The sequence below is a fragment of the Myodes glareolus genome, chromosome 8 (assembly GCF_982192425.1).
Source record: "Myodes glareolus chromosome 8, mMyoGla1.1, whole genome shotgun sequence".
NCBI classification, from domain to species: domain Eukaryota; kingdom Metazoa; phylum Chordata; class Mammalia; order Rodentia; family Cricetidae; genus Myodes; species Myodes glareolus.
The window spans coordinates 72,297,610-72,440,471 of record NC_142033.1 but is presented as its reverse complement, the minus strand read 5'-3'; the positions used below and the strand labels follow the sequence as shown (position 1 = coordinate 72,440,471).

Below are 142,862 nucleotides of genomic sequence, written 5' to 3'. Positions count from 1 at the left end.
CATGCGGATAGTCAAAGCTGACAACAGTTGTCCTCCTCAGTTACCCTCCACTTTATTTACCAAGGCGGGGTCTCTCACTGGTCCCAGAGCTTACCAATTCTACCTGCTCTAGCTACCTTGACCCAGGAATCCCTTCTTTGCCTCTCACTTGCAGGTGGCCAGCACACCCGCCTGGCTCTCACACGGGCTCTGCTGATGTGGACGCTGGGCTTCACAGTTGCTCAGCAAGCACTTTATCCACTGAGCCAGCTCTCCAGACCTTGATATCTTTTAAAAACATATATATATATATATATATCAAAAACTAGGGATGAAAGTGAATTGGATTATTATATGGAGAAAAATATATAGCTATATCCTTCCTCAGATTGAGTGCAAAGATCTATAATGAGAGCCTGTCAGAAAGTCTTGGGAATTGATGGGAAAAGTCAGGGCTGGGGATGTAACACAATGGTAGGATGTTTGCCTAAAAGTCTAAAGTCTCAGGCTCAACCTAAGCACTGCAGGAAACCAGGCTCAGTGGCACACATTAGTAATCTCAGCGCACCCAGGAGGTGAGGCAGGAGGATCAGAAGGTCATTCTCAGCTACATATTCAAACTCAGGGCCATTATTGGATACTGAGGTCCTGTCTCTCTCTTTTGACTCAGTGAGTAAGGGCACTTGTTTCACAAGCCTGACCACTGAGTTCAGACCCCATCACCCACAGTGAAAGGAGAGAATTCTGAATATTGCCCTCTGACTTCCACATGGGCACCTTGGCAGGCACATGGCAGCACTCAACCATGCAGTCATGCACATCAGCACACACGCACACACACACACACACACACACACACACACACACACACATACACACACACCCTACTACTACTATCAATAGTAAAAACAATACATAAGCAAATAATTTTTTTAAAAGACGGAAGGGAAAAAGTCAGAAAAATCCCCCAAAAGAACTACTAGGTCACTCCCTGATGAAGGGTTTCCCACAACAGATGTTCCCCACAGATGTAAACCTGACACACTGCGCCCTCAAGAGAACAGACAGCAATGCTTAGATCCTATCTAAGACTGGCAGACACAGGAGGTTCAGGCCATCCAGATATCAGCAGTAAGCCTTGAAGCAGGCGGTGGCTTAGGACACTGGGTGTCCTCAGATTCCTACTGTGGAACCCAGGCTCAGGAGACCCAAGTGTTCACTATTGTGAAAGGCACACAGTACCTAGACCACTCAATGGGGCACAGCCACACAAGGGACTTCATCACAAGAGTTGTGTGAGCAAGGGTTCAGAGCCAACCAAAAGTCCCACAGAAGCTTAAAACCCACAGCAAATGGGCACTGATGGAGGTATTTCTGTTGTAGGCCTCTGTAGATGGCACCCAGCAAATCTGTGCCACTCCTTGGCTTGTACTGTCAGGTGCTCATGGACCTCTGGGTCCCATCTCATCCCCTGATAACTGATGTGGGAGGTCCTTCTGTATATGTGTTGTAAAATTGGCTAATGAATAAAGAAGCTGCTTTTGGCCTGTGATAGGGCAGAGTAGAGCTAGGTGAGAAAACTAAACTGAATGCTGGGAGAAAGTAGGTGAAGTCAGTGAGATGCCATGTAGCTGCTGCCAGAGGAGACAGACACTGGAACTTTGCCCAGTAAGCCACAGCCACGTGGCGAGGCACAGATGAATAGAAATGGGTTAATTTAAGATATAAGAGTTAGCTAACAATACACTTAAGTGACTGGCCAAGCAGTGATTTAATTAATATAGTTACTGAGTGATTATTTCAGGTCTGGACAGCTGGGAAACGAACAAGCAGCCTCCGTCTACAGATAGCTCTTTGTTGTGTTTGATTCTTTTATGCATAGGTGGAAGGTACACTTCTGGTTAGTTAACACTGTGTCCAAAGCCAACAGTTCAACACATCTCAACAACACTTCTGTACGCCCAAGGTTTCCAGTAAGTGACACGTAGCTGCCTAACATAGAGGAGCACTAGATGGCAAAGAGCCAAAATAGCAGAGTGGAAATGTGGCACAAACAAACCCCAATAAGATCCTTGTCACTCACAGAGTGTGGCCGTCTCACCTTTCCTGAGAACACACCTCTAGTGAATGTACTTGTCTGTAAATGACCACCAAGTACAGCAGGCATCAACTTGGGGGTCCCCAACATCCTTTAACAGGAAGGCAAATTTGCAAATAGAGAATCTTACAGAGAGCACATTCCTCCAATGCCGTGCACAGGATATCTATGCCAACACAGTTCAGAGAGGGTGGGCACACGTAGCTGGGGTTTAGGGACATTAGTCTGGACACAAGCACAAAAGCCTGGGTTACACAGTGAATTCCAGGACAGCAGGACTGTTTCACAGAGAAACACTGTCTTGGGAAAAAAAATAGTAAGTTCTGGCCAAGTGGTGGTGTGCACACCTTTAATCCCAGCACTTGGGAGGCAGAGGCAAATGGCTCTCTGTGAGTTCGAAGCCAGCCTGGTCTATGAAGGGAGTTCCAGGACAACCAGAGCTACACAAAGAGACCCTGTCAATAACAACAATAATGATAATAATAATAATAATAATAATAATAAGAAGAAGAAGAAGAAGAAGAAGAAGAAGAAGAAGAAGAAGAAGAAGAAGAAGAAGAAGAAGAAGAAGAAGAAGAAGTAGTTCTGGGGAGAGGGGTGAAGGAATCTACAAAACCAGATAAACTCGGACAAAAAAAAAGTTGACAAAAAATCAACTCCTTTATATAAGCTAGAAGACAACCAGAAATATTTTAAAAAGTTAATTTAACACCAGAAAGAAAGATACATGGAACTAAATTGAACAACTGTGTGCAAGAGTGCTGTGTGATAATTGAGGGAAACTAAAGAAGACAGAGAAGTAGGACAAAGGTCATGGAAAACTCAATAGTGTCAAGATGTAAATTCTCCCCTAAGTTGGTATATAGATCTAACATGATACCAATCAAAATGCCATTGGCCTCTTTTTAAAACTTGCTGAGCTATGAGGAAAGACTAGAATAACCTAAATTTTTTTTGTAAGAAAGGATAAGAGGCCTAACATTTCCTACTCTAAGAGCCTCTTTTCTGCTAGAAATGTGAAGTAGCCCCCACAGGGCAAGGTGCTAGAAAGCCCAGGTCGCCAGCTGGGGATGCGGTTTAGGACAGTTCTTGAAACTTTCGGAACTGCCACTAGTTAGAAGGTCACTAGAAGCTGGTCCTTGGGGACCTTGACCCTGGCTCCTTCCCATCCCTCTCTGTTTTCTCCCTAAGTAATGTGGGCTGCCCTGTCTTGTCTTCACTACCATGATAGAAGGAATCCTTCAAAACCTTGAGCCCAAATAAACCTTTCCTCCCTTACATTGAGCAGGTTTGATATTCTGGTCATGGTGACCAAAGTCTGACAAATACAGAAATTGCTGCCTGGGAAGTGGGGCTGTCCTTGTAATAAACCCAATCACATGGTTCTTAGGCCCTTGGAACTGATTTGTGGGAGGAATGTGGAAGCATTTGGAACATTGTCTAGAAAATCCGTAAAATGCTGTCAGCAGAACTCAGCGGGCAGTCCTGGTGGGAGCACAGAGCAGAATGCCGACAGAAAGGCAGTCAGTGAAGACTGCCATCTTAAGGCTTTGGACAGGGACAAGGACCCTATCAGGAACAAGGCTGAAGGCCACTCCTGTTGTACTTTGGCAAAGCTGTGCACATCACCCACATCCTGAAATGCTGTGAGGTTGTAAGTCCTACAGAGGAAATATCTGGGCAGTGCGGTGCTCCAACTGTGCCACGTTTATTTCTGCACACCAGGTTTGCAGAAAGCAACAGAGGAAATATCAGACTTGGAAAACTTGCAGTTTGGCCAGAAAAGTCTATATAAAAGTGGAGCTAAAAAAGGCATGGTTGCCTTTTTTTGTTGTTGTTGTTTTTGTGTTTGTTTGTTTGTTTGTTTTGTTCCCTGAAAAAGAACCCAAGGGCTGGGAATGTAGCTCAGTGATCAAGTACTTGTCTGGCTCTAAATCCAATTCTCAGCATGGAGGATAGAGAGGAGCCAAAACCTTTGCTTCAGGACAACAGGTATCATATCTTGCTTTGAGGGCATCTCAGGAACCCAGCAGACCCCCTGCAGGCTCCACGGCGAACATTATGAACTCATTTAAGAGGCTTTGCTTTGAAAAGAAAGCTACCTCCAGATCGCCCTGTCACACAGGGTGTTTTCCCATTTCAGCCATCAGGCACTTAGATCACGAAAGCTATGGGTCTAAGGGGTCCAGCCAATGCTCAGGCTGTCAGCAGACGCTGACATCACCCCCGTGGTGCTGGTTCTGTGTCCATGCAGACTGTAGGGGCTACAGGGTCACAGAGGCAATCAAGACAGAAGAATCCAGACACGCCCCCAGATCAGAAGGGCGAGAACAGAGGACACAGAGAGCTGCAGGGGTCTTCACACACAGTCAATTATTTGTGACAAGACATTAATGCTCTTTAATAGAGTAAGGAAGGACTCTCCCAAGAACGGTGCTGCGACAGTCAGTTAGCGGTCTGCAGAGGCTGAATACCAGTGCCTGTCCACAGCAACCAGAAATGAACTCAGACCTCATTCCAAATTCTCAAAATGCCTTCATAGCTCTGGGCCATTCGCTGACTTGGAGTCTTGAGTCTATGGCACATTAGGGCTGCAGCTGTCTGGAGTTGTTTTCATGACACGTACCACAGCCCTCTGCTGCCAGCGTTGTGCCATTCGAGCGAAGCGTGGAAGCCACATCAGCGTCCCTTGGCCTGCACCACTCAATCCAGGATTTGTGTGAAACCACATCTGATTTTTGCCTCAAACCCCATGAAGGTTCCAGGCCAGAGGTTCTCAACCTTCCTAATGCTACAGCCTTTTAATACAACAGTTCCTCATGTTACGTTGTGGTGACCCCAAAATATAAAATTATTTTCATTGCTACTTTATAACTGTAATTTTGCTGCTGTTAGGAATAGCAATGAAAATATCTGTGTTTTTCGATGATCTTAAGTGTCATTCAACCTTTGTGGTAGTTTGAAAGAAAATGGTCCCCAAAAGGAGCAGTACTATTAGAAGGTGTGGCTTTGTTGGAGTGGGTGTGGCCTTGTTGGAGGAAGTGTGTCACTGTGGAGGTGGGCTTTGAGGTCTCAGATATGCTCAGGCCACACTCATTGTCTCAGATCACTTCCATGTTGCCTGCTGGGGTCACGATGTAGGACTCAGCTCCTTCTCTCGCACCATGTCTGCCTACACACCACACGTCACAGCATCTCGCACCATGTCTGCCTGTGCATCACACGTCACACCACCTAGCACCATGTCTGCCTGCACACCACACGTCACATCATGGTGATAATGGACTAAACCTCTGAAAATGCAAGCCACCCCAATTAGATGTTTTTGCTTTATAAGAGTTGCTGAGGTCATGGTGTCTCTTCACAGCAATAGAAACCCCAACTAAGATAACCCCTAAAGGGGCCAAGACCTACAGGTTGAGAACAGCTGCTCTAGAGAGTTCCCAAGCATGAAGAGGTCATAGCACTCACCAATGACTAACTCCTTTCTCCATAACTCAAGTTTCTTTCTCTTCCCACTCTCACCTCTTTCCAGGGACATCATTAGCCACTCTCCTAGAGTGGTCTACCAGGTACCCCCTCTTGGCTTCCTGTTACCTGGAATCATCTTATATACTGAAAGACAGCATCATGGGATGTCACATCCTGCAGACACACCCTCCCATCAGTATTGGAAATAGCAGATCCATGGGGTGAGGGAGCCTGTGTCAGGAAAGTTCTTTGCATGCAGCCATGTTACCTTGCCATGGGAAGGGCACACCCTCAGCAGAAACTAAATAAACTGCAATTAAAGGAAAAGAAAAATATCCTGTGAGCTCCTTGGAAAGAAGATCAGGGCAAACAAAGTCCTGGGTGTAGGGGACAGAAGTGGAGCAACCACCACCTTTGAGTGGCAGACAGGGTAGCCGGGACCCTATTAGGGAGTTACCTTGCCCTGAGCCAGGGCCTCTAAGTGTTGCCATTAAGTGGGTAGACATGGAAGATGTTCACCCTGACATGGACTGGTTGGCAAAGAACAGTCAAGCTCCAAGGGAAAGCAGCCTTGAGAAATTCTGTACCCAGAATGCCTGTGAGGGGAGAAGACTGATGTCCCAGATACTCTGGTCATAGTACTTGGGGTACCTTTGAAACCCTGCTTTGTTTGGATTCTGGGCTAGGACTAGACAGCAAAGGTGGTACTCTGAGTCACTCCCTCAGAAAAGAATACAGGAGAAAAGGAAGGCCCCTGTCAGAGTGGGCAGATGTTAGCCTTGAGCAATAGATGTAGGCTGGAGTATAATCATGCTGTGAACCTGGCCCGACCTTGGCTATAGAGCTATAGGATGAAAATACTGCCTTCTGGTCCCTGACCAGCAACCCCTGAGCAAGAGTGATAACCCTTAAGTCAGCAGTTCTCAACCTTCCTAATGTTGCATCCCTGTAACACAGTTCCTCACGTTATGGCGACCCCCAACCATCAAATTATTTTCATTGCTGCTTCATAACTGTAATTTTGCTACTGTTGAGAAATGTATTATTTGTGTTTTCTGATGGTCTTAGGTGACCCCCATGAAAGGTTTGGTCAATCCAGGGGTCATGACCTATAGGTTGAGAACCACTAGCTACAATAAAGTCATGGTGACATCTGTGAAACACCAGACATTCAGACTAGAGCTGAAAACAAGAAAGGGACTGAGCACTCACTATGGAGGCACCCACACAGAGCAGGGTCCCGCTGGGCAGCAGGGCCCTGGGGCTAGACACACTCACAAGCTCACTTCCCGCTCCAGCAGCTTCTACACCAAGTAGCTCATTGACATCAACCATTGCCTGCAACTGCCAATACAGACAAGAGTTCACCGTTCCACCCTGATGTGGTGCAGGATTGGGGGAAGAGACCTGTAAGGATGCTCAGGGAAGGTAGGCCAGGACACAGGGCTGCAAGGGATCAGCCCACACCAATGGCCTAACCCCTTCCCTTCCTTGTCCAGCCAGAAACCCTGGGAAGGAGGCTGGAGCATGGATCCGGGGTCCTAACCAGAACAAATTCAAACAGATAACAGGGCTGGGCAGACTGAGCAGCCAGGCGAAGAGGGACGAAATCTCCACGCAAATTCTGTCACTCTCTATCTGTGACCATCTCGGCTCTCATCTCTTGTCTACGTGGTTCCAAGCTACTGTTTTATTTAATGTTTCATCCTCTTGCTCCCATAAAAAAACCTTTCCTGGGTGTGTTCAATAGCTGGCATTGAATGAAATGACTCTCCTTCTATAAGATGTTCCCCAGAGTCTGCCTCAGGCCTCTCCCCTTGCCTTGTGGATGATCCTAGAGGTGGGAGGATCTCAGGGCTCTTGCCTCAGCGTGGAGTCTCCCTAGGTACCACCTTGAGCATTCTACAGGCTCACACACAACCCACAACAGCATCAACAGTAATACCACCACCACCAACGAAGCATCTCAGCACACCAATATCTTCACCAATATCATTAATAACAGCCCAACAACAAAATTGACACTATATCCTCATTGATACTAACACAACTAACACACCACCATCACCACCAGTAACACTAGCAATGCTAACCCCTAACACCCCACCTGCCCCACCAGTAAGGGAGGCCAGCCCCCTCGGAGTCAGTACAGGGCACATGCAGACAGCAATTCTCCTCCCAAAGGAGATTTATAACCCTGGACAGCAGCGGTAACTGCAACAGCAGCAATAACAAGCAGCAACCAAGCAACAAGCAAGAGAGCGAGCGAGTGTTTCTGCAGGAGTGAGTTTTTAAGGGGAAGTAGGGGTCTATGCCAGGGTGAGCTGGTAAATCCTGATTGGACATGTTAGCCAAATAATGAATTTTGATTATAGGACCTTGGTGTTTTGTCTCAGGAATGAGTCAGTGACCAAATAAGGGAATAGACCTTGGGGGATAGCTCTAGGAATGTAACGGTTTTTTAGCAAGGAGGAGGAAAAGGGGTAAAAGGCCAAAACCTGTCTGCAATGCTTGCCATGCTTAGGCCTGTGTTTGTTGTATTCGGGCCTGGTAGAGTCCTTCACCACCACCAATATTAGTATCACTAATAATCAAAACATATCGCCATTAGTGTCACTAATAAAACAGCAGCAGTCCATCAACAACAAAACAATACTAACAAAGCCACCACCAACACTGTCACCAGTGCCCAAAACACCAGCCCCTGGGTGCACCAACAGGCCCTGCAGATGCCCCTCCATTGTGATACCCCAACACCCCATCTCTGGAGGCAAACTGTTCCTCACTGTGTCCCCATATGAGGGATGGGCTCCAAACCCTGGCAGGTGCCTTGAACCATGAATACACAAGCCTCGTGCACACCACTGAGATACCGAGACAGCTAATCCTGATAACAGGTGGTAACTAGGAAACTAGAGGATGAGGGCACATGTAGTGTGGACACGGTAGGCAGAGGGAGGAGCTCATTCAGGATGAGAGGGCACAAGACAGTGCAAGACATCATCAGGCCACTAGGGACACAACAAGAAGTTGGTGTTTCCATTGTGATATGTTTGGATGGAAGGCAACCTCAGCTGCCACATCCTGCATGGACTGGTCCTGGAAACCCAACTGAAGTGATGGAGGAATGAAGCATAAGCAAACACACAGACATATGTACAGAAAAACTGGGATCGGGTGGGCTGTGTGATCTCATCAACAACAGTAACAACTCAGAAACTCAGTGAGTTTGTTTTCTACATCTGAACAGAGGAGGCGGGTTTACTGTGTCCAACTGAACAAGGAGGTTGGTTTAGCTAATGTAGGTAGGTGTTTTTGTAGTGGAGCAGTCTCAGACTGCAATCATCCCAGAGGGGGTAGCTGTGGTTGGTAGCTCCTGCACACACCGTCGACATTCCCACTCAGACAAGAGGAAGGCCTTAGCAACCCTCTGAAACTCACCTAGGAAGGCTTGCCCCTCTCATGGGTCTGAGGCATCGGGTCTTTGACATGACCCTGCAACCTCATCCTCTTACCACACTCTGAGACCAGGCAAAAAAAAAAACCAGAGAGTTGATGACAGACAGAGATCCCTGCTGGACACTCATACCTCCCTGCCCAGCCTCCCTCCCGGCTCGGTCTGCAGATCAGCCCATGTGACAGAGTTCATATGGGAAGGAGGCAGAGACAAGGACAAGGGAGTTCCATCCCTGGAGGCAACTACATCGAGAACTGGACTGGACAGATCTACCTCCATTGGCCAGTGTCTCCTTGTGACCAGAGGCTGAGTGCGCTTTGCTAAACTGTGTCTCACTGTTGTAGAGATGGGTAACACAGTATGGGGTGCCACAGTGATACCACAGTCATGCAGCTACACAGTGGATCACAGGACTCCATGCCTCCATTCTGCCACCAGTCCCCACGCTGGACAGTAAGAATGAAACTGGTCTAGCTGCCCACCTGGTGTGACAGGACTTGGAGCATCTTCCTTAGGACATGACACTGGCTACAGACAGTATTGTCATGTTCCAAGTACATCCCAGCTGCCATCGCTGGCAGGTACTCTGTGGGCAGCTTTCCTGGTGACAGCTTGGCTTTCCTGATGATGCGACCTGGTCTGGCCCTCCACAGAAGAGGCTGCACCATGTGAACAGTAGCCGTGAGACTTGAGAGCCTGGAGTTCAACTGTACATTAACAGGACAGGGGCAGAAGCTAGGCAGTTTTCAGGGTCTATGTGGCTGCCTACCCCGAGACTCTGCCTACCCCGAGACTGCCCATCTCCCCCAGAGGCCTGGCCCACTCCTCTAGAGCGGTAGCGGCTGCACGGTGACCTTGTAGTAACCCAAGTGCCATCCGTCAGCAGCCGGCCGCCAGCCTCCGGAACGCTGCTGCAGCTCATCTGAATTCAAATTACCCTGGGAGCCGCACGCTGGTGCCAGCCATAACTCAGCACGAGGAGGAGCATGGCCGCCCCTGGATTGGACATCACCATACATTCCTGGGGCGTCGGACAGGGCTACTAATGAAAATATCAATCAAAAACTCGGCTGACTTAATGGTCAATTTAAATTAATTAATTGGGGAGGAGAAAAAAAGTTGAGGAGAACAGCGCTGCCGGGCTCTGTCTCCAGTGGTAGTCAGAAGTGCTGTAACCAGCTAAGCACAGTCCCAAGGCAGGACAGACGCCCTATCCCAAGGGACCTGCAAGGCATGTCCAAGAGTCCAGGTCTAGCACTGCTGGAGAAGGGGTTCAGAACTCAAACTTCCTGTCTGTGGTTCCTGGCCAGCTGTGGGCAGTCTATGCCACTGATGGCCTTGCTGTTTGCAGGGATAGCGGTGGCCTCCTGCCAGGTCCCCTGCCATCACTGAAGAACAGAAACCCTGTGCCCAGCAAGACTGGACAAATTCCCCTGGCTCATGCCTCCTCCAGTTGCCCAGTCAGTTCTCTGGGCCCTGTTTCTTCATCTGGAATAAGGTGGCCACATCCACTGCGGACCTAGCTGAGGTCTCGCCAGGTACTCAGGGACAGTCAGTAAACATTCGTCTACATATAAGAAGATAAATATCCAAAAGAGTGGCCCAGGGTTGCAAGATTGCCAGAGCCCTAGGTGTACGGTATTTCTGAGGGCAGCTGTTGGCACCAGGCAAAGCAGAATCCCAGTGGGGAGATGCTTCCACACATCCAGAGCTTCAAGGACGATTAGTGACCAAGCACGACCAACTCGGGGATCTGAGGAAGTCATCCAGGAAACCCCTGCATGTAGAACATTCACCCCAAACACACCGGGATATTACACACCCACAAAAGCAATGGCAGAATCCTCCATGCAAATAGAGAGGTAAGGAGACCCATAGGTCCCTGACACCCTGCAGGGCACAGATGAGCAGATCCATCTGCCAGGAAAAATGTTGGAATCTGCCCTAGCCATTCACGTTTGCTGACAGCAGGGGTTTGACTCAGACACTTGGAACTGAGGGATTAGTGCCACTGGCTACCAAGCTCCATCACCACCCTGCTACAAAGCAAGGACAGGCTGTGGCAGAACAGGAAAGGCCTTACCTTGGTGGGCAATGCATGGACGGACTCAGGACTATGGGGACAGGATTTCCAAGACCCACAAGATGACTGAGCCTGGACTCACCAAGTCTTTCCACCAACCACTTCACTCTACATCCCACGTGGGGAAAAGCCAGCTGTCTGCAAGTTAGGAACAGTATGGGGGTGGGGGTACTGTGGACTGTCTTTATTTTTTATTTCATTTTGTTTATGGTTCTTGAGGCAGGGTTTTTCTGTGTTGCTCTGACTGATCTGGAACTTGTTCTGTAGATCAGGCTGATCTCAGATTCACAGAGATCCTCCTGCTTCTGCCTCCTGAGCACTAGGATTAAAGGTGTGCCACCCCCACCCAGGTACGGATCATGTTTAAAGGGAAGGCCAAAGCCTTCAGTGAACAGTGCCTGTGAGAGACCAGACTCTGGTCCAAGGGCTTTGTGCCTTCATACAACCTCCCTCACGCTCAAGTCCCACAGCAGCACCCAGGGCTCTGTCCGGTTCACTACATGGAGGGGATGCAGCCTTTACACTCTGATCCCAAGCACCCTGTCTGGTTTTGGTGGACCAAGGCCAGAGCAGCAGTCAGTAGCCACCTCTATCCGTTGACCAGTGCAGAGCCTCAGATAGCTGTCAGCTGTGAACTGCCCATGTCTAGGCGAGTCCCCAGACCTCGTATGCTGTGGTTGCTTATCTAATAACCTAAGAGTAGATGGATCAGGGGACTCAGGCCGAAGTACACTGAGGTGCCACCAGGCCCACCCAGTCATGACTTCCCATTGTATCCCTGTCCAGACAGCCCTCCATCGCACATGGCCCGCTGAGACCTGTGTGTCCCTGGCCTTCTGTCCAGGCTGAGCCTGGTCCTACTCTCAGTACTTAGGTCAAATCCTTGAAGCCAAAGGCAGAGTCCACATGGGTAGAATGGCCCAGAGCACATCCAAGGTCAGCCTGGTGGGGGAGTCATGGAGGAAGCCCAGGGTCAAAGAAGTAGCCTAGGCCATACACCAACCTTCTTCCCACACCCTCATCTTTCTCCCTTGTAGTCCCATCGGCGGCCACCAAGGTCTCCACTCTGAGAAGGGCTATCTCCTAGGATACGCAGCACATCTAGGAGCCTGGCCTTGAACTGAGGCTCCCCACCCACAGTGAAATGACTCCCACAAACACCCCCAGCTCTGCTTGTGTGCATCAGGCAAGCGTCTCCTCGTCTCTGTGATCAGAGCCCAGAGCACCCAGCAACGAGGAGTGAGGATTCCTCATCTCTGTGATCAGACCCCAAAGCACCCAGCAGCAAGGAACAAGGATTCCTCAGGTCATGGGTTTACACCCGGTGCCACACACAAAGGCCCTCCCCCAAACTCATGACCAGTGTCTGATGCCATGGTTTCCATGGGGCATCGGCGGTGGTCCCCTTCTCATCCACAGCTCTATAGATGCCTAGTGCTCTCTTCTGGGAGCAGCACTGATGTCCTCAGGGGATCCCAGGGCCTAGACCAAGCTAGGAATTAGGAGACCCAGATCGATGGGATAAACATAGTTTTCTCTCCACCACAAGAGTCCAGAAGGTCAGGGCACCCACTCAGGCTCCAGTTCTGAGATCCCTCAGTCTACAAGGCTAGCTACAGTATGCCAATGACACAGCCACAACCAGGGCTGATCTCTGCTGCCACCCAGTGGCTGCTGAGAGCAAAAGCCTGGCCAAAGGAGGTACAGCCACAAGGCTCAACCCCAATGGTGCTCCAAGGTCAGTCCTGGGCCTGGACAGGAAGGAGATGAGAGCCTCGGAGGTCAGGGTGATTTCTGGCCGTGGTCCATCCATCTGTCTGGAGATCTTCCTGACCTCAGCATCAGATGTTCTAAAGCTCATCCACTATAGTTTTCAGCTTTACAACGGCTGACATTTGAGTGTAACATGGGCCCCACACACACACAATGAGGACAGGCTGCATTGGCCAAGTTCTCAGTCCCTGAACAGACAGACTTCAAATGGTGTCAGGCTGGGCTGCCTCAGGAAGGGCCAGGCCTGTCCTCACTATGTCTTCAGGCGCACTGATGAGGGGTGGTTTCTTCGTGGCTCTGGACACGTATGCTTCCCCTCGTCCCATTGAGTGACTCACACAAGACTCAAATTGCCACCAAGGGCCAGCATCTCTACAGGATTCCTTTGGTTCAAGGACACATTGGCACTCAAGGCCCCAAATGTCCCAAATCCCCCTGGCCATACATTCCTTGCCCAATGAGCCTCTTCTACTTCTGGAACATTCTGATCCAGTGCCTGACTCAGCACAACACAGCCACCCCCACCTAACCTACAGCTCTCTAGTAAGGGCCCAGCACACACCTGACCCACAGCTCTCTGGTGAGGACCCAGAACATCTCAGGCCTGGAACCCACTTTAAATCACCAATGTGGGACTGATGAGATGGCTCAGCGGGTAAAGGCACTTGCTGCCAAGTCTCATGGCCTGAATTCCTACCGGGGATCCACATGGTAGAAGGAAAGAACCAACTCCCATGGGTTATCCTCCGACCTCTACACACCTGTGATACAAGCATGCGCATTGGCAAGCACATGCACACATACACACATAAATAAATAAAAATAGATAGAAAAATAAATGTAATTAAAAACAGCACCAATGTGCAGTCAGTGAGATGCTCAGAGGATACATAAAGGTCCTTACCATGAAGCCTGACAGTCTGAGTCCAATCCCTGGAGCCTATGTGAAGGTGGAAGGAGGGAACTGGCTCCACATCGTCCCCTGGTGCTCACACCCACACAATGACAGAGGTGCATACACACTCAGTGAAACTTAAAAAAACAAACAAACAAAAAAAAAACCTAGGGGCTGAAGAGATGGCTCAGTGGTTAAGAGTACTGGCTGCTCTTGCAGAGGACCCAGGTTCAGTTCTCTAGCACCCACATGGTGGCTCACAACTGTCTGTAACTCCAGTTCCAGAGCTTCTGACACCCCAGTCAGTGGGGGCACACACCTTTATTCCCGGTGCTTCAGAGGTAGAGGCAGGTGGATCTCTGTGAGTTTGAGGCCAGCCTGGTCTATAGAGTTAGTTCCAGGACAGCCAGGACTATACAGAGAAACCCTGTCTCCAAACAAACATAAAAATATCATTTAAAACCCTGCAAATGTGTGTATTTTCACAGGTGCAAGCTAAGCAATTCTGTTTTGAGGAAGTGTCCCAATGGAAAGGGGTCCCCAGGGCTGAAGTAGGGTACTCCTGGGGACTTTCTTCAGGGGTTTCATTCTAGGGCAAAACGTTTTGGAATCAACAAAAGTGGTGTCTTCATAGTCTTGTGAATTAAATGCTACTAAACTGAGCCCTTTAAAATGGTTAACTTTATATTATAGAAAATTTGCTTTAGAGTTTTAAGACAACCGGTAGTTCATATATATAGTGACATAAAATTAGCATCCCAAATCAGGGAGCTTCATACGTGCTAGCAAAAGGACGTTCCTGGTAAGACCTCCCAACCGTTCAAGATAACATTTATGGTAGGGGAGACAAACTTGACACTTGACCTCAGCCCCACCCCTCCCAGCTGCCAGGATGGACTCCACCTGGGGAGCAGTTGAGTTGGGTGGGATGGCACCTGAGCCTCTGGAACTTCAGGAAACACCTCTGCCTAGGACCCAACCTCTGATGTTCACGGCAGGGGCAAGGGAAGTTGAGAGGGGACTCAGACTGGCATGAAGCTCAAGTAACACTCATATTCACCTATGTATGCCAGGAACAGTGCCTGAGTCTCCTCTGTCATGAAGCCCTGTGACTTCCAGCTCTGTGAAGCATGTTCCTCGTGACCTCTTTGCTCCTGAATGGGAGGGTCACTTCTATGAACAGGATCAATAGATGTAATGGGTCCCTGCGGGAAGAAGGTGACAAAGACTGGCTTCTGCCTTTGGCACTTGCTTGTGAACCGTGCTGTCCTTCTGGAGAGGCTGAGCGGCAGGGAGCTGAGGGTGAGTGATCCTGGAGGAATCGTCTGCAATCCAAAGTGCAGAGAGAGAGGAGCTCGTCAAAGTGGGGAACCCACAAAAACAGTCATGGCTCAGAGAACTGAGAAAACACACAGGCCTGACAGGGCAGCCAAGAGGCAAATGGCTGGCCTAACAGAGAGACAAAGTCGTTGGCACTGTCAGGACTCCAGAGCCCCAGGCCCTGAAAAAGTGAAGCCCTTGCAGTTTCCAGGAAAAGGGCTAAACAAGGCTGGAGCTCACCTTGTCACCAACAGGTAGATGGAAAGTCCGTAACAAGGCCACGAAGTTACAGCAAAGCAAAATGTGAAACTGGTCAGGCGGGATCAGAAAGTTCTCTGTCTGAAGGCTTCTGTCCCTGAGCTGAGGAAGCTGGAGGCCCTAACTGAAGTGCTGCAACTTCCGCCCCAGGCTGGAGCACCGAGGACGGCAGAACTGGCACCTTGGGGGGCCAGTTCTAGCGGCAAGAGCTCCCAGCTGCAGCGCCTCCCTAGCAGGGCCCATGGCAGAGACCGCAGGTGCTGTGTCAGACCAAATCCACAGCCAAAGTCGCTCCAAAAGCAACCCATGGGAGCTCCCCACAGAGACGCAGTGAGGAGGACCCCAAGGACAGCAGAGCAGCGCGAGCATCCGGGGAACCAGCGCTGACCGCCTGTGAGAGAACCTCGCACACAAAGCTGCAGTGGTGAGGATTAGCTTGTAACTTACCAAAACAATGCAAGCCACGCAATGGGGACACTTCTTCCAGTCACAGAAAGGGGCCAGTGACAGCTAGATCCCATCCTCGGGACTCACAGGGCAGGACAGGACGGACTCCCCACAAGCTGTGCTCCTATGTCCTTGTGTGTGCTGTGGCATGCATGCCCCCGACAAGCCCACAATAAACAAGTAACAGTGTAATGTTTTTTTTTTTTTTAAAAAAAAAAAACATTTATTTATTTATTATGTATGCTGTGTTCTGTCTGTATATATGCCTGTAGGCTAGAAAAGGGAACCAGATCTCATTACAGATGGTTGTGAGCCACCATGTGGCTACTGGGAATTGAACTCAGGACCTCTGGAAAAGCAGTCAGTGCTCTCAACCGCTGAGCCATCTCTCTAGCCCACAAGTGTAATTTTTAAAAAGTTAATGAAGAGACAAGCTCTATGTAGCAAACACCTTTCCAAAATGAGGCAAATAAAGTCATTTTCAGAGCAGTGAGAGCTGAGCTGTCAGACCCAAACACAGTGAATTCTGAGAAAGTGACTGAGGCCGAAGAGAAACGGGGGCAGAGGGCGCTTGAGTCCAGCGGGAAGAATCAGAAGCAGGAAAACGGTAACCTTGGGTCAGGAAAGTCTATCTCTAGCAAAAGAGAATTTAGGTAAACATTACTAAAAAAACAAAAACAAAGTCAACTTAAAGTTCCAACCCATAGAATTGTACAATTCTAAAGTTCTGTGTACCAACAAAACTGTGGTGGGGAAATAGAGAAAATAGCCAGTGAAGAATCTAACTCAGCAACCAGTAACTAATGTATCAGGAAGAACACAGCGACATAAGCCTGTTAGCTCAGTAAAAAGAAGGGTTAGTGGTTAGCTTGAACTATATAGACAGATCCTGACAGAAAAAAAATATGAACCATGAAGCTTCAGGTGTGGTGGCTCACGCCTCTAGACCCAACACTCCAGAGGCAGAGGCAGGCGGATCTCTGTGAGTTTGAGGCCAGCTTGGTCTGTATAGTGAACTACAGGACAGTCAAGGCTGTATTATAGAGAGACTTTGTCTCAAAAACAATTACAAGAAAGCAGGGGTGTAGATTTGCACATTAATTATTATGGATGTACATAGAATGCTGGATGTGTCTTCAAAATAAAGGCTTTCTGAGTGTGCTGGTCATTTCCTCAACTTGACTCAAATCTGGAAAGAGGGAATCTCAAGTGAGGAGCTGCCTCTGCCTGACTGGCCTGTGAACACTTCTGTGGGACATTATTTTGGTTGCTGATTTATGGAGAGAGCCATACTGGTCAAGGGAAGTATGAGAAAGTGAGCTGAACCTGAGCCTGGGAGTATGGTAAGCAACGTTCCTCCGTGGTCCCTGCTTGAGTTCCTGCCTTGGCTTCCATCAGAGATGGACTGTAAGCCAGACAAACACTTAACTCCCCCAAGTTCCTGTTGGTCGTGACGTTTATCACAGTCACAGAAAGCAAACTAGGACACTGAGTACATGCAGAATGTCCACAGAAATTGCCACAAAGTTGAAAACAGTTTGCTGTTGTAATAAAAGTAAGTTAGATATCAGCAAATCTCCCCATGGCGTGAGTGAACATTAGGATGCCAAACAGAACAGAACAAAACCAGGGCACATTAGCGCAGCGAGGACACGGACCAGCAGGAGCTCTCGTGCACGATGGTGGCACACACTGTGGTACCGTCACCATGGAAGACAGTTGGTACCTCAAAAACTAAAACCTGCAATTGGCAATATAGTGTTAGTTACTTTTTTCCAGGCTGGGACAAAAGACTTGTCAAAAGTGACTTAAAGAAGGAAGGGCTTATTTGGTCTCCAGAGGAGCAAGTATATCATTGGGTGCATGTGGCTCGCAACATTGCAGGTCACACTTTGTCTACAGTCAGGAAGCGGAGCCATGAACATTGGCAGTCAGCTTGCTTTTCTCTTTTTATTCAGCCCCATCCCAATCTAATGATGATGTCACCCACATTCAGGCTAAGTCTTCTTGCCTCAGGTAAACCTTTCTGGAAACACCTTCATGGACACAGCAGATGTGTTTCCGTTGTTATTCCAAATCCAGTTGTGGTAACAGTTTTCTCCTGGGGTGGAGTGGCTAAGAAACACTGAAGCATGATTAATAAAAACTCAGAGACAGAAATTGGGGTTCAACCTGAAGAACCGAAAAGCAAAGTAGTCAGCCATTGGCTCTTACCTCTATCTTAGTCTGAAATGGCGATCCTGCCTCCAGGAATCTCAGAATGAGACTGTGTCTGTGAGCTGTCTCCTCCTGTTTTATATTCCTGCCTAGGGCTGGGATTAAAGGCTGGGATTAAAGGATGCACCACCAGGTTTCTATGGCAACTAGTATGGCTACTGGGATTAAAGGTGTGTGTTACCACTGCCTGCTCTGTAGACTGACCAGCGGAGCTGTTTTACTCTATGATCTTCAGGCAAGCTTTATTTATTAAAATACAAATGAATGCCACTACACAACACTTCCTCCCAGACCCTTCTGTGGTTTCAATGACAAACCAAGGTTCAATTCTAAATTGATGCTCCTCCTGGGGAAGCAGTGAATTTATTAGGCTACTTACAGAGCATAGATGAGGGGCTGGCTACATAGGGGCATGGTGACCTTAAAGCATCCACACCAAATGTTCCTCACCCAGCATGGATGATGACATTCCCATGGCTATGTAGATGGAGCCCCTTCCAGTCTTCTCCAGCCTGTATACATTATCGCTCCAACAAGACAGCTAGGTGCAATTTGGGCAGAACTGCATACAACTGGCAATGGCAATAGGAGGAATGGTTAAATAGTCAGATGAGAGTCCAATGACCCTTCATGCTCCTTTTGTTTGAGAAAATGTCAAGAGGTAATAAACCCAGCTATAATGACCCTGCACAGACAGACAGCTGGTCTTAGGATGGTGGTTCTGCTCAGAGGACAGAGCTATAAAGCACCAGCCAGGATGCTAATGATGTAACCATCACACATGACCCAGTGACTTTATTTCTAGGTATAGACCGAAAAGAATGGAACAAGGTCTCAAGAAGACACATGGACACCACTACTTTAGATTCACAAGAACCCAAAAGAAGATCTACCCAAGTGCCTGACAACAGTGGATAGAAAAGTTGCATTTGAGGGAATATTACTCCACTTCAAAAAGGAATGCCAGACACATCCACAATATGAATAAACATTGAAAAATTATGTGGAATAAAGTGAGCCAGTCATAAGAATGACAAATACATGAAGGACACAGAGTCAAGTGTTGTGGGATATTTGTACTCTGTTTGAAGATATATTGCTGTGATTGGTTTAATAAAGAGCTGAACAGCCAATAGCAAGGCAGGAGGTATAGGAAGGACTTCTGGGCAGAGAAAGAGGAAGTAGGAGATGAATCTAGGTCCACTAGATACTAACCTGTATTTCTTTATTATCCTAAATATAATCCTATAATAATCAAACTTGTCATATTAGGCATGTTTTGAAGGTCAAACAGAGATATATTTTAAATGGATAGATGGTCTTCAAACACTTCAAAGATGTACAGAATATGTCATTTAAAATGTTTTAATAATGCAAGTCTTTTCATGACAGTGAGACATGTCTGCTCCTGGGAGCACCAATTTACTTCAAAAGATAATGATGGACATCAAAGAACTTCCATATGGAGTTGCTTTCAATGTGGCAAAGCGAGCCATTTCTGCAGAAAACTGGCCTTTCATAGACTGCTGACAGTATGCTGTCAAAATTGGACATGCATGACACAAAAGAAAGCGACTGCCAAACTTCGCCAAGGCAAAGCAGGACAGTCCTTCAAAATTCCTACTTCACAAAAAAAGTCTGCCAGATAATCTAAGCCTGTAGGCTGGAGATGGATGCTCCAACATTGCAGAAGAAACATGGGTGACTGCCCAGGCAGTCAGATGTCTTTGTCATTTCTATAACTTTGGAAGTTGCTTATTCTATACTTCCTGTTTACTCAGGTAATAGTCTATCTTTCTCATATCTTTTATGGGTTTGGATATTAGATAGTTATGGTTACAGTTTTCCCTGTTACCACATTCAGAAAAGAAACTCACAAAAGAGGTGTAAAAATATATAGGGTTGGGAGACATAAAGGCTTAAATTGTTTATCTAAGAAAATGACTTGAGGTCTAAAAACAGTTTTGGGTTGGTAATACAAGTTAGAATAAAAAGTAAATTAGGTACAAAATTTTGGACTCACCAAGATAGGATATATAATGGAGTGTTTTGTTGAATTTTTCAATACTGAGGGACCAAACATTGTAAACAGAATTCTTACCTGATAATTGTTCTTACTATATATGGTTTTACTAAGTTAGAGTTAGAACTTTTCCTTTTCATTTACAAAAAAAAAAATGAGGGGGGAATGTTGTGGGATATTTGTACACTGTGAAGATCTAATGCTGTGATTGGTTTACTAAAGAAATGAACAGCCAATAGTTAGGCAGGAGGTACAGGCAGGACTTCTGGACAGAGAGAAAGGAAGTAGATGAATCTAGCCATGCAGAAGACACTACGGAGACGTGGAACAAGTGGAACACACAGAATGGGAAAGAGGTAAAAGTCACATAGTAGAATGTAGCTTAAATGATGGTCATGGTTGTACAAGTTGTGTGTACTCATTACCACTGAATTGTACACTTAAAAATGGTTAAAGTGGGGCTGGAGAAATGGCTCAGTGGTTTAGAGCATTGCCTGCTCTTCCAAAGGTCCTGAGTTCAATTCCCGGCAACCACATGGTGGCTCACAACCATCTGTAATGAGGTCTGGTGCCCTCTTCTGGCCTACAGACATACACAAAGACAAAATATTGTATACTAAATAAATAAATAAATAAATAAATAAATAAATAAATACTTAGACTTTTAAAAAAAATGGTTAAAGTGGCAAATTTTACCACTGCTTTCAATAAAGAGGTTATCAAAGTCCAGCCTGGTTTGTTGCATTTTGTGATGACAGACCAAGCTGCCACATGGCTTGAGGAGATAATAAAACATGAGTAAAATCCCAGTTCCACCTATGATTTTAATTAACAAACTCAGGAGACACCAAAATGCTCTATTTGAAAATCTCCCAGGGTGCCTTTCTGGGGCTCTGCGATTTAACCACAAGGCCCCTACAAGGCTGGAAAAAGAGCACTGGGCCCCAGGGCAAGCTCACCTCTACTACATTCTGTGCAGGAGACCCCATAGTCCTTGGGATGAGCCCAGTGACATCAAAGAAAGTCTGTCTTTCATTTAGAGTTAGAGGGTTTCTGGTAGTCCCACCCTCAGCCCTGATCACCATAGTGTCAGTGCGCCTAGGACATGTGTTATAAGCGTGGATGCAGACTCCAGCTTAACCTGGGAAGGTCAGTCTTCAGACCACTAGAGATCCTGAACCAAGAGAACTAAACTAGAATGAGTCCTCTCACAGATGTCTGTATATTCACAGATCCTAGTACCGCACAGATGAAATGTTTACCCCAAACCACAGTTCATTCTGCACATACGCATATACATGTGCTTGGATATGGATGCAGACTGCATATGAGTATATACACATCTACATAGTTACATAGATGCACATAGTACATACACAGAAACACACAGAGATGCACATACAAACACACAGGTACATGGACACATATATCTGAGTTCACACACACAAATAGGTACATATGAGTTTATAGACCCCTCACAGACAGAGGTAGGCACACATAGACATCAGTTAGGCACATATTCATGGCTATGTATGTAGAGCTGTGCAATGTATACACATGCACATGCACAGAGGCACAAGGATGGACATGATACTTGCATGTATGTACACATAATAATGTGTGAGTGCCCACTTTCATGCATACACACAGGTCTCTATAGACATCATTATTTAAACTAACACAAGAAACCTAACAGTTCAAAAGAGGATCTTAAACTAAGCCAGATAGTCTGGAAATCCAGAGATGCTCTCCTAAATTATTCCTAAGGCAGAGAGTTAATAAAACACAGTGACAGCGATTTTACAATTATAGCGAGAGAGAAATGCACGTTCATGGAGCAGCTCCAGGGAGTTGGCGGGGAATTCACAACCTTAAATGTTTTTATTACTGAGCAAGAGCGACTGAAAATAAATGAACTAAACATTCGACACAAGGAGGGAAAAACAGAACAATAAAGTAAATCCACAGGAGGCAGGAGGGGGTAAAGATAAAGGCGGATTAATGAATTGGAAACAAGAAAAATGGGAGTGCCTGTCAGTAAATCCAAGAGCTGGTTCCTCTAAATAAATAAATAAAATAAACAAACCTTGGGCCAGTCTAATCAGCAAAGAGAGACTCACACAGAGGCCCACAAGGATGCAGAGAGGGGAGTCAGAGAAGCAAAGAAGATTAAATGTGACAAGCTAATACAGCTGATATTCTTGACAAAATTGACAATTTTAGGACAATATAAATTACCAAAATTAACTTAAAGATGCTTTTTTTAAAAAAAAAGTTCAAGTCCATAACTGCAGAACAATAGAAGGAGGTGTGTTGTGAGCCTCCAGCTGGTGACAAGGGCAGGAACCCACTCCTCAGAACGACCTCTGTGGGACCTAGGACACCTCAGGGAGAGGGGCGCTCTGGCAGTGAGAAGTGAATGGCAGCTGAAACGGACTCAGCCCTCTCTTGGGGCACTGGTTGGTGGCTACTGTGAGGGATGGGGCTTCTTCTTGGCTATTTGGATGGCTAAGCTGGAGGTTGAGGACCTGAGGCCATGGTGGACACCACCTGCCTGTGGCCTTGATTTGGGGGATGATGGGAGGGGCCTGAGTTTTTTGTGCAACCAGAACCCCTTGTTCAGGTGTTGGGAAGAGAGCAAAGTGTGCAGGAGAAGAGGGTCACTCATCCCCAGGACCAACTGAGGCGATTCTAGATACCTCTGAGCTCTATTCACGACCCCCATGGATTTGAGTATGAGGCCATGATCCCCACATACTGCCCAGATACCAGGGAGCACAACAAAGAGAGAGGACCAGCCCTCTGAGTCAGCTCACAGATTCTGTCTGGTTTCACATGGATATCATGTGAATATCTTGTGCTATGCTTTGGGAGGAGTCTTCTTTTTCTCTGTTGCCAGACACTGCGAAGGTTAGCTGAGCTTGATGGTGAATTTCTGTAATCCCTGCACTCTGGGAGGGATTATAAATTCAAGGTCATCCTTGTAAATGATCATGATTTCCTTGCTTTGTAGACACAGCCATAAAACTCACCCACAGTCAGGTGGGTGAGATGACTGAGCAGGAAAGGTGTTAACCACCAGCCTGACAAACTAAGTCCAATTCTCAAAAACCGTAAGGTGCAAGGAGAGAACTGATACTGGAAGTTCTCTGACTTCCACATGTGCACTAGGACACATGTTCTTAGACACTCATGTACATGTGTGGGTATGCACACATGTGTGAGCACACACAACACATAAATGCAATATTTTAAAAAAATATGTATGTTTGGGACCTGCAGCGGCCAGAAGAGAATGTTGGATCCCCTTGCACTGGAGTTACAGATGGTTGTGAGCTGCCATGTAGGTGCTGGGAACCAAATCCAGGTCTGCTAAAAGAGCAGCAAGTGCTTTTAGCTGCTAAACCATTTCTACACCCCATAAATGCAATTTTTAAGTTTTTTTAAAATCATCCATCCAGGTGGTAGTAGTGCATGCCTTTAATGCCAGCACTCAGGAGGTAGAGGCAGGCAGATCTCTGTGAGTTCGAGGTCAACCTGCTCTACAAGGCAAGTTCTAGGACCCAGGATAGCCAGGGCAGTTACACAGAGAAACTCTGTCTCAAAAAAACCAAAACAAAACAAACAAACAAACAAACAAACAAAAAAACCACCTCCTCAAAAAAGAAAAAAGAAACATAACAAACAAAAAAATCTAGAGTCACACTTATCTTTTATTTTTGTGAATGTTTTACTTGAATGCATACATATGCACCAAGTGCATGCCTGTCAGCCCCTGGAACTAAGGTTGCAGATGGTTGTGAACCACCATGGGGTGCTAGGAATCAAACCTGTGTTCTCTGCAAGAGCAAGCACTCTTAACTGTGGAGCTGTCTCTCCAGCCCGCTGTATCTTTTTTTCCTGAAATAAACAAGCAAGGTCTTACACTGTAGCCCAAGCTAGTCTGAAACTCATGATTATCCTGCCTCAGGATAAATACTGATATTAACAGGTGTACACTACCATACCCAGCTCAGGTCAAGCGTTCTTTATAATAAGATTTCTAACTACCATTCATACGAGCTTATGGCCACAGGACTATCTGTGGGTTCTTTTTCCTCTGGAGTCAGTTTCTAACAGTATCTTCTCAAAGTGTAGACGGAAGTTTCTGCCCCGTCTGGTATCACAGCCGCTCAGTCCCAAAGAAACACACAGTGTTTAATTATAAACTGTTTGGCCTATTAGCTCAGGCTTATTAAGTAGCTCTTACAACTTAAATTAACCTATAATTCTTGTCTATATTTAGCCATGTCGTTTGGTACCTTTTCTCAGTGTAGAATTTTCATCTTGCTTCCTCTGCCTTTGGCTGGTGACTGTATCCCTGCCTTTCCTCTTCCCAGAATTCTCTTAGTCTGGTTGCCCGTCCATACTTTCTGACTGGCTAATGGTCAATCAGTTCTTTATTAAACCAATACAAGTGACAGATCTTTATAGTGTACAAAAGCATTATCCCACAGCACAAAGTCCATCTCCTCTGAGCGGACTCTGTTGTCCTCTCCTTTTCCTGTGACCTACCTTTTTGCCACTGTCCCTCCTTCCATTCCTAGAAGTGTTAATCATTTTTGAAACCTTGTGTGATGATTAAGTTTTGATGTCAACGTGACACAAGCTAGAATCATCTAGGAAGATAGTCTCATGGAGGATTTAGATCAGGTTGGCCTGTGGGGGACTGTCTTGATTTTCTTAGTTGATTTAGGAAGGCCCAGTCACTGTAGGTGGCATCACACCCTGGCTTTGGGTCCTGAGTTGTGTTAAAAGTGAGCTGAGCAGTAGATATGCACATATTAACATCCTTCTGCTCCTGACGTGGATGTAAGGTGACTGTTGTTTCTGTTTCCTTGACTTTCCTGCTATAATGGACCATGGCCATCACCTGAAATTGTTGACCAAAATAAACCCTTTTGTTGTTGTTGTTGTCGTGGTATTTTATCATAGCTAAAGCATGCAAGTAAAACATTCACACACATAAAGTAAATAAATAAATCAAAAGATAAGCATGGCTCTGGATGTCTTTGTTGTTTGTTATTTATGTTTGAGGGGCTTTTTATTATTTTTGTAGTCGTGTGTGTGTGTGTGTGTGTGTGAGTGTGTGTGTGTGTTTGGTTTGGTTTTAGTTTGGGTTTTTGAGACAGTTTCTCTGTGTAACAGCTCTGACTGTTCTGGATTCTGGAACTTGCTTTGTAGACCAGGCTGGCCTCAAATTCAGAGGTCTGCCTGCCTCTGTCTCCTGAGTGCTGGAATTAAAGGCGTGATAATGAAACCAAGACAGGCTTTGTTCAGCCATAGGCATAACGTGCTCGTCAGTTTCCCTGCCGCATGGTAGTCAGTCTCTTGTATTACTGCTGTCGTTTTATTTCTTCTCTCCCCTTAAAGGTTTATTTCAGCTTTGTGTGTATGGGTATCATGCATGTCTGTGCACCACTTGTGTGCCCACAGAGGCCCAAAAGAGGCACTGGGTCTTTTGGAACTGGAGTTAGACAGTTGCAAACCACCATGTGGGTGCTGGAAACCAAACTCAGGACTTCAGAGCAGCCAGGGCTCTTAACCACCTTGCCATCTCTCTAGGTCCTTCTCTTCATGATTTATTCTTTCTCCTTCATTAGGCAAAGGACTACTGCTTAGAGTCTCCTGGGTACAGATCAGGAGCTAAGCAGTTTGTAGCTTTTGTTATTTTTTTCTAAAATGGGTTTTTATTGTGTAGCTCAAGCTGACCTGAACTCCTTGTGCAGAGAACCTGTGGCAAGCCTGCCTCAGCCTCCCGAGAGCTTGGATTACAAGCATGAACAACTATGCTACAAGGTTTTCCCCACTTCTGAAGGGTTGAGGATGAGGAAGAATACTCAGGAGGGCATCTATGGCTGGTAAAGCCCAGAATAATGTCTAATGTTTGGAAAGAAAGAACTTGCTGTTTTCAGTTCTCGGACTGGAAACCTATGCCATTCATGTTCTACTTCTTTCTTTTTTTTTTTTTTCTAGTACAATCACCTAAGATTATACATTCCCTTTTAGATACAACTTCATATGAGTTCCCATGTGCAACCTCTCCTCCAACAGCAATCCTAAAGATCACCTGGTGGTTTTGGTGGGCGGTAGGGGGTTGCTGTTGAGTTTTTTTTGTTTTGTTTTTTAGTGCTGTGGATGAGCTTTATGCACAAGTGCTCTGCTGCCGAGCCAGGCCCAGCTCAGTCACCAAGTCACACCTTCAGTCCTTTCTCTGGCGGACTCTCAGCCAGGACCCTACTACCAAGCCATGCCCTCTGCCTCTTACTGGTAGAGTTCAGGTCAGACATTTACTGTCAATGCCCCAGTCCTTCACGGATTCTAGGATAAATATCAATTTTTTGACATGTATTGATACATCCTCCTGACCTATGCATGGTCACACTTTGACTAAGAATCCCCATGCCCGAAAGGCTGTGACTCCCACTGTTGGGAGCACCATCTGGGACACACGTGAGCTGTCTGTCCTACTGCTCACCAGAATCCCCACTGGGACTGGGAACTGGTGACTTTTTCCTTTAATCTGCACTATATTGTCAAGCAATTCGGTTTCTGAGAATAGCTACATTTGTGGTTTCTTCCTATTCAGACTTTAGTCTGTTTTCACTTATGTATCTGAACTCGTGTCTACCACACTATTGTGACCCCAGACCCCTGTTCTCTTCTCTGAAGTCCAGGTCCCCTTGCTGCATCCAGCACCCCAAGCTTGTCCCTGACCCTAAGCCCTTGCACCATCTGTTCTCCCTAAGCAGAACATGCCTCCTCAGATGCTTCTCCCAAGACAAGGACAGGGACCAGTTACAAGACGGATGCCTAAAACCAGTTTTCCTGGTGAGCCTGAAGGGGTGTCTGCCGGTGAGGTGTCAGGCCACAAGTGTTCAGGATCCACTGCCATGTCTACACCAGCAGGACCTGCTCCATCTGAGCCCCACAGGGACAGGCAGAAGTGTCTGGGCCAAGGAGAGGATATCTCCTATGAAGATGGCACTCAGGAAGCGGGAGCCGGTCGAGCAAGGGAAGTTGCTTGAGCACCTGAGCAGGGCATCAGGGTCCATAGCAGGCTGGACAGAGCAGTTGCCAGGGTATGTATCTGCCCCTCACATCTATAAGAGTCAACATCTATCTAAATGGATTCAAGAATAAGCAAGCCTCAGGCCACCCATCTAGTTTGTCCTTGAAAAACACTAAGTCTAACAGATTCTAACATAAGTGCCTCTGAGACACATAAATCAGACAAGACCCACATGATGCCATTGTTCAGGGACAGAGGTGGACTAGAAAGGTAGAGAGGGTGATAAACGGGGGAAAGGGTTTCAGCTTCAAGATATTGCAAGTTTTAGGGCTAGACAGAGGTTAAAAGCACTAGCTGCTCTTGCAGTAAGACCTGAGTTCAGTTCCTAGCACCCACATGGTGGCTCACAATCCTCTGTAACTCCAGTCCCAGATCATCTTCTGACCTTCAAGAACACCAGGCATACTTACACATGCAGGCAAAACACACATACACATTACATAAGTAAATGGTAAGCTTAAAAATAAAGAACACATGGAAAGTTCTGGAGATGGAAGTCACACAACTATCTTGATGTCACTGAACTGTGTACCTAAAGCAGCAGGACAGTTGCCAAATGACAGCTCTGAGGATGATGGGAAATCAGCCTCACTGAGAGATGTGGGGGGCAGAGGCATATGTACTCCCATCTGGATGCTGCTGGCACAGGTGACGATGCAGGAGGAAGTCTGGCAGGCCTGTAGCTAGCAGCAGCCTAGCTGGAGTCAAGGGGCAGGTAACAAGGCACCAAGGAAGGTCCAGAGGAGGGCCCCACCCAGGCTGAGGAGTTAGGGTGGGACTCAGAGGCCCACAGCAGGAAACAGGCAACTGAGGGGAGGCAGGCAGGGGCAGAGGAGGGCTTTGGGAACTGAAGAAATGGTAAGCAGGTCCAGTAGCCTCTGTGAGGCCTGAGTTCTCTGTCTAAGAACTAAAGACACATGGCATATCACAAGCAGGCAGGTGACAGGTAGCCTCAGCTGGGCTTTACTAAGCAGGTAGCCACTCAGGCATGCAGACAGTATATAAAACAAACCAACTGTCCCTATAGTCCTCTATGAGATTAACCCCCTTCAGTAGGCCAGGTGGCTAAGAGGCCCTTGTTGGGACAGGGAATACTGAGCAGCCTTAGAGTAATGTGCTCAGGGTGACAGGCCAAGGAATGGGTGAGCTCACACAGGATTCTAGTAGTCCACAGCAAGGGAGCAAGGACACTAGTTATAGAACTGAGATCAGAAACCAGAGAAGGGCAGTTCCCAGTGCTAGGCTACAAGACTTGCAGGGTCTGAGTACCCGGCAGTGCTGACCCTCATCAGCCCTGGAAATGCCACACTGCACAACTGGCTGCAGAATTATGAAGTCACATTTGGCAATCCTTGGCCTGAGTGAGTCCTCTGAGTAACACACGTTGTGATGAGGGCCACTAACCAGACCAGGCTGTCCTGGAACTAAACACTAAAGCTTTGGTGTGGCCATATGAACTAGCTGGGCCACTGCCTGCCTCACAGGGCTTTGCAGTTGCAGCCCAAGCTCCAACAGCAACAAAAGCTCTGGGACATCAATGGAAAGGAAACCTTTAAGGCCATGTCACAGCTGTGCAAGTGACTGTGTCAGACAAGCACCACTGAACACACACTCACTGACACAGGTGCCACTGTCTGCTCACTGTCTGCTGATCGGGGGAGGCCTGGGGACACACCACTGGTTTCCAGTCACAGGAAAGAAAGATAAGAGATCCTGAAAGCCAAACCCCACTAAAACTTGATGTATGCCCGGATCATCTGACAGGGAAGCAGGACTAATATCAACCACCTTTCATAAATTTTCTTGGAAAAAAAAAACCAAAAAACATTTTCTCCAGAGATGATCATTTCCTGTGTTGTCCTAAAGCCCTTCCTTGTAATAGTGTCCCTCAGTGGACATCTTAGGGAGGAAAATCCCTGAAGAGGTGCAAGCTATGCTGCCAGCAGCATCACTTTTGGGGGCTGGTATGGCCACTTCACATCCAAGAAGCTCAACATCATGGGATTACAGAAAAACAGACTCTGGACTCAGCAGTGGGATCTCGTAGACCAGACCAGCCAGCACTTCAACACTGCTAGAAGGCCAGCAGTTAGTCAACCACAGACACCAAGGGCCAAGGGTGCAGATCACGCCGAACACCCAAGGCTGTGATCCCTCCACAGGGATCATCATCAGCCTCAAAGTTGTCAAGCAAATCATACTCTTTTCACAGCAGGTTTCTGACAAAAAAGGCAGAACTAGTCAGAATCTAGGCAGAACCATGTTTAATACAATGCCCTCTGAAAAGCCATTTCAAAATAGAGAAGCTCTCCCAAACTGTAGAAGCCATAAAAATGCAAAATACTTCTTTAGGAAAAACTGAATCAAAATTACGCCTCAATTTTTAAAATAACACACAAGTTATTTCCACTGGTCAGGCACCAAGGTGACAGACAGTAACTAAGCTCATTCAAAATTCAGTTGTTCTCGATCTGCTCCAGGTCCAGGTCGTTGTGGTCCAGTGGGAAGACACCCTCCTCTCCTGCACTGTCCCAGTCACTGGGTTCCCCACTGCTCCCACCCTCTCCTGTGCTAGCCTCTGGCTCCCCTGAAGCCCAGGCACTGGGGCTGGTTGGGCCAGGTCTGGGGATCCTTGGGCTGGAGCCAGGTGTGATGATGCCCACAAGGCCCTGAGAGTTACACGGGGAGGACACAACCGTCTTCGCCTGGGTATCGTCCTCATCATCTTCATAGTCCAGGGAGCAAAGGCTCTTTGAGTTTTTTAAAGTCTGCAATAGAAAAGACATGGGCTGAAGGCGTTTCTGATAGATGTGCAAAACAACATTCTGCCTGCCATAGCACTGTGGCTTCAGTGTCTAGCCTACTCTAAACAGTCACCAAGCACCAGTTACCTTGGGCTATTTCCTGGACTCTGCTCATCCCATCCCTGGCCTTATCAGAAAGCAGGATCACAGAGTTCCCATAGTACCTACTAGGTTGGTACTGGGAAGACAATTTGGTACTGGATCCACCCAGAGAGGGCTGCATCAGAGCCCGTCTAGCTCTCAGGAGATAGACTATCCCAGGAAGATCCCGATGCAGTCTATTTCCAACAACACCCAGTTGTTCCCAAGAGACCTCAGGCAAGGTCAGCCAGTTGGAACTCATTAGACCCCCAAACACCCATGATTCATTCCTCAAATCCTAACAACCTCAACCCTGCTTCTCACCTTCCTCTCTCATCTTCTAAAGGCTGACCTTCCTCAAATACAACATGTGGAGAGCTTTATCATCCTAAATTATCTAAGACAAAAACACACATACACAGAAGGGGCCTCTGATTACCCTTTTCCAGGCATGTACTCTGAGCCCTGCCAGCATCTTAGGATGCCTCCAGCATATACCTATCCAAGACATACCCAGGGCACAGAGCCATAAGGGCCAGCTGAGAGGCTGCGCTGTCTATTTGTCCTCTGGGAATTCAACTGCCAGTCTCTGTCCCAAACCAGAGTTCCCTCCCAATTCCAATAGTCCTTGCCTACTCAGAGGGTTTCTTAGAGTGTTCACATGTCTCTTAGAAGTCACTTACATCCTCAGATGCACACATAGTAGGGCTACATCAGACCAACTGCCTTTGACATGGCTAGGCCTTGTTTCCCTGCCGCCTCCCTGGTATGACCTTGTGTTCCCCTTCCAGGAGTGCCCACTCCCTTTCACACGCCCTATGTTCTCCTCAAAATCTCCAGCAGGCTCTTCTAAACTGGCCTCTGACTGAGAAGCCTAAAAGGCATGTGAGTACAGGGACAGCAACACAGATGACAGGACAAGACCATGCAAGCCACATCAGAACACAAGGTAACAAGTGCTATAAGACAACAGAAAAAGCCTTTCTAAGTGCCTCCTAAATGAGACAGAGACACACAGAGTCACAAAAATAGAGACACACAGAGAGAAACAAAGTAACCCAGGGTAGCCTAAACTTTTTGTGTAGGGGCTGGAGAGGGCTCAGCAGTTAGGGCACTGGCTACTCTTCCAGAGAATCGGAGTTCAATTTCCGGCACCCACATGGCAGTTTATAGCTGTCTGTAGCTCCAGTTCCAGGGGATCTGACACAGCCACACATTCAGGCAAAACATCAATGTACATAAATAAAAATAAATTTAAAAAAAAACTTGCTATGTAGCTGAGCCTTGAATTTCTGATCCTTCTGCTTCTTCCATTCTTCTGAATGCTGGGTTTCAGGCATGTGCTACCACTCTGGGCAAAAATCTATTTTTGACAAGAAGATCCCTAGAAACAGTCCTACCACAAACAGACATAGAGACATAAGCCCTAGGGGAGAACAGAGCAGTGCTTTTATGGGAATTAGCTGTCTCCACAAGACAAGCTGCAGTATCTTTTGTTTTTATTGTTCAACTATAAAAAGTGGCTCCCTGCTGAGCATGCGCCATTTGACTGTGTGCACAGCTATTACCCTAGTACTCAGGAGCTGGAGGGCAAGAGGGTCTCAATTTCTAGGCTAACTGGGAGGACAAACAGACAGACCCTGTCTCAAAAACAGTAAACCAATTGAAAAGTAATATTCTAAAGAGCAAATCCTTAAAGATATAAGCAGCTAGATTCTGGTCACAAAAATAAAAAGGTGCAATTTACTTTTTTACTCAAATCAAGATGAATTTGACTATCCATGTCACTGTATCAGCTGGAGGACCCTGTCCCAGTTTGTTTCCTGTGGCCCTACTGGACAATGAAAACATCCAAGTACAGGACAGTAGACCATGGGCACACACCAGCAGCCTGATCTCATGTCCTGAGAAGACATATACTTGGGTCTGCAGTCAGAAACCTGCCCTCAGGACTTACACACTGGTCTAACAGATGTGTGAAAACTGCTGGGCCCCGTTGCCCTCTGCTTCCGCTCAACAGGGAGCAGTGGTCTCTAATGGGCTCCTCTATTCACAGAGAAATAACTACCAATCAACAAAGAACCTGACACAAAACCACCATCTCTGAGAAAACCAAACCAGAAAATAGGGGCCACAGGTCACACTTATGCTGACTTGAATTGGCAACATCCCCAAAGGATGTCCCCAAAGGAGGACCAAGCACCTACTGCCACTCCATGATGATCTGCACTTAAGTAAACAAACTGACAGGATTGTTCAAAAATACAGACCAAGGAGCTATACACGCCAGAAATCCCTACAGCGGAGTGACACTGACATGGTCTGCTGTGTCCAGTGACCGCCACTGCAAGCCTCCTCAGCCATGGTGAGCCAGGCGGGTTCTGGGAAAACAGTGTCCTCCTACAACTACACTGACACTGCTTCCACAGGCATCCCAGGGTTTGCCTCTCCACCAGCACTGACCACATGCTGAGGAAGACACCTGGCAGATAGAGACACCTAACCTGTGTCCACAAGTTCCACTTTCTGCCAGAAAAACTGTTCTACAAGCCAAGGCAGAGCCAGAGTCTGAGTCAGGCAGAATAAACCACACCTAGAGCCTAGATTTGTGTGTGGCTGTGCCAGGCCAAGATCCCAGTATGGCCAAGAAACATCAACTGACATTTGTACATAACCAGGAGGGCCTCCCTCAGGTGTCAGGGAGGGGAAACATCAGTCTGTTCCACATTACAGAGGCCTGAGGAACATAGAACATCCATGCCTTGGTAGATGACAAAATATGGCCAGAGCACCCACGCACCCGCATGTGCGTACGTGTTTGTGTCCCATATATGTCACAGGGAGTTCAATCCTTCTTGACACCCTGCAGTGCCTGCCCCAGCTCTGCTCAAGAAGAGAGGTCTCTGCTCAGAAAAGAGATAATTTCAAAAGTGGATAAGGGTTCTAGGAACATTGGGGATAGGAGGACTAAATAAAGCCCTGTGCCCCAAATGCAGAGTTCCAGGACCCTGGAGGGCTCTACTCTCCAGGCAGATTGACAAGTATTCCCAGAGATTCAGTCTCTAAAGAAATGGGCCAGAAACACAGGAGTCCCAACACCAGACTACTCAAAGCTGAGGTGTGCTCAGACCCATGTCTCAAACAGGAGCAAAAAGAAGGTGCCACCAAACACTAGAGAAAACATCTCACCTGAAGACAGATCAGAATAACCATGAGGGACACCCTGTAGGGACACCCTGTAAGGACAAGAGCCAAAAAAAAAAAAAAAATCTCCCTCTCTCAACAAAATGCAGAGAGTTCAAAGGGGTAAGACATCCCTAGCCTTTCAAAAGAAGATTCACTGGACTGGCAGAGAAACACCAAGGAGACAGGAAAAGACACAGTGAGGTGCACTGACAATGATGTCAGAATGGAAGGGTCTATAGACCACGAGAGGAAACTCAAAGGATCATCCCAGAAGTGGATGCCCAGTCAGCAGACTTCCCTGGGTGAGACTGGCTTCTTACACAGGTGCTGGAGCTCAAACTCAGGTCCTCAGGCTTGGATGGTGAACACTTTACTGACACAGAGATAAGAAGGTTCCTGGGCCTCTGGTCACTTGGCCTAGCCAAACTGGTGAATAAGCCCATGTCCCAGAAAGAAGCCTTGTTTCAATTAAAAAAAAAGGTGGGGGTCCTAAATTAGCATAATCCCTTACTGTATCATAAATATTTGCATATTTGCTCTTATACCCACAGATAAGTGTAGTCATCAGCCCTCATCCAAGAAACTTCTCTCCAACAGATAGAGACCCACAAACAATCAAAAATACAGAGACATGGAGCCTAGCCCCAATGGACTCATTTACAACAGAGAGATTATAAGAGTCAGAGGACCAAGGAGTTTGCTGTGAGACTGGGTTTCCTACTAATGTCAGAAAGCATCTGTATGCTTTTTTTTTTCTCATCAACATGACTGCCTAAACACAAGTTAAACAAGAACAACAGACATGCCAAAGAGAACCAGGAAAAAGACCACAAGACCTCAACCCCACACAAAAAAACTACAGATATATATATATGTGTGTGTGTGTGTGTGTGTGTGTGTGTGTATGCATATACATATATGCATGTAATAAAAATTAATGAAAAAAAGGCCATGAATTTGAAGGAGAGCAAGGAGGGGTATAAGCAAAGGTTTGGAGGGAGGAAAGGAAAGGGAAATGATGTAATTATAATCTCAAAAATAAAAGAATTAATAGGTTAAAAAATACAAAATAAAGTGGGTGACATTCCTGAGGATACCAACCAAGGTTGAACTCTGGATTATTGTGCCCACACATAAATACACACACAAATAAAAGTAAAAGCAAATACACAAAAAGCCACAATGTTTTTCTCACCTGGCCTCCTATACTACTCCCCCTGCCCCTACAACACCATCTGTCTGCACAATCCCAGGTCTTCGAGCCAGTGTCTGCTCAGTACACGGTCACTGCAAACGGTTTGCAAGCCAGTCCCATAAAGCAAATGCATCATGGTGCATGTTAACTACAACAGACCTCACAGAAATTAGCTGCCACGAAACACTGCAGTGCCTCCTTGCCAGCTCCTCACAACACACACTCTGGAAAGATTAAGAACATTAATGTGTCCCACAAAGGTCAATGATTAGGAACCACAGGAGGGAGCTGGGAAGCAGGTCCTACATGCAAATATGACCAGGACCTACTGAACATCCTGTCCCATGACCTGAAGTCACGGAATAGTGAGACAGCACAGCTTAGATGCTTCCAGCTGAACTGGGCTCACCTGCTACCCAGCAGCAGCTAACTATCCAGTGATGCTGACCTGTGAGGTGAGTCACAAGGGGTTATGGGAACTAAGTGGAGACTGACTAGAAAAAAGTTCCAGGAACAGAGGGCATCTGAATCCTGAAGCAGACAGCTGGGGTATGGAGGGAGAAGGGACAGCCACTGCTCAGAAGAACTGAACAATGGAGCAGAAATGAGGTGGGGCCCATGAGACACCTATCTCCACAATGAGCCCATGGACAGATTTACTTTTCTCACCTCCTATGGAGCCCAGAGTGTTCACGGCATCTCCAAAGCAGGACTATCCCTTGGTTATCACTCCGTCTTTGTTGCACACTATTCCCTTCCTCAAAAGGTACCAAGTCAAGGACTCCTCTGCTGGCATCCTCATCCTATGCTGCCACCCCCCTGGCATATGTGGTGATGCCATATGCCACACCCAAAGCACTGGCTAGCAGGGGAAGTTTGGGTATCTAAAACTTGTTAACTTCCCAACAGCCGACATCACACTAAAGGCACCACCACTTCCCTTCTATCAGACCTCTACAGTCACACCAGGGAGACTGGGCTTTCAACCCTCACAGTACCAGGAAGAAGCTTCTGGAAAACCTGACTGTCAGGCAGCATCAACAGTCACATCAGAGGAATGCAAAATAGACATCAGCAGGAACTACACTACTTCCCACAAGACTGGGACTGCCAGACAGGCTTCTCCCAACCCAAGGGCACTCTGTCCCATCTGTACTGTCCCAATATGGCCTCAGCAGACACACTAAAGCAGCTCCTTTCAGGACAGCCCTGGCACCACCCACAACACCCAGAGTTTGACATGACTCACAGCAGTGCCTACAGGAGGCAAATCAGGCTTGAAGCCTTGGGACAGGTATAGGTGATAGGAATCAGGGAACTGCCAATGCCAGTCACCAAGAGAAGAGAGGCACAACCCTGCAAGAAATACAGGGGGGGGGGGCACACAGTTAATTCCAGCATTCAGGAAGCAGAGACAGGCAAATCTCTGGGACTTCAAGGCCAGGCTAGTCTACATAACAGAACAGCCAAGGCTCCTTAGTGAGGCCCCAGCTGGGGGTGGGAGGGAAGCAGAAGGGCCTACTATTCTGCTCCTAGCTAAGGATCAACACAGAGGGAGCAGAGCTGCTGGGCTCCACTCCAGCTCCCACAGGGGGGGTAAGAAACCCTACTGAAGCCCCAAATGCATCCAAGTAGACATGCCCTCCTAGATACTGTTCTCTTCTCCTCCTTCTCATTGCCGGCAGTAGGGACCTCTCTGTGATCCACATGAGAGCACACAGTGGTCTACTACACCAGTTAAAACCAAATGCTCTGCCAGGTGGTGGTAGTACACACACACCTTTAATCCCAGAATTTGGGAGACAGAGGCAGGTGGATCTCTGAGTTCAAAACCAGCCTGGTCTACAGAGCAAGTTCCAGGACAGCCAAAGCTACACATAGAAACTCTGTCTCAAACAAAAACAAACAAACAAGAACAAAACAAAAAACCCACAAAACAACAACAAAACAACTCCCCAGAATGTGCCAGGGATGTCCAGAATGTGATAGCACAGCACATCTAGGTACCTGCTGGTCTCTGAATGAGGCACAGTCCAAGTCATAAGCCCTGGCTCCTGCAGTCAGCACAAGCCAAGGGTCTAGGCCTTCAGTGGTACCAAGCTCTGCCTCAGCTTCCAGGAAAGGCTTTTCACTTTATAAATAACTGCCACCCCCAAAATGTAGTGAGGGTTCCCAAGAGATGAGGCTGCATCATATGCAATGGCTTCATCGAACATCCACACTCAGCCCCTCCTTGCTTCCTCAGAGCCTAGGGTCCAGGTTCCCTATGTGGGTGCTCTGCCTGTGGGATATGACTGAGGTTTTGGGGTCAGCTGGCACAGGCCATGCTCCCTGACAAGATGGCCTTACACAGCATTTCAGCTCAGAAGTAGTCAAGTAAGAGTAGAGGCCTGCTGGCCATAACAAGCCTACGCCAAGACCAATACAAGGCAGAACATAGCTCCCTGCAACCAGAACAGAACACAGCCTCACCCGTGTCATTTTCAGAAAGTCCAAGGACGGCCGCGTCCACCTGGCATCCTCCTCCCGTCTCCGTTTGCGCCGGACCCTCCTCCCATCCAACACACAAGGCTGTGAGCGGCAACGGAGCAGGCCATGGTGTCGGCCTAGCTCAGGTGTGGATGTGGGGGTGCTGCTGGCTGAAGGCAGGCAAGTGTTCGCATCTACAAGGTGCTCTTGTGAGAGAGACAGTCGACGCCTGGAGGAAAATGGGCAGGGTCCGGCAGAAAGCCAAGGCGGACCTGAGCTTGCGCTGCCCTCACTGCCATCCACAAAGCCACTGCTGGCTGAAGCTGGCCGGGGCATCGGCGGTGACACAGAACTCCTGGGCAGGCCTGAACGCCCCCGCAGGGCAGGGCTCCCGAGAGCGCTGCAGCACTGCAGGGTGGCGCTCCCACCACTGTTGCACCTCCTCTTAGAGATGGGAGTCCACACCTTGGAGCTGCCAGGGCGCCATGGGGAGCGGCATCGAGCCAGCTCCTCTGGTTCCGACAGGGACCGGCAGTGTCGTTTGGTTGGTGGTGCTGCAGGTGGCCCTGTGCTCTCACGGAGGTCCAAGAAGCTGCCCACATCCATAGGCCCTGGAGATGCCAGCTGCCAGTTGAGACCTTCAGTGTGAGACACACCACATGGGCCCAATGGGAAAGGGCCTGAGGCCACCTGGCTTCCAATGGGCCATCCTCCATGTAAGGCCTTCCAGGGACTTTTGTCCGCTAAGGAAACACAAAGGTGTATGAAGAAACAGGTGAGCAATAGGAAGCCACACTGCTGCCTCCCTTCCCAGGCTCACAGACACATCTGAACACAAAACACCCCTACTCACATGGTTGGTACTACCCTGTCTTCAGTGGCCATTGGCACCTGAATCACCAGGCTTCACCTGGCTTTTTTTTCCTTTTTTGAGATAGGGTCTCTCTATATAACCCTGGTTGTCCTGAAGCTTATTACGAACACCAGGCTGGCCCTGAAGTCACAGATCCATCTGCCTCTGCCTCCTGAGTTCTGGGATTAAAGGTGCGTGCCACCATGCCTGGCTTCACCTGGTCTTAAAGAGTTGTCTCTCCACCTGTGTTTCCTGAAAATAACCCGATTCCGATCTTACCCCCATTTCACTAATATACTGTGTCATCAAAATGCTTTACTCCTGTCCTTGGCTAGCCTTTAAAGGTGGACCTTTGCCAGGCAGGAGTCAGACAAAGCTACTTTGTAGAAACTGCCACATTTCTTAATGACCAAAGCAGAGTTTCATATCTTACAGATAGAGGCTTTGCCTGAAGCTAGGTTTAGTGGCTCATTCCTGTTATCCCAGTATTTGTGAGGCAAAGGCAGAACTGGCAAGCATTTAAATTAGAGTTTTCCTTTGTGTCTGAGAAACACAGTGAAACCCTGTCTCAAACAAAACAAGACTTGGCCTGGACATCTGCCTGCTGGACACTGGACTGTGACCCTGCCCAACATCCTCAAGCTTCCACTTCTTCAGTTCTAAAGCAGGGTGCTGGCAATAGCCCCTTGGTGGCTGGTCATCCTGCAATACCATGTACCTAAGACATCACAGGTTAAGTGCAACAAAAGGGGTACTTCTTCTGACCCTTCCATCAAGCCCCCTAAGGAAGACTTAGGAGTCCTTAAGACATCTAAGCCCAGACTGTAGCTCACAAGACTCAGCACCCCAGGAGCTAACACAAATCTCTATCTCCCAGGGGATATACCCACATGACAGCTCTCCATATCGCTGTCCAGACTAGTCAAACTCTCCTTGGGTCAGTTCAAGCACTCAGTACAACCTGGCATTCAGACCCTGCATGAGCGTCTCAAAGCTACCATGGCCCTAACTAGCTTCTATTCCTCTTGATGGCTGCAAAGGGCAGGCACCTGCTCCAGCCCTCACTCACAGAAGTGCAAAGTCAGGTATGTGTGTGTCTTCATATAGTTAACCCAGCTGTGAAGTTCAAATATCCAGTGACCTGACCAAAGGATGCTCTGCACACTCTTGATGGAAAGGCATCCCATGGGTCACTCAGCCTTTCCCTGCTTCTTCCAATCACTGTCAAACTAAGGGACACCAGAGTATGGGCCAAGAGACCAATAGGAAACAGCCAGGATTACCTCCATCAAGGGCCCTGGGATGACCTGAGATAGCAAGAAGGCAAGAGTGGCGACTGAGGGAGAAAGGGAAGAACAGAGTATATAAGAGGCCCCCAGAAACTCTGAGGAGGGCCTGAGGCAGTTAACACGGTCCCATAAGCAGGAGGGACTGGAGGAGTCAAAATCAAGCAAAAGTGAGGACACAGGTCCGGTGAGATGGGGATAGAGACTTCACATTCTACTTCCAATTGTTCATGAAAAGGTTAGTCAATACCTCTACTTTAGTAATCTGGTGTTCAGCAAGGTGACTCTGACATGGTTCTACCATGTATGCTGCTCAGACTGTCAAGACCAACACAGGGTGATTCTAACCTCAGGGTCTTTGCTTGGATTAATCAGAAGTGTGCCCACACTTAGGGACTACTGTCCTCTGTAACTCCTAAAGAGCAATGTGTCAGGAAGTGAGGGCAAGTCTAAGTAGATTCAGTATTTGTTCAGTCAGTGTGTATCACAGCAGAATGGCAGCCAGAACACATACCAGCTGATTTTCCTTCCCCTGATAGCTAAAGGAAACCACAAAGTGGGCCGTGTGTCTTACATAAAGGGCAAAGCACTCTCTAGCTTCCTCCCACATCACCAGCAGCAGCAAAGAGAGGCCCTGCGCTGGCCTTGACCCTGGCCCATCCTGCTTAGAGACCAGTTCTGACTTCTAGATCTTGAGCAGGGAGGGTGGTGGCTCGTGATCTTCCTGTCCCACATGTAGGTCACACAAAGGCCTCTCTGAATCTTGCTCTAAATATCTGACTCAGTGCAGTTCCAAAATCCCCTCCTGGCCAAAGACCCAACACCACCTTGTTCCATCATCAGCCTCTTCAGCCCTAGAAAGACTCTACCTGTGCTTCTGAGACACTTACCGCCAATCTCCAAAGGGAACAAATGGCCACTTTTGTTCAGTTTCTCAGCAGAATACTAAAAGTGACAAGAGAGAAGTCTCAGTACTTATGTGAAAACTCAAGAGTTCACTACAGTAATGTCATTTCTCCCGAACACCTCCATTGGTGTTTAAAATTAAAGGCACTGACCTCTAGAAAGTATCGTTTTCTTAATAAAAAGGTTGAAGATTTTATTAAACATTTATTTCCTAAATGGGGTGGTTATGTATTGCTATAGTGCACATGTTAAGATGAGAAGCAACTTATGGGAGTCAGTTATGTCTTTAAAACCATGTGGGTTCCAGGATCAAACTCAGGTTGCCAGGCTTGGTAACAAATGCCTTTACCCACTGAGCCCAAATGGAAGCTTTTTTTTTAACCTAACAAAATCTACCTGAACAACGGACATCATCCAGACCCACTATGTGCTTTCTCATACTTGCTCTTGAAGTTTTGGCCTTTTCCTTTTGGATGGTCTATACTAATGGTCTTTTAAACCTCACCACCTAGTTACTTTTCAGAAAGATCCTGAGGGGCTGGAAAGACAGTTCAGCTGTTAAGAAACAGCTCAGCACTGGCTAGTCTTTCAGAATCCCAGTTCAATTCCCAGCATGCACACAGATGCTCACAGCCATCTGTAACTCCAGTTCCAAGGGATCTGATGCCTTCTTCAGGCCTCCTCCAGTACCAGGTAGACATGGTGTACATATATTCAGGCTAAACACTAATTCATGGAAAATAAAAATAAAGCTCAAAAAAAAAAAAAAAAAGACTGAGGGTCTGGAGTGATGACTCAGTGGTTAAAAGCACTGGCTGCTCTTCCAGAGGACCTAGGAACTGAGTTCAATTCCAATTCCCACACCCACATGGCAGCTTACAACTGTCTATAACTCCTGTTCCAAAGGATACAATGATCTCTTCTGGTCCCACAGGCGGCTGCACAAAAGTGGTGCACAGATATGCATGTAGGCAAAACACCCATACACACAAAAATGAAGAAAAAAAAAGACTGAGCCAAGACCCAAAAACCCTTTACTGGTCATGACAGTCCAAATATAGTATCCAAGCCCTAGCCTGATGGTCCCAGTCCTGAGAAGGGTCCAGACAGCAGGAAGAACCCCACTCCAGGAAAGCAGATAAGCCATTGGCAGTCTCAAAGATTAGTAGAAATGCCATAGCAACTGTACCAGCAGTCTTGGAGAACTACTGTTGTTTCACATAAAGAGAAATCAGGTGTTTAGCACATACTTATAATCCCAGCAGTCAGGGAGGTCAAGGCAAGAGGAATACTCCAAACTCCAGATTAGTTTGAGCTACTTAGCAAGACCCTTGTTTGGTCAATCAACCAGTCAATAAGCAAGACAAGTGAGTGACATATGCCTGTAATTCAGCAGTTGGGATTTCATAGAGATGGAAAAAGAAGGATCTTGGGTATACAGCATGCTCAAGGTCAGGTGGGCTAAGTAAAACTCTATTCTCAAAAAAAGAAAAAAAAAAGAAAGAGAAAGGAAAAAACAAATAAAAATAAAAGAAGTTAAAAGTTGGGTTTATGGCTCAGAAAGGTACCCTTTAACAACAGGTGCCTGTCTACAGATAGACAGGTCTTCCTCTGCAGTGGATTATGCTTCTCTGAGCATAGCTGAATGGGGGTAGTGAACACATGACAAAACTGGACTCTGAGGGCACTGGACAACCTCAAACTAAGATGGAAAGAGAGAAGGCTGCTTTATAAATACTGCAAATGGTGAAAGCTCTTATGCCACTGTGCATAATTAGTGGGCTGCCCACACCTTTCGAATAGCTGCCAAAGACCACAGTCTTGGGCCAGCACAACGGTTTCTTTCCAGGTGGCTGATAGCCACTCCACTAGTCAGCCAGACCAAGCACTTGCTGAGAGCAAGTACCTGATCTGTTTTCATAGCCCACCTTCCCTGGGCCTGCATCCCCAGGATGCACAGGAATGCACCCACCAGAATAACCTAACAGACTCCAAGAAGGGCAGGCCTTTCTCAGCCAATAGAAATGGTTCCTGGGATAGTTGAGGAGCTGTGGGCCTGTACCTAACCAGATGTTTTCAGTGCACAAGGACTGGTACAGCATGGCCAGACACTTCATAGCAGGCATCTACAGGGATCTGTGAGAGATGGGATGAGAAGGTGAAGAACCCAAGGACATGAGTGCACTCATGAAAGTGGGTCTAACACTGATCACACCCATTTGGAGGGACCAATCTCTGTATCATACAACATCCCAGGACCTTGAGACATGGCAGCTTCTGGGCCTCCTTGAGAGATACTCAAGAAAGTAGATTTGCTGAAATAGCAGGCTCCCACTGGGCCAATTCAAGCCTGGCCCTGCCCAGATGGGCATGGCTAGGGGCACCGACCGCCCATGTTATACCATCTAAACCAGTGACACGATGAACTTTCCATGCTTCTTCCTTCCGGCTCAGTCACATCCCACTTTCCTCTCTGCTCTTCCCGACAGCTAGCCCCTAGCCTTTTACTCTAGCTCTACTATATCTATCCTGGACCAAGCTAATGTTGTGGTCTTAGCTGACCTTCTCTGCTTCCATTGACCTCATTATCCTCTTCCCATAGCTAGAGGGGACTGCTACTCTGATCTGAATCACAGCCCTTCTGCTTCAAGCCCTTGGCACATAAGAGTCAAATCCCATATGTCTTAGTTATGTTTTCTACTGTTGTGATAAAATGCCATGACTAAAAGCAACTTGGGGAGGAAAGGGTTTATTTGGCTTACATATCCCTAGTCACAGTCCACTGAGAGAAGCCAAAGCAAGAATTCAATCAGGGTATGAACCAGAAGGCAGAATCTAAAGCAGAAGTTATGGAGGAATGCTGCTTACTGGCTTGCTCTGCACAGCTTGTTCAGCCTGCTTTCTTATACTACCCAGGGGTGGTACTATTCCTACTGAGCTGTGCCCTTACCATCAATCATTAGTCAAGAAAATGCCTAACCTAATTTTCTCAAGATGATCAGGCTTGTGCCAAGTTGACAAAAAACAACCAGCATAGTATCTCCACTGCCACCAAGCCCTCATCCCGGAAAGCACTTATTGCCCAGGTCATTGCCCACTTCCTCCAGCTATACTGGTTCCTTATCTCCCTGCCTCTCTAGAGGTAAGTAAACACTTTCCCAGCTCTGCATCAGAAGCTTCAATGCACAACTGAAATGCATATGTGAAATTCAGGTTCCAATGTCCCCTGCTGTCTAAGTCCAAATACATGTGATAGCTGGGCCCAATGACTTGTCAATTGCCCTGTCCTTGTCACCCCCAAACCTATTTTCACAGCCAACAAAAAACTCCCATCTTCAATGTATACCCCAAATCACATCCCAGATACTCATTGTTGCTCTGGCAACCCAGCAATACATGAGACCACTGCCTTCACCAATCCTCCACCTATGGTCACAAACCATCTATGCCTCTCCACCTTTGAGGTAGTAGTGATTCAGATACAACCACACATTTTTCCAGGTCTTTCTGCAACAGTCAGACTATTCACTATCCTTCAAGCATGAGAGGTGAAGTAAGAAAAATTGGGTGTGCCTCAGGCAGAGAGTACATAATATGACCAAATAAAATGAATACTGATAGCACAGATGGGAGGATTCAGTCCTGCTGAATCAGAGGAGTACAGATGGACTCTGGCTTTAGAGGAGGACCAGAGGTGCAGGATCAGGCACACATTGTAAGCCCATAATGACAGAGTCCATAGCGGCAAACATCAGCATCTGTCCCAACAACAGAGCCCTAAGACTAGGGGAGGTTCCTTGCACTCTCCTCTAGTTCTGCTGACCTTGAGCTTAAAAAACAGCATCAGTCTTGTGGCCCAAGAACCAGAACTGTGGCCACCACAGTTGTCCCCACCCAGCACATGGAGGCTCAAGCAGGCAGTACAGACAACCCAGATCAGTACCACAGTTATAGCAATGGAGGCACTGAATGCTTAATGACTATTAGTTTTATTAAAATTTCATTATTTAAAATTTTACTTTTAAAACTGATACTCAGTTTTGTTATTTGAAAATTGCCAATGGGTGGTGGTGTACACCTTTAATCCCAGTACTTAGGGGGCAGAGGCAGGTGTATCTCTCTGAGTTCAAGACCAGCCTGGTCTACACAGCTGTTTCTAAGAAAGTCAAGGCTATACAAAGTTACCCTGTTTTGAGGGGAAAAAAAAAAGAAAGAAAATTGTTAATTATGTTTAGAATGCCTTGACTAGGTGAATCTGCTTTTCCAAGTGTAAATTTTATGAAAAGTTCACTAGAAAGAAAAACATCCTTTGGGCATCCAAGTTTAGAAAGACTCATGCCTACAGTCTGGGCATGACCATGGCCCAACACAGATATCATCATCATATGAGACCTGAAGGAAAGAGAGCAAGAGTTGTTTGTATACTTTCTTTGTTTTGTGTTTCTGGAATCCCTAGCTGTATTCAGAGTGTATCTGTGTTAGTGTCAAGTTTCATGGCACTGAAAACCAAACATAAAACATTAAAGTGCATGTGGAGTCATATGATAAGTAGTTACAAACATAAAACATTAAAAATAAGTAACCACCAGCTGTGACAGTAATTATGAATTGATAAAATAAATGACTTCATGATTAAAAAAATAAAAAGAGACCCACCCACTAAGCTAAAGCAGATGAATGAATCTGAGTTGATAAATCTGAGACATCCTTGGAAAGGGGAAGCAGGACCACAGGATCACTTACCCTGGCAGATCTGGTAAGCAGGCCACAGAAATCTGTGTTGGTCAATTTTGCATTAGAAGTTGATTTGTTTGTGGTGATAATTAGACACTGGCTTCTGTCCAGCGCCCCCACTCAGCTCTGTCTCCACCCTAAGTATACTGTCTCCATGTCTATGTCTCCACACAGAGGGCTGTGCCCACTCTGACCCCCAAGCTGACTCACCGGGCCAGCCTCACGGGCCCTTCGGGTAAGGTCATCCAAACTCTGGTTCTGCAGCTTCTCTGTGATAAGAGTAACCATGGCCGGGGTTCTTTCTTGGTCCACATCTATGGGCACTGAATTTCCAGAACACTGGACATCAGCAGGCTCAAGTCATCAGGTCTGAGCTAAAACTCAGGGTTATAGCTCTGACTTAACTTTGCTGACCCATTTCCATGGACTCATCAGGGCTGTGTCTCTGTAAAGAGAAATTGCCACATGACCATATGTAGAATGCTTCCATCCACATTTCTGTTACATACAACATCATGTGTACACAAAATGTTCCTAATATCCCTCTGGCAAATACCTTCCCAATTCCAAAACAACCAAGCATGTTCCTTCCTGGAACCTCTAGTAACATCCTTAAATCTCCAGTAACTTTCTTGTAACATCTAGAACATCTAGCAGTTCTCAACCTATGGGTCACAACTGCTTGGGGGGGGTAGTGTGGAGCAACCATTTCACAGGGTTACTTAAGAATATCAGGAAACAAAGATATTTACATTATGATTTATAACAGTAGCAAAATTACAGTTATGAAGTAGCAATGAAAATAATTTTACAGTTAGGGTTCACCACAGCATGGGGAACTGTATTAAAAGGTCACAGCATTAGGAAAGTTGAAAACTATTGTTCTAGATGAAGACCAAGGATTCTCCTGAAGTGGCAAGAAAGCCTATGGCAGGCTCTGTCCCCAAAGTGCAATGAATGCCTGAGAAGAGACAACGGCAGCCACACCCAGTGAGAACACCAGCAGCAAGCTACTGGGGCCCATACCAGAGGCCTGCTAGCTCTTATAGTTGGCCACACACACCCCTACTCTAGCCTTTGAAGCTGGGGTTCTCAGCACTGTTGTGGACTATTAAGACGTGTTACATTTGTTTGTGCTGTGGAACATTTGTTTAATTATGCAAAGATGTGCTGCATTCTTTCATGTATAACACTGTGAACCTGCATTACTTTGCCTGTCTAAAACATCTGACTGGTGTAGTAAAAAGCTGAACAGCCAATAGCAAGGCAGGAGAAAGGATAGGCAGGACTGGCAGGCAGAGAATAAACAGGAGAAGAAATCTAGTAGGAGGATTGAGAAATGAGAAAAGAAGGAAGAGAGGAGGGCTTGAGGGGCCAGCCATAACCAGCAACAGAGTAAGAAAGAAAGAAATACAGAAATAGAGAAAGGTGAAAGCCCAGAGGTAAAAGGTAGAGGGAATAATTTAAGTTAAGAAAAGCTGGTTAGGGGTTGGAGAGATGGCTCAGTGGTTAAGAGAAGAGCACTGACTGCTCTTCCAAAGGTCCTGAGTTCAATTCCCAGCAACCACATGGTGGCTCACAACCATCTGTAATGAGGTCTGGTGCCCTCTTCTGGCCAGCAGGCATACACACAGACAGAATATTATACACATAATAAATAAATATAAAAAAAAAAGAAAAGAAAAGCTGGTTAGAAATAAGCCAAGCTAAGTAAGGCTAGGTATTCACAAGAAAGAATAAGCCTCTATATGCATTTATTTGAGAGTTGTGTGGTAGATCCCCCCAAAAAGAGTCAAAGAAAAACAAACAAAAAAAGAAAAGATGAAGGTGAAAGACCTAGATAGTCAGCCTTGCACTTAGTGCCCTTGACAGGACACTGTCCGGCAACAGAAGGGGTCAAGCATGGTACTCGAAAGAAGAATGAAGAAAAAACAGAGCAGAGCTGCTAGAAGCTGAATTAACCCAACAGAACCACCTCAGGGTCTCTGCAATATGTATTCACAACCAACACAGGCCACCTCCTTCCACCCAAAGGAGTGTTTGTCTCAAGAGCAGAGGGTATGAGCCACAAGAAAGCATCTATCACAGCCAGGTAGGGCTCATGCTAGCAAACAATATGTACCCAAGCATAGGACTCTGTCAACAGAATAAAGTAACAGAATGAAAGAGAAAATCATATGAACATTTCTACAGATACTAGAAAGACCTCAAACAAGATCAAACACCCACTTTTCATTCTTGAAAATATATACATAAGCTGTCAACAAAAGCAACAAGCACTTCCTCTGTGACTTTGAAATATGAGGCTCAAAAGCCAACATGTAACTGAACAGGGAAAGGTCAGCATGTAGCAAGCATGGGGAACATAGTAACGTCACCAACTCCACACTGAGCACACACTGGCTAGCCTAGAGCCTGCCATGAGTTTCCACTAGCAGATGTAGAAAGCAGGTTGCTCAGCCCATGCATATCTGTGAGGTCATTTCACTAAAAGGTGCCATCAACACATGGGTGCTGTTCTCAGCCACGGATATACACCACTCACATACCACTCCTGTTTAGTTTGTCTGACCTGAAATCCCATCCACACGCCTAGAGGCACAGCACTTGGTATACTCAGCCCCAGCAGGGTGACCACCATCTCCAACTTATACCAGGGAGGAGTAGCAGCTAAAGTAGGGCCAGCTTACTTGGCAGAGCCAGCAGGGACATAGAGCCATGGACAGCCTGGTCTCACTGCTCATCTAAACTGAAAGCCCTCCCCAACCTGAGCTTTGCAGGGTCTTCCATCAATGAGCATGATGACAAAGGGTCATTCCTGGTCCATGTGCCACCACAAGGGTCTCACCCTGTGACTTTTTATTTAATTTTTCAAGATTTAGCTATTTATTATGTATACAGTTTTGCCTGCATGAGTGCCTGCACACCAGAAGAAGGCAGCAGATCTCATTACACATGGCTGTGAGCCACCATGTGGTTGCTGGGAGTTGAACTCAGGACCTCTGGAAGTGCTCTTGCTGGGCCGTTCCTCCAGCTCACACACCTTGTGGTAACCTCATCACAAAGCACACACATCAACCTAGAAAGGCCACAGAGGTACAATGCAACTTTAAAAAATTTAACAAAACACTAGGATTTTATATTTTAAAATAAGCCACACAGTCATTAGAGAAACCACTAATTTTAAAGCTGGAGCACCTGGAATAAACTAAAGGAGGTAATGTATGATTCCAAAGAGGATGAAAGGTTCCTAATGGAATAGGCACAGGACCACAGGAACAATCCAATCCATACGAAGTAGGAGTCCCAAATCCACATGAATGAGTTAATATCTGAGAAAAATAGTCAACAAAAATGAAAGTCCTTCCTTATAGCATAGTGACAACTATCAACAGGGACAGAACAACAGAAAATTAAAAACCCTCCATTTTACCATATCCTATATAACAGTTTCCAGCAAGGATCATCTCTAAATGCCAACCACATTCAAAAGTAAATGGGATATTTGAGTCTCTAAGTATCTTCCCACAAGACACCTAATTACAAAGAAAAATAATGAAAACTAGCCTGATCAGGATCAAAGTGACCAGTTAGTGACAGGACAGACAGACACCACAAGACTCCTGAAGATCACAACCCGCTGTGGGACTCCGTACAAAAACACAGAACCTCAACTTTCTTTTCCCCCCGAGACAGTGTTTCTTTATGTACCCCTAGCTGTACTGGAACTTGCTCCACAGACCAGGCTGGCCTTGAACTCACAGAGATCCACCTACCTCTGCTTCCCGAGTGCTGGGATTAAAGGAGTACTCCACGACTGCCCAACCTGAACCTCAATTTAAACAGGAGAAAATGTCTGGGGAATCAGGTGAGGTCGTCAACAAAGTAACTGACAGATCCTTTTAGAAGTAGTAAGTTGGGCTGGAAAGATGTCTCAGCAGTTAAAAGCACTGGCTGCTCTTCCAAAGGACCTAGATTCAATTCCTAGCTGTTGTGAAATTTCAATCCCTTTAGTTAATGAATTTTGGGAATCACTAATCCTAGGGTATGGTCTTGTTCGCACACATGACAATTTATAAACTTAGGGAGAGGATCTTACCCTCTCTTGTTCCCACGCTCTCTTGGGTGGTCAGAGCAGAGTAAGCAGCTTGCCCTTTACCCCTGGACAAAACGACTGGATGAAGGCAGCTGGATAAGCAGCGGTATTCTATTCAGTGAGTGTTTACCCCTATTCTATACCTAAATAAATTCTTGAGAACCCTTAACGACTCTGGTGGCTTTTCACTACCACTAGCACTTAAATGGCAGCTCACAACCATCTGTAACCGAGGATCTGAAGCTTTCTTTTGGCCTCCACAAACAATGCGTGCACAGATATATGCAGGCAAAGCACCTTATAGACAAAACAAAAATAAAATCCCCCCCAAAAAATTAGATTTATTTACTTTTTAATGTACACAGTATTTATATATACATACATGTAGTATCTACCTGCATGTATGCCTGCACACCAGAAGAGGACACCATATCTCATTGTAGATGGTTGTGAGCCACCATGCAGTTGTTGGAAATTGAACTCAGGACCTCTGGAAGAGCAGCCATTGCTCCCAACCTCTGAGCCATCTCTCCAGCACCCCTTTTAAATTTTTTAAAAATAACTGCTAGGTCATGGAAAAGCAGAGCAAGTACCCATCCAAGCGAAAGGGGATCAAATGCAATACTGATCCTCAAAGAGACAACATCCAAAGTTTGATTAATTGCTGCTAGATAACAACACATTACTGGTATTATTTTCCAAATTATATCAGCATTCTGTGTGAAGAATAGTGTGGATGCTGGGAGGGTCTGCATTGCTGCTAAATAGGGTAATGGCTAAGTTAATATGGAACTGTCACCCTTGTCATAATCACAGATATTTAAAACATGGTATAAAGAGCCTGCTGGAAACTGAGCTGAAGGAGGCATGAATGTACAATTCACAAGGATAGGCAACTCAAAAGCAGCTCATGGGATTAGGGTGTGGCTCAGTGGTAACACCTGTCCCTAGGTGCTTGAGGCTCCATCCTCAGCACTACAAAACAAAGTAGTTCACAAGTGGGGGAACAGACTAGCCAGGTGTTAAAAAAAAGTCTTTCCCGCAAAGACTCAATTTCCAGATAAGGTCACTTCACAGATCTTGGAGTTACAGCTTGAATACAGCTTTGAGAAATGCAATTCAATCCACAATGCCAAGAGAATCTCCCCTTACAGAAACCTGAATGCACAAAATGAGACATAGCTCAAAAGGCCTGTTTAGAGGGGCAGAGAAGCCTCTCTGAAGAATGACTCTGGTGCTAAACAAGACTAACAGCTGAGTAAGAGCAGAGCAGGATGAAGGCCAAGACTCGTATCCAGATGGACATAGGGAAGACACAGCCTAATCAGAGAAACCTGGCTCAAAGGACAGAACTGACCAGCCCTGGCCAGGACACCAGGGACAGGTAGTCTGATGGGAGCTGAGAAAGTGCAAGCTCAGCAGGCACTTGGGGAAATATAGCCAGTCCCACATCCACCCCTCCTGAATGTCAACTCCACATGGAGTAAACATGCCACAAAGGATGGGCTATAGTCAGCTCTCTACAATGCAGTCACCAGAACTGTTTTGCAATTAAGCCAGTAGCTTGGAGAACACCCAGCTCCTTGCTGTTCCTCCTTACTCAGCCACACCTTCCAAGCCTGGCAACTGCTGACTCGTAAGGCAGTCCTCCGACCCATGTGGCAGCCCTAGACCCGGCCTCAGCAGGCGATGCCAGGACTCCAGGTTCCTCAGTCACCCTTCCATGGCTCCAGGACCCAGAGCAAAATCCTCACCTTAGCCCAAGGTCTTCTTCCTCTCCATCCCACACTGTGGTCATGCCAGCAACCCAAGAGTGGCACACCCTGAACAGGTACTACACAAAGGCAGTCCAGGAGTGCCTACCACAGGCGAGCCGCCTGACGTAGATCTTAGTAAGGATTTGCAGCACAGTGGGATTTGTGTGAACACCCAGGCTTCAGAAGAGCCTGGAAATAGCATGGGCAGGTGGAGAAAGTCACTTTTGAGCAGTAGACCCAAAGCAGGTAACTGGCCAAGATAGACCTTGACACTAAATTCAAATCTAAGCTTGATAAGCTACTCCACCTCCTCCATTCTGGCTCCTAACATATTTCATGGGAAGAAAAGCTTCCAAGTCCTGCTTAAAGAGCTTGCTGTACAAAGAAAGGAGCCTAAAGCACAAAACCTGGCCAGCAGAGAATTATCCACGCCCATGTGGCTCCCACTACACAGACAAAAGCACTGTAGCCTGAAGGTAGTTCTAACTGGAGAATAGAGGAACCTACCAGTTAGTTCTGCTAAACCAAGGTCATCACAAAGTCAAGAAGCAATAGGCAGCTAAGACACTGGCACAAAATGCCAGGTTTCTGTTTCTTTTTTATTTAGTTTTCTCTTTAAAAAGCAGCTGAAAGCTAGGCACAATGGTACACACCTCAGGTACTCAAGTGGCCGAAACAGGAAAAGTATCAATCTAATGACTGAAACTGGTATGAGCAACAGACAAAAAAATTACACACCGGGGGAGGGGGGAGAAAAAGGGGGCAACAGAGAGAGAGAGATGCAGAAGATTGGAGAAGTGGCTCAGTAATTAAGAGCAATTGTTGATCTTCCAAAGGACCTGGGTTCTAGTCCCACCACCTGCATGGCAGATCACAACTATCTGCAACTCCAGTTCAGGAGACCCAGTGCCCTCTTCTGGTCTCTTCAGAGAACCAAACATGCAGGTGGCACACATATAAATATGCAGACAAAATGCTTTCACATAAGCAGGCAATGGTGGTGCACGCCTTTAATCCCAGTGGAGGCAGGTGGACCTCTGTGAGTTCGAGGTCATCCTGGTCTACAAGAGCTAGTTCCAGGACTGGCTCCAAAGCAACATAGAGAAATTCTGTCTCAAAAAACAAACAAAAGGGGGCTGGAGAGATGGCTCAGCGGTTAAGAGCACTGACTGTTCTTCCAAAGGTCCTGAGTTCAATTCCCAGCAACCACATGGTGGCTCACACCCATCTGTAATGAGGTCTGGCGCCCTCTTCTGGCCTTCAGGCATACACACAGACAAAATATTGTATACATAATAAACAAATAAATATTTTAAAAAAGACAAAAAAAACAAAAAAATGCTTTCATATATAAAAATAAATCTTTAAAACTGAAATGTAGAAAGTCCAGCAAGATGGTTCGATGAGTAAAAGGCTTGCCTCCAAGCCTGATGACCTGAGTTTGATTCCCCAGAATTGAAATGGTAGAGAATTGACTCTCTCTCTCTCTCTCTCTCTCACACACACACACACACACACACCTTTAATGTAGGAAAATAATTAATAATCTGATGCACATCAGTTTGTAACTGCCAAGTCATGAGCAGAGGCTTTAGAACACGCCTAAGATTCCTACACTTCTCTCAGGGAAAGCCATGTCCAGTTACCTCCTTGGACACAGTGGACAGAAGCTAAGCAGTATAGACTAAAGTGAAAGGGTACTCCATCTGCCAGACTTTTTAGAAATATACCACAAGTAGGGCGGTGGTGACACACACCTTTAATCCCAACATTCGGGAGGCAGAGACAGGCGATCTCTGCGAGTTCAAGGCCAGCCTGGTCTATAAAGTGAATTTCAGGATAGCCAGAACTGTTACACAGAGAAACTCTATCTCGAAAAACCAAAGAAAGAAAAAGAAAGAAAGAAAGAAAGAAAGAAAGAAAGAAAGATCAAAGGCAGCATGTCAGGAGACATGTGGACAGTGGCCTAGGGCGTGTTTGTGTATATGTGAGCCATACCTACCTGATCAACCTGCCTGAGACTCTACACATGGACTGCTCCATTGAGCTGATGTAGAATTCCACACCCCAGCAACCATGGACAACAATTATCATTACTATTTCCAGCCACCAACTGTGGAGGTAATTTGCTATGCTGCCATAGTTGCCCAAACAACAACACTTAATACAAAGAATGGAGCCAAAATGCCCTGCTCCCCTCCTGGAGCAGTGACCACACCGCAGGAAACAAGGGAGAATGAAAGGCTAGCGTCCCACGTGCTACAGAGGTCATGCAAGCGAAACCAGTGTGACTACCAACACAGACTGCTGTCTTTCTTTGGTAGTTACTGATCAGCTGGGGCTCAATCGCTCTTTTAAAATGTTACATCTAGACATCATACTGATTCCCAGAGAGACTGGAATAGCCTTGTTTAGACATCACCATTTTTTAAAAGGTCACACATGGATGTCATCTTGATTCTGAAATGTCTGGGACAATGCCTTGTTTGGGTTCCACAACGTTGGTACAAGTTGTTTTTTTTTTTTTAAGCCTTTTCAAAACAACATGAAGAAAAGACAAAACAAAAACATAACAAATCAACATCTTGATAGTATTAAAAACCTTAACTAGTGATTTGGACAGTAGGATATTTAGTTCAAAACTGCATAGATGTAAAAGTCAATTCATGCAACCCATCACACTGACAGGCTAAAAAAGAATAAAATTCTATTTTGGGATCAAAAGATGCCAAAAAGCATTTGATAAAATGCAAGAAACAACCTATTTGTGATAAACACAGACACACATACACACGCACAACAGGAACAGAAGATGAGCTAGAGATAGTTCAGTGGCAAGGCACCTGTCTAGCACACACAAGGATTTGGGTTCCACCCCCCAGAACCAGGAGGAAAAAAAGGGAAAGGTTGTTACTGTTTGTAACATATCTCAGGCCTTTTATGTTACTACATCATGAGGACTCTTCCCCGATGAATAAAGAGGCTTGCTTCTGCAGCTCACCCTTTAGCTTTCCAGTACTGAAGAAAACAGCCCCTGGACCTCCTGCAGACACAGCCTTTTCTTCCCCTCCTACCACAGGAGGACTGACCCTCCTTCTGTGGTTCCCTCAGCCCTCCTCTCCCACCTAACCTGTAAGAACAGTCTTCCCTCCTTTCCATGAGGACAAAGTCTTGTCCTTCCACTCTAGCACATGACATGACTTTGTCCTTCCTTCCTACTTCCCTTTCTTGCACCAGATAAAGACACTTTCTCCCTCAGTCACACTACATGAGAAGATGGCCTCCTCTCTCACATGTGAAAGCATGGGTCCCTCCCTCCTTCCACCATATTAAGAGCACGACCTTCTCTTTTCCTTCTGCCACATGAGAACACAGCCTCCTTTCTCCATGTGAAAACATGGCCACCTCTTTCATCCATATGCAGAGCACACCCTCCACAGGGGTGAACAGTCATGTATTCAGGACTTTTCCAGACCTGACTTTGAATATCTTCACCTGGCTGTTCTTTTGCATCCCTGTGGGGTAGAAGTGTAGTGTGTCCCAACTGTTGTGAAAACCTCTAGCAGATTAATCAAGTTTGAAGAGGAAGGTATGAGAATCTCAGTTTATAGCTAGTCAGTGAGAAGCTTCAGACACAGACTTACAACAAACAGTTTGAGAGGTGGGGGCAGTCCTGTGGAAGGATCCCTTAACCTGAAGGGGCTGGTGAGGCCTCCATGTAGTAGACAGTGTCAGAAATTAATTGGATTAGGGAGTAACCAACTGGTTTCTACTGAAGAACTGAGACTTGTTTGCTGGTGGAAAGGTCACATAAGACTTTCATGTCAATTGCTATAGTATGAGAATAGAATAATTAAAAAAATATGTTTTAAAAACACTAGTGTCAAATGTTTTTAGAACAGCAAAATAGGCCACGAGAAAAAAATTCTTCAACTTGATAAATATCTTCCAAAAAAAAAAGAAGAAGAAGAAGAAAAAGAAAAACACAACAGCTGGCCAACAACAGCTGGTCAAGCAGTTGTGGTACACACCTTTAATTCCAGTACTAAGGAGGCAAAGGCAGGTGGGAGCTCTGTGAGTTCGAGGCCAGCATAATCTACAGAATGAGATCCAGGACAACCAGGGCTATACACAAGAGAAACCCTGTCTTGAAAACAAACAAACAAACAAACAACAACAAAGAAAAAAACAGCTGCCAGGACTGAAGTGACAGCTCAGTGGTTAAGAACACACATTGCTCTTGCAGAAGACCTGGGTTCAGTTCCCAGTACTCACATCAGACAGCTCATAATTTGTAATTTCAGTTCCAGGGGATCCAATATCCTCTTCTGGCCTCTGAGAGTCCCTGTATGCCCATGATGCACATACAGACAAGTACACACGAGCACACATATGGGCACACACACACAAATAAGTAAATGCTTAAAAATAATTTTAAAAAACAGACATGGTGGTACATGCCTTTAATTCCAGCACTTGGGAGGTAGAAAACAGATCGTCCTGGTCTATAGAGTGACTTCTAGACCAGCCAAGAATACATAGTGAGACCCTGATACAAATGAGACTCTGCCTAACCAAAAAAAAAAAAAAAAAGAAAAGAAAGAAAAAAAAGCTAACCTTTCTAATTAACAGCAAGAAACTCAAAGCACTGAGACTAAAGCAAATGTCCCCTCATAATCATTTCTTAATAACATAATACAAGTCCTTAAAAGAAAAGGAAAGCCAGGCAGTGGTGGCGCTTGCCTTTAATCCCAGCACTCAGGAGGCAGAGGCAGGTGAGTTCGAGGCCAGCCTGGTCTACAAGAGTGAGTTCCAGGACAGGCTCCAAAGCTACAGAGAAACCCTGTCTCGAAAAACAAAAAACAAAAAAAAAAAAAAGAAAGAAAGGAAAATAAGGGGGCTGGAGAGATGGCTCAGAGGTTAAGAGCATTGTAGGCAATGCTCTTCCAAAGGTCCTGAGTTCAATTCCCAGCAACCACATGGTGGCTCACAACCATCTGTAATGGGATCTGGTGCCCTCTTCTGGCCTGCAGACATATACACTGACTGAATATTGCATACATAAGAAATAAATAAATATTAAAAAAAAAAAGAAAAAAAGAAAAGAAAGCCAGGTGGTGGTGGCACATGCTTTAATCCCAATACTCAGAAGGTAGAGGCAGGTGGATTTCTGTGAGTTCTAGGCCAGCCTGGTCCACAGAGGGAGTTTCAGGACGGCCAGGGCTACACACAGAGAAAGCCAGTCTTGGTGGGGTGGGGGTGGGGGGCTTGGGGAGAGGAATAAAACTACACAATCATCTATGTAGAAAATCTGAAAGAATTAACAAAGTAACTCTGGAAAGATAAGCCATTATAGTTAAGACTGTTGGAATTAACACAGAAAAGGCAATCTCAGCCGAGCATGGCGGTACACATCTTTAATCCCAGCAGAGACAAGCAGATCACCAAGTTCAAGGTGAGTCTGGTCTACAAAACAAGTTCCAGGACCACCAGGGTTACACAGTGAGACCCAGTCTCAGAAAAAGGAAAAAAAAATCGTTTTCCCATATGCTAGCAATGAATAAGTGGAGGCATATTAAAAATATGTCATTTATGCAAGCATTTCACAAATTACTGACATATATATCCAACAGGCTATGACCTACATCTATGAGGAAACTTCAAAACTCTGATGAAACAAATCAGAGAAACACAAAACAATGAGGTAGCCCACGTCCATGCAAAATGCTAACGTGTCCTAATTCAATCTATACAGGCAAGGCAATTCTAATTTTCCTAGTCCATAAGAATATCATAGGGTCAGGATGGAACTGGAGAGATGGCTCAGTGGTTAGGAGCACTTGCAGCTCTTGCAAAGGACCCAGGTTCCATTCCCAATACCAACATGGTGGCTCACAACCATCCCTAACTCCAGTTCTGACCTCCATGGGCACTGGGCACACACATGGTGCATATACATTGAATCAGGCAAAACACTCACATAAAATGAATAAATCTAATAAAAATTTTAAAATAAAGTCATTAATTAAGAAGAAGGAGAAGAAACAAAGACAACAATGACCACAGGGGTCTAGGGAAATGACTCAGCAGTGAAGCACATTGGCTGTTCTGCTGGAGGACCTGAGTTCGACTTCCAGCACCCATATGGCAGCTAACAATCATCTGTAATTCTAGTCTTGACATCCTCCTCTTGCTTCCTTGGGTACTACATACATGTGGTTCACAGACATACACATAGCAAAATACATAGATAAAACAGTATTTTTACTTATTTATTTATTTAGGTTTTTTCGAGACAGGGTTTCCCTGTAGCTTTGGAGCCTGTCCTGGAACTAGCTCTTGTAGATCAGGCTGGTCTTGAACTTAGAAAGATCCTCCTGCCTCTGCCTCCGCCTCCCAAGTGCTGGGATTAAAGGCGTGTGCCACCACCGCCCAGCTCGATAAAACAGCATTTATTCAAAAAGAGAATACCTTAGGCCAGGTGGCTTAAAAACAACAGAATCTTATTTCTCACATTCTAAAGACTAGGGAATCAAAGAGCACGTGAATGACAGATGTGGTGTCTGCCAGGGCTTCCATTCGCCTCCTTTCTGGTGTGCAGAGGTCCATTTTTTCTGTCTCTTCATATGGTGAAAACTTGCTTGAGGTTTTTGGGGTTTTTGTTTTTTTGTTTGTTTGTTTGGTTTGGTTTTTCCAGACAGGGTTTCTCTGTGCATCTTTGGGTGTCCTGGAACTCACTCTATAGACCAGGCTGGTTTCAAACTCACAGAGATCCACCTGCCTCTGCCTCCTCAGTGCTGGGATTAAAGGCGTGTGCACACGACGTCCGGCCTTAAATCAGCTTTCTTTTTTTTTTTAAATATTTATTTATTTATTATGTATACAATATTCTGTCTGTGTGTATGCCTGAAGGCCAGAAGAGGGCACCAGACCTCATTACAGATGGTTGTGAGCCACCATGTGGTTGCTGGGAATTGAACTCAGGACCTTTGGAAGAGCAGGCAATGCTCTTAACCACTGAGCCATCTCTCCAGCCCCCTTAAATCAGCTTTCTTATAGCACTCAGGACCACCAGCCCAGGGGTAGCACTGCTCACATTAATCATCAATCAAGAAAATGCCCAACAGGATTGCCCATAAGCAATCTAGTGGAGGCATTTTCTCAAGTGAGGGTCTCTCTTTCATTGGGTCAAGCTGGCACAAAACTAGTCAGCATGCAGTATACATCTTCTTGCAGATAACCTAAATTCAGCTCCCAGCACCCACACTGTATGGCTCATACCCACCTCTAGTTCCAGCTCTAGGTGATCTAACACCCTCTTCCGGACTCCTCTAGCACTTGCACTTACAACACTTGTACATAATCAAACACACACAATACACACAATTAAAAATAAGCCTTTAAAAGTGAGTTATTAAACCAGGAAATACAAGGAAGAAACTTACACCTCATTACTAAGTGAAAGAAGCCAATATGAAAAGAATGCCAAACGTATGACATTCTAGAAAAGGCAAAACTGTAGAGACAGTAAAAAGGGTAAGTGGTGATCAGTGGCTGAGAGAGGGAGGGATGAACTGGAGCAAAGAGCCTTAGGGTATTGAAACACTCGGCTTAGCATTAAAATGGAAAATGCTATCACTACACATTAAACAAAACTCAAAAAGTTCGGCATCTGGGCTAGAGATATGGCTCACCACTTAAAAGAGTATCTGTTGCTCTTGCAGAGAAATTCAATTTCCAGCACCCAGATGGTGGCTCACAACCATCCACAACTCCAATTCCAGAGGACCCAGCCTCCCCTTCTGACTTCCACAGGCACCAGGCACACATGTGGTGCACATACATACATGCAAGCAAAACACTCATGAATATAAAAATAAAATAGAGGGCTGGATAGATGACTCAGCAGTTAAGAACATTGCCCGCTCTTCCAAAGGTCCTGAGTTCAATTCCCAGCAACCACATGGTGGCATCTGAAAACAGATCTGATGCCCTCTTCTGGCCTGGAGTCAGACACACAGACAGAATACTGTATACATAAATAAATAAATATTTTTAAAAAATAAAATAAAATAGATAAATCTTTTTCTAAAATGAGACATCTTGATGTGTCCCTGAGCCAGGTGGTGATGGTGCACAACTTTATTCCCAGGACTCGGGAGGCAGAGGCAGGTGGCTCTCTGTGAGTTCAAGGCCATCCTGGTCTACAAGAGCTAGTTCCAGGACAGGCTCCAAAACTACAGAGAAACCCTGTCTTGAAAAAAACAAAGATGTAGCCCTGACTGTTCTGGAACTCACTCTGTTGACCAGGCTGTCCTTGAAGTCACAAAGATCCGCCAGCCCCTGCCTGCAGAGTACTGGGTCTGTGCCACCTCCACCAGGAAATAAAGGTACTTTTTGATTCTAGTCATTTTCTTTACATAGCCCAGGCTAGACTCAACCTCTCAAGTATTAGATTATAGGCAGACACAACCACACCTACTTTTTCAAGTACACAGAATCCATTCTTGGGTAGTGTCACCTTTGCAATCCAATAAAAGAACCATAAATTTAAAAAAGGAAATCATCAGGAACAATCAGTACTGGTGAGTCCAGACTGTAGAGCACCACATGGAAGAAGGCAGTACCTGTGCTCTTCCTCGCTGATAAAAGGCATCAGGTGAGGTCTGATCAGCCAGGTGGAACATGCAGATTGAGACTTGACAGCCTACTCACTAGCTCAACCCCAACCCTTAAAAATAAGAATGAATTACTCAGCCCACCACCTAGGCAGATGGCCTTTAACTCTAGTACTCGCCTTTAATCCCAGCACTCGGGAGGCAGAAGCAGGCAGATCGCTGAGTTTAAGGCCAACCTGGTCTACAGAGTGAGTTCCAGGATAGCCAAGGACACAGAGAAACACTGTCTGTGGAGGGGGGGGGGGTAATTAACTACCCATTAGCAAAGCTTCAAGGAGTTAAAGTACCCGGAACTCTACTATATAAGTTAATTTTCCTTTGAGAAATGTCATTGTAGACTATAAAGGAGTTTATATAATTTCTTTCATTATTACTAATTTTAGGTGTGAATCATCACACTGACCTTCGTTATTATTAATTTTTCAAGTAAGCATACAAAATAAAGGTGTTCATTATGTCATAAAAGTGTTTTTGAGCTAAATATACTGATACATGCCTGTAATTCCAGCACACAGGAGAGGAGGCTGAAGGATCACAAGCCAGCCACTAGCCTGAGTCACACAATGAGAGCTTTCTCAAAAGCTAAAATAAAGTTTTTCTTAATAAAAGAAAATTTTCGGGCTGGAGATATGGCTCAGAGGTTAGGAGCACTGGCTGCTCTTCCAGAGGTTCTGAGTTCAATTCCCAGCAACCACATGGTGGCTCACAGCCATCTGTATGAGATCTGGTGCCCTTTTCTGGCCTGCAGACAAACATGGAAGGAATGTTGTATACATAATAAATAAATCTTTAAAAAAAAAAAAAAAGAAAGAAAGAAAGAAAATTTTCTCCACTGTTTCCAAAGCACCAATGTAAAATACCTAAGGATTTTCTTGAGTCTTGTTTCTACCAGTAACATCATGTTCTTTCTCTCAGACTGAAGCTCCTTGATATTCCTAGTCCCTGAGTGCACATGTATATTCACAGAATCTCTGCACCTAGAAGTTCGGATACTTAAAAAAGCCGCAGGGCAGCATATGCCTTTAATCCCAGCACTCTGGAGAAGGCAGAGGCAGGACAGCACAGTAGGGACTACACAGAGGAACCCTGTCAGGGAGGCAGGGGATTGTTTGGGCTGGAGAGACAATAACTCAGTGGTTAAGAGCACTGGCTGCTCTTGCAGAGGACCTGTGTTAGATCCCTAACAACGACAGTGTTCCCACAACTACCAGTAACTCCGGTTTCTTGGGACCAATACCCTCTTCTCTCCTCAAAGGGCACCAAGGATGCATGTGAAAAAGACACACAATCAGGCAAAACGCTCACCTATACAAATGAAATCAATGTTTTAATTTAAAAAAATTGTTTGGCGTTTTCTCTGTCTCAGATTAGCAACTAAAACTGTCTCTTCAATGATTATCAACCTCAGTGAAGAAAAACTAAAAGGCCATGTAAATTAGTACGGCTCCAGTCCAAGCCCCAAGCTCCTATACCAGAAGGAAAAGTTCCAGAACCAAGATCTAAGTTCCAGGGACAATTAGAAGAATCATTTATCAAGCCATGAGAAGGGACCAGGCTTGCTATGTCCAATATTCAGAGGAGTAAGGCGTGAACTAGGTGCCAGACCCAGGAAAGAGTTTGAAAGGACTTCCACATACAGGTCTGTGCTAACCAAATCTATGGAAAGAAAACCCAATTTCTAGACATTTCAATTTCCACTTTGGAGTAATATTCAGAATTTCAAAAGAAAACCATCCTCACTCCTAGTTTCTGAATGAGATACTGAACCTCTCTTCAAAGACCCACTTCCATCAGAAACACAAGGTTACCAAAATGTATTTAAAGAAGCAGTACCAGTAAGTACCAGTCACATTTCTTAATGCAAAAACTAAGCTGGAGCATGCCTTTAAATCCCAGCACTCAGCAGGCAGAGGCAGGCTGATCTCTGAGTTCGGGGCCAGCCTGGCCTACATAGTGAGATCCAGGACAGTAAGAGATACACAGAGAACCCCTGTCTCAGGGGGAAAAACAAAAACAAAAACAAAAACAAAACAAGCCACAACAACAAAAAAACCACTAAAGTCAAACTAATCCATCTTTAAAAATTCTCAGAGTCGAGACATTATTATAAACTAAGTAATGTGCTGGAGGTGTAGGTATGCCAGGCCCAGGGATAGAATCCTCAACACTAGAAAGAAAAAAAAAAGGAAATGATGGAACTTTAGGTTCATACTTAAAGATATATTCAATAATGAAATACTCTTAAGTGCAAAAAATTTCAACCGTGAATTTAAGTTGGAGTGATGTATTTCGGATCTCTACTTAACACTAAGGGAAAATAAAATCCAACCTACAAAGTTAGTAGCCAATAAGGAGCGGCAATATACACTGTCTACATCTCACATTCCATCCTCCACTCACAGGAAGTCTTAAAGGGACTTACACTCCCTTCGGAATACACTTCTAAGTCACCTTCCACGGGTCCTTGGGAAGTATCTGCTCTTAGGATTGATTCCCTTAAGGGACCATCCTATCTCGTCAAACTTCCTGCTTCCTGAGTACAGAATAACAATCACTGAGTCCCAGAAACAGTGGGCTCAAGGGCCCACAGGCTCAGCATGGCGACAAGAGGTCTCAAAGTCGACACGAGAAGTGATTCAACAAGTGGCAGCGCGCCCCAGGCGCAGCGGGCAGGCCTTACCGCCCGGCGTGCAGGAGCGCGCACAACAGGAGTGCTTAGGGCCTGGCCTGCTCGGAGGGGTCCCGGGACGCGCGACGACTTTGGAGAGCTGGGTCCCCGGGGACCTTGGGGTATCCCGGCCACGGGACACGAGGACCGCGCTGGGCCCGGGGCGCGCGGGGACCTTAAGGCGCTGAGCCGCCTGCCGGCCCGAGGGGGTGGCGTTCCGCGCGCTGCGGCGATGCACCGGGTTCTCGACGTGCGGCTGCGCGGCGCCGGCCGACGTGCGGGGACTCCGGACTGACAGACAGCACAAGGACACGGCGTCCCCGCAGCCGGACTTTGTGGCGGTGCGCAGGACGACGACGGCCGGGAACACTCTCCGCGGGGCCGGCGAGCGCCCGGCTCCCTGAGTGAGGCGGGGCGCCAGCCGCGGAGGCTGCGCTCCGCGCATGGGGACGACGCGCCTCAGCCACCTCGGAACAAAACCGCAGACGACGCCCCGCCCCCTCCGGCCGTCCTCATTGGCCGCCGCGCCGCTACGGCCGCCGCGAGCCTTCAGCCGCCCGCTCGCGCACCAGCGCAAGGAAGCCGCCGCCGCAAGCAGCAGATTCTCAGCCGCGCCGCGGGGCGGACCGACGACGTCGCCCGGCTGGTTGTGGGCGTGGCCTTTTGACTTCCCGCCCCCCCAAGTCTCTCACTTCCCTCCCGCGAGCAATGTGCGCCGCCGCTGACCCCGCCCCCGGCACGAGCACCGCCCCCTTGCGTGCGCCAGCGCGCACAGGGTATGACATTGACCTCCGGGTCTTGGCGGGGAGGCAAAGGCTGGCAGCAGCGACGTGAGACTGCGAGTAGTCCCTCAGCAACTCCAGGGCTCGCTGTGGCAGCCTTCCTTCTTTCCCTACCTTTCTTTACTTTTCATTTTTTGAAACAAGGTCTCACGGGGTAGCTCGGACTGTTCTGGAACAGTAGAGCAGGCTGGCCTCGAACTCACAGAGTCCGTCAGAAACCAGCTCTCCCTGTCTTTTTCCGGTTGGTAATGTGTCCTTGGGCAAGTCCATACCCTCAGGGGTTTCAGTTCTGGACCTGTGTGTGACTGGGAGGCAGGCGCACATTGGTGCTACATCCATAATGGTGCAAGCAAGGAAGGCTGTTCTACAGGGGGCTGTGACTTGTGAGGGAGCACTTCCCAGAATGCTGGAAGCCAGGCCCAGCAAAGAGAAAACACCTGTTTACTTGGCTAGGACTTGACGTGATGACTCCCATCTGCAATGGCAGATGCCTGTAATCCATAGACACCCTTGTCCCAAAACAACAAAAACTCAAAAAGGTTGCTGCTTGAGGTGGAAAATGGAGTAGTTCTGAAAGCATTTGGAATAAGACCTAAAAAGCAATACATTAGAGAGCCACTAGATATTCCTGGGGCTGGATGCTGGGGACACCAGGTGTCAGGCCAGGCCTCCACAGGTTGTGACCCAGTAAGTTCAGTCCTGTATAGGCGCAGAGACCCAGGGCCAGGATCAACTAGAAAGAATGTCCTTACCTGCCACATAACCAGCTACAGGCCTTTAATTCCCTCCTCCAGGTTTCTTGAGGACAGGGGGCTTGTGACCTGAATCACAACAGGCAGGCATCTGGCACACACACACAGAGACATCTGGCAGGCACCTGTGCCTAAAAGGAACTCTGCCCAGAACAGTCCTCATCCCCACTCTGGACCCAGGGTGGCCTTCTCAAATCACCACGGTCACCTTGTGTTTCCCAAGCCCTGTGGCTGATTAAATTACATATGCCATACAGCTCAGCTGTATTTGATTAATTACTAACGGCTTTCAGGGATTGAGTCTGTGCCCTTTTAGAGTAATGTTCGTTGAATTGATGAATTCACATAAAACCAAAAAGTACTTCAAACCACCTACAGGTCAGATTGCAGGGGATGGCTTGCAGGCCAGCACAAGGGCCACATTAGTGATGCTGAGGACAGATGCCAGCATCATGGTGTTTATCAAGTCCTGAAAGTGACCAGCTAAGGGAAGGTACTAAAATCATCCTTGGTTCACAGATAAGGAAACTGCTGCCACCAAGGGACTGGGTCCCCTCCCACGACACTAAGTAGCAATGTCGTCAGCCTGTTTTCCTCAGTGCCTAACTTCAGCTCCCTTTGAGAATATTGCATGCAGCAATCTGGAAGAAGCCAAGTCCACTTGGCCATCCTACCTGGGTTGAAGCCCTGAGGTGAAAGACAGTGCTGGCCTAACCTCACACTCACCACTCTCGAGGAAACTACTAGAACATTGGACAGCCCAGGCCATTTCAGTACATAGGTTTGCTAACACAGCTTCAAGGCAGGATGGGTTCCAGAAGAACACACCTGGATTGTCATAGCCCACCTTAGCTCACCTCAACAAAACCTAGCTCACCCCAGTACACCTCAGCATCCCTAACACATTAGATACCTTAATATGTCCCAGCACATCAAACACATCCTGACATCTCAAATCACCCCAACAGACTTTAGCACACCCCAGCATACTTAAGCACAGCACGGGGTCTATCTAGATGCCACAGCGCTTGGGATAAGGAGGGCAGTCTGAAGAAAGATCTCAGGCTGCTGGGCCTTGCCCTCACTGTCTCCTATCCTATGCAAAGCTAATCAGACCAGAGAGCGCATTAGTGAGCTGACAGGTACCCAAAATGCATGACATCTCTGAACCAAACCAGCTGGCCAATAGCCACTCTACATAATGGCTGTCACCTGCTCCATCATAGCCATGTCTGGGCTAATATACAGAGACCCCATGCAGACTCCTGTCCAAAGAAGCTAAATATTCTACATGATTGATAACTTTATTGATGTGGGAATCCCCTCTGTATGCTGTGATTACCATTAATGAATAAAGAAAGCTGGCTTGAGCCTACAGCAAGGCAGAATTTAGCTAGGTGGGGAAAACTAAATTAAATGCTGGAAGAAAGGAGGCAGAGTCAGAGAGAAGCCATGTAGCTCCACCGGAGACAGATACTGTTTGGAATCTTGCCGGTAAGCCACAGCCATGCTGCGATACATAGATTACTAGAAATGGGTTAAATTAAGATGTATGAGTTAGCCAATAAGAAGTTAGAGATAATGGGCCAAGCAGTGATTTAAATATTATGGTTTCTGTGTGATTGTTTCAGGTCTGAGCTGCCAGGCAGCTGGGAAACAAACAAGCAGCTTTCCTCCAACCCTTTATTATTTTTCTGTGTTTGGCACATAATCTGCTACAAACAGGCATCTCTCAACACAACAGAAACAATCACCATCAATATGATGGTGCTTGGAGTCCCTACATTCCAGAGGCTGAGGAAAGCTGTAAATTCAAGGCCAGTCTTAGGTATGGAACAAGACCCCCAATCTCAAAAAATTAAAAACTACAAAACTTCCAGACACCTATTCTGTACTTCTGAGCCCAGGATCGTGAAATGCAGGAGTGCCAGGTCTATACCCCCTCTGAAGGTTCTGGGGAGGGACCTACCGCCTCTCCACAGGTCTGTACCCCCTCCGAAGGTTCTGGGGAGGGTCCTTCTGCCTCTTCAATCTTTTCATGTCCATGTCACACTCCGGTCGCAGGCTACTCTCCTCTGTGGCTCTGTTTCTCTTCTTTGGTATTCATTTTCTACTTTCTTGGTAGTTTTAATTTTTTTAATTTATTATTTTATGCGTATGAGTGTTTTGCCTACAAGTATGTCAGTAGACTACACGAATACAATGCACTTGCGGAGATCAGAAGAGGGTGTCAGATCCTTTGCACTGGAGTTACAGATGGTTGTGAGCCATTTAGGTGCTGAAAAATCTTACCTGAGTCCTCTGAAAGAGCAACAAGTATTATTAACTGTTGAGCCAACTCTCCAGCCCCTTTGGTATTTTTTAAGGATAGTGGTTACTGGATTTAAGGACCATTTGAGTAACTCAAGCTCTTTAACTACACCAGCTAACTCCCCTTCCCCAAACACAATATGAATTTAAAAACGATCCCTACAGGATGTAGTCCCCAGCTGGTCATGCTCTTTTGGGAGACTGTGGGACCTTTATAACATGTGACCTAGCTGGCATACATAGGCAATACTTGAAGGCTATACAGCCCAGTTCTAACCTAGTGTCTGCTTCAGGATCTGCTGAGATGTGGACAAGCTATTGACAAGTGCCACCTGACAAGGACAGTGCTGATCCAGCCACCATTCCTACCCTATCCTGAAAGATTACCCTCTGAATTGTGAGTCAAGATAATCTTTTTTTTAAAGATTTATTTATGTATTTCATAGGTAGTGATGACAGTTCTTGGTTGTCAACTTGACCACATCTGGAACTAACTAAAACCTGAGCATTTGGGTACACCTGTGAGGGATTTTTTTTCCTTAATTAAATCACTTGAAGTGGGAAGACCCACTTTTAATTAAGATCTTTGGAGGTGGGAATATCCACCATTAATCTGGGCCACACCTTCTGCCAGCAGCCTATATAAAGGACAGGGAGGAAGGAAGCTTGTTTCTCTTTGCCTGCTTGCTCTCAATGGCAAGTTCATCCCTTCACTAGCAGTAGAGCCTACTTCTTGGGAATTCTGGTGTATACTGAAGACCAGCTGAAACATCCAGCCTTGTAGACTGAACTATTACTGGACTCTTGGACTTTTCATTGATAAACAGCCATTTTGGGACTAGCTGGACTACAGCCTGTAAGCCATTCTAATAAATCCCAGATAGATAGATGACAGATATAGATACATTTATTCATTCATTCTATCAGTTCTATTTCACCAGAGGACCCTGACTAATACAACAGTTATAAACAGTTATGAGCTGCCATGGAAGTGCTGGGAATTGAACTCCAGTCCTCTGGCTGAGCAGCCAGTGCTCTTACCCGTTGAACCATCTCTTCTCTTTTAAATAGTTTCTGTCAGGTATTTTGTCATAGTAACCAGAGAAGTAACACACCAAATAATGCCTCAGTCTCAAGATCCAAAGACTTTTGAATATCTTTTAACATTTAACTAAAATTCTGAATAGCTAAGAAAATCCAGGAGAGATAGGTCAGGCAGGGGTTATAAAGGTATGTTCAGGGGATACATAGAAACTCGACTGCAGGAGAACCACAGCAGAGACCCCGCCTCAGCTCCAAAGGGACTGGAGGCTACCAGGTCCTGGTGAGAGACACCACCTCCACAGGAGGGCTTCCTCTCCTCCCTCCTTTAATATTCATTCCAGGTGTCTGTCCAAACCACTCAGGGACCAGAGACCCCTGATGTTGTCCCCGGGTTCAATAGAGGATAGATAGGGCGTAGCACAGACTCAGAGTGGTACATGAAGGACTACCACCCAGAACAGATATGTCATAGATATGTCTGCTTCTTAGCATGAATAAAGAAAAGAAGCTGAAATACGATCACTGTAATGTTTTGTTTGTTTTAAGACAGGGTCTCACCGTGTAGCCCTGGCTCGCCTGGAACTTTCTATGTAGACCAAGCTGGCTTCAGACTCAAGAGATCCATCTGCCTGTTTCCAGTTTCACTCAGTCATTTCTTTCTCTCTCCCTCCCTTCCTCCCTTCCTCCCTCCCTCCCTCCCTTTATTTTTAATTTTGTTATCTGTGAGTTTTTATCTGCACATATGCATGTGCACTACATGCACGCCTGGTGCTCAGGGTGGTTAGTAGAGGGCAATAGATTCCCTGGAACTAGAGTTAAGATGGTTGTGAGCCCTCATGTAGATGCTGGTTTTCTTCAAGAACCTGGAGGCTGAAGAGATGGCTCAGCAGTAAAGAGCATGGCTGCTCTTCCAGAAGAACAGGGTTCAATTCCCATGACCATGGCAGCACAAGACTGTAACTCCAGTTTCAGGGCTTGTGACACCCTTACAGACATACCTGCAGACAAAACACCAATGTTCAATGTACCTGGAGATTGAGAAATGACCACGTGGTCCTGATCCCTGGTTTGGATGAGAATGCATGGTAGGGGGCAGTGGAAACAGGAGATTACAAAAGTTGTCTAGGGTTCACAAGGTCTGTTTACCCTGACACCTAAGGTCCTATCTGCTGGCAACAGACACAGGAAAAACTTGCAAAGTGTTTATGTGGAATTCTGGAGAAACATCCTGGCAGGAGGTTGACTGACCTTCTTGTCTCCAGCCTGGTGAGAAGTCAAACTGTCCCAGGGAGTACTAGAGACGCCCGTCCTCTATGATGTCTTCAGTGGCAGGAAAGACAGCTGCCCTCTAGATGCGATGGGAGATTTCCAGAAAGCCAAGGCACCTGCCAATCAGCCCAAGGGGATCTGGTGTAGGTTGACATCTAAAGCACCTAACACCCTACCTCCTAGGATTCACATCCTAGTTCATCCCCTTGAAGGACTGGAAATGGTTTGCTACTAACTACAGACATGACAGGTCACATGGCACTGTACATCTTTGGAACACAATCTCTCCCCTGCCTCTGTGAGGATTGGAGGGGACCTCAGGCTCATATCTGAAGTGAGTTTTCACTTCAGACAAAGGTGTAGCCTCAGCCAACACCCCCTGTACACAACCCAAGAAGCTACCAGAGACTCCTGACACATGCCGAGAGGACCAATATTCCTGCTGGCCATATGTATTATAATTTGCTACCCAAAAGTAGGTAGCTTATACTTCAGAATTCATGCAGGACCACTGGAGGTCCCAGTCTAGGTGACCAGGTTCTCTCTGTGCAGACCTAGGCACTCCCCAGCCTTGGCAAAGCAACAGAGATGGGACTACAATCAATTTGCTCTTATTTGTTGGTTGTTTTACTCTTTTGGGGGATCCGCCACCCAGAAGAGAAGAGGAGAGGAGGGGAGGGGAGGAGAGAACAGGGGAAAGAAAAATTATTCATCTAGCTTTTGCCTCTAGGCTTTTTCCTTTTCTTGTGTGTATCTTACTTTCACTCTGACTCCGTGGCTGACACCTGGTATCCTCCTCTCCTTGTTCTCTTCCTCCTCTGCTTCTTCCCAGATTTTTCTTATTTATTCTGTCTGCCTACCAGCCCCACCTATCCTTTTCTCCTGCCTTGCTATCGGCTGGCGGTTCAGCTTTTTATTAGACCAGAAAGGTGTTTTAGTCAGGCACAGTAACGCAGCTTCAGAGTTAAACAAATGCAACATTAAAGAATGCAACACATATGCCAGGCAGTGGTGGTGCACACCTTTAATCCCAGCACTTGGGAGGTAGAGGCAGGTGGATCTCTGTGAGTTCAAGGCCAGCCTGGTCTACAAGAGCTAGTTCCAGGACAGGCTCAAATGCTACATAGAAACCCTGTCTCGAAAAACAAAACAAAAACAAACAAAAAACAAAAAACAAAAAACAAAAAAAAGCAACACATCCACATCTTTGCATCATTATAACAAATATTCCATAGCACAAGCAAATGTAACACATCTTAAAATAATATTCCACAACACTTACTCTTTGCTGTCACCCCTGGAGACCATGCTTACCCGGGTCTGTATGGGACTGGGTGCTGGTTACCAGGGCATCCTGGACAAGACAGCAACGCCATGGGTTCATAAAGGGCACAGAGATAAACCATACCAGAAACAGATTCAGGGAACAGGAGTCTGCTTTATTACACATGAACAACCACATATACAGTGAGATAAACCATACCAGAGACGGGTTCAGGGAACAGGAGTCTACTTTATTGCACACGAACAACCACATATACAGTGGAAGCCCACTGACTGTGATTGGTTAGCACGTTACCTCAGATTGGACAGTGAGCGCTCATACCACCAGGGTCTCTATGAGGAAGAAGCACATTAAAGATGTGGAGAGTGCAGACCTGTCCATGGGTCAGCTACCAGCATGCTACTTCAGAATGCAGTGTTCTGACTTCAGGAGTATGGTGTGCCGTGCTTTTATTTTAGAAGTGCAGTTCACCTTCAATCCCAGCACTTGGGAGGCAGAGGCAGGCAGATCTCTGTGAGTTCAAAGCCAGCTTGGTCTACAGAGTGAGTTCCAGGACAGCCAGGGCTGTTTCACAGAGAAACTCTGCCTCGAAAAAACAAACAAACAAACAGGAATGCAGTGTGCCAAGGAGGCTGGCCACCAGGTCATACCTGCATTTTCCCCTACAGCTTGAGAAACACACAGGGTTTCAGAGGCACCAAAGAGTCTTTCTGGGCATTAACACCCCCTGGCACCTCCTGGTACCTCCCAGGAGAGGGGGATGTTATATTATTATGTTGATTTTATAAATGTAGATCTAAAGGCAAGCCACACAGCCACAAGGAGCCACAAGGAGCCAGGCTAGGAGAGAAGGAAAGGTCTCACCACATGGAAAGCTTCTTTGTATGACAGGCCCAAGGAAGATACTAATGAGGGCCAGTCTTGGGCCCTCAGCCATCAAGTCCTTAGAGAATCATATATGTAGCTTTGCTTCCTGCACTCACTCCTACCCAGAGAAAGATTTTTTTCCCCCTGAAAATATCAAGATATCTTTGCTGTTTTATTGAGCTAGGGTCTCATGTACCTGAAACTAACCTAGACCTCCTGATCTCCAGGTTCTCCTGCTTCCACCTCCCAAGTGCTCTGCTCTGCTCTAATGCATCTTTAAAGTACGACTTTTATAAAGTGGCTTATGTCTAAAGTCAGCAAAAACAAAAAACAAAAACAAAAAAACAGCAGGGGCTGGAAAGATGGCTCAACAGTTAAGAGTAGTGGCTGCTCTTGCAGAGGACCCACATGGCAGCTCACAACCATCTCTAACTCTAGTTCCAGGGGATCTGATGCCCTCTTCTGTCCTCCACATGGTACACATGCATTCAGGCAAACACCCATACACATTAAGTAATAAAAGTTTAAAACAACAAAGAAAAAAGCCTCTGCATTCTTAAATATATTGAGTTATACAGATTACACCAGGGCAGATCCAAAGTAGACAAGTCCACATGCCAATTTACAAGGGATGTCATTTGCCCAGTTATAATAACAGTCCCATAGACCAGTTAGATCTATGATGGAGAGAGGAACCTGGGCCCCATGAGCTCAGAAACTCCTTAGGTTCCAGTAGAGAGCTGACGACTCACTGAGGAGTCTCAACAGACAGCTTCCCAAAGACACAAAGAGGTTAGCAATTCAGCAGCTGCTAAAAAAGCAGGATCCTGACAACAACCAGAAACAAGGACAGCTTCACAATAAAGAAAGCCAGCCAGAGGCTGTGGGATGACAACCCCGATAAGCTGACCCGTCTACCCCGAGACACAGAGAGAGACAAGATAGCAATCTGCCTGGAATTGTGAAGAATTAATCATGCTGGGACCAACTTAATTTAGTTCTGACACTTCTTGGCTCTATGTTGAAGAGTCAAGACGACTAGGGCCAGGGAGATGGCTCAGCCTGTAACAGCACATGTTGCTCAGATGACCTCAGTTCTGTCCCCAGAATCCAGAGTGAGAGAACCAACTCCTGGAAGCTTTTCTCTGACCTCCACATGCACACAATAACACATATTTTCAGAATACACACACACACCACACACAAATAAATTAAAACGTAACTTAGTTCTTAGCTAACTGGTTATTCAAATAAAAATTCATATAGAAAATATTAGATTATATTACCAGCATTGAGGAGCGAGACCTGAAGTCTGAAGATGGATTTTCTTGCTGTGTAAGATAAAAGCATTCAAAAAATTAAGAGCCAGGTGTAGAGTCTTTATGGAGGTGGGAAGTGGATTGCTGCGGGTTTGAGGTCAACCTGATCTATAGAGTAAGATCCAGGCCAGTCAGAGCTATCTAGGAAAATCCTGTCTCAAAAAATAAAAGACATATTTGCCAGGTGGTGGTGGCACACAGCTTTAATTCCAGCACTCGGGAGGCAGAGGCGGATCTCTGAGTTCCGGGCTAGCCTGGTCTACAAGAGCTAGTTCCAAGGACAGGTACCAAAGCTACACAGACAAACCTTGTCTCAAAAAAAAACAACAACAAAAAAGGCATTTTTAGAACTTATGGCAAGGTCTAGTTGCTTCAGGCACTGCTAAACCTGAGTCTGAATCGTTCCCTGGGCTCCACGCTTTCCTGCCTGCTCATTCCAGTCAGCAAATCACACTGCTGAGGCTTGCTGGTCACCAGGTGGGAATGCAGCGAGTTACGGCTGCCAGGTAAAAACCCAGTTACAGCCTACTTACTTACTTCCCCCATCCACTGCTTGCATACTAGAAGAGAACATGCTCTCTGGTGGCCAGTTCACAGCAATGCTACAGTCATGAAATCCCATCAGCACATGCCATGTAAGCAGTCCCAAGTAGATCTTATCTCTATCCCCAGGGCCAGACTCGGCTCCTGGCTTTGTCCTCTAAGTTGCTGGGTCCACCCTCAAAATTATCCTTCTAGCTCATGGAGAATAACCTCTGTACTTAGAATCTTTTTTTTTGTTTGTTTTTGTTTTTCAAGACAGGGTTTCTCTGTGTAGACCTGGCTGTCCTGAAACTCGATCTATAGACCAGACTGGCCATGAACTCAGAGATCCACCTGCACCACACACACACAGTGAGTTCAGGACAGCCAGGGTTACAGAGAACCGTCTTGAAAAACACCAAAAAAGTGTGTACAATAATCACACTCGACATGTCACTAGAATCTTGAGCCTGCTTACTGTTTGCAAGATTCCAAGGGCCCAAAAGGCTAAATTTACTTCCATTGCCTGTTCAGCCTATCATGTTTCTGCCAAACCTTCAAAAGAGTATTTAGCTTTTGAGTACATGTATGTCCTCTTGAAAAGATGTCGTCTTTTTTTGGCTCCTGTTGGGGGAACAAACAGGTTTGTAAGATCAGCAGTACTATGGTTTAGAGAGCTCTCAACTTTCTAAGTCTTAGAGCCACTATCTACCTTTAAGAGAAAATCTGTATTCCAGAATGCCTTTAATTTTAGCACTGTTTGCCATCATGAGAGGAAGTTACTCAGATCCCACTCTGGGTTCAACAAGCCTGTCCTGAGCATTTCAGTAACTATTTTATCCAGAGCAGAAGGCAGGAAGTACTGCTCCCTACCCCCCCCCCCGCAACAAGACAGACAGTTCCTTATGTTTCACCCAGCGTTACCCAGCACAAGGGAACAAGTGCATGGGCAGCTTTCACCAATTGTTCCAAGTCCTCCTAGCCTCCACATTTTAGGCTGTCCTGACTCAAATGCCACCTATGAGGCCATCTATAGACTCCCTGAAAAGTGGCAATTCCCACGTTCCCTACCCCACCCTACTCACTCACCTCAACCTGATCACTAAACAGATGGTCTCGCACCTACTATAAAAAGAATATAGCCTTCAGGGTTATCTACTGTGGCTGTCATAGAACCTACAGGTAGACAGATGTCAAGTATCTACACTGACATTTAACCAGGTCCCATACCAGAGTATACCTGTCAAGGTCCCCTCACAGATGAAATGTGTAAGAACTTAACAGGTCAAGTGTCTGTACTTGGCACTACCCAGCAGATCTGGGCATGCTTCTCTCACCAAAGGGAAATGTCATTCCCGTGTGCCATGCAAGTGCTTCAGGAACAAAAGAAAAGCCTGCCCTGACCATCCCACTACACAGTACAGGGCAATGTTACAAATCAGTTAAAACATCTTTATTTTTGTAATTATCATTCCATACAAAAGCAATAGAAATGCAAATATTGACAAGTTTACAATTGAATACATGAACAGAGTATCTGTACACATTATCATTTACAGCAATATTACATGGTAAATTTACTGATCATAAAAAAAATCTTCCTCAACTCTCAGAGTACATGCTAAGATCCTACATCACACTAGTGCTTTTCCAAGTTCCAAATTAACACTATATAACTTACATAAAGCCCACTAAGATAATAGCTTAACATTTATGTTCAGAGCACTATGAGAGAAAACATTCACATTGATAAAAGACCAGAAAATAAGTTTTTACAAAGTCACTGGAGCTGCCTGACTGAGAGAATACTTCATCACTTACCTATAAAGACAGCTAACTCTAGATTGGTCCCATAAACACAAGGTTAAAATTTACTGTCAACCCATCAAAAAGTGGCAACTGAAGTCTCAAGTTCTTGTGGAAAACATGTATCCTGTTGTCTAACTTGGGGACGGGGGACGGGGGGGGGGGGGGGGGGGGAGACGGGGGGGGGGGATAATAGGGTTCAGTCTTCACCAGATTTAGCTTCATTTACAATTTAAAACATGTGTAACACTCACCATACATAAAATAAGGCAAGAAAAACAATTTATCATGAGAAAATAAACTCTTTAACAGAGAAAACAAATACAAATGCACAGAGTTCGTGCTTAGCCAGTCTTCCAGATGGCCAGGCAGAGCCAAGTATTTCCAAGAGTTGCCACCAGGTGGCAGTTAACTCATGGCAGAGAAGTCTTTCAAGGATTCAGTTAAACAAGCATCCAATCAAACTCGTCCTCCACTTGGCAGTCTACATGTCTGACTTTGGTGGGTGTGCCAGCATACATATCCTAGAAAACAGAGACCATCACACCTATCAACTCATCACACAGGTTTCCTCTTAAGTTTCCAAGCACAAGTGGGTTTGCCCAGCAGCAAGATAAAGCAAAGAAAACCAGCATCATTTTGTCCCTTCAGAAGTGTATTGTATGTATTACTCGAGGCTCGCCACAACCACATTGTACAGTGTAAAAAAGATCAATAAACCTTGAAAGCACCTGGAATGGCACAGCTGGAAGTCAGGATAATGCAATCATCCTTGTATAAATATATTCAAGCACAGCATAGGAACAGCTTATAATAGCTTATGCCTGAGTCTTTCATGTTTTGCCACTTCAGATCTTAGATACTTACATATATAAACACTGGAAGGTCTCCACAAAAATAAAGAGATCTTTTTATTGTAAACTATATAAATACAGACAGATCTGAATGAATGTACCAGGTCATTAACTACTGAATCAGAGATAAGGCAATTCTGTATAGCTCGGTTTATTAGGGGTAGAGCAGGGGAACCCTCACTGCGTAGTCCCAGCAGCCTGGCAAGCCTGGCTTTTACTACAAAGACCAGGCTGGCCTAGAATTTAGAGATCTGCATGCCTCTGCCTCCTAAATGCTAGGATTGAAATAGTCTAACTCTCCACCACATATCCAGTCATAACCAATAGGTTTTGGGTTTGGTTTTTTTTGTTTTGTTTTGTTTTCTTTCAAGACACGGTTTCTCTAACAAATCTGGCTGTCCTGGAACTCACCCTATACACCAGGCTGGCCTCGAACTCACATCTCAAATGCTGGGATTAAAGGTGTATGCCATCACCACCTGGCTAACCCATGGTTTTTGAAATAGGATCTTGTGTAGTTCAGGCTAACCTTCAATCTCTGATCTTCCTGCTACCACCTCACATGGGATGAGGTTATAGGCATGCAACCAGCACAACTAGCTTTAAAACTATTTCCTGGGCCAAGCAAATCCCAGCACACAGAAGGCAGCAACAGGAGGATATCTGTGAGCTGAAGATCAGTCTAGTTTACCTAGTGAGCTCCAGGACAGCCAGAACTGTAAAGAAGAGTCTCAGACACCAGCAGCTTACCACTGAAAGGGGTGACTAAAGGCAGAATGAGTCAAAAGTCCAACTGAGGTCAAATGCTCAGAACCCAGTGTGATCAATTTGGTATTTCTTAATGGGAAAAAGTCCCCTTTTCATAAACATTATAATCAAGCTTCAGTCCTAACCTTAGTATTTACGTAAAGTTGTATGTATTCTCAAGTGACTTAAACACCCAGGCTGAATGCCAGGCAGTGGTAGTGTATGCTTTTAATCCCAGCACTCAAGAAGCAGAGGCAGAGGGTGAGTTCAAGGCCAGCCACCTCTCTAGCTCTTTTCTGAATCGGGGTATTTGAAAGATAATGTTTGCTAAGGTCACAAGAACCCATTTCTGCGGGCAGTGGTGGCGCACACCTTTAATCCCAGCACTCAGGAGGCAGAGACAGGTGGATCTCTATGAGTTTGAGGCCAGTCTGGACTACAAGAGCTAGTTACAGGACAGGCTCCAAAGCTACAGAGAAACCCTGTCTCAAAACCAAAAATACCACCCAAGCTGAAAAAGTCAGGTGGTGGCGGCGGCACACATGTTTAATACCAGCACTGAGGAGTTTGAGGCCAGCCTGGTCTACAAGAGCTAGTTCTTAGAACAGGCTCCAAAGCTATAGAGACCCCATCTAAAAACTAGGAGAAAAAAACAAAACAAAAAACAAAAACTGAAGGAATTACTTACAAAGTTATCCTGTGAACTTGTCTGGGACTCAGAGCTGCTTTCTGTAAATTCTGTCTCCATTTCCCCAAGATCTACAGGTTGTCTGAGAAATGAAATTTAACAAGCATGTCAGTCACCTGCTACCAACAGAAAATGAGAATTCAAAGTTTGCTCACTAAAACCTAACGCCACCCACATCACAATACAAGTGTGTTGTCCAAGGTCAACTTTCTGTCACATCTGCCAAAATTTAAATTCCAGACCAATCAACCCAACACAAAAGCTGACAGCAACTGCAACTACATATGAAAGACCTGCCTGGCTCTCAGAAGACCAGAATCTGACATTCTGTGCTGTCATTCATACACACCTGTAAATACCCTGCTTTATTTTTGAGACAAAGTTTTCTGTGTAGCTCTGGTTGTCCTGGAACTCACTCCTGGCCCTATAAACATTCTTTTTTGTTTTATTTTTCGATATAGGGTTTCACTGTAGTTTTAGAACCTGTCCTGGAACTAGCTCTTGTAGACCAGGCTGGCCTCGAACTCACTGGATCCACCTGCCTCTGCCTCCCGAGTGCTGGGATTAAAAGTGTGCACCACCACCGCCTGGCCTGTCAACATTCTTGCAAAGTAGCAAGACCAATTTTCTGGAGTGAGCAGAATGGAATGCTACTAAGCTGAGTATGGCAGTACCTCAACACCTCAACCTTTTCAAGTTGAACCTGTGATACAGACTTACGACCCTGATCAAACCACCAAAAATAGTAGTGGCTCAGTATATACAGTGCTTGCCCAGCATCCATGAGAGCCCTGGACGACCCAAGAACCTTTCAGAGTCAAATGGGGGTAGGTCATGGTGGTGCTCACCTTTAATCTCAATATTCAGGAGAATCTGAGTTCAAGGCCCACATGGTCTAACCTCAAGCTCCAGGACAGACAAGACTATACAGAGACACTATCTCAAAAATCCAACCAAAACCCCTCAAATAGGGTTGAGGAGATGGCTCAGTGGAAAGTGTTTATGTGGCATAAGGTCCTAATTGTGGATTCCCAAAATCCACATCAAAGAAAGCTCACAGGCCACCTGGCCCACACAGTAACAAACTAACAGAAGACCCTGTCTCAAACAAGGCAAAAAGGACTGACATCCACGGTTGTCCCATGACCCGCACACACACAGCTAGTGTCCTAAACTGTTTTCTGGCTCCAAAAGACTAAATCCAGCACAGGGCATGAGCTCTCCCTGGCATCCACAACTCTGTGCAATATAACGAAACCTGAAGGCTAGTTTGTTCGGTTTCTTGACAACTTCCAGGATAATCTGCCACAGTGATAGAGAAAAAAGAAAGCAACAAAAACGTACATTTCTTGCAAATCACATCCTTCTTCAGCAGGAGGATCCCAAAAATGCAGAGCCACCTTCCAGAGTTTGATCTGTTGATCCCATGACCGTCGACTATACTTCTTAAATTTGTTAGGAGTCCTGGGATGGATTCCAGGTTGTCGCAGGTGTCTGTAGGACATAAGATTGCTTCAGTACAAGTCATTCGTATCTCTACAGTAGCTAAGACTAAGCGCACTTTGAGGTTAAAGTTTAACAAATAACTCAGATTCATTTTTCTTTTATTTATTTATTTTTTTAAGAGACATGGTCTCTCTACGCACTCACTACATACAAACTGGTCTCAAACTCAGAGATGTTTGAGTCTCTGAGTTCTGAGATTAAAGGCATGCATCACCACACCCAGTAGTCAGAGATTCTATTAAATGAGCAAAAAGAAAAAAAAAAGCACTAGAAGCAGTATCTCAATCAGGCATGAACTTGTATTCCCAGCACTTGGGAGGCTGGGGCAGGAGACCCAGAAAGACCCTTTCTTTGGATCTTACTATTACTTTGGAACTCACATTTTAGAAAAATCACATTTTAATCCTGATGTTGCCCAAAAGACTCAAAAAAAAAAAAAAAACCAACCAAACAAACAAAAAAAAACCAAAAAAAACCCAAAAAACTCAAAAAAAAAAACCCCCACTATATTCCTGTGTGTTTGTTCAAGAGAACAATAAAAGCAACAATGTGCTGTTTAAACAGTAATGGCAAAGCTTTCTGCAATTATACACTGAAAAAGATGGCTCAGTAGTTAAGAGCACCTGTTACTCTTGTAGACAGTCTTCTCAGTACCCACATGGTGGCTCAAAAAACATCTAACTATAGTTTTAGGAAATCTGACATCCTAATCTGGCTTCTGCTGGCACCAGGCATGGACACAGTATACTGTGCATACACGCAGACAAAACATTTATACACATTAACTCCCCCCACCAACCCCGGACAGGTTTTCTCTGTATAGCCCTGGCTATCCTGGAACTCAGATCAGTCTGCCTCCGCCTCCCAAGGATTGGGATTAAAAGCACGAGTCACCACAAAACAGCTCCATAAACATGTTAATTAAAAACAAAAATATATCACCACACCCAGCTCTCCAATTAAATAAATATATTCTTTAACTTGAATTTATTTTCCTACTGTGTATTTTAATAACTATGTACTTTATAAAACATTGACTGGGCAATGGTAGTATACGCCTTTAATCCTAGCACTTAGGACACAGAGGCAGGTGGATCTGAGTTTGAGGCCAGCCTGGACCACAAAGCTAGTTCTAGGACAGGCTCCAAAGCTACAGAGAAACTCTGTCTCAAAAACCAAAACCAAAAAATCATTTACTTTTTAAGTCTTGAGGATAAAATGCTAAAATGTTATCTAATAGTCAAAGCTATGAAAATAATTTAAGTTCTTATGAGTCGCTATTAAATATTTCCTAGAAGGTATGTCTAACAGGTACAATGCTATTGGGTAGGACCAAGACAGGTCTATGTGACAACAGTACCTGGGGACCTCTTTAATATATCGATCATAGGCAATAGTGTTCTTCCCATAGTTGATCTGCTTCTGTCTTCTCATCAAGACACTTTCATCTGTCTCCACATCAGCTGGCACTGAAGACACAGACTCCTTTGAATCAGAACTGAAAAGAATGAAAGCCTTGGTAAGATCACTGTGTGCCAAGAAAACACTATAACAGCCCTCTTTTAGATTTCAAATGATACGACTCCCGCGAAAACCAATCTATACTATAGGAATTTCCAGTATACAACAGCGAAGAAAAAAATACCAGTAAATGTTATTGGAACAACAAGCCCCTTAAAATTTTCACGGGCAAATTCAAAATGTTTCAGCACGTACCTTCCTGATGATGACTTTCTCTCTCTTCCAAAATCATTTATGAGTAGTTTTCTCTTGTATCTGAGAACAAAATAAAACATTGCTGTTTTTAAAAGGATAAAACACAAACAAAAATTAGTGCTCTAGGGGCTGGAGAGAGGGCTCAGTGGTTAAGAGCACTGGCTGCTCTTCCAGAGGACCTTGGTTCAATTCCCTGTAACCACATGGCAGCTCATAACTGTCTGTAACTCAAGTTCCAGCGGATCTGATTTCTTCAAACACCAATGCACAGAAAAGTGAAAAAATAAAAAAAAAAATAAAAAAAAAATAGTGCCTCTAAAGCAAGAACGAAGTCTTTTTCCTGCACAGCACAATTTGGGAATGGGAAAGTGTTAAGTCTGAGGTTAGCCTGGGCTTATTAGCCCTTGACTAAAAACTTTAGGAGGTTGGGTTGGATGAAACAGGAGATGAACTACTTTTTTCTTTTTATTTCTAAAAAATATTTTTTTGGGGCTAGAGACAATGCATGTCTCAGCAGTTAGGATCACTTGGCTGCTCTTCCAGAGGACTCAGGTTCTATTCCAGCACCCACATGGAGGCTAACTCCAGCACAAGGGAGATCTGATGCCCTCCTCTGTTTCTATGGACACTAAGCACACACATAGAGCACAGAGACATACACACAGGCAAAACATCCATATACAAAAGAATTTTGAGCTACCAACAGCTGTGAGTCTCCATGTGAGAGTTAGAAACCTGGGTCCTCTACAAGAGCAGTTTAAATGCTCTTAACCACTGAGCCATCACCACTTTAGCCCAATTTAAAAACAAATTGTAAAAAGACTGTATGTGTTTGTGCATGCATGCCACAGCACACGTGCAGAAGTCAGAGGACAACTTGTGAGAGCCAATTCTCTCCTTTCATTATCTGAACTCTTGAGCTCTGAGAGTCAAACTCATGTCATTAGACTTAGACACAAATTGTATTTACTGAACCATCTCACAGGCCCAGCATTATTTCTTTGAGTCTATTCCTTTGCAATTTATGTTTCGGGAAAAAAGAAAAAAAAAACCTCAAGAAAATACAATAAAAAATTTTAAAAAAGGTTAAAAAAAAAACCCTCCAAAACTGTCTGTCCTTTCCTGTGTTACATAGAGTGCATGCTCATGGAGGCCATAAAAACTCAAGAGCCAGACTGGAAAGCAGATTCAGAGGTTAAGAGCACTGGCTGCTCTTCCAGGGGTCCTGAGTTTAATTCCCAGCAACCACATGGTTGCTCATATCTATAATGAGATCTGGTGCCCTTTTCTGGCCTGCAAGTCTACCAGCAGGCAGTAACACTGTATACATAGTAAACAAAACAAACAAACAAAAACAAAAAAACTCAAGCGCCATCCCACCCACTTCTACCTTTGTCGGCCCAATACAGGGATTACAAGCATACACCACTTCACATAGCTTCTTTACATGGGTCCTGGGGACCTACATGCCCTATATGCAAGGCAAACACTTTACTAAGTTCTATCTTCGCCCTACTTTTTTTCTTTTTTTAAGGTAAAGTCCAAGTTGCCTAGTCTGGCTTTGATGCCAGTTGGTCTATTTTCATTTACATCATTTCAGAATATATAATGAAACACTGTCTCCAATAACAAGAATTTGAGGTCAAACCATTAAAAAAAAAAGAAAAAGAAAAAAGAAATCGGGATTAAGGTTTAAGTGCTACAACCTTTAGTAAGCTCTTATTCGTCTAGTTATTTTCTGGGATTTCTTTTCTTTCTTGAGGGTGGGGGGTGACAGAGCTTTTACAGGTAACCCTGGCTATACTGGAACTTACTATATAGACCAGACTAACCTGAACTCAAGCTATGTACCTGCTTCCCCAATGCTGGGTTAAAGGTGTGTGCAACCACACCCAGCTAATTTCTGGGAATCTTATAAACAAAACTAAGCTGTAGAGCCCATCAGCTATCTTTCAGGCACTTTCTATTTTACTGACACAAGGTCTCTCCATGAACAAAGAGCTCAAGATTCAGCTAGAGTCTGTCACATTTTTACTTGTGTTTGTGTGTGGGTTCTAGTGTGCTCTCTACATAAGGGAGGTGAGAGGACAACCTGTAGGAGCTGGTTCCCAGAAAATGAACTTGGGTCATTGGGAGGTCATTTGCTGGGCTTGATCTGTTGCTACTGGGAACTTCATTTTCTGCTTCCTAAGTGTCCTAGGACTATAGACAAGCCACTATGCCCACGCAGCTTTTATGCAGGTGCTAGAGATCCCAACTCCAGGCCTCATTCTTATGCAAACATTCCATCCAATGAACCATCTCCCCCACCTCCCATTTAGTTTTACATTATCAACTGAAATTCTGCCAGGCACACCTCAGGAACCCCCCCCCCATACCCTATGATCTTTTAAATTCTTTAGCAATCCCTTGAAAACAATCCTAGGTCACCAAAATCCTATATGACTACCATAAAGACAACAAAACATGACTCCACTGAAAAGCCCATATTCAAACTCTGGGGTATTTACTTTCTTCCCCAGCATCTTTCTAGTAACCCTTGTACTTAAAATCTGTATTAGAAATGTCTCTTAATAACCTCCAACTCTGCTTCATACAGGCTCATCCTGAAATTCTTTTTTCTGGAAAAGCCAGGAATCTGGTTTTACCCAAGTGGTAGTCCCTAAAAGATAAGGCAACCCCTCAGGCTGCTATGGGTAACAATGTGGACTGGTTTGTTTTTCTTTTCTTCTAGACAGAGTTTCTGTGTAGTCCTGGAGTTACCTTGCGCCCAGGCTTATAGATATGCACCACTACCACCACCTAGCTTGAACTGGTTTCTTTACAATGACAACCAAGTAAGTAAGTATTCTTGCCAGAGAGCATATAAGACCTTGGATTCAACCACCACCAGCATTGCCAAAAACAAAAATTAAAACCTTCTAGAATTGGGGAGGTAAATCCATGGATGAAGAGTTTTCGTCACATAAATGTGAGGATTAGAATTTGGGTCCATACCACTCGCATAAAATCCTGGGTGGGTGTGGTGGTACACCCCTAATTCCAGTGCTTGAAAGGCAGACACATGGGATCACCAAGCTAAACTGGCTAGGTAAAATAACCAAATTAGCAAGTTCTGAGTTCAGTAAGACCAGCTCTGTTAGTGGTGGTTCTCAAACTAGGAAGCACTCATTTAGAAGGGCATCTCACAAAACAAGCAAGCAAACAAACAAACACAAAACCCAACAAAAACAAAAACAAAACCTGGGCCCTACCCATCAATAGGTCAAGGAGCCTGCAAATATCTTTTTTCAGGGGGGTGAGGGTGGTATTCAAGACATGGTTTCTCAATAGCTATGGAGTCAATCCTCGAACTCAGAGATCTGCCTGCCTCTGTCTCCTGAGTGCTAGGATTAAAGTCACGCGCCACCATCGCCCAGCCTCAAACATGTATTTCTAACAAGTTTCCAAAAGATGCTATGCTAGTCTAAGGACTAGATTTTCAACAAACTCAGGGATTCATCATGCTAGGTAAACTCATTACCACTGAGCAACAATAAAATTCCTAGAGCAGATTTTTTTTTGTTTGTTTGCTTTGTTTTGGTTTATCGAGACAGGATTTCTCTGTGTAACTGTTCTGGAACTAGACCAGGTTGGCCTTGAACTCAGTCAGAGATCTGCCTACCTCTGTCCCCTGAGTGCTGGGATTAAAGGAGTGTGCCACCACCATCTGATAAAGAACAGATTTTTAAGAGACAATATTCTAAGGCATTCTATGAATAAAGTAATTGAAAAAGACACACAAAATATTAAAGTGTGTACCTTGCAATCTCTTTGTTAACTCTGGTCCTCATTTCATCTTCTTCAACTGCACTTGCCCAGTCAGAACATCTAGAACGGGGCTTAGGGCCTTCAGGAGTTGTAAAGCTACAAAGAAGGGAAAATGCATTTAAATGAGTGCTTTATCTCAGTTTCTGAGGAAAGAGTATGACGCTGCTTTGGCAGAATACCAAGTAAACAGGTGAGTTTAGGCAATTTCTCAAAGTCTTCTGGACATCAGATAGCTACCAACCCACTGAGTCAGTGCTGGATTACGGGAACCGTCTACTGAGAAAGCAGTAGAGGTAAATGGTCAGTACCAAGAAGAGTACCTGCTACGTAACTTGACTTTTTGTTTTGAAACAGTCTCCTGCCTCGGCTATCTTGGAAGTGCTGGAAAGACAGGTGTTAGTGACAATACCTGGCTCCACTGTGCTAGCTGTAAATGAGGTATTATAGAATTTTTTTTTTCTTTTTGGATGTTTGAGACAGTTTCTCTGCATAACAGTCCTGGAACTCACTCTGCCAGGATTAAAAGCATGTATACAGAGTTCTGCCTGCAGACCAGAAGAGGGCACCAGATTTCATTACAGATGGCTGTGAGTCACCATGTGGTTGCTGGGAATTAAACTCAGGACCTCTGGAAGAATAGCCTGTGCTCTTAACCTCTTTTAAGATTCCAAACAACAAAATGCATAATGCTAAACATTGTGACCAACCCAGTGAGACTCCAACAAAACAGATGAGGTTTACCTTACAGATGCACAAGACTCACAACACTTATAGATACCACAATTACAATGTGGAAAAGGTGAGAATGAGTCTCATGGATATAATTATTTTTTTGGAGACAAGATCACCAGGCTGGCCTTGAACTCAGCCTACTGCCTCTGCCTCTCAAGTGCTGTAATTAAAGTCATGTGCTACCATGCCGGGCAGCTCTAATTTTTATTTTACCAAGAATTAGTCTACCATGCCAGGCAGTGGTGGTGCAGAGTTCTAGAACAGTCAAGGCTACAGAGAGAAACCCTGTCTCAAAAACAAACAAGCAAACAAAAAACAAACCCAGGAGTTGAAGTGATGGTTTAAGTGGTTAAGAGCACTGGCTGCTCTTCCAGAGGTTCTGAGTTCAGTTTTCAGCAACAACATGGCTCACAACCATCTATAATAGGATCAGATTCTTTCTTCTGGTGCGCATGAAGAGCATTCATACACATAAAATACATGAATAAACAAATCTCTTTTAAAAAACAAATACAAAAGCCAACGAGCAGAAGCATTCCTGCCACTGGTACAATGAAGTGGATAAGTGGTGACCTATGAACCAGGGGTCCTGATACCATGACCTAGAGAATTTAGGATTCTAACATTTGGGGTTGGAGATGGCTCAGCAACTAAGAATGCTTGTTGTTCTTTTAGAGGACATGGTTCAGCACACACATGACAACTTACAATCACCCATAAATCCCATTTCAGGGGATCCAATGCCCCCTCTCCACAGGCACCAGGCACACATTGTACACTTTATATGACAAAACACTCATATACATAAATAAATCTAGTCTGGGATTGTAGCACATGCCTTTAATCCTAACACTTGAGAGGCAGGTGGACCTGAGCTCAAGGCCAGCCTGGTCTACCTAGTGAGTTCCAGGACAGACTTTTCTTTAATAAATAAATAATAACCTACCATTTTGTCTTCAGATAACTGAGACCATGAAAGGGCTCAAATCATCTCAATAAGGTTTCCTGTTTTCAATAAGACAAGATATCCCAGGCTAGTCTCAAACTCACTATGCAACAAAGACAGACCTTGAACTTTTGATCCTCTTGCTTTTACTCCTCCTGAGCACTACTGGGATTACCGACACATAGAGTGTCACCTCCCCTTTTACCTACCTTAGGGTTGTACTCTGCTATACTCCCAGAACTAATCCACAATCTTCAAGCATGTGCTGGTAACTCACATTATACCTGACGCCTCTCCAAATTTAAGCAGATTCCCTCCCAAGAGAGATCTGCCCATCCACGGCTGCAGCTACCCTGGAGATTGACTGTAATCAGAGATGGTCAAGTGTTTCAAACAGTCTGACTCTTTTTTAAATAAATTACTTTTTATTTCAATATGTACTCATATCTTGTCTGCATGTACGTCTGTGTGAAGATGCCAGATCCCCTGAAACTGGAGTTACAGGCAGTTATGAGCTGCCATGTGGGTGCTGGGAATTGAACCCAGTTTCTCTGGAAGAGCAGCCAGTGTTCGTAACTGCTGAGCCATCTCTCCAGCCCTGGATCTGACTTCTCTGTCCTCGATCAGTGTATTCAGAAGTCTGAATTTCACACCACCCTCACTACTCCGAGTTAAATCGCCACAACCCTTCACTGGGCTCAGCAGCCCTGTCCTCATCTTCCCTTCTAGTCAGCTGGCTAGAGGGCACCTATCCCTACAGAAAGGCATGGTCCAAACTCTGAGATCACTTTCCCCTTCAGTCACCACACAAAGGTTCCCCCAGACAGCCCTTCCCTGAGCAACCCACAGCAGCAGCTTACTCTTCAGACACTCCTGGTGTGTCTACTATTTCACTTGTTGGCACACCTCTGTGAGGTCACCGAGACCTCGTTGACTTCAGCTGGGCCTCACATTAAAAACAAACAAAACACCTAAACCCCGTGACAAAAGCTTATCAGATGGAAGGGACCCAGGTACATCGCGAAGAAAGAGTGATCCGGGAATTCAACTTTGGTTTGCATCTGGCTTTCACTCAGGTATTAAAACTTAATTTCTTTCTGTCTTTGTCGCCCGTGTGTGTCGAAACATTTTAACAAGATGTTCAAAGAAAATAGTAGTGCCTGACACTATGCGCGAAGACTATAAAGATTCCCCGACTCCGGATAAAACCAGTTTTGCTGCCACTTATCAGTTACTGCTAAGATGCTTCGAGGACAGAGTTAAAATGAAGAGAACCCTAAATTATCCCAAAGTCTAAAAAGCGAGTGCAATAGGATGAGGGTCCCTTGGCCCTTCTCCAGACCCACCGAGTGATCAACCAGTTTCCACCCGGCCAGGGCCCACCTTTCAGGTCGACGGTCCGCAATCTGGCGATCGCTTTCCTCGGAGTCCTCGGGCTTCCGGTCCCCTCCGTCCGCTCTGCGCTTCCGTCCGAGGCTCCATCTCGCAGGAGACCGCGGGCTGAGGACACAGACTGCAGTCAGTGGGCGGGGCCCCACAAGCCCGGATGGCTCTGGGACCCCTGCCTCACAGACAACCCGATATGGAAGACTTGTAGACCGCACGCCTGCTTACCTTGCACCATCGTCGCGGCGGCTCCCATACCGGGGTGGGCTTCGAGGTCTGCAGGCCATGGCGGCAGAGGGCCGGAGAGCGGTTCAGCAACAGAGACCTACCTCGGCGACCGGCGCTGACTCGTCTGAGCTAGCCTTGCCCAACCGCCCTTAAGAGCGCAGCGGCCCCGCCCCTCGGCAACTCCCGCGCGCGCGCGCGCGGGCGCGCGGGGTCGGACGAAACCATCGGGCGTCCCCCTGTAGGGGAGTCCTTCTCGGCTCTGCGTGTCCCGCTGGCGGACCCGGCTCCGACCTAAGCCTCGAAACTGCAGGGAGTCGCCAAACTCCAAAGCCTGATACAGCCGCCCAGAAGGGCGGGAAAAATGCTACAGCCCGACTAAAGTGGAAAGGAACTGGCGGCCCCCGACGGCCTTCCAAGAGGCTGGCGCTGTGGCTGCCGCGTCTCTGATTGGTTGCATCTTCGCGGGCCCAAGGAGTATTGGCGGGAGAACGGGCAGTGCGCGCCATTGCCAGTCAAAGTAGGCAGGCGTAGCCAAGTCGCTGGTGCGGGCCGGAAGGCGGAAGACGTGGACCTGGTCCGGGACCGGCCCCTCTACCCGCCTCCACAATACTCCCGGGGCGCCCTCTTGTAATTTAAACCCTTAACTATGAAGGCAAGGCGTGCGAAAGCTCCCTTGGTAGCCAGCACACTCAGTGACCTTTTTCCCCTCCAAGGCTATCTGCCCGGACTCTGGTGCCGCCTTCTCTGCTTGAGTCACCAGCACGAGGGTCAAGCCCCTGCAGACCCCACTATCCTAGTCGCAGATGAGTGTAGGCAGCCGCGACTCTACCTTAAGGGTGGACCTGGCCTAGAGCAGCGCGAAAGAGGGTGGATTGGAACGGGAACGGCAAACTATGTAGTCATTGAAGGGCAGCGTGCCCAACCACTGAGTCTGGAATGCTAGCCCTGTTTCCCTTTCCGAACGCACTATAAACACTGACACTAATTTCTAGTGCGGCTTTCTGGTCTACAGCCATGCTCATCTCACTTTCCCAACATCCCCCAGCCACTACCCCAAATGTTGCAAAAGTTTGGTTTTACTACCAGGTAAATAAAATAAAGTACATCACTTGGAAAGTAACACTTTATTAAATACTGTGTCATTTTGCGACATTTACATTTATCATTATAAAATTAACTTCTCTGTGGTTAAAAAATAAAATAACTTCAAACCATTTGGCCCCTGTTAGGTGGCCCTTGAAACTGGATGACTCCTGGCCATGCTTCAGGACAGGCAGAACTGTGCTTGCTCTGCTAGCAAATCCCTCAAGTTAGGTGCAGTGTTGACTGGGTAAGGGGCTAGTTTGGTCTGTCACTACTGCTTGAAGCAGCCAAATGTAGGAGCTTCAGGGCCACAAGCTGAAGGAAAGTTCTCCCTCCTGCAGCTTCTTGTGTCAGAGGTGTAGAGTAAAGGGCACCCTCTCCCCCTCCCACCTGCACTATAGATAAGTGAATGGTACATCCATCAGAACCATGACCACTGAGGTACCCACCCTCTCCTGATCCAAGCAAACCACAAGGGCTCTAGCTAACCCTGTACTACATCCCTGGTGGGTTTCTTTCTGGATACTGTTGTGGCTTTTCAGTTCTTTCCTAGGGCCAGGAGTATGAGATCTTGGCCTCCCCTGGACTACAGAAGCAAGAGAAGACACCAAAAGCATTGTGGGCCCTCTAAAGCATATGCAACCCTCATGAGTAACTGGCCTAGCCCTAGGTTGTTGCTCCTGCCTCCCCTCGGCTGGCTGCAGAAAAGGACTTCGCAATGGAGTGGCACCACTGGTAACCCTCTCAACTGTCAACATCTACCCAACATCATAGGCTCTGGGACAGATGTAGGTCTGGCTTATAATTCTCAGGGTTCTGAGGGGCAGATATGATCTGTGATAGAATTAAGGCAAACCGACCAAATGAAAACTCTGGGTCAAATTCCAACATCTTGGGACTTTGGAGCAATCTATGTGAAATATCAGCCCCACCTGGAGGTAAGTAGGGCAAGAAGGTGCTGAAGGTATGGGATAGGACATTTCCATGAGAACTTCTAAATCAAAATCCTCAACCTACCACAGACTCAAGGCAGAGAGTGGCTGTAGATACATGTGTGCTTTGACTAGAACCTTTTGCCAAGGTCAAGGAGCTTTAGCTGCTCCTCATAAGTGGCTAGTGGAGACACAGAATAGGTCAGCGTATACAACACACATCCAGGATGCAGAAGCGGGCACGGCAAGTAGGGCAGGGCACACGGCTGGCCAGCCAAGTGTCAGGGCGCTGGGGATCCTGGCGGCTGGCAAACCACTTGCCCATGCAAGTGAGACACCACATGGGACGGCAATAACACTGCTGGCACTCGCCCACTGCTGGCTCCTGGCAAGTCTTCACCAGCTTCACACTGGCCCGTGTCTGCATGCAGCCTATACAGGCCTCAAGTTCCTACAGAGAAGTAGTTGAATAAAAGGGGTTACAAAAAGGCCTACAAGATGGTTCTAGGAGAAAGGAGGGGTACCCCCACACACACTTTCCCACTTGGGCCAGTCCCCACCTGGTTGCTGGGCACTGAATAGGCTGGGTTGATCTCCACCAGGGAGGCAAATGTTTCTAGGAAGAGGTCACCTAGACTCTGGCGGATAACCACATTGGCTGCACTTCGGATTGGTGCGTGGAGCTTCTCACATAGTTCGCCATATTCTGCTGAGTTCAGCCTGGAAGAGGCATGGCTTGATGAGCTGAGCCAATCTGCCCTTGGATCCACAACCTAAAACCACCCAGAACCAAAAATAGGCAAGGCCAGGGAAAGCAACCACCTCAGTGAAGTAGCCACTAAAGATGGCCCTGGAGGCAGAGTCTCCTCATCCCCAATAGAGGATAGGAAGAACCTGGAGCTGAGGTACCACCAATCTTCATTTCTAGGTGATCTTAAGAAGCTGGAGGGACAGCTCGATGATAGGCAGAAGGAACAGCAAAGAGAACACTGAAGGCAAGAGGGGTCTTGAAGGAAGACGGATCTAAAGGGTTCAACTGACTGAAGTCATACAGACCCTGGAGTATCTCAGTCCTGCCCCACCCTCAGCACCACATAAGAGGTTCATGAATAGCAGACAGTGAAAATCTTGTGCCATCCAGAACCACCACGCACTTACCGAATATCAAAGGGCTGCATAGCAGGGCTGGTGCTGGCCACACGTATGGTAAGAAGCTGCACAGGTAGGTTTGAGTCTGGTGAGAGATCATGCTGCCGAGACTCTGTCACAGTCAAGTGAACATCCTGTTGCTGAGCCACATGCACACGGTATGTTGTCACCTTCATTACCCATGTGTCTGTCACAATCACTCTAGCACCAGGTGCCCCAGTAGCAAACTTGTCAATCCGCCGGAATTCCGTGTTGATGGAAGAGGCAACCGCTTGCCAACCTGACTGTGGAAGGGCATAAAGGGCCAGGGTTTGGGCCAGAGGGTGTCGGGTCCACTTGTCCCAGGACCAGTAGTAGATCAGGGTACAGGAGACAAGGGGAAGGGTCACGGCCAGCAGAAGGAAGAGCTGCCAGGCCTCTGAGGCCTGACCAGGGGAGTAGAGCTGCTTTTCTGAAGCTGCAAAGCACATGCCCATGTAGTAGCCTGCAGAAGAAAAGACATCTCAGGGCAAGCCCAGGCTGTGGGGTGCTACCTTCCTCCCGTGGTGACCCATCTGAAGACCACAGTGTTAGCTCTGTGCTTGGGGGAAGAGAGGGGCTATCTCTTTTTTATCGCCAGCCCTGAGTCTTGCCCTGGAACCTAGAGCTTGGTTAGCTTCCAGAACATATCGCCCTGACTCCTGCACCTCCACAACTGGCCTGCCTCAGCCTTAGTCACAGCAGTGACACCACATTCTAGAGGAACATGTGTGCAATCTACTACTACGATTTCACAGAAACAGCCAAGTAGGAAGAAAAAAAAATCAAAGTTGCTGGGCAGTAGGGGCACGCGCCTTTAATCCAAATACTTGGGAGGCAGTGGCACGTGGATCTCTGTGAGTTTGAGGCCAGCCTGGTCTAAAGTGCTGGTTCTAGAACAGCCAGAGCTACACAAAGAAACTCTATCTCGAAAAAACAAAAACAAAAGTCCTAGAAAAAAGGACTGTGAGTTCGAGGTTAGTGTGGTCTACAAAGAGAGTTCCAGGACAGCCAGAGTTATTACACAGAGAAACTGAGTCTGCAGAAAACCCCCTCACACACACACACAATAAATAAAAACCAAAGGAAACACATGACTGCGTAGAACTGACTACAGGCCTATCTAAGGCAGTTCTTTGGCCTACATCTTGGTCTCTTAATTTTGCATCCTCTGAGGAGGCAGATCCAACATAGCCCATTTCAGAGCTGGGACAGTGTACAAGAAAGTAAGCAAAAAAAAAAAAAGAAAAAAGAAAGCAAGTACTCAATGATAGGGCATTTGTAAGAACAAAGGAACCAGTTTTAGGGTCCTGTTGGCCCAACAGGGAACAACTCAAACATCGAAAAGAATTATAAAGCAGATGGTAAGGTTCTGTATGGGCAGGCTCCAATCCGCCATAACCAACAGTAAATGTTTACTCTTAGTCACCTCACTACATGTCAAACTAACTTGTTATGGTTATATAGCAACAAAAGCCAGCTTCACTGTCTGCCTGTTCTCAATATAACTACCATGGGTGACTTGTGCTTACCAACATCGGGATCCTTGTTGGGGCATGAGATGAGCATAGCTGGGAGGCGTCCAAAAATCCACGGTACAGTCCTTGGTCAGGGGTCCTGCCTCAGAGCCCCACCTTCTGTATCTGCCTTACAGGGCACTAGGTTCTCAAGCCAAACAACTACCCGGCCATGCCAGCTCCAACTCCAGTTCTCCAATGGGGTAACCTAACGCACCTTCCTCTCAAAACCAGCCTGAGTGCTTCTATTACCACACCTACCTCCACCTCCCTGGAGCCCAGACTGCTGTATCCTCACACCAATCATTCCTGAGCCCAGAGCCACAAATATGTCAGGCCATCAGACATCAGTTCTCCCAGACCTGCCTTTCCGTGTCCCTGTATACTCCAGAGGTTTCCTTCATCTGGTTCCTAGCCTCCAATCCCTGCTCTATCCCAGAAGTTCCCCTAACGCTTCCTCCAAACAGCTGACAGATGGGCCTCTCAGAGGTCCCACTAGACTGGCAAAGATGACTGCAACCAGTGTTCCCAGCCTTGACCGTCTCCACTTCTGCCCGCTCTCGCCACGCCCACCTTCCCCTGGCTGCCCTCCGACTCCAGTTGTAAGGGGTCAACAGGAGCCCTTTCCTAGAAACCGCCCAACATGGCAAACACGCCGAATGATTCTGCACTCCATTCACAGCAACGTAAAAGACGGGGGTCCGGCCCTGCCCGAGCATCACTCGCAGACCAGCGCCTGGGCCGTCGCCTCCCAACAGGGAAGAGCGCTCAGCTTATAGCCTGGGCTGCAGGGACCTAATCGCTTGCACCTCCGTTGACTGGCATCAGTGCCGCTTCCGGCAGGGAACCTCCTCACTCTCGGAGTGCCCGGCTAAGCGCCAACCACTGGCCCGCGCCCAGGAGGCTCACCCAGCGGCAGCAGTGAGTGACACAGTAGCGTGGCGGAAGTGCGACGAAGGTGGTAGGGCACGAAAGCGGCGTCCTCGCTGCCCAGCCAGCCCGACAACAGGTTCTGCACCGTGAGCCCGGCCGAGTAGAACTCGTTGGGCGTGAACACGAAGCACACGGCGAAGACCAGATAGGCCAGAGTGAAGGTCACCTCTGGGCTGTCCATCGCGACGCCGCTCACCGCGCCGGTAAGAGACAGGGGCGTCCAGTTCCGGACAGTTGGTAGGTTGTCGCCGCCACCGCAAAGTCTCCCGCGAGGCACTCTGGGAGACGGAGTTCGAGTCAGGCCGCCCGAGGGGCATTCTGGGAGACTAAGACACGCCTGTCAAGGGGCCCGCAATGCATTCTAGGAGATGGAGTCCCGCCTTAGTCTGCCCGCGGGGTCCTGTAGGGGACAGCGGACAGTCTCCCCATCAGGTGACGCGAAGACCACTCTGGGAGACAGTCTCGTTAGGCCTCCCCGGGCACTCTGGGGAGACCCTCGGAACCCCGTGCCGACCCACAAATCGTGAGCCACCCAGAGACCCCCCCCCCGCATGGATGCATCCTCTCCCTTACGAGCAGCTCGGAGAAGACACTGCAGCTGGTTCTATTTAATGGCTGAGAAAAGCCAAGCCAGGGCGAACTGCTGTCTGACCGCGTTCGCGTCCGAGCCTAAGACTGTCGGGGCGATGGTGAACACCACAATGTCCGGCTACCGACTAGCCGACTTGGCCTGCTGTGCTAACCTGTGCTTCCCACGCGCCCCGACACTCCCACTGTGCCCTCAGTCCCGGAAGCGGAACTGCCTGCGCGTGAAGGGCGGGACCAGGAAAGCCTGATATTGGCCGCCCGCGGCTTTGGCGGTCTGGTTCTGCCGCGCGCTGATTGGCCGCGGAACGCCAACTCTCGGTATTTGAATCTGGGGCGGGCTCATTCAGCGGCCGTCGGTCTCGGACTGCGAGAGTAGAGCCGGTTGGAATTCTTTCACCTCGGCTTCTCCAGCTCGGTTTCCTAGCGTGGAGCGGGGACGCCGCTCCTCCCTTGCTGTGGGCGTCGGCGCGGGCCCTCAGCAGTAGGCAGGTAAAGGGCGACTTCCCACGTCCCGCGGGCGAGGGGTGGGGATCAGCCCCGCGGATCGGGATTCCTACTGGCTGGGTTGTGGCTTTCGTCCGCAGCTTCTCTCTCTCTCTCTCTCTCTCTCTCTCTCTCTCTCTCTCTCTCTCTCTCTCTCTCTCTCTCTCTCAATTTGTTGTTGTTGAGGGCCCACCCCTGGCTCACCCAGCCCTCTTTTCTGGGCTAACGGATTCCTCAAGCTTCCTAGGCGGACTGATGCCTGCGGGCTGCATTCCCGGCTGGACCGTGCTGGCCGGCCTGCCAGTAATTTCGGTCTGACCCAACTGACGTCCTCCAAAGAGGCCCTGCATAATATTTATCTCCTTAGGTTCCTGTTCTTGTCGAGTGTGTCATGTGTGAGACTTGCGTCTCGGAGCCAGGACATCTCCCCAGGTCTCTTTCTTCCACTTGATTTCCGCAAAACCTTCTGTCTATTGTCTGTCGTTCTGAACACCCTGTCCCCGGGACTGTCCTGGGCCAGTGCCTTCGAGTCATATGCTCCCTCTCCCACTCCACAATTACTCCTTCACTAAGAAGACAGCAGAACCCAATCCTGACTTGTCAAGCTTTGTACCAAGAGCTCCCTCCAGGGACTGGGAATATGACTCAGCCAGTAACATGCTTGTCAAACAAGCATGAGGACCTGCGTTCAGGTCCTCAGCACCCACCTAAAAATTGTGTGGCATGGCTGTACTTGCCTGTAATCCTAGCACTGGGCAGGCCGACTGGAAGATCTCTGGAGCTTACTGGCTAGACAGATAATTTTGCTGAATCAGTGAACTCCAGGTTCAGTTAGAGAATCCGGTACGGTAGAGAGCAATTGAAGAAAACACCTCATGTCAACCTTTGGCCTCGTCTTTACACACACACACCCAAAAAAAACAAACCCACAAAAATCCTATCCTAAGCAAAAAACTGTACCGGCAATTCTCCACCTTCTTACCGGAAAGACTTCAGCTAAGGCCATACAGCCCAAAGGCCTATGTTTGAATCCCACAGCCATTCCACTGCCCTTTCCCTATGCTTTTTTTTTTTTTTTTGACCAGGACACAGGACTTAACCTTCCTGTTACTTGATACTGTCAAGCTTTAAAAATATTACTAAATTTGGGTGTGGTAGCACTCAACATTTTTTTTTACATTTTTTATTGATATTTATTGAGCTCTACATTTTTCTCTGCTCCACTCCCTGCCTTTCCCCTCTCCCCTTCAAACCTCCCCCAAGATCCCCATGCTCCCAATTTACTCAGGAGATCTTGTCTTTTTGTATTTTCTCCTTCCCATATACATTATATCTATGTAAGTCTCTCTTAGTGTCTGCATTGTTGTCTAAGTTCTCTGGGATTGTGGTTTGTAGGCTGGCTTTCTTTGCTTTATGTTTAAAAACCACCTATGAGTGAGTCCATGTGATAATTGTCTTTCTGTGTCTGGGTTAACTCACTCAAAATGTTTTCTAGTTCCATCCATTTTCCTGCAAAAGTAAAGCTGTCGTTATTTTCTTTTCTGCTGTGTAGTACTCCATTGTGTAAATGTACCACATTTTCCTTATCCATTCTTCGGTCAAAAGGGGCATTTAGGTTGTTTCCAGGTTCTGCTTATGACAAACAAAGCTGCTATGAACATAGTTGAGCACATGTCCTTGTGGCATGATTGAGCATCCTTTGGATATGTACCCAAAAGTGGTATTACTGGGTCTTGAGGAAGGTTGTTTCCTAATTTTCTGAGAAATTGCCACACTGACATCCAAAGGGGTTGTACCAACTTGCATTCCCACCAGCAATGCAGAAATGATCCCTTTTCCCCACAACCTCTCCAGCATAAGTTGTCATCAGTGTTTTTGATCTTGGCCATTCTTACAGGTGTTAGATGGAATCTCAGAGTTGTTTTGATTTTCATTTCTCTGATTACTAAGGATGTTGAACATTTCCTTAAGTGTCTTTCAGCCATTTTAGATTCCTCTGTTGAGAGTTCTCTGTTTAGGTCGGTACTCCATTTTTTTTTATTGGATTATGTGATCTTTTGGGGTCCAATTTCTTGAGTTCTTTGTATATTTTGGAGATCAGACCTCTGTCTGATGTGGGGTTAGTGAAGATCTTTTCCCATTCTGTAGGCTGTCGTTTTGTCTTGTTTACCATGTCCTTTGCTTTACAGAAGCTTTTCAGCTTCAGGAGGTCCCATTTATTAGTTGTTTCTCTCAGTGTCTGTGCTGCTGGGGTCATATTTAAGAAGTGGTTCCCTGTGCCAATGCGTTCAAGTGTACTTCCAACTTTCTCTTCTATAAGGTTCAGTGTGACTGGCTTTATGTTGACCCATGTTTTCTAATAACCAGTTTTTCAGACCAAAAATCCTAAACATTGCTCTTGATTTCGTTTCTCCTTACCCCATGTCCTGTGCACCTTGCTGAGCAACCTAGACTACCTCTCTTTGGCTCCAGGAACCTCTGGTTCTGTCCTTTCCCCCTCCCATCTTTTCTCATGGGCTCCTAAAGCAGAGTCAGCAGCAACTTATCTTTGTGATGACCTCCCTCCCCAGTATCCCTCCTCACTCTTCAACCAGAGAGCTCCCAGGGTCTCACCCACAAGAACCTATACTCCCCTGCCTCTACCTCCGCTTCCCAAGTATTGGGATTAAACGCGCACACCACTACTGCTTGGCTTCTTTGGTTTTCTTAAAGCCAGGATTACATCCCCTAGCTCTTGCCCTACAGTGTAATACGTTAATGGAAGTCATTCTGAACACCTGGTTCTCTTTCTTTCTCAACCTGAACTCCATTATAGCAATTGACTCAGGAGGTAGCAGTATACCTGATACAATACAAGGGACTCTGAGGCTTTCTCTGGCAGGTGACACCTACTTGAAGTACTAACTGTACCTGTGAAGGGTCTAGCTTTACCTCTTCAGGAAGGGGTACCTCCCTGATGTATTTATGGGGCATTTCTGTACATGTACTGCAGCATCATTGATTTCCTAATGACTAAAATACATTCTGTTTGGCCAGGCCATGGTGGTGCACACCTTTATTCCCAGCACTTGGGGGGCAGAAACAGGCGGATCTCAGTGAGTTTGAGGCCAGTCTGGTCTACAAGGGCTAGTTCCAGAACAGCCAGGATTGTTACACAGAGTAACTCTGCCTCAAAATACCAAAAATAAACAAACTTTTTTTTTTCTTTGTCAGAATGAGTCTGCATATCTTAAATGACGAAAATGTCCCCAGTGAAAAAAGTTCAGAAAGCTGTGACTTCCTCTTTTCACAACCGGAACTTACCGGAAGATCCTCTGTTCTTCGTCTGTCACAGAAAGAAAATGTGCCACCCAAGAACCAGGCTAAAGTTGCCAAGGTAAATGGGGAGTGTAATGTAAGTACTTCAGGTACTTTGGGGTTGGCTTTCTGAGCACTGGAAGCTGGAGCACCTTGGCTTGCATGGGAGGGCTTGTATCATGAAACATGTACACTCTCCTCAACTTTTCACTAGGTGACTTTTCAGACACCTCTTCGGGATCCACAGACGCGCAGGATCTTAAGTCCTAATGTGACCAACAAACTCGAGACTTCTTTTACTCTGGATGGCGCTGTTGAATTAGAAATCAATCAATGTGTCTGCTTACAGGAAGAGAAGTAAGTGTTGATGCCATTGATGTCCTGCGAGTCCATCCTCTCTGGGGTTCTTGCAAAAGCCTTCAATCCTGTCATAGTGGACTTTCTTTTCTCTGATCAGGGCCCTAAGTGCAGAATCTGACATAGTTAGTGGACAGCCAATCATCAGATGGCTGGACTGTTTTCATTCCATGCTGGAATCTCTTTTTCTAAAACTAGATGGACTGACTAAATCTCATTTCCAGGAAAGATTATAGTTTCCTTCCTATGGTATTCTGCTCATGTCTCCCTTCTACTTGAAATCAGCACTTCCCTCCCGCACTCAACACTTGGAGAAAGCAGATAGAGCTCATAGGCAGAGAAATTACTGTATGATCAACTAATCGAAGCTCGCAAGATGACTCCCTTGGTACTGTTTGCTACACAAGCATGAGGGCCTGAGTTCAATCCTCAGTACCTACATTTTTAAAATACAAAACATGGGCTGGAGAGATGGCTCAGTGGTTAGGAGCACTAGCTACTCTTCTAGAGGTACTGGGTTCAATTCCCAGCAACCACAACCATCTGTAATGAGATTCGATGCCCTTTTCTGGTGTATGTGAAGACAGGATTCATGTACATAAAATATATAGATAAATAAATAAATCTTCAAAAAAAAAAAGCCTAGAACTATACACCTTTAATTCTAGCCCTAGTGAGGTGGACATAGGAGAATCTTTGGGACTTTCTAGCCAAATCAGTGACCTCCAAGATATAAAGTGGAGAATGGTTGAGAAAGATACATCATGGCTGCTTAGGCACACATATGTACATATGTATACGTGTACATACACCACACATGCACAATGTGCACACACATCCACATATCAGCACGTAAATATCCACAAAAGAGAAACTAGTAAGAACAGATGTGACTGAAAGGATGGGGAGAAGCTTCATCCATAGGTGCATTAGGCATTTTCCTGGCAGGGATCCTATTAAAATGACAAGCAGCTACTAAGGCTTTGCGGAGAAAGGAGGGCCTTGGAACTAGCACTTCGCCAATCTGGTACCAAGGACACATTTTATCCAGGGCAGGAGAGGTCTCTGTGTAACATGAGGGCCGGCTTGTTGGGGTATCTGTCCCGCCCAGTACCCCACAACCGGCAAGCCACAAGAAAATCACACACAGGACTCCATAAGGTTATAAACTGATTGGCTTCTTATTAGTCCTTGTAACTTATATTAATCCATTATCATTATCTATGTTAGCCACATGGCTCCGTACCTTTCTCAGCTGTCAGCTCACATGTTGTTGCCTCTTCGATGGTCTGTGCAGGAGTGGCTGAGGGACCTTCCTCCTCAGTAGCCTTATTCTATTCTCATTGTCCCGCCTCTACTTCTGTCTGGTTGACCCGCCTATACTTCCTGCCTGGCCAATCAGCGTTTTATTAAAATATGATGGACAGAATACAGACAATTCTCCCGCATCAGCCATTCATTAATTTAAGCTACTCTACTGAGTCTGCACACTAAGGACAGCACGATACCCAGGTGGTAGCTCATGGAGCTCATTTGAGAGGGTGGGGTAACGACCAGAGTGATCAGCTAGGTATTTGATATATAGGGGATTATCTTCTAGTATGGCCAAGGTCCCGAGCTATGAGGTGGTGTGGCAGTCTTTCGGTTCTTACCTTATGAAAGAATGGATTCAATCAAGAGAGACATAGGCAGTTTAAGTAGGAGTTTATTTAGCACAGAACAGTTTAGTTAGTAAAGCTAAGCAGAACACTCCAGACCTGATTTATATGGCCTCAGTCTGCCCCAGGATTGTAGGCAGCCTTGAGCCAGCAGCATGCACCCAGACCCTTTCCATTTGTGTTCATCTAGTTCTAAGAACTCAGTCCCAGTGGCACTCTTAGGCAGATGGGGCCACAGACCCAAGTCCTCAAGAAGAGGCCACTGGCCAAATGGTCATCCATTCAAGTCATGACTCCATACGGCTAGAATTTGACTTCTCGGATGATACCACCAACACAAAGGTGTCTTCACCAAGGAGATTGGCAGAGAGACCTGGTCTCCAACTTCTCCTGAAGAAATCAGAGTTCAGCCAGGAGCAGGCCCCCAAAGAAGCAGAAGAAAGAGATGATGGGACCAGAGAGAGGGATGAATGTCCCCAGCCTGCTTTCTGGGGCTCTAACCACCTTAACTGGGAAAAATTGGATGACTCCAAGTCTAATGACAAAAAGGCTAAGCTCCCACGAAGTCCCAAGAACAGGTTGGCCTTGCCTGTGACTGAGCAGCTAAGTGTTGGACCTACAAAGTGGAGAACTCTCCAAGCCAGTAGGAAAGGGGAACATTGCCATGTCAGGAGCAGCTTCATGGTGTGTGTAATCTGGGGCATAGGTCCAAAGACGCCACTTCTTTTTTATAGGTTTTTTTTTTTTTTCTAAATGTACATTTGTGTTTTGCCTGCATGTATATCTGTGTGAGGGGATCAGAAGCCCTGGAACTGGAGTTACAGACAGGTGTGAGCTGCCATGTGGGTGCCAGGAATTGAACCTATGTCCTCTGGAAGAGCAGTCAATACTCTTAACCACTGAACCGTCTCTCCATCCCTGATGCTACTTCTTTATGTAGCCACCATACTACTCCTTTCATAGTCTCAAGACAAACAAGTTTCAGGTTTATCTGAAGCTGAAGCGGAACAGCTTCCTTTCACAAGACCATGGGAGAGGTGCTCCACAGTTGTCTTCCTGGAAGCACAACAGCACATTACAGCGTAACTAACAAGCAGTGCAGGTAGTTCACCTCTAACCCTAGCACTGTAGCTGAGGAAGTCAGGTCAAGAGTTTGAACCAGACTCCTCTTGTCTATGTGGTAAGACCATCTCTCCACAAAAAAAAAAAAAAAAAAAAGAAAAAAGAAAAAGCATGGGCTACCATTCAGGTGGAAGCTGATTGGTAGCCAGTCTATTACCTTCAGAGAAACCTCATTACTTTCATGTATCTTTTAGCATAAGCAGCTTCTCAAGTGAACCAGCATAAGAGGGACGTAAGTAATAATTTAATGCCAGAATAAGGAACATGAGGAAGACCCAGCTCTGATAACTCTGTCTCTTCCAGTCAGCTGCCGTTAGCCCCAGCGGATGATACACCTGTGGTTCAGTTGGCAGCCGAGATCCTAAAAGCAGAAGGTGAGGTCCAGGTATGTATGTGTGCACAGATAGATGCTATCACCATTGTTACATACTGTGTAGAAAAAAATAACAGGGCATCAAGGTGTGACACATGCTTTTAAACCTCGCACTTGAGAGGCAGAGGCAGGCAGAACTCTGAGTTCTAGGCCAGCCTAGTCTATACAGTCTCTAGGACAGCCAGGTATACAGAGTGAGACCTTGTCTCAAAGAAAAAGGGGCTGGAGAGATGACTCAGAGGTCCTGAGTTCAATTCCCAGCAACCACATGGTAGCTCACAATCATCTATAATAAGACCTGGTACCCTCTTTTGGCCTGTAGGCACACATACAGACAGAACACTGTATACATAATAAATAAATAAATCTTTAAATTAAAAAAAAATATATATCATGGCAGAGAAGCCACCAGCAATCTTCTGGTGACAGGGTGGGATACAACACTACTATTTTCCTCCCCTAGAGCTGTCTCCCCATCTGGGTTTATTATAAGGAGATTGAGTAAGGCAAAGTCTCCCACTCAGGACCGCACTGTACAAGGTGATGCTGACTTTCCCTCTAGGTGGGGATCTTGAATTCTTCAAACACTTCAGCTTCCACAAGTTTTCTGGACAGTGAATTGGTACCCCCCTCCTGTTGAGCCAGTTCTGGAGCCTTCTCATCAGGGACCAGAGCCTATCTTGGACAGTGAGCTGGTGGTCCCTCCTATTGAGCCAGTTCTGGAGCCTTCTCATCAGGGACCAGAGCCTATCTTGGACAGTGAGCTGGTGGCCCCTCCTGTTGAGCCAGTTCTGGAGCCTTCTCATCAGGGACCAGAGCCTATCTTGGACAGTGAGCTGGTGGTCCCTCCTGCTGAACCAGTTCTGGAGCCTTCTCATCAGGAATCAGAACCTACCATGGATGGCAAACTGTTGGTGCTTCCTGCGGAACCAGTTCTGGAGCCTTCTTATCAGGGACCAGAGCCTATCTTGGACAGTGAGCTGGTGGTCCCTCCTGCTGAACCAGTTCTGGAGCCTTCTCATCAGGAATCAGAACCTACCATGGATGGCAAACTGTTGGTGCTTCCTGCGGAACCAGTTCTGGAGCCTTCTCATCAGGGACCAGAGCCTATCTTGGACAGTGAGCTGGTGGTCCCTCCTGCTGAACCAGTTCTGGAGCCTTCTCATCAGGGAGCAGAGCCTATCTTGGACAGTGAGCTGGTAGTCCCTCCTGCTGAGCCAGTTCTGGAACCTTCTCATCAGGGACCAGAGCCTATCTTGGACCTAAAGGAAGAGAGCTTCAGAGACCCAGCAGAAGGTATGCAACCCTAAGGTGTCATCATCAGTTTCCCTTAAATCCTGCAGTTTAACATTCCTGCAGTTTGCAGGTAGTTATTCCACAGGTTGTTTCTCTGACTAGTTCACATGCTAACTTTTGTTCCTTCAAAAGATAGGATGTTGCCTTAGGGTTAGTATTGCTGTGATAACACTACGGACCAGCCAGGCAGTGATCACAGCACCTTTAGTCCTAGCACTCAGGAGGCAGAGGCAGGCAGAGTTCTGTGAGTTCAAGGCCATCCTGGTCTATAGAGAAAGTTCCAAGACAGCCAGTGCTACACAGAAGCCCTGCCTCAAAAAACAAAAACAAAAACGAAACAAAAGAACACTTACTACTTTTCTTATAGAGGTTCATGGTAGCTCATGACCACCTGAAACTCTAGTTCCAGGGAGTCTAGTGTCCTCTTCTGACCTCCACAGGATTCTTTTTGTTTGTTTACTTTTGATTTTTCCAGACAAGGTTCTCTGTAGCCTTGGATGTCCTGGAACTCACTCTGTAGACCAGGCTGGCCTCAAACTCTCAGAGTGCTGGGATTAAAGGCATGCATCACCACTGCCTGGCATTTTTACTGAATTGTCTTGTTTTGTTTTTCTTTTGGTTTTCTCCACAGGCTTCTTTATGCATGATATTTCCATAGCTCACGCAAGCAAACACATACACATAAAGTTAATTTTAAAAAAAAATTCACAAGGTGGTAGTGGCAATGCCTCTAATTCCAACATTCAGGAGGCAGAGACAGACCAGTCTGCTTTACAGAGCAAGTTCCAGGATAGCCAGAGCTGTTATACAGAGAAACCTGTCTTGGAACCTCCCCCATCTCACCCCGCCAAAAAAAGAAGAGTGAGTACTCTGTTGAGTACTCGGGTGCACAGCCCTCAGTACCTGCAGTACTTGAGGGAAATGACTACCATTATTTACTGTCTCAGTTCTAGGTACCGGCGCTGAAGTAGATTACCTGGAGCAGTTTGGGACGTCCTCGGTAGGTGCTTAGCACTTGATGGCAGCCCCAACTGAAACCTGTGACCCAGTCAGCTGAGGCCATTTACGCTTGATGCCTGGAGCATCCTGCAGTTCCTGTATAGTTTCTGGTCACATGAAACTAACCTAGAAACTAACATAGTCCTAACCCATGTGTCTCCCTCACTCCCAAATAATCCTGGACCCATGAGGGTGTGTTGTGGTCTCCTAGCCCCCTTTGCTGGCTCCTGGGGTTGTGTCTGTTAAAGCAATGGTGAATCTTGATGATTGTTTGTGTTCTCTCTCTTCTCCTCTCAGTTTAAGGAGTCAGCCTGGAGGAAGCAGTCTTTGTACTTGAAATTTGATCCCCTCCTGAGAGAAAGCCCTCAGCGGCCAATGCCAGTGATCCCAGTAACAAATAGGTATGTCCCTCCTTTGAAGATGTTCACACAAGCTAGGCAAACTAGTGGCTGTTACTAAGTATAATAACTGATTCAAAAATTCTAGAGAAGGGCTAACTGAACTAGAATAAGTAATGGGGGCGGACAAACAGGACATGTATCAGATAATCCATGTTTTTTAATAAGGAGTTCTCCCATGCTTTCTTCACACAGGCCATCTAGGAGACACAAGCAATACATAATAGGGTACCAGAGTGGGCCAGGTCAGGTAGTGTTTGTTTTTATGAGTGGAATTCTCATTCCACAGTCATGCCTGTTCTTTCATGAATCACCTATGACAGCTTGTACTATAATGGTTGTGACAGAAGCCATAGGGCCTCCAAGTCTGGCATTTATGGGAAAAATTCAAGCTAGTGTCTGCTACTTTGGAAAAAAAATGTAATCAAAATCATATTGAGAATTACCTGCTAAATCTAACACAAGACCCTTGAAACCAAAGAAAAGATTTGCCACTTCTTACTAGGTATTCACCTTATGTGCTCTGAAGACATCCCAGTAAGGTATCTACCATGTCTGCACAGCTTGCTATGAGAAATGAGTCATGGCTCATAGGAAGAGTGAGTAGACAGACAGGGAAAGGGAACATGAGCCAGTAACTCCAGGCCCAGTGCTACCTTCTAGCCTGTGTGTGCTGGTTTTTAGAGTAAGACCCAAATGCAAAGCTTGTTAAGACAGCACAACTGACTTTTATGCCCTACTCAATACTCAGCAAAGCTGCCTGTTTGGTTTCAGTGAACAGGATGCAGATGAGTCTGACTCAGGAAATCCAATAGAAGGCAAGCTTGTGGACTTAGATTTCTCAGGAGCTCCGGATGTTCCAGTAAGCACTTTATCATCATTGGAGCAAATTTTGTGGTCTCAAAAGATGAATGAGATCTTGAGGGCCTATGTTTTACCCCCACAGGTGCCAGGCCCACCCTTGTGTGTCCTTGAGCCTAGAGGTCTCCTTCTGACTGAGCCTATTGAAGATATGCTTCAATACAGCCAGAAAGACCTAGACGCACTGGTAAGAAAAAGCTGATTGCTGGGTGGTGGTGGTGCATGTCTTTAATTCCAGCACTTGGGAAGCAGAGGCAGGTGGATCTCTTCCAGCCTCGTCTACAAAGTGAGTTCCAGGACAGCCAGAGCTAAACAGTGAAACCCTGTCTCAAAAAACTTTAAAAAAAAAAAAAAAAAGAAGAAGAAAAATTGGAGACTGTTTTGGAGGAGTAGCTGAGAGCTAGGTACAGGTTATTCTAAGTGCAGTTTGTACTCTGACCAGATACAGGCTGCCTACAGGAATTTCCTACATGCTTCTGTGTCTCAGAAATCAATGAATAGCCCCAGGACAGGCCTGAGGGTTCCACACTGAATTTGGATCTGTGGTACCTGCTGTATACAGTCTAGTGGAGTGTGGTTGTGGCGCCCCCTTGTGGCTATCTGGCCAACACACTGAGAGATAGATACTCCCTGGGTACCTGCTGGGTTCCACCACAGCAGGGTCACCTTCATGAACATGGCCAGCAGCCCTACTTCTTGGCTTTATGAATGAAATTCCCATAGCTCACTGGCATGACTCCAGAGACCTTGGATGTGAAGGAAACAATCCCTAGTAAGAAAGACACCCCACAGACTTGTGATTGTGGTCCACCTGCCAACCCAGGTATGTGGCTTCTAGGTGAATGCGACAAAACAGGAGAACTTGGAGCTGAGAAGCAAGTATGAGGACCTCAACAGGAAGTACTTGGAGATGGGGTAAGACTGCAGCACCAATGCTGTGACCTAGTTCCACTTGCATGATGAGCCACAGATACTCATCTTCTCTCCTTCTATAGGAAGATCATGGATGGGTTTGAGAAGATCGTGTACAAATCAATGGGTGAGTGCCAGCTGCATCCCTCCCTTTGTGTTCTGAGGTAATAATATACTGCCCATTTCTTCTCCTAACCTGTGCTCTGGAGCCACTGAGGGTGAGGTTCAATGAAGAGAGGAGGTACCCATGTGACTGACGTTCACTGAACAACTGGCAGCCAGAGCTCTAGTGAAAAACAGACACCGTGCAACTTGTCACGCCATGCCCTGTTGTGCATTCCCCTCCCCAGAGATGACTGCAAGTATCAGAGTGGAGATGCAGGTGTCCTGGTAGGAATCTACCAAGACAACAGTGGCCAGGCCAGGTCTTCCTGTTCTCCTTCCCCCTGGAACCCATAAAGTGCATTAACCCTAAGTCCACCACACTGGCACTTGCTTCTTCCAGTCTTGCTAAACATATTTCCTTAAGCATCTCATTGCTAGGTCCTGGGCCAAGCTCCTTATAAGGCTGACATGGAAGAAGCAGACACATTCTAGACCTGTCACACCCCAGAGAACATGAAGGGGGAAGGGTGACTGTTGTGTTATTTGACATGTAGTAGTGTCCATACCTGCTGCATCCTGCTCCTGGCTCCCCATCTCCTGCTGCTCTCTCACCCCTTTTGGGGGGGCCGTTTCTGGCATCCAGTGTTGTAGCTACTTCCTAATCCCAAATATTTAACTTTTTAAGAGGAGGCTGAGAAACAGAAGGAACTCGCAGAAGACAAAATCAAAAAGGTTCAAAAAGAGAGAGACCAACTTATTGCAGACCTCAACTCCATGGAAAAGTCTTTCTCTGACCTTTTCAAGAGGTTTGAGAAGCAGAAAGATGTGATTGAAGGCTACCAGAAGGTGCGTTGTATCCCCTTTGATCCTTGTTTTACAGGGCATAGCCCATAATAGTGGGGCCACGCTTTTAATCCCAGCACTAGAAAGGCAGAGACGGGTGGATCTCTGTGAGTTCGAGGCCAGCCTGTCTACAAAGCAAGTTCCAGGACAGCCAGGACTGCTACATAAAGAAATTCTGTCTTGAAAAACCAAAAACAAAAGGAGTGGGGCCATGAGCTGTGTTAGTGTCCCTGATCCTGGCACCAGGCCAACAAAAAGTAGTTGATGTCCTATCAACAAGACAAACTGTATCCAGTAGGTTCTGGTGGAGAAGCACAGCCAGATCTGTGAGCCTCAGAGGAGACTGGGGGTTTCCCCCATTCAGTGGTAATATGCCTGGCATACATGAGGCCTTGGCTCAATCTCCAGCAGCACCACATGCATGCATGCTCACAACACACACACAACCTTGCAAGAAAAGGCAAACTGAACCAGGGCAGTGGCGGCACATGGCCTTTAATCCCAGCACTCGGGAAGCAAAAGCAGGCAGATCTCTTGAGTTCAAGACTAGCCTGGTCTACAGAGTGAGTTCTAAGACAGCCAGGACTACACAGAGAAACCCTGTCTCAAAAAACAAACAAAAATGTCAGGTGATGGGCAAACTGGACTTTCCCCATAGTGTCTATGGAGGAAACAAGTCATTTTGGGAGCCAGCTAACTCCTGCTACATGACCCTCAGTAGTCAGCTGTGAGTATGAGAGGCCCAAAGAGTGAGTAGGGAGCAAGGCTGCATACATTCCACCTGATTGTGCTGCTGCCGTGTGCAGTGTGACTTGCACTCCTAAGTAGGAACTGATGCCAAGTACTACTCTGGGGGTCAGACCCAGGAGCTGTTTGCACCTCGAAGGTGGTATAGACGTAAACATACATCAAGAAGGTTTTTCTAAAGGGAAAATGCCAAGTTCTGTATCACTAATATCCCCAAAAGCCTTAAGTCTGCCCTTGCCCCTGGGACTCCCTATATGCCCAGCCTGGATAGGCCTGGCTCTGATGGAACAGTGCACCATTAATGTTCCTGTCTGCTCATTCTCAAGAATGAAGACTCACTGAAGAAATGTGTTGAGGAATACATAGCGAAGATTGAAAAGGAGGGCCAGAGGTACCAAGCACTGAAGGCCCATGCAGAAGAGAAGCTTAAGCTGTGAGTACCAGATGCCCGTCTTGGGAGAGAGGCCTAACTAACTTGTTGCGGGGTCAGGCCTAATTTGTGTGTCTGTTTCTGTCAAAGGGCTAGTGAGGAGATTGCCCAAGTGCGTAGCAAGGCCCAGGCAGAGGCACTGGCTTTCCAGGCAAGCCTAAGAAAGGCACAAATGCAAATCCACTCACTGGAGGAGACTGTGGAACAGAAGGTAGGGCACAAACTCCAGTCCCTGCTCCGGAGTTTACTTTGATACAAGGATTGTCTGGCCATCATCTTTTGTTTTGTTTTGTTTTTTGTTTGTTGTTGTTGTTGTTGTTTAATTATATCCCTACTGGCCATTTCTTTCAGGAAGTCCAGGGCCAGCCTTTTCCTTTCTAGTCTCCTTTCCTACTTGAGACGGGTAGGACCTTCCTAGCCAGTTGCCACTCCCTCTGAGACCCTACAGAAACCAGCCTTATCTTTTCTCCTTCAGATTAAAGAAAATGATGAACTGACCAGGATCTGTGATGACCTCATCTCTAAGATGGAGAAGATCTGACTGCAACCAGCCATCACCAACCCTCTGTCTGCCCATTTCTTTGTCTGTCTGATTTGTCTTTTGTGTGTGGTCTTTAACCCCTATTCATTCCTAAGTTATATTACTTTGAAGACTAAAGTTTCTTAATTTCAAACTCGAAGTCAACCCAGGTCCTGTTGTTTATAACAAGCTCACTTGCCTCTGTTTTCCCAGGTAGTTCAGCTTGTCTGAAAGTATCTTTCTGCGGTCCTTATATAACATTGGTTCTCAACATTGCTAATGTTGCAACCCTTTAATACAGTTCCTCATATTGTGGTGATCCCAAACCATAAAATTATTTTCATTGCTGCTACTTTTTTTTTAAAATATTTATTTATTTATTTATTATGTATACAATATTCTGTCTGTGTTTATGCCTGAAGGCCAGAAGAGGGCACCAGACCCCATTACAGATGGTTGTGAGCCACCATGTGGTTGCTGGGAATTGAACTCAGGACCTTTGGAAGAGCAGGCAATGCTCTTAACCTCTGAGCCATCTCTCCAGCCCCTGCTACTTTTTTTTATAAATAAATGTAAACATTTTTTAAGAATTTATTTATTATGTGTACAGTATATGTCTGTGTGTCAGAAGAGGGCACCAGATCTCATTACAGATGGTTGTGAGCCACCATGTGGTTGCTGGGAATTGAACTCAGGACCTCTGGTTAAGAGCCAGTGTGCTCTTAACCTCTGAGCCATCTCTCCGGCCCTCGTTGCTACTTCATAATTCTAATTTTTGCTACTATTATGAATTGTATTGTAAATACTGTTTTCCGAGGGTCTTAGGTGGCCGCTGTGAAAGGGTCATCTGACTCCCAGGTTGAGAACCTCTGTTATGGAATCCTGGGGAGGGATGTGGGGTCTAGTGAATCAGGTTAGTTCAGAGACTTCCTGAAGCTGTTGAGTTGTTTACTTCCTGGAGATTCCCTGAAGAATGGAATGTTTTGCCTCCCTTTAGAACATTCTGTATCTTAAGAAGTTTCCCTCCAAGATGGAAAGTTACCTCTTGGAAGAACTGACTCTTCCAAGCCCAGCTCTGGCCTAACACTAAAGAAAGCCATTACCTATTCCTACCAGCTATCCTGTTTCCCTGGCTGTGAGAAAACAGCTCTTGAGCATGCTTATCAAACATGGCGAGAAGCATGGCAGCATGCAGGCAGACTGGTGCTGAAGAAGGAGCTGGGAGTTCTACATCCTGATCCTCAGATGGCAGGAGACTGTGTACCACACTGGGCATAGCTTGAACATATGAGATCTCACGCCCTCCACAGTGACACACTTCCTCCAAGTCCACACCTCCTAATAAGGTGCCACCGGGCCATTCCTATTCAAACCTAAACCTCACACATCCTATCCTTGAGACCTTGGGAACAAAAGCCAAATAGACCTAAGTTTCTATATAAAAACAAAAGTGGGCTGGAGAAATGGCTCAGAGGTTAAGAGCATTGCCTGCTCTTCCAAAGGTCCTGAGTTCAATTCCCAGCAACCACATGTGGCTCACAACCATCTGTAATGAGGTCTGGTGCCCTCTTCTGGCATGTGGGCATACACACAGAATATTGTATACATAAAAAATAAATATTTAAAAAATAAATAAAAACAAAAGCTAAGCAGCCAGGGCTTGATGAGTTCGCTCCTGAAGTGGCACAAGCGTATAGATACACTAACATCTACGTCTGTGGCTGCTAAGGCAAACAGTCAAGATTCCATGGAGCAAGGAGCTCAAGCAGACATCTCTGAAAAAGAATTGCTGTCTCAAGAGAGCAGCAGCAGCTCCCACTGGTTTCTAGCTTTCCATTACCCTGCAGATGAAGGAAGCTATGGGTCATGCTACACCAGGACAAAGTGGGGCAGTGGTGGTGGTGCACATCTTTAATCTCAGGAGGCAGAGGCAGGTGGGTCTCTGAGTTCTAGGACAGGCTCCAAAGTAGACCATTTTAAATCAAACAGCAACCAGGCTAGCGCCTCAGACCCCTATGTAGTGCAGGAGTGGGGCTGGGCACACAGCATGTGTTCAGCTTTAGAAAGCCCAGGAATTCTGAACAGGCATTGACTCAGCCTCTGGTCCTAAACACAGCTGTGACCTAGTCAGCCCCCAGAACCATCAAGTAAGCTAAGAAGATCTGCATGTGTAGGTCCGACTGAGACTCAGTACTGCTCATGCTGTAGGGGCTAGTATACAGTATACAGGGATATGCCTACGCCTGTGGCTCATGCTGTAGGGCTAGTATACAGGGATATGTCTATGCCTGTGGCTCATGCTGTAGGGCTAGTATACAGTATACAGGGATATGCCCACGCCTGTGGCTGAACCTGAGGCAGTGTTTCCTCTCAAAATGGAACGTGGGTCCCACCCAGAGAGAGACCCAGACCAAAGTGTCAGCCACTCCAGAAGTACGCATCCCTCAACCAGGACCTGCTGTGGGGACTGCCTGCTAATCTGCAGCTGGGGGCTGAAACCAGGAGTTAAAGCCAGTTGTGGGCCACAAGAATCTGGGTGTGTTACTATAGAGATAAGTGGGGGCCATTATGGAAAACAGACTCCGAAGCTCAGTAGCCTGGGCCTCCCAGAAAACCTAAGTTGAACTTATTTGGAGGCTAGTGTCTTGCTAAGGCAAAAGGCCAATAGAGTTAGATAGGCATTCCTGGGACAGACACCTGGCCAGTTTTGTGGGGCAGATAATCCCTGGATCTTGGACCTCTATGCTCAGCCCAATCTCTGAAATTCACTACCATGTTCTCCCAGATCCATGACCTGACTAGTCTCGTAGGAGCATGCCACTTCTTGTCAAAGACCCATCCCACAGTAGCCCTACACAGATAAAGATGGGACAAATACACTTTAACCTAGGGGTTCTTTATTTTTGTTGGTTTTCTTTAATCCCAAGTGCTGGGATTAAAGGCATGTGCCACCACTGCCTGGCCTCTTTTTATTATTATTATTAACATTTTTTCACATTTATTTTACATACCAACCAGTTTCCCTTCCCTCCTCCCCTCCCCTGCCACACACACATCTAGGGGGTTCTTAATTGCTGAGCATGATAGAGCCTGCCAGGCTCACTTCACAGACAAGGGTGCTGAGGCCCAGAGAAACGGCACTCGCCAGCTGAGAAAGGCTAGCTATATGCAGGACATGGTGGCGCCTCTCTCACCTGACCAGCTACCCACAAGGAGGGCAGCCATATGGTGGCAAAGTTTTCCTGCTACTTGGGGTACTGTTAAACATGCCTTGAGAGGCCTTCTCACTGGCTCTGTCTGCCTGGCCTCTTCAGTCCTTCTGAAAGCTGCCCTATCTCCTGCTGGGGCCTCTTCCAGCCAAGCCAGAGTCTGTCCAGAGAAAGTCCTGTAGGGCAGCTGGAAGCATTAGGGTAGCCAGCCTGGCCTGGGGCCATGCTGAGGACACCGGCAGCCCAGCAGCAGCCTGGGCCGAGCCACTTCAGGACAAAGAAGCCTTGTATGGCTGAATGGGCATTTATCCTGGGGGTTGAAGGGAGCCCTGGCACTGGTCCTCCATGAGTAAACATGACCCTAGCTGGGCATACAGCAGCAAGGCTAGACTTCCGTAGCCCTGTGTCCCTTGACATTACACAGTGGGTGTTTGTGGGCCTCCTGCCAGGACAGAACATGGGAACAGGGAATGCCCTAGAGGCAACTGGAAGGCAACAGTGCACAGAAGTAAAACATCACATAAACCCTTCCCACAGTGTCACAGCTCCCCCAGCGAGCAGTCCAACTCCACTGCTGAAGATGACATGTGAGTCTCCCTAAAATGTATGTGCTGAAGCCCAAGTCCCTGACAGGATGGTATGAGACCCTAGTAATTAGTGATCTGTGAGGTCAGATCATGAGAGTAGAAAAACCTGATAACAGAAGTGTTAGCCTACCTGCGGTGGTGGCACGTCTTTAATCCCAGCACCAGGGAGGCAGCGGCAGGTGGATCTCTGTGAGTTCGAGACCAGCCTGATCTACAGAGTAAATTTCAGGACAGCCAGAGCTAAAAAAAAATGAGAACTGTCTCAAACCACCCCCACTCTGCCTCCCCACCCCAAAAATAGTTGAGCTCTGCCATATAACCGTGGGTAGCATAGGCCAGGGCAACTGCTTGCCCAGACGCTGAATGGGCTGTACCTAGCCTCCAGCCTGAGGGATCACTGTCCTGCTTAAGTCCCCAACCCAACCCACGATGACTTTACTTTCACAGGCCTGGCAAAATAAGCCCACCCCTTTAATCGGTGGTCACAGGACAGGACAGGGTGGTGCTCTTGGGAGACTGAGCCTCATCAGAAGCTTAGTTACCCCTGGATTCCAAGACCACACAGTGAGTGGGCCCAAAATGCCTCCCTGGGTCAGACAAGATTCTTTAGAGAGGGTTAAGTGACCTCTGCAAGTGGATCTCTAAGTGGATCTCCAAGCTGAGGATCATACCCACAGGATGGTGCCCTGCTCATCCACAGCCCCGGCTCCCTCCAGCACTGCCTCCTCCTGGACCATGTGCTGCCCCCAGCCCAGAATGAACCTCAAACACTCTGGACCCCTATTACTAGTGAAGTCTCAGCCTCTGGAAGGCCCTTGGTGGTGTTTGTGCTCGACACCTAAACCTGAATCCTGAACTCCCTTTTCTGAATCCATCTCTGCCTGAAGTGGGATAAATCTATGTCTCTTGTCTCTCTGGAGAAGACCTCAGAAAGGCAGGGCTTATAAAGTGACCACCCAGGAAATAGAAACACACTGGAATGGGTAGACTCACCTGTACATCTAAAATGGGCTCTGGATAGATCACAGAATTGAGGTATGTCAACCCCCACGGTGGCCCTATGTATGTAGGGACAGGCACATCCTTGCTCATACTACTCAGTGGCCTCTGTTCCGGATCCCAAGCCTTGCTTGCATTCATCAGCCATCAGGTCAGGCAGCCTGCAGGGGGCACCATTGGACAGGTCTGAGTCCCTTATGTGGCCCATGGGTGCTTTATCCACCAAGCTAGCCTATACTTCCAGGCTCCTGCACCTGGGCTTCCAGTTGCATACCTTGGGGTGCTGAGGACCCTTCTGGCCCTCTCATCATACCTTGACCAGCCAGCTATAGCTCTGATCATGAATGCCCTCGCCAACTCACTCCCCTCTATTAAGAGGAAACCCCTGTCAGGCCACAGCCAAGAGTTTCCAGGCCCTTAAGGGTAGGAACTAGTCATAGCAGGCACCATTGCATGTTGCAGGACAGGAGTCCACAGCAAAATGAAACCTTGCCCAGGACTCAGTGGTGAGCAGATGTGACTACTGCATGCCAAGCTCCCACTCACCGTCATCTATGCAGGGTTTCCTGCCCTGTGCCCCTTCACATTCCAAAGGAGGAGGCCAGAACCCCCAGAAAACCCGGCATCAGAACCCTCAGAAAATCTGGCACCAAGCTTCAAACTGAAAGGTCCCAGGTATATGTGCAATGAATGGATTAATTACATGTACTAAGGCACTCATATACACACACTTGTCTCTTCTACTCAGGCCAGCAAGGAATAGATGAGAACCTCATGCCCCAGCAAGGCCAGAGTCCTGAAGGCGGATCCCTTGAAGGCCATCATCGCTTATGGGCCCTCTGTGTTGGCAGCATGAAGGTCCTTGCACTCACAGACATCCAGGGAAACCAGAAATGTTAATCATGCAAGGGTGTCTCCTCAGCGGGGGAGATAAAGACAATACCTGCGCTCCATGTGGAAAGCTGAGAGCAGATATGGCTAACCACCGGGTGGGCTTTTCACTATCTGTGCAGACAGACCTTACCCACCTTTTGCTGTAGAGACAACCCTCACTCAAATGCCCCAGAACATTTATTCCAGGCTCTTCCTCCCTAGCTCCCAGTTAACAGAATCCACCCTTAGCGGAGAAGTCACATGTACTGCTGATCTTATGCTATCTGTCAGAGACCACACTAGATTCCAGGCCTTTTAGCCATAGAACCCATCCGCATGGTCACGTGTACTCACACCGTAAGCTTCATTGTGCACCTGGAGTGGGAACGATTGCTGCCTGGAAACTTTTCCCCAAACTGTACTGTGTTTTACATATACTGACAATCAACTGCCTGGCATTAGACTCCCTGAAATCTGATCCAGGCTGACGAAGTCAATCTGAACCTGGTTTTCATTCTCATCTTTTCGAAAATCACTTCCTTGCTGTGACCACCTGCAGGGTGCCCCACACCTCTGTAGCCTCCCCACCCCCACCCCTTCTGCCCATCCCTTAATCCCCCTTGGTGCCAACCTTCACAAGAAGAGGCAGCAGGGGTGCAGCCAATACGGGGGGGGGGGAGGATAAATTCATGGTGGGGGCTGTGAGTCCATAGCAAATTAACAACAAGAGCAAGAAGAGCTGTTTGACAGTCATCAGGAGCCTTCCAGGGAGGAAAGGACCCCAGATGGTAGACAAGCCACCTGCAGGCAGCCTCTGCACTGCTGGTGCGAAGCCAGGCCTGTCATCTGGCTCCTAGTTCTCAGAGGCATGTCACTCCTGGAGGACTGGGGGAATGTCCGGGGAATCACAGAGGGCAGGTAGAACCCCAGGCCTTCTACTCAGTGCTTACGAAGGCATCCTGGAATTCTCTGGGTTGAGCAGGAAGAACTGGGGCAGAGCTGGGTGACAGATTAGCTAGAGAAAATTCTCTGAGCATTGTTTGCTACACCATACACCCTCTAACAGGGCAATTCCAGAGCTGAATACATGAGGCCAGCACTCCAAGGCCCAGTCAACGGGCTCTGAAGCCTGGCACGGCTAGCCTTCCTGCCTGGGGTATCTGTCTGATGGTTTTGGAATTGCCCTCCCACATAATGCCAGCAGTGTCTCCCACCCAGCCCTTACACAATTTACCCACAGTCACATAAGGGTGGGGTCCAATGAAAGAACTGCTAGGTCTTCCAGTCTCCCAGTGCCTGTCCATCAGGAACACAGCAGCCCATCTACCATTTAGCTAGTCTTTCTAGCTGCCCTGGCCTAGAGGACAGCTAGAAAGAAACTCCCCACCCTCCCCGAGCTCCATAGAGAATGTCCAGACAGCAGGACGGCCTAGAGATCAGAGAGTGGCACTCCATGTTCAGGGTTGGAGTCAGGCAGGGCCAGGCACAGACCCCCACTGGAAACTCAATGTTCACATCATAATGAGGGCTTGGACCCCAAGATTCTAAGAGCTCTGGCATAGTTGACCTTTTATTCCCATGTCCTGTGTGAGTCTCTCCTCTGTTCCAGGCCAGGACAGTGTGAAAAGGGCAGAAGAGGAAAGCAGACATATTTGGAACATGTTAACAGGACACATCACAAGGACCAGCATAGGAAGAGAAGGCTGGGTGGCCACTAATGCCCCCAGTGTTCTCATTGTGCCCTCTGACCCCACATAACACTCACCTTTGGAGGCTCATCACTTTTCCACTCTTGAGCTCTGTTGATGGCTCCCCACCTAGGCCAGCCAGCACAGGCCCAAAGTCCCTGAATATTCAAAGCCAGAACAACCCCAGGCATAGGAGAGCCCTTTCCCCAACCAGGGAGAGGCTAGCTGGGGAGCCTAACAAGACCCAGCTTCCCACAGCATTCAAGGAGATACCAGCTCCAACTAGCTCATAGCTCAATCAGTAAACAGGTAGACATGGTGGCTATTGTCCATCTGGGAGGCCAGCTGGATAGAAACTGCTCACTTCATACTCAACCCTGGGCCCTGTGACACCTAGGTTCCTCTGGACCAAGGTTCCCCCCCCCCCCGACTCCCCATCCCAGGCATGTAGAAGTCTCTGAGTGCTTCTCATCCTGTACCAGAGCAGGCAGCCAAAAGAAACCCAGCATTGAATAGGCACAAGACAGAGTACCATTTACTCATGGGCTTCACTGGGGAGGAGAAATCAGAAACATGTGGCCAGCAGTGTTTCCCACCCAGTCCTTGGGCAACTTGCCCACAGTCACATAAGGGTGGGACCCGATGTGACAGGGACTGCTGGTCTTCCAGTCTCCCTGTCCCTGTCTGCAGGGCTATACCAGCCATTTAGCAGTCTTACTAGCTGCTCTGGCCTAGAGGACCCGGGGCCTGGAATCTTCAGGAAGTCTCCCCACCCCTCTAAGCATTTTGTTAAGGGACCCTTATTGCTCTACGCTAGAGAGGAAACACCAATGGCAGAGACCAGGCCTGTTCCCTATCCCCCTCCACAGGGGACACTATGAGCCAGACTAGTGTGTCTGGGGCAGTGCCCTTTTACCACCTCGGGGCTTCCCAGAGCATCGGGAATGAGGCCTGCAAGACTAGGGTCTTTCTTCTAGAGAAGGCTTCAAATGCTGGTTAAGGCTTCACTTGTCCAACCTCCGAGTCTCCAAGAGATCTACTGGGAGGCCCTGCATGGCCCCAGGACTGCCCAAGGCAGGAGGGCTGGGCCTGATCTGTGCTGCCCCAACGTGCCTGCCTGCTTCCCTCAGGAGGACTGATGCGCCAGGTGCTGCTCCTCTGCCAGGAACATGAGCTCACCTCGACCCTGGGGCAGGATGGGAGAGGCGTCCCCACCCCACAGGCAACGTGACTTGCCCGAGGTCACAAAGCCATCTCTTTGGTTCCCCACCCTGTCCTAACTGCCCACCCCCACCACTTCCTGGAACACTCCAGGGGGGCCCCCCTGTGAGTTTCTCATAGAAGTCCCGGCCCCCACACGTGGTGATATTGCCAGTCGGCTCTGACAGGGAGCCAGGGAGCAGAAGGAGGGTCTCCTATAGGCTAACTAGATGGGTTCTGTGTTCAGTAAACCAAGCCCTAGCAACTGGCTCGAGATATCAAAAGATGTGAAGGCAGGATGTCCCATCGGAAGCAGGGAATGCCAGCGCTCTTTGGACCAGGATTCAGGATGCCAGAGCCCCTTGGATCAAGGGGGGCCCAGGCCCCAGCAGAGCCACTCCAGGCCAAGGGCAGAGGGTCTTGGACAAGCAGAAGCCGGCAGTTATGGTTGTTGTTGTTGTTGACGTGTTTTGCCTCTGCTCCTGCTAGCCAAGCAGGAAGTGCCAGGGGCTCTCCCTGCGGGCTGACAGCCAGGCCTCCTTGGTGTTTCTGGGAACCCCCCTCCCCACACACCCAGAAAACAGGAATGTACCCTTGTCCTGAGCCTAGGCTTGTCTGGCTCCAGGTGCCCCACCAGGCCCCCGTTGCAGTGTCCCCCTCCTTCATCTGGGGATAACTGGGTGAGGCCAGAGCAACCAGCAGAAAAGCTTTCCTGTAGTTGGAAGAATCTTGGGCCTCAAAAGGACTAGGACTCAGGCCAAGGAGAGGTGTGGGCTGGGCTGATAAAGGATGCTTGAGGGAGGAAGGGTTCATCTCAAGGAAAGGTGAGGAAGCCAAAGAATGGACCAGGAGGTAGTAGGTCTGAGGTCTAGGCTGGGGCATTACCTAGTTTTCCTGGTGGGTCCTCCTGTATAGCCATGCTCTGGACCCCGTCTTCTTAAAGGCTCCAAGCCTGGACTTCAAAATCCAACCCCTAACCTAACTCACAGAGAGAACATGCAGCCTCTTTAGACCAACAGCAGTAGATGGAGAGAAGAGCCATGCTAGGTGAACTGTGTCTTTAATCCTAGTATGTGGGAGGCAGAAGCTACATATCTCTGGGAGTTTGAGGCCAGCCTGGTCTACAATGTGAATTCCAGGACAGCCAGGGCTACATAGAGAAACCCTGCCGTGGGGAGGGGGGGACGGGACACAGAGAGAGGGTAGGAGGGAGGAATCAGTACAGTGACAATCACAGTAGGCTGGACCCACCTCTGGCCACCAGCTTCCATGAGGAAGTGAACGAGCCCTCTCTGCCTGTGTACCCAGCACAGTGAGAGGTCTCAAGCCCCTTGTTGTCCAGTCCTGCAACTCCTGTGGAGTAGGAGGCCCTTGGAGGAACTTGAAGCCAGAAATTCCTCCCTGACAGAGTTCAGAGCTTCAGGCCCTGCACTCTGAGAGCTTCCCGCTCAGGAGCCTAGGGTGTTCACCAAGCCATGGACAGGCACTTTTACACGGAGATACCAGAAACGGAGACAGGCTCAGGAATAGCCCACATCTGGAACTTGAACTTGAGGGAAGAAGAGGGTGGTCAGATTTCTGGCTGCAGGTCAGAGATACTGGGACCATGGAATGTTCAAACCGGGAAACTCAAGTCCAAAGAAGTGGCAGGTCCCAGGGAGCTCCAAGGTTGGGGTAAAGATGTGCTGGAAGCCATGTGCTGTGGTTACATGGTCTTCGAGGCTTGAACTGTTTGGTGCTGGGATGGGGGGGGGTTCTTTTGGGCCCTCTTGTTTGTTTCTTTGTTTCCAGACAGGCTTTCTCTGTATAACAGCTCTGGCTGTCCTGGAACTCACTCTGTAGACCAGGCTGGCCTCGAGCTCACAGAGATCCATCTGCCTCTATCTCTGCTTCTGCGATGCTGGGATTAAAGGCGCGCGCCATCATGCCTGGCCCTTTGTGCCCCCTTAAAGGATTCACTGTGGGAGTTCTAGAGCAGCAGCTGTCAAGACCTGGGGTTATAATTGCCAAACTCTGAATCTCAAACACTAGATGGAGCCCCTCTCCTGGCCACACCAAATAGTCACTCCAGCCCTGTGGGAAGGTGGGTCCTCACCTCGGTTCTTGCTGAGAGGACTGCCCAGTACTGTGTCAGTCGAGGACTTCTTCCTGTCAGGGAAAACCAGGCCTCTGTTGCTGGAAGGTTAGAGAGGGAACACGGCCACCGAGGGTTTGTCAGTTCTCTAGTTTGAAAGGCAGTGGGAGAAGGATGAGGCAGTCACACTAGGGACCTGTTTCTGAGCCAGGTGACTGGGGAGGAGGGCTTCAGCTGGACACACAGCAGGCACTTAGCAGGGTACACACAGTAGGTGCCCAGATCTATAGTAGGCACTTAATCCATATGATAGGTGCCTGAGTACATGGGAGGCATTCAGCAGGGGGAACTTTCTCTTTGGGTCTCTGGAATTGAACAATGTAGTATGTCTACTGCAGCTGTCTTAGGAACACATGTCCGAGGGGACAAGGCTGTGGGGAGGGACATCTTGGCAAAGACTAAACTGGAAAGCTGCCTCCAGCAAGAATGGTCATCTCCTTGTGGTCATTCCATCATAACCCTGAGTTGAGGGCCAGAGGTAGCCACTTGAAGCTTGAGGCTATGAGGTACTAGGGAACACTGAAAGCTGGTCTAAGGGTGGCATGGAGAGACTATAGATTTGGGGAGATGCAGAAAATAAGGCATCCTCAAGCAGAGGAGGGTCTGGAGAGATATAGGCCAGGCGTCCTCTCCTACCAAGTGCACATTCCTTGGGATCCACTAACAGGTACTTTTTGCTTTGCTTTGTTTTTGTTTTTGTTTTTCAAGGCAGAGTTTCTCTGTATCACTTTGGAGCCTGTCCTGGAACTCACTCTGTAGACCAGACTGGCCTCGAACATCACAGAGCTCTACCTGCCTCTACCTTCTGAGCGCTGGGATTAAAGGTGTGCGCCACCACAGCCCCACTGGCAGCAGGTACTTCTAATAGTTAGGAAGAACCTACAAAAAGAGCCAGCAGAGGTAGGAACCCAACAAAGGGCAGGTGTAGATGCCCCTCCTGCTGCCGCTCCCCATGAGGAACATGGTGGCTGCCTTTGTGGATGTCCCAGGCATGAATCCTTGCCCAAGTCTCTGACCGTGAACATCAGTTTGCTGGGGCGGCAGGGACTTTTGTCACCAAGAAGCTGTGGCCCTATTCTCCCCGGGGACACCATAATAGAAGAAAGCCATGAAACCAGTGAGCCAGAAAAGCTCTCTATGTCCGCGTGCCCCCAAGCTCGATGTCAGCATGATCTGATTTCATAACTAGTCTGGATTCTGCCCCAGTGGAGAACGGAGTATACAACTCGATATATTTTAATTATATCTTTGAACACCACCAGTGCAATTGTTTCCAGATGGGGACCCTGAATGGGCACTCTTCCCAGCAAACTAGTGTGGAGGAGGGGACATAGACCACAGACCAACGCCATGCTGACCATGGTCCCCTGGCACAGGGCTTGCCCCAGTGTTTGCCAAGAAGGCTGTGCTGGCTAAAAGTGTCTATTACTCTCCAACATACTTTCCATTTGACAGATGGGAAAACTGAGGTTCAGGGAATCAAGTTTGGAGGAGCTGATCTGTTTGAGCAACAGTTGGTGCCCTCACCTTAGGCTGGGAGATTTCTGGGGTGAACAAAGCCAAACTCCAGAACAGTGATGAGCAGAGCCCAAGATGGCATCTCATGCAGCCTGCTGAGAAAGACTAACCCAAAGACAAACACACAGGGTGGAGGGCTCTGATTCTCAGCTGTGTTGCAAGGAGGAAGAGCACTAGCAACCAGTGATGGAGACCTCAGAAGTCTGCCAGCTATGAAGATTTGCCCACTTTGACTTCCTGTCATTTCCCATGGAGGGGCTGCCTGGACAGTCAGTCTAGAGAGACTTCATCCTGCCTGGCTGCACCCCACTCCAGCTTGGCATGTCTGAGACTGAGCATGAACCCAGTTCTGTGCACAGGGGATGGATGCAAGGGACCAGAAGGGCTTTCAGCAGATCCCATCTGCACCCCATTCTCACCCTGCCCAATAGAGGCTGGCCAGCTAGGCTAGGAGGACAGACAACTTTGAAGAGTAGAGTGGAAGCCAGGTAGTAGTGGTGCACACCGTTAATGCCAGAACTCGGGAGGCAGAGGCAGAGATCTCTGGGAGTTTGAGGTCAGTCTGATCTACAGAGCAAGTTCCAGGACAGTTAGGGATACACAGAGAAACCCTGTCTTCAAAAGCCAAAGCCAAAACAAACAAACAAACAAACAAACAAAAAGTAGAGAGGAATTGGAGCTACAAGGCTATGGAGGTAGAACTGACCTAGTCTCCAGGTATGACTACTGTGCACCTGGGTAATGGAAGAGCCCTACACTTAGCCTTGGCCCTATCCTAGTGATGCTTACCCGGATAGGGTAGACCAGGTCAGGGTTCAGAGACAGAGCTGCAAATAGTTCTGCCTCCAAACACCTCACTCAGAGATCCTGTGATAGGAACACCTAGAAGAGAAAGTGCAAGTGACGGGGTGGTGCCCTTAGGTTAAATACACGTGGGGCTCCAACAGTAACATCTAGGTCATGGCCTTGCTCATGGGGCAAGCTCCTCTGCCCATGTTTGACCAAAGTCAGCAATATGAAAGTAACACCAGCCACAGCCTGGCTCCTTACAGGTCTCTACCAGGAGAGACACTAGGCAGGACAGCCTGGTACTAGATGTGAGGAGCTGAGAAGAGCCTAGAGCCCACAGAGGGGCTTCCAGCCCGAAGGTCTTGTTGTGTGTGTGTGGGGGGGGAAGACACTATTCTATCTCCTTCACAATGCCTTACCTTCCTTGTGACCCCTAAATGACCTGAGTGGATATAGGCTGCCAGGGTCAAGGTACAGGCACATGGTGCCCTGGGCTCCAGGCCAGTTCACTCTCTTACCGCCAGGCCTGGGGCACCCACAGCAGACATGACTTCATCCTCCTTTAGCCTCATGCCTGCTGGGTGCAGAAGAGGTGGGGGCACCCACTGGGCCCACCAAGGCAAGCGTGGGTGCTTGTTCACATGGGCTTTTTGAGGTAATGACTCATCTCTCTCCACCCACTGGAGGCCCCCAGCTCTCTGTTCTTGGCTGGGGGAGACAGAAGCAATCATGTCTGTGCCAGGTACCTCCAGGTCAGACCCCCACTGTCTCGGAGACTTCTGCTCTGTGTAGCTCCGCTGGGGCCCTACTTTCCTGATACCAACGGCACAGGTGAGGGTTACACCTGGACTCATGGGCCTGCCTGTCTGTCCTTAGAGAGTCACTATCTCCCTGGCAGGCATCTCAGAAACCACATATACTTGTAGGTGCCAGCATCGCTAGAGATGCCGATTCAATTTCCACTCTCCATACTCCACACCCCATCACCTTTCAGATCTGCAGGTATCAGCTCCCAAGATCCCCCCAAATACCAACTCCATTTCCACACTGTCCTCACACCTCCATCATTCCTGACCGTATGACCCCTCTCTCCACATGTCATTCCCAGCAGGTGCTTACCCCCCTACTTCCTAGATCCTCTCTCCCCACATATTTGACCCCTGCCATGAATTCACCCCACCACTTCATTCCCTTCTCCCTAGAGTCCACACTTAGGAACAATGAAGCTGTCTGCAGACTATGGCTCCTCCAGATCTCTGGCTACCACTACGCACCCTCCAAGGCCACTGTGGAGCCTATCCATATCCTCCCCTTGTCCCCAGAGTCCCAGTCAGCCTCGTATATGTCCATCCTGCTCAGCCCACCCCCAGATCACTCTGTCCATCTGCTGGTGGTCCGTTCATTTATCTGCTAGCAAACATTTACCAACTGTGTTTATTGTCCTTGCGTTATTGGGGAGAAGCCAAGTTCTCATGGAGCTTGCCCCCTGCCTGGGTGATGTTGTCAATAAATAAGCCAAATGGAGTGGCCACCAGCTGGCACTGATGGGTGTCCTGGTGATCATTATGGGTGGGTATGGTGGGAGAATTAGAGAGGACAGCAGGTGTCAGGGGAGAGAGTCCATGAAGATAAGTACTTGGAGAGACAGTCCCAGGCCAGAACTCCTGAGCATCCACTGGATACCTCAAGTTAGAGCTCTCTCGGGAAGGAAGCTTCTGGAGCTATAGGAGAAACACTGAACAGAACTCAGGGGATCTTGCAGCATAGACCAGCCTGAGTGGTGGGGCTGTCTTGGAGGCTTCACTGAAGTAGAGGAACACAGGAGCCCTTTGCCCCGTACTATGCAGGTGGAGTGGCAGGTCACATCCACACACTGCCACCTCCATCTGCCTTGGCCTTCAGAGCTGGGTGGTGGTGGCTCACGCCTTTAATGCCAGTGATCAGGAGGCAGACCAGAGGCAGATCACTGTGAGTTCAAGACCAGTCTGGTTTACAGAGGCAGATCACTGTGAGTTCAAGACCAGCCTTGTGGGCTGGAGAGATGGCTCAGAGGTTAAGAGAACTGACTGCTGTTCCGGAGGTCCTGAGTTCAATTCCCAGCAACCACATGATGGCTTACACCCATTATAATGAGATCTGGTGCCCAGAAGACTATATACATAATAAATAAATTAAAAAAAAAAAGACCAGCCTTGTCTACAGAGCAAGTTCCAGGACAGCCAGGGTTACACAGAGAAACCCTATCTCAGGGGTCTGTTAAGGAGCTGCTGGGCTTTAGCCTCAGTTTCACTACTATGAGGTAAGAAAGGGTAGCTCAGTCCCACAGAGGAGGGAGTGTGGAGGCCCTAGAGACCCATCCACACTCCTGCCCACCCTACTCCCTTCCCCAGCTCCAAAGGCTCTTGCCAGAAGTCAGACTCAGAGATAAGGTCTGAGGAAGAAAAAACAAAATACAACCGGTGTCCCGCCCCGGGCCTGATTAGTTGCAAATCCCAGGAAGTTTCCACCCCATCCTGAAACCCCATCTCTTGAGCTCGCTGCCGTAATTCCATTGTCACCTTCCCTATCTCTGTCCTTCAGCCTCTGGCACCCACCTCCTCTCCAGGGGCTCACGGCCTTACTTTCGAGGTGACCCAAATGAAGCAGGAGCTGACCTGCCACACTTGCCTTCAAATACATGAGACGTCCCCTGTATTGCAACTCTGGTCAGCCCTGCATGGCTGATGCCCAAGGAGCCCGTGATCCAGCGAGATGTCTCTGTCACAGTGTCTTTCCCTCCAAGCCAGAGTCCCCGAGTGGGCAGGACCTGCAGGGGAAGAATCTGTGTGACCAGACTGGGGAAAATGGAGCTCCCCCAGGTCCCAGAGGTGGACAGGCAGGACTACGAAAAAACAGATGGGGCCAGATACCTGAACAAAGTGGCTGTGTGCCCACCAGATGCCCTATTCAGCCCTCCAGCTTTGGGAGCTAACAGCTGTTGAGGCAGCAGGCTGCAGACACTTTAGACTGGGGATGGCCAGATACTTCCCCAGCCCAGGGCATAAGGAAGCCCAAGGGCATGGGCCTGGCCACCTACAGATCAATAGCAGTGGGGAAGGGCAGGAGAATGACTGGCACTGGAGCAAAGATGCTGCATGGGCACTGGGAAGGCAGATACCCCAGAGAAGGAGACAGAACTGAGCACTGAGGAGGCAGATACCCCAGAGAACTGAGGACCTAGCCCAAGGCAGGAGGCTACACTGGCCACAGGGTGTGGGTAGGCCCAGCCCTCAGTTGGCTGCACTGTGTGCATGGTGCCGTCGGGCAGATGACTTAATCACAGGCGGGCTTTGTCCCTGGGCACCAGCCCCCCTACCCGGATCCTTTGCCTGGCCTGGCGGCAGGCCGCACCCCCTCCACCCCCGATCCGGCTCCTAGCAACCTGCAGCCAAGCATGGGCAAATTCAGAAGGGCTGGGGGCTCTCAACAGGCCTGGGAAAGACGCGGAGGTGGCCATGGGGTGCGGCCAGGGTGGATCCATCCCAGGGCTGGACTCTGGGGACTCCCTCCCAGCCTGGCCCGTGCCAGCCCCCGAGGAGGGCATCCTGGGAGTGGCTATAGCTGGCATTTTGGCAGACAAGACGCCAGGGCCAGGGGCCGGGGGCTTTGTATGCTGCGGCCCCCTTCTCTTCCTGGGGCCCCCACCCGCCTAATCCTGTCAGAGCCTTAGAAAGAGAGACAAAGGCCCTGGGAGGCCCTGGGAGGGCTGGGACAGAGGCAGGAGATGGAGTTTTAATGACCACACTATAATGGTGGGAGCAGAGGCAGCTCATTAACCCTGTCGGGGCTCTCCTAGTGGGCCCACCTGATGCTGGTCAGGCCCCGACCTAGCCCTTCTGCTGTACCCATCACTACCAAATGAGCCTCAGGAAACAAGGTGCAAATTTCACCTCCAGAAACAGGGCCAGGGTCCCACCCTTTATTACCCAGCCACTGCTCAGTACAGAGGCTGTGAAGTGGGTGGGTCATGGCTGGACCCAGGCCCAGAACACCGCACGCCCATCCGCCATCATTTCCTTCTACACTTGAAACTTTCCCGTTTCCTGACCCTGGAACTCAAGTCCAGCCTGGGTGTCTCCTGTATGTGGGAACCTGCCCTCCTCCAGACTGAAAGCTCTGGCAGAGCCTGCCTGGGTGGGACTCTGAATGCTGCTCCCCTCCCCCATCCCTAGAAGATCTCACTCTGAAAGGTAGAAGAAATTCAGAGCCAGTTGTGAACTGGATTCAAGAAAGGACCAGTGCCAGTCACCAGTTTGTACCCCTAGAAGGACTTCAGGCCCTGCCTCGCTTTCCTGACCCTAATAGGGATGTGTGGCCAGGGAGCAGGCAGGTGTCTTAAGGAATGAATGAGAATAGTCTACTTCAAGTGCAGGGATGGTGGCACAGGAGACAGGGTGAGGTCTTGGGTACAAGAAGCACTGGTGACCCCAAAGCCCTGGTTGAGCAAAGGAGGATCAGCCAGAAGGCTACATCGGGATACAAGGTAGTATAGTAAATGGAGAACACTTAGGGACTGGAGGCTACAAGGGAGTAACCCTTCCCTAGAGACAAGTGGGTATGCTGGCAGTACAGGGAGCATTCTGGGAAAGGGAGTACAAACTGTTCAGTGGATAAAAGCCTTCAGGGGTGCTGATCTCCTCATTCCCAGGACTGCACCCCAGCAGCCTTAAAATCAATACCAGACAAGGAGATTAAAGCCTAGACAGGGCTCTATGTCCCTTGGTCGTCTGCACTTGCTCCAGGCACTGGACCCGATTCAGGAGGCCTGCTAATTCTGCCTGCTCCCTCTAGGCATGCGTTCACACAGACCCAGAAAACAGGGAGAGCTTTGATTCCTCATCCTTCTGGTCAGCAGCCTCTCCAGAGTCTGCAACAATGAGGCCTGAGTAGAGAGCAGAAGGTTTAACTATGGCAAGCCTAAGGACCCTAACCAAGAAGCTAGAAGGATGCCGAGCATGGGGGGATAAGCCCTACCTAGGTCTAGGAGGGGACCAGAACATGGGCAGTCAAGGTGGACAGATAAGTGGAGGACACCTTTAATGGTCTACAGGGTGGAGGAGGCCAACCAGAGGAGGGAGACCTGGAAATCTGGGTGGGCAGGACCAGAGGACTCCTAAAGATGGAACCTGAACAGCTGGAAGAACAGATCTGTCAGTGGCGGACTTGGGATGGGTACAGAAGTGTGTGTGGCCCTGCCTCCGTAGAGTTTCAGATGCCCGTTAAGGACTGGAGAGATGGCTCAGTGGCTAAGAGCACTTGTTGTTCTTGCGGAGGATCCAGGTTCAGTTCCCAGAACCCACCTGGCAGCCCATGACCATCTGTAGCTCCAGTTCCAGGGGATCATGCCTTCTTTCAACCTCTGTGGGCAATGCACACACATTTGGTGCATATCCATACATGTAGGCAAGACACATGGAGTAAAATATATCTAAAGGAAGTTTTAAAAAACTGATGTTCATTAGTTGGATCCAAGGGCAGAAACTGCATGGACATGTTTGTCTGCATCTAAGCGGGAGTCTGCATGTGTCCGTTAAGCCACAGTTACATGCCCAAGTGACACATGTGGATCTGAGCCTTCATGTGCTACCAGGATAGGTTTTGATGACAGCAACAATATCCAGCCATGCCTTCTATGTACTTATGAGGTGAACAGCTGCCACTGAGGGATCACAATGCTGGTTTTCCTCGGAGCGTCCCCAATTTCCCCATACTACTGCACCCCATTTCCAGATTTCTCTCTCTGAAAGTAGGCCTGGTCCTAAGACAGGCACTTCACCCCTTCCTCTTTGGGGTGGGAGGTCATGAAATAGGGTGTGGTCCCCCAGGGGACCCAGCCTGCATTAACCACTATGGGATATGCCACTATTCAAAGTAGTACTTCAAAGCGGGGTCTTCTCACCCGTGGAACAAGCCAGGGGCATCCATGTCATGGGGAGAGGGGTAACATTGGGCTCGTAGGCTCAGGGGTGTGGCTGACTGCTGCCAAGGCACAAACAGCCAGGTTTGTTTTCACCCATGGGGTTCCGAGGGGTTTCCAAAGGCCTGAATAAGGAACGTGGCCCGGGAGGGAGTGTGCTGGTGTGAATGGAGCCTGTGAGGCATCCTGGGGCTGGCTGGGGGGCCAGGATAAAGGGCCCCAGTCATGCTGCCTGCCTGGCCCAGCGCGAGTGTGCTAAGTTGAAGCTATAAATTACCCACGGCCTCAGCCAGCGCCACCGCAGGGCGGGCGGGGCAGCCGGGAGGGGGCTCAGGCTCTGTAAATCGGCCCTTTCACCGCTGGAGGCCTCGCACGAAAGAAAAACTTTGTTTTATTAAAGCAACATCAGGGTTGTGGCCGCCAGGCCGAGAGGCGCCGACAGTAAGACTGGGCACCAGGCAGGCGGGGGCTCCTGCCGCACCGGGGCCTCACAGAAAGGCCCCTTCAGGAGTGGCAGGCTTCGAAAGAGGGCCAGTGGGGGGCTCCCTGTTGCACCACAGTCCCACAAGCCCATGGCCTCACCCTTGCCCCAACAGGGGAGACCTTTTTTGAGTATTTCAAGCCAACCTATGTTTGACCAGGCTATCAGGGCCCAGAGCTGGGGTCCCAGGACAGCCACATCACCCATGGAGGCTGCTGCATCTTTGCTTCTGTCTTCAATAAACGCTAGAAAGAATGAAGAGAGACATGGGGGTGGGGAGCTTAGAGCTCGGCCTGGTGGGCTCAAGCCCTGCTGGGTAGAGTTTGCCTGTCCCAGCATCTGGAGGGACCAAAGTGGGCAGAGGAGAGAAAGTGAGGGTTGGTCCCTTAGACTATTTTAGACAATTTAAGTGGAAATGAGTGAAAACTAGATTTATCCCCACTCCTGTGGTGACCAGTGAGGGCTCTAGGGTCTTGCAGACCTAATGAGCAAGTGAGAAGAGACTCAGGTAAGCACACGGATAAGGACTGTGATAAGATGCTCCATGTCTGAACCCCAGCATTTAATTCCGCAGCAGTTCTCTGCCTCTTCTGTCTTCAGCCTCCCTGGCCTACAAGCTCCAGTGGGGTTACTGCTTGTAGGTGATGCCCCTGTGGGTGGCATCCATTTGCACCCCCCTATCCCCTGCTTCTGCCACTGTAGGAGCAGACGCCCAAGCCTAGTTAGTCTCCTGACCTAGCAAATGACACAAACTTGGCACAGAGAGGGACCAGGACACCAGGCCTCTCTGTCGAGGAAGATGCTGCTGGTTTTGTGTCCAGTACTCTAAGTGTGACTTTTGGCTTGCTCCCTTGTAGCTCAGAGTTCACAGTTCACTGCTCCAGAGCCCCCAATGACTGTATCTCCGTCCAGGCTGCAGGGTGTCTTTGCGGAGCACTGACCCTGTGCTTTGGGACACTCTCCTAAGGAAGACAAACTATAAAGTAAGCTGCTACTTTAACTCAGGTGGGAAGAGTATGGAGCCAGGGAGGGTGGGAAATGTCCAGGAGGGCTTCTGGGAAGAGGAGGCTCTTGGTGAGAGATGAGCCTGGGTGGCTCTCAGGTCCACAGCCCTCAGGTATTCCAGCTCTGGTGAGGAGATAGAGAAGCTGGTCCATGACAGGCACAGGTACAGAGTGATAGTAGAAGGGGCACTCCCGCTACTGAGGGCCTTTATGGCACAGATCAGGGTACAGCCAGAGGGGAACAAGTTCTTCTGCAGAGCTGGTTTAGGGTCCCCCACTAGGAGGTGAGGAATCTCAGGCCTTAGCAGGCTGGTCCCAGACTACAGTCTCCTACCCTGTTTTAAGGCCCCTTTCTAATAGGGTAGGCAGAACCCAGGTGGGCTTCAGGGGTGGGAGCAGGTCCTACCAGGACACTAAAGGGTAGGGCCTGGGAGAGGGCTGTGCCCATGGGGATCTTCCAGACCCAGCAGCCACCCAGGAGATGAAAGTCTCTGTCCCACAGTGCCCTTTGAAGGCTGTGGGAATGCCCACAGGGCAGACCGTGCTGGGCACGGGGGTGGGGGCAGTGACCCATCTGAGACGCCAGCAGGCAGTGGAGTGCAGAGAATGTCATCCTTCTTGACTCAGTTACAAAGGCAAACCCCATAACCAATGCTTCTGTCTCCAAATTCCATAGGCTGGTAGAGACCTTAGGAATGTGTCAGGAGATGGTTGGTCCCCTCCATGGGTTTAAAGCTCAGCCAAAACCACAGGGCTCAGAAGGCTAGTCCTAGAGGTCTCATCCTATTTACAGATCCAGGGTGCAGTCCCTACCTACGCACTGGCCAGGCTGTAGGTACGGGGATGGCCTGGCCTGGGAACCATTGCCCTGCCTCTAGCTTTACCCTGGCTCTGGGCCCACTGAGGGCTTGAACCCTGGATGCCTCTAGGGATGGGGTGGGAGCGGGCTCCCCAGGACCTGAGGACAGGGGCGGAGCCTGTCGTTCCTGAGGTGGGGCTGGTATTGGAATGTTTGCGCTCAATGTTTGTCCTGGGGGGAGGTGAGTGCAAGGGGTGGGGGTGCGGGGTTGTTCAGGGCACGGAGGCCCAGCTGGGTCTACAGCTCGGTCAGCCAGAGTTAGACAGAGGGACCCTCAACTGGGATGGGGAATTCCAGGGCCAAAGACCTGGACACAAAAGGGTTCTTCCTGCCTCCACCCGACCACTTGTGGGCCTGTGCTGGGAGGCCCGCACACAGCCCACACGGACGTGCCCAGCCCGCTCCGCCCCTGTTAGTCGCCCCCTCCCGGGGCTTCCCAACCCGGCGCGGAGATTATGCAAATCCCTGGCGGCTCCTTAATTAAATCCCTAACGAGGCGCTGGGGCCGAGCCAGGGGCGGGCGCTGAAAGCTGGGGTCACGCTCCGGAGGGGCCGCCGTCTGTGCCGCGAGGGGCCAGCGCCGAGTCAGGCCTGAGCGCAGCGCGCGGAGGGGCGGTCCAGTCCCGGTCCCGCGGCCTCACCGGCCTCGTGTGCGCGCTGCTCCGCGCCGAATCCTCGCGCGTCGCGCCGAGGTCGGTCCCCGGCAGGGAGGCCGTGGGCGGAGCGGTCGTAGGGGCCGGGGGCCCCCCGCGCCCTGCGCTCCCCTTTCAGCCGCCTGTTGTTGGGCCAACAGCTCGGGCCGCGGCCGCCTGAAAGGCCGGGATTAGCGAACATTAGCGGCCTTTGAGCGGCGCCCGGGGCGCCCCTTCCCGGCCACGCCCCACGCGGCCTAGCCCGCGCCCCCTGGGACTCTGTGCGCTCGTGGCCGCTGGGGCGTGGCAAGCATGGAGCTGCGGCCAACTCCGCGACCTGGCTGCCAACCGAGCAGAGTAACCTTTAGGAGAACGCTGTACCTTGATCATTCATGACTGCAGGGCGAGGTCGCAGTCTCTTGACCTCCAGGTTGGGGGAGATGTGTCTCCCCACCAAGCTTCTGGCTTCAGATCTTCCTCACGCTGCGAAGCACTGTTTCCTCCAGGCAGCCAGCTGGATTTTCCCAAGCTCAGCTCCAGACTCTGTCCTTTGCCCTGCCCTTTTTTCCTCCCTACTAGCCTGGACTCAGGGGTACATGGGCAAGTTAGCCCGACTTCCTCTGACCGTCTGGTCTGGACCCTTTGTCTGGGTCCCCGCGGGGCTCCGAGGCAGTGGTTTCTAATGGGAGCACACTTCCCCTGACAGAATTCAGGGGTGATTCCCTTTTCCTTCGTGCTACCTGTATCCTGGCCACAGGTCTTGGATTCAAGTAGGGAATAGAGGTGTTCAGTTATTATTACTCACTTTTTACAAACGCGGGAGTGCACAGCTGGGGTAGGGGTGGAGCATGAACCGACAATACATAGGAGCCTCGGTTTCTAACCTCACCTGACCCAGCTCCCTCCAACCACTCATCTTTTACGGAGTAAGGGTCTGGGCCTGGGTTGACCTCACAGTGGTCCTGCAGCTCCCTCCCCAGGTTCCGCTCAGTGCTGGGAGTGGGGGCAGCTTGAAGGCCCACCTGCCTTTTGGGACCTGTTGAGCCACCCAGACTCATAGGCCTGGGCACACATGCCCCCACATGCACCCCACACACCTGCAGCTCCAAGTGCCCCCGCCCCAGGAGAGTAAACATCTTCACCTGAGGAAGCGGTAGGCTCCAAGAGAAAAAATGTGGCCAAACCTGACCCAGACAGGCCTGTAGAGAGCTGGCAGCCCCTACTTCTCAAGTTTAGTTGTAAACCATTGACAGCCCTTCCACCTTCCCCCCATGGACTGGCACAGTGGTACTAGGGCCTGTTCAGGGTAGGACTTGGTGCTGGTGTGTGCACACAAAAGTGGGTTGCTTCTTGTCCTGGAGATTTTCTCTTGGCGCAGGGATGGTCCCAAGGCCACCTCATTTGCCCAGCAGTTTTGCAAAGAAGTCAGGTTTGTCCTACCTGTACTCAATGTAAAATTTGTCACCTCTGTTGCTTTGTGTCTCTACAGACGGTCATGGTCATATAGGACTTGACTGGGGCTTAAAGAAACCTGGCTATGGTGCCCTGCACAGGACCTACTGATGCCTCAGCAGAAACTTGCTGGGACCTTCTGTCCTGGGCCCCACCAGGGCAATCCCAAGCCAAGAGGTTTGCCTTTGCCAACAGGCAAGAATCTGTGAGTAACTCTGACCCCTTCAGTTTTTGGACAGGCAGAGTGTGAGGAAAGTTAGGTCCCCACGGGCCCCCACTACTTTAGCTATGGTAAGAACAGGCCTGGCCAGATCCTATGGCTCTGGGGAAACCACAGGAGCCTGGGGTTTCTTCTGGAAACCTGATCAAGTAATGATAGGGTTGGTCTGGGGCAGCTGACTAAGGGGAGCCACCCACCCGACAATGGGCCCATCAGCAGCTGAGGACCCTCATATCCCTGCTCTTCTAGGCTTCCTGCCTAGATCCCCTTCACCCCCAAATTCTCATCTTCAGTCTGACAGGCTGGCCTCTCTTGTGACCGGTCCAGTTTGTTCTCCAAACAGAACTTTCTGAAGCTCCTGGGTCAGTAGAGACTTCTCTTGCGAGTATTCTGAGAAAGGTGTCCGGCAAAAGAGGCTGTACCCCAGGCATGGCCAGCCTGTAGACCCGACCTAGACCCTCTTGCATGGTCTAGGTGAGGGTCCGGAATAGCAACAGATCAGCTGAGGGGAAAAGAACAACAGATCCAAGAGCCCTAGTGCTGAAGGGCTGCTCGCTCCTCTTGGAGCTCCAGGGTCTCACGCTTTGGGCCTGGTATGGACCTCTTTGTCAGTCAGTTCAACGGTCTCAGGAGACCCAGCACAGAGGTGTTCGGGGTGGGGGGGGCTCTGGAGTGGCTGCCCATATCCTATCAGCCACCACGAACCAAGATCTGTTTCTGTACATTGTTACCCCCACTCCCGACAAACAGCCCGAGGCGGGGCCCTGTGAACCCAGCTTTCAAAAGGGAACACTGAAGAAGACACCAGTATACATGGATAGTCTATCTGCCACCTTGGCATAGAGCATGGGGGAGGCAGATGTAGCCACATAGGACTCCAAGGCACCAGGGTACACACCATGCAAGACAAGCCAGCAACAGAGCCCCCCTTCAACTGCTTCAGCTCAGGCGGGCAGTTTTAATTACCCTTCTCGCTGGGCCCATTGAGCTCTTGCTAATCTGGGGCCTCCTCTGTGGGCAGCTCAGGCGGGCGCCCCCTCCCCCTGCGGGCCGGGCACAGGGTCCCCGGGTTCTCACGTCCAGCCAGCCCCAATTAAAGCGAGCTCGGCAGGGCTGCTGCTGCGCTAATGAGCTCTGTGGGCTGCTGGGCTCAGCGCCAGGGGGCGCAGGGCGGGGGTGGGGTGGGGGTTGGAGTCGGCCCTGGAAGGGTGACTTGGGTCCATTCCCAGGGAGAGGCTCAAAAGACACCCCCCACTTAGCCCACCTGGCAGGATGGGCAAACAGGATGAGCTTTTTGCCGCTCCCCAAGGGAAAGGCCTGTCTGGGTGAGGCCTTGGGAACTGCTCTTGGGAGTCAGAGTGCACCCAGGCAAAGTAGGAGCCGAGCTTCCTGAAGGCCATGTGGCCAGCTAGGGGAAGTAGAACACCGGGAGAGGCTGGACTCTAGGGTCCAAGACTCTGCTCTGAGCCCCTTTAACAGGTGTAGAGGGAGGGGCAAGACCAGGGATTTGTCAAAGGCTTTTAGGCCCACCTGTGGTGCCCATCTGAGACTGGGAGGCTCCTGAGGGCCTTGGTGGGTTTTGCAACCTTACCTTTAGTCCAAGATCTTCTGGTCACTTGGGTGCTGTGGTCTGGGCAAGGGACCAGGCCTGGGCTTGAGCCCCCATGGTAAGGCCCAGCATTCATGGCTCATATAGGGGAAGAGGACACGGGAGGGTCTCTGGATGGTCCCTGGCCACATTGGGTGCTGGCAGGCTAGGATAAGTGGCTGACGGTTGCCGGCTATATGCACACGAATGGAGACTGCCACTACCAGGAGCATTGCCCCATCCCATCACACTTTCCCGGCCTGCTGTACGGTGTGTCTTGGAATGCCACCTTTTCTGGGGTGACATCTAGAGGCTGAGCCCTGAGGAGCCAGCACTGTGACCAGAGACTCTTCTCCTTCTCTTTGCCCTGTCTAAAACTAGGGTCCCATGGGTTCATTAGGGCCTCCAAGTCTAAACTATGATGCATTCCGATAAGCCTCTCCACTTATACACTGCCATTTTAGAACTCTAGACTTTGAAAGAGTGAGCCAGAGCCTAGGCAAGCAGATGAGCAGGAGACAGCCTCTGGGGCCTCCAGGCAGGTTAGGTTATGGCTGAAAACACAGACCTCAGCTTTTAGGGGCCAGCAACATATATCAAAGTCCTGACCTTGCTGACCTAGAGCATGCTTGGAGCCCACTATCTGACTGATGGGGTGAAGACTGTGGACATGGAAGCACATGAACACGTAGCCCCTTGGAAAGCACAGGCCTCATGCCTCGGGCAGAGGGGGGTGTCTTGGCCCAGTCCTAGTTGGGTTGGGGCTCAGTAAATAACTGTGGTGTGTGGCAGTGGAGACCAAATTTGTGTGCTGGGATTTGGAGGCCGCAGGATGACCCAGTTTACTGAGAAAGCTAGAGCAATACAGGCAAAGGCAGGGGATTGGCAGAAGCTAGCACCAGGCCACACAGAGTTGTAGGAGCTTGTCACACATGCCCAAGCATCCAGAGGTAACAGGGACCAAGGGAAGACCACTGAGAAAGATCCCCAGGCTAGTCTCTGGCCTGTCCATTTTCCTCCCTCCTGTCCCATCAAAGGATATGAGACCAAGGCCATCAGGTGTTAGGTCAGCACAAGATGCTCACGTCCCCTTCTCTTGGGTACAGAACAATGGCTGGAAGCTATGACAGTGCAGGGAGTTGATATAGGTCTCAGTGTCTCTATATAGGCTCCCCCCTGGACAGTCCGTGTCTGTAGATGAAGGCCAGTGGGTACAGGGCATTTTGTGTTCTAGAGTACAAGGGGTGCCTTTACCTTTAAGTTGGCACCCTCCTATGGGTCCCCTGGGGCCACCAGGCTCAGTTGAGCTGAGAGCAAGCAAGGGAGGTGCCTGGGACCTACATGAGACAGGATCAGTCTGAGTCCTGGTGAAAAGCTGACGGGACACAGGAAGAGGAATAAGCTTCTGGCTTCCAGCCGTTCTCCCTTGGGCCTTGGTGCCTCTGCTCTGCCTGCCTAGAGCCTGGTGCCAGCCCTTGTTCCCCGGACAGCCGGTGAGCGCTAGAGGTGTTATCTGTGACAGCAACAGAATGGACACGTCGCGCCCAAGGAGGTGTCGGCGCCTGGGAAGAGGCCAACTAGAAATCCAACCTCACTGGCTGCCAAACTGAAGGGCTCTCCCAGGAGACACAAAGATAAGCATGACCCTTGTCCCTGCCCCTCCCCAAACTGATCAGTCCCAGATAGTGACAGGGGCCTGCAGCACTTTCCAGAACAAGCCCTGGAGAGGAAGGCTCTGGGGTGGGGCAGGGGACCACAAGGACACTCTACACACCCAGGGATTGATCTCATTGTGGCCCACACCCCCAGAACTCAGTGGGGTAAGCTTCCTGATCAGATGGCAGTAGATCTGGGACAGGGCTGGGACACAGGGGACGGAGATGGCTCCTGGTGTTGACTTACTTGGCTGTTCTCACACTGCTGCTCTCTGGGTATCCTAGACCCAGACTGTCCCCAGGGGTTAGCCACAGTAGGTTACTCACAGATGGGCTGCCAGGTTCCTGCTCATCAGTGCCCTCCATCTGCGTCCTGCACCCCTTTTACTAACCATATGGTTTTCATCACTCAGACCCCGGCTCAGATGTGGACGGCCTGGGAAGATCACACCTGTAACTGACCTCAGGTCTTCACCTTGCCAAAGTAGTCCTGCTGGCCCAGCTTGAGTTCATAGGGAAGGCATTGTGGCGCTGGTTTTGTGTGTGTGAGGGGGGGGGGAGTATGGGCAGTTATCTAGGTAGAGTACCAGAATGTCCCCCCTATAGCAAAGCTGGCCCTGGGGATAGTGGGTGAGGGAGGTACCACGGTCTCACATCTGTGTCCACGTCTCTGTAGATAGCTACTGGACAATACCTGGCTGATTCCCATAAGGCAGTTTTCATTCATCCTGCCTCCCTCTTCCTCCTTCTTGTCCTTTTCTCTTTGAGATGAGGTATCAGTAGTTGTCCAAGTTGGTCTTGAACCCCCAGACTCATGTGATCCTCTGGCCTGATTCTCCTGAGTGGAATTACAGGATCACCACCATGTCTAGCCTCTGTCCTCTATACCTGACTAGCTCCCCACTCTCGTCCACAGTGGGGCTGTTCCTCTGGGACAGTGCATTCGGGGAGCTGTTTCCCAGCCACCTCATCAGGATTTGTGTGCACTTGCCCTGTACTCAGTGGCCATTCCCATTTCAATCTGAGCTGATATTCGAAGGAGATCAAACCCAAAGATGTAATGAGGGCTGACCCCCCAGCACTCCCAGATGTGCTCCAGAGTCACCTCACAGTGACCCTCTTTAGCACCATGTGGAATGGACCCCAGAATGACGTCAGAGGAAGAGTGAGTCTATCAGCTTCTCTAAAGACCCTGTCCTGCCTATGCCTTCTCAAACACCAGCCAGAGGTGTCCCAGCCACGTGACTTTTGGTCTGTGAAAGAACCCCTTGGACCAAGGCTGCTGCTCCGGATCCCAGGTCTGATCTGGTAGCTCCTAGGTAGCACTGGAATGAACAGCTGAGGACAGCTTGACGCAGAACTCACTGCCTGCAGATGTGCTAGCTAAGCAGATCTGTGAGCAGCAGGATACAGGACTCCGGTCCTGGACATGTGAATGGTGGGTTGGAGCAGACTCTTCCATCAGGGCTCAATCTCCGACAGCTCAAGCCTTCACCCACCTATTCGAGGTGCTTGGGGCTCTGCCTCTGATGCCTATGAAAGGGCCCTGTTTGTGTGTGGGGCTGCAGTGGCAGGAGCAGGGCTGGGGTAATGTGGTCAGTGCTGGGTCAGCAGTGCCTGACCTGAGAGTGACAGGAAGCTTGCCCTCCCCCTTCCCAGTTCCCCTAGGCCTGGGGCCCAGGCTAGAGCACTGGCCTCACCATGCCAGGGAGGGAGCCCCCCAACCTGGATGGTCAGCTGACTCAGCATCTATCCACAGTGTACCTCCACCAGAAAATTCTCTAGGATCAGGACTACCTGAGCATCCCATCCAGTCAAACCCACAGCTGATAGACTCTGAGGCCAGTGTGATCCAGTGCCATTGGGAGGGGCTGTGGCCCATGGTTCTGTGAGGAGGCAGTGAGGGGCCAGCTGGACTATATCCAAAATCCTTTTTTCAATTTTTGGTTTTTCGAGATAGGGTTTTTCTGTAGCTTTAGAACCTGTCCTGGAATTTAATCTGTAGACCAGGCTGGCCTCGAACACACAGAGATCTGCCTTTCTCTGCCTCCCGAGTGCAGGGATTAAAGGTTTATGTCACCAACATCCTTTTCTTGAGTGAACCTCCACTGGCCTCATACCAGTTAATGTATCAGCAATTGAACACCTTCAAGACAGCAAGCTGTGTTTGCAGCAGCACCAAGAAAAAGTTTAAGTCAAATCCAGTTTTCAAAGCACATTGGATGAGGTATGTTGGTTGACATTTGTAGCCCTAACACTAAGAGGCCGAAGCAGGAGGACTGCTAGGAATTTAAGACTAGTCTGAGCTACAGGGTTAGCTACAGGGTAACAACTAAAACTAATACAAATACAAAGTCATCTCCATATTAGAAGGGCTCTATCATTCCTTGGCTGCTTCCTGGTCAAGATCCTTCTCCTTGCAGTAAGATCTTGCATTTACCACTGACTTGTAGTGAGTCCTTCTGTACCCCTCCAAAGCCTTATAGAAAACTTAGGGGAGGCAGATGATGGTGGCGCATGCCTTTAGTCCCAACATTCAAGAGGCAGAGGCAGGCAAATCTCTGAGTCTGAGCAAGCCTGGTCTACAGAGTGAGTTTAAGATACCCAGAACTACACAGAGAAACCCTGTCTCAAAAAAACAAAACAACAAAAATGCAAAACAAAATGAAACAAAAATCCCACAAACAAAAACCTAGCTAGGGGTCTGAAGATGTGGCCCAGATTTTAGAGTGCTTACCTAGCATGCAGGAAGCCCTGGGTTCCAGCCCCAGCATCACAGAAACTGAGGATGGTAGCACCTGTACTTCTAGTACTCAGGAGGAGTTTGAGGCCACCCTCAGCTGCACGGCAAACTGGGGAACAGCCTGGGATACATGAGACTCTGTCCCTCCTCTCCCTAAACAAAAAGTTTGTTAGGTTATGTCTTTCTTTAGACATCCCAGGGGCTCCTGTTTTATTCCAATACAAGCCTGTGCCTGTCCCTGCCTGTGTGTATGTGTGTGTGCACACGTCAGGGTTTCACGCAGTTTGGGTGGTAAGGCTGGGTTTGAACTTCAGATCTACTTCCCAAGTGCTTGGGTTTTAGGTCTGTGCCACTACATCAGCAAGTTTTTTCTTTTTCAAGACAGGGTTTTTCTGTGTAGTTTTCTGTCCCAAAACTTGCTCTGTAGACCAGGCTCGCCTCAAACTCACAGAGATCCACCTGCCTCTGCCTCCTGAGTGCCGGGATTAAAGGCGTGCATCACCGCTGCTGCCACCACCACCACCAGGTCCACCAGCAAGTCTTAACTGCAATCTAATGGGTCAGCATGGGTGGGGGTGGGGGCAGCTTTTCCCTTCCTCCTTGCTATTCTTCTCACTTGCCAAGGCCTTTGGGCTCTTACAAAGGCTACTTTAGAAACAGGAGGGTGGTGTGCGCAGGAACCTGACTATGGTAACATTTCCTGCGTGTCTTCTTTACCCCGTCCCTGCCATTGTGAGGATGGGGCCCCAAGCCTGGTCCAGCCTCTGCGAGAGTAGCAGCCACATCCTCTGGGATTTTCCCTCTTTGATTTCCTCCCTTTCATTCATTCACAGTACTGACTGGAGCTGGGGCATGGATGGATGGATGGATGATCTGTGTCCTGGCTCACGAGTACGGGTCACTTCTGCAAGGCTCATGGCTTGGCATGGGCCAGGCATATGTTGGTGTTCTGGAGGACCCCCTTGGCAGGCTGCTCACTGGCTGTGCGCCCCACCTCCGGCCTGGACCACTCCCCCACCCCCACAAACACACACCAGACTTTGCTCAAACACAGCTCCGTTTCTATTTGTGCTGATGATTGTCTGCTTGGACAAAGGCCCCTTTCAGGGACGTCAGAGGTTCAGCAAATAAATAAATGAATAAAGTCCAAGAGAGGAAGAGGAGAGTGAGGTGGTGGGCAAGGCAGGGGGCAGGCAGTCCCAGGCTCCCATCAACTGGCCCAGCTCTCAGAGGTCCACAGAGATGAAGGGATGCGTTCACCGCCTGGAGGCTCAAGCTGCATTAGGGAAGATTTGGAATATGAGGCCAAGGGCACAGAAGCGTTACCCACAGGGGGATGGCTCCTGGTGGGGGTCTGGAGTTGTGTGGCCAGTGACACCCTGGGTGATGTGCAGAGTAGAGAAGAAATGGTCCCACGTCTGTTACAGAAAGTTGGCAGGCCTACATATGATTCTTGGTGTGTCCTTCCAAGCCAGGTGTCCCCCATACACATCCTCTTGGGGTCCCTATTTGGACCTGGAAATGGGGGTGCCTCCGATGCTGGAAGTGAGGTCTGTGATGAGTCCGCAGGACTTGGAGGTCTCAGTGAGAGGTCCTCCTTAGGACTCTCCACTTTGGTCCAGATAAGGAAAGTCATCCTAAAGGAACCTGGTTTATTCCAGCTCAGCCTGGGTCAGGTTCTTGCAGAGGCCTTAAATGCCCTGTATATGAAGACCCCTCAGGGTGGCCACACCTCAGTCTCCTGCCAAGCAGATTGTCCAGTCCTGAGCCCTTCTGTCCATTCATCTTTGTCCCTGATGTCCCTGAAGGACCATAGGGCATGGGAAAGCAGACCTCACAGTTAGCCCCTTCCTAGCCCATTGTCCCAAACCCATCAAAGCTGGAAAGCCATGAAAGAGAGTAGGAGTGGCCCTGGAGGGCTGCCTGGAGGAGGATTGGGGGACCAGCCTGCATGAGTGGCTGGTTGGGTTTGGTAGAAGCTGGCTGGCTGACTATGGGGCTGGCTAGCCCCTCCAATCCCGGCCTGGCCAAGCCCCTAGGGCAGAGCTGACTCCTGGCCATTCCTGGGACAACAATAGCCAGCATTTAAATTCCAATTGAGTCGGCCAGAGTGGCCCCGGGCGTGAGAACAGGAGCCCCCACCCCCAGCTCCAGCCCCGCCTGCCGCATTCCTGCCTCCCCGGAGATGGCCGTGGCCAGGCCGTCTCCAGGGGGCCGGGAATGCAGCACTCAATGGAAGGGGGACAAGGGCCCATTGAGCAGTGACGGGCAGGATTGAGCTGTCAGCCCCCCAACTCAGGACCCCTCCTCTGCCCCCACCCTCTCTCCCTGGTGTTACTGATGTTGGCTGCTCCTGGGGACCCCACTCATGCCTTCTGTGGCTATCCCTGAGCAAGCGCATGGGTCTTGTCCGTCTGACTGACCGCGGGTTCTGCCCTCTTAGCCCCTTTCCACCCAGCTGCCAGGGAGCTCTGGAAGCCTTAATCATATCATGTCATGCTCCTGAGTAAAGCCTGTTACTGAAGGCAGGCTAGCTGACCCCTCCTTCGCACGCTCTCCCCCTCAGTCCCATTGAAACCAGGGCCCCTTTCTCTGGTCTGAGCATAACCGTCCCTGCCTAGCACTGCGAACACCCACACATATTTGAGGACCCAAGGTTTGAATGCCAACCCTATTGCCCATATTTCCCAGGACCTCCAGGTCCCTGGGACCCCCTAGAAGGCATGGTGTCTTCCAGGTAGCCATGCGGGGAAGGGCACAGTGGCAGTTCCTATCCCAGCCCCACTGAGTCCCTGGAGCTTGAAGGCAGTGCTGTGGGGCTGTCTAAAGCCCGGAGAAGTTTTGCTTGCGTTTGTCCTCTGTATCCTGCCCTGTGGTCCCACCACTGACCAGGTACTAAGCTGAGCAGTGTCCACCAGCATCTCCAGTGCCCCAGGCTGAGCCTGCGTGGACCCTGGGCTCGCCTGCAGTGCTGGTCCTAAGAACTGGTGTGCAGTCTGTTTTCTCCTGCCAGCCAGAACCAAAGCCCCAGGAGGCTATCAGAGAAGTGGAACCTGGAACTGGCAGTTACCAGGAAGCGCAGAGGCTCTGCAGGGTTGCAGGAAGTCCTGGTTCTCATAATCAGCTGAGTAAGGAGTGAGGGCAGGCAGCCTGGCACCCATCCTACGTGGACATGGCAGCCACCCCTGTAGCTGAGGGGAGTGGGCCCCAGACAATAATGTATAGTAGGCTGAAAGCAGGCTAGGTGGAACCTCTAACACGGAGCTCTTGGCAGCACTCTAACCCCCCCCCCCCCCCAGCTCTTTTCAGAGTGGCACAGCAGAAAAGGGGATGGGGGTATTGTTAGGCTAACCTTCCTGTACAACCAGTTTCTGGTCAGCCATGGCTCTCCAGCTACAGAGGCAGGACCTTAGCCTATATGGCTCTAATGACTCCAGGGGCCATGGGAGGTGTGAACAAGCAAATGAATGATCATCCAGATAGAGCTGCCTTGAGATGGGGTGGGGAGAGCTAGGACCAGAGAGGAGGCCCACAACAGGGCCATGAAGTCCTGGGCATGGACCACCCTTACTTTGCTTTGTCAGAAGCCCAAGACCTAAATCCAGCCATCTGTATCCCTCTCTGGGCAGGTAAGGGATATCTAGTATCTATCAAGATGTCGGTTCTAGAACAAGCTGCAGGCTTCAGTCTGGCCCCTGCTGGAAAGCCCTGGCCATGGCCAGCTCTGGCCCCCTAAGCCTCTGTGTGTGGGTGGCCACATATGGTCTACTTCAAAGAACACTTCATCAGACACGTCTTTGAAAAAAGCCCTTGGTCAGCTGGACCAGCAGGGTGGAATGTGACTGTCCTCTAGCTAGCTGGGCCCAGGAGCCACCTTCTAGGCCATCGTCCTTTAGCATGTGACTGGGCTGGGTTAGTGGGAGGAGCAAAGCAGCAGCCAGGCTGAGAACCAAGTTATGAGCACTCTAGGCACTGTCTACCCTGAGGGTGCTAGCTTGGTCTAGGTGTTCATGTGCAGGCTGGGGCATCCATCATGCCTTGGGACTTAGCCAATCACTCACTGGTTACTTTATAATTCTGGGTCCAATCACAGGCCCTGCTCCAAGTCAGGAGGTCATCATCCTCAGGGCCCTCTGCCCTACGGTTGAGATTGAGGCAGGAATGTTTCTCTAAGGAATGAGATAGGAAACCTGGAGTGGGGACAACCCCAGGGAGAGTAGCAGACTCTCAAAGGCCCTGAGATGGTCTGAGGAGCCGCGGTGGAAGTGTAGGGAGAGAGCCCTGGAAGCCCTGGCTGGGTAAGGAGCCCAAGAGCCCTAGATCTCTGTCAGAGAGTAGATACAAGCCTACTCAGGGTTGTATAGGCTCCTGGGCTGCCTGGAAGGGAGCTAAAGGGGACTATTGTTAGGAGGCCATGAGGACATCAGGTGGCTTTGGGCAAATGCAGTAGCCAACAGCTCTGTGAGCTGCCTCCCATCCTACTCACGGCCAAGTGTTAGTCACAGGTATCCCTGCTCAGTGTCCCTCAGCTGTCCTCTGGATGATGTGTCTTGCCAGACAACTCAGTGTCAGAATATGGTCACACTGTGGCTCTGTCCTCTCCGAGAGTGGCTCCCTGCTGCTCTCCACGTGTAGTTCAGGATGGGAGAGGACAAGGACATAGAATATTAATTAAGGTGGAGATGAGCCCTACATTTTTTTTTCTACTCAATTTGGCTTCAGTGTTCTTTGTGTTTATTTGGAAACAAGGTCTCATTATGTAGCCCCAGTTGACTAGGAAACTTGCTCTGTAGTCTAAGCTAGATTTGAACTCACAGAGATCCAAGAGATACATGTGCCTCTGCTTAGGGTTAGGTGTAAAGTTCTGTGCCACCACACCCTGCTTGTTGTTTTTGAAATAGATCCTATTACTTGGTGCAGGCTGACCTTGAATTTGAGATTCTGAGTGCTGGTACATTTTAAGTGTGTGCTACCATACCTGGCCACACTATTCTTTTTTGCTTTATTTTTGGTTTTAGTTTTATTTTCAAGACATTGTTTCTCCACGTAACAGCCCTGGCTGTCCTGGATTCACTTTGTAGACCAAGCTGGCCTCAGGCTCACAGAGCTCCTCCTACCTCTGCCTCCCTGAATGCTGAGATTTAAAGGCATGTGCCACCATGCCCTGATATTTTGGTTTTGAGACAAAGTCTCTACATAGCCATGGCTGGACTGGAACATGCTATATATCCCAGGCTACTCCCAAACTTCTCAGGATCCTCCTGCTTCATCCTCCTACATGCTAGGATTATAGCACACAACACCATGCTTGGCTTTTATGTAGTGCTGGGGATTGAACCTAGGGCTTCATACTAGAGGAACACACTCTCCTAGCTGTGCTTTATCCCAGCCCTTGCCCTGTTCTGTCCTCGTTTCAGCTGCCAGGGGGCTCAAAAGTACTCAAAGGCCCAAGGGCAGTAATTCTCCCTCTCTGGAGTTCTGGAATGCTTTTGTTTTCTTGGCCTAAATAAACATGATGTGCAAAAGCTGTATTTTCTAGGAAGTGCGAGGCTCACCCTGCACAGCAGCTGTGCCTGCTTCCCCAACAGGCACTTTCCTCTCTGGCAGCTGAAGGCCTGGATAGGCTCAGCCTCCCCCAGTGAAGCTTCAGCAAAACCTCCTTTCCAGCAACTGGCCCTAGATTAGGAAAGAGTCAGTGATTAGCCTGGCCAATGGTCTCCTAGTGGGCTCTAAGCCCTGGTTCACACACACAGTCCCTCTCCTAGTGGGCCCTAGACCCTGGTTCTCGGACTAGGGAACCCCCCTCAAAACTTTTTTTTTCCCGATTATTAATCAGCACATTGATCACATTTACCATCGATTCATCAGTTTATTATCAATTCAGCATGACTATCGGTAGCGCAGGCAGGATTCTAACCCGCGACAGTTGGCACCAGGGCGACACCTGGCACCAGGACACAGCGTTAAGCGCTCCTACCTCTCTGAGCCACTGCTCGAGCTGGTTAGTCCCTGGTTCTCTCTCTCTCTCTCTCTCTCTCTCTCTCTCTCTCTCTCTCTCACACACACACACACACACACACACACACACACACACAATATCCCCTATCATGGGGCAGTGGACTTATCTGAGCTGCCTCTTAGCATGAAGTGTCTTTCACAAGAAGTGTCCAAGCTGTTGGCAAAGCCTCCCTGGCAGGTGCTGGTATAGTGGAGAAAACACACCCAAGAAGTGTTGCCAAG

The 142,862-nt window shown here is 48.1% G+C and overlaps 4 protein-coding genes and 2 long non-coding RNA genes across 11 annotated transcripts; 2 read left to right on the top strand and 4 right to left on the bottom strand.

Annotated features, from left to right (window-relative positions):
• Positions 1–29,373: 29,373 nt before the first annotated feature.
• On the bottom strand, positions 29,374–61,997 carry Fam53a (family with sequence similarity 53 member A). 5 transcript variants are annotated; one of them, XM_085692054.2, is made up of 6 exons: positions 61,858–61,997; positions 44,857–45,091; positions 39,897–39,951; positions 36,871–37,610; positions 35,648–35,754; positions 29,762–29,900 (listed from the first exon to the last, which is right to left on the bottom strand). In XM_085692054.2, the coding sequence occupies exons 2-5, from the start codon at positions 44,932–44,934 to the stop codon at positions 35,656–35,658; spliced, it is 972 nt and encodes a 323-aa protein (XP_085548180.2). In that variant the 5' UTR covers positions 44,935–45,091; positions 61,858–61,997; the 3' UTR covers positions 29,762–29,900; positions 35,648–35,655. The 5 variants fall into 5 exon arrangements, with proteins under 5 accessions (XP_048270940.2, XP_048270939.2, XP_048270942.1 ...); XM_048414983.3 differs by lacking the exon at positions 35,648–35,754 and having other exon boundaries at positions 29,374–29,900; XM_048414982.3 differs by lacking the exons at positions 35,648–35,754; positions 61,858–61,997 and adding an exon at positions 61,600–61,739 and having other exon boundaries at positions 29,374–29,900.
• Positions 61,998–73,433: 11,436 nt separating this feature from the next.
• On the bottom strand, positions 73,434–86,575 carry Slbp (stem-loop histone mRNA binding protein). The gene is given in 9 exon segments (XM_048415311.3): positions 73,434–74,259; positions 74,262–74,325; positions 76,091–76,172; positions 77,435–77,584; positions 78,957–79,094; positions 79,313–79,372; positions 83,114–83,218; positions 86,184–86,300; positions 86,415–86,575. Coding segments are annotated over 9 exon segments (825 nt in total). The 5' UTR covers positions 86,474–86,575; the 3' UTR covers positions 73,434–74,209.
• Positions 86,576–87,519: 944 nt separating this feature from the next.
• Positions 87,520–92,227, bottom strand: Tmem129 (transmembrane protein 129, E3 ubiquitin ligase). Of its 2 annotated transcripts, none has more exons than XM_048415309.3 (4): positions 92,023–92,227; positions 89,588–90,062; positions 88,990–89,149; positions 87,520–88,880 (listed from the first exon to the last, which is right to left on the bottom strand). In XM_048415309.3, the coding sequence occupies exons 1-4, from the start codon at positions 92,225–92,227 to the stop codon at positions 88,632–88,634; spliced, it is 1,089 nt and encodes a 362-aa protein (XP_048271266.1). In that variant the 3' UTR covers positions 87,520–88,631. The 2 variants fall into 2 exon arrangements, with proteins under 2 accessions (XP_048271266.1, XP_048271267.1); XM_048415310.3 differs by lacking the exon at positions 92,023–92,227 and adding an exon at positions 91,129–91,963.
• On the top strand, positions 92,109–107,195 carry Tacc3 (transforming acidic coiled-coil containing protein 3). The gene is given in 16 exon segments (XM_087909117.1): positions 92,109–92,249; positions 96,331–96,493; positions 96,629–96,771; positions 99,855–99,936; positions 100,487–100,549; positions 100,551–101,220; positions 102,168–102,220; positions 102,517–102,620; positions 103,392–103,479; positions 103,564–103,665; positions 104,317–104,393; positions 104,474–104,517; positions 105,181–105,341; positions 106,412–106,518; positions 106,606–106,726; positions 106,991–107,195. Coding segments are annotated over 15 exon segments (2,043 nt in total). The 5' UTR covers positions 92,109–92,249; position 96,331; the 3' UTR covers positions 107,057–107,195.
• A 9,347-nt stretch (positions 107,196–116,542) lies between these two features.
• On the bottom strand, positions 116,543–129,847 carry LOC146893894 (uncharacterized). Its single transcript, XR_015002757.2, has 3 exons — positions 129,346–129,847; positions 122,696–122,838; positions 116,543–117,735 (listed from the first exon to the last, which is right to left on the bottom strand). It is a non-coding gene; the product is annotated as an uncharacterized LOC146893894 (long non-coding RNA).
• LOC146893893 (uncharacterized) lies at positions 128,439–137,772 on the top strand. The gene is made up of 3 exons (XR_015002758.2): positions 128,439–128,513; positions 130,454–130,621; positions 137,456–137,772. It is a non-coding gene; the product is annotated as an uncharacterized LOC146893893 (long non-coding RNA).
• Positions 137,773–142,862: the final 5,090 nt, after the last annotated feature.

What these genes read in the sequence shown, in the direction of transcription:
- Fam53a (XM_048414983.3), bottom strand. Translation starts at nt 44,934, where the DNA reads ATGGTTACTCTTATCACAGAGAAGCTGCAGAACCAGAGTTTGGATGAC. An exon ending in GGGCCCGTGAGGCTGGCCCG is followed by an intron (nt 39,952 to 44,856) that starts GTGAGTCAGCTT and finishes TGTCACTTTTAG; the next exon opens with TATTCTGCTGAGAAACTGAA. An exon ending in GTTCCCTTTGGAGATTGGCG is followed by an intron (nt 37,611 to 39,896) that starts GTAAGTGTCTCA and finishes GTGTTTCCTTAG; the next exon opens with CGGACAAAAGTCCCTGGAAG.
- Tmem129 (XM_048415309.3), bottom strand. Translation starts at nt 92,227, where the DNA reads ATGGACAGCCCAGAGGTGACCTTCACTCTGGCCTATCTGGTCTTCGCC. An exon ending in ATGCAGCCCTTTGATATTCG is followed by an intron (nt 89,150 to 89,587) that starts GTAAGTGCGTGG and finishes TGCCTCTTCCAG; the next exon opens with GCTGAACTCAGCAGAATATG. An exon ending in ATTCAGTGCCCAGCAACCAG is followed by an intron (nt 88,881 to 88,989) that starts GTGGGGACTGGC and finishes ACTTCTCTGTAG; the next exon opens with GAACTTGAGGCCTGTATAGG.